Source organism: Lepidochelys kempii, chromosome 27 (assembly GCF_965140265.1).
Source record: "Lepidochelys kempii isolate rLepKem1 chromosome 27, rLepKem1.hap2, whole genome shotgun sequence".
NCBI classification, from domain to species: domain Eukaryota; kingdom Metazoa; phylum Chordata; order Testudines; family Cheloniidae; genus Lepidochelys; species Lepidochelys kempii.
The window spans coordinates 11048490-11191782 of NC_133282.1; the positions used below are offsets into that span (position 1 = coordinate 11048490).

At 44.9% G+C, this 143293-nt stretch overlaps 2 protein-coding genes across 9 annotated transcripts; both read left to right on the forward strand.

Moving 5' to 3' along the window:
• Positions 1–10050: 10050 nt before the first annotated feature.
• Positions 10051–45780, forward strand: LOC140903792 (myosin light chain 4). Of its 4 annotated transcripts, XM_073325601.1 has the most exons (7): positions 22365–22540; positions 31813–31840; positions 35266–35415; positions 40848–41021; positions 41435–41512; positions 43791–43835; positions 45519–45780. In XM_073325601.1, the coding sequence occupies exons 1-6, from the start codon at positions 22418–22420 to the stop codon at positions 43817–43819; spliced, it is 582 nt and encodes a 193-aa protein (XP_073181702.1). In that variant the 5' UTR covers positions 22365–22417; the 3' UTR covers positions 43820–43835; positions 45519–45780. The 4 variants fall into 4 exon arrangements, with proteins under 4 accessions (XP_073181703.1, XP_073181702.1, XP_073181701.1 ...); XM_073325602.1 differs by lacking the exons at positions 22365–22540; positions 43791–43835; positions 45519–45780 and adding exons at positions 10051–10126; positions 42119–42255; XM_073325600.1 differs by lacking the exons at positions 43791–43835; positions 45519–45780 and adding an exon at positions 42119–42255.
• Positions 45781–57896: 12116 nt separating this feature from the next.
• CDC27 (cell division cycle 27) lies at positions 57897–119050 on the forward strand. 5 transcript variants are annotated; one of them, XM_073326342.1, is made up of 19 exons: positions 57897–58114; positions 69060–69135; positions 73151–73298; positions 76305–76430; positions 79441–79538; positions 81214–81368; positions 81477–81691; positions 82863–82977; positions 88095–88228; positions 89261–89360; positions 91159–91366; positions 92695–92867; positions 94841–94993; positions 96577–96785; positions 105083–105200; positions 107553–107681; positions 111534–111608; positions 113382–113562; positions 115965–119050. In XM_073326342.1, exons 1-19 carry the CDS (start codon positions 58088–58090, stop codon positions 116045–116047), a joined length of 2523 nt encoding a protein of 840 aa, XP_073182443.1. In that variant the 5' UTR covers positions 57897–58087; the 3' UTR covers positions 116048–119050. The 5 variants fall into 5 exon arrangements, with proteins under 5 accessions (XP_073182443.1, XP_073182444.1, XP_073182446.1 ...); XM_073326343.1 differs by having other exon boundaries at positions 92698–92867; XM_073326345.1 differs by having other exon boundaries at positions 88113–88228.
• Positions 119051–143293: the final 24243 nt, after the last annotated feature.

A 143293-nucleotide genomic window follows, 5' to 3' on the forward strand; every position in this document is an offset into this window, starting at 1 on the left:
CTTCTTTCTATTTGGTCTCTTTGTCTCTCCTGCTCTAACTGGCTCTGGGAGCATTTGCAGACACACTGCTGCTCCTTGTTCCCGGTCAGATCTGGATGGCAGAGGTTTATTGGCTTAGCCCTAGGTGCTAAAATCCTGTCCACTCAAGGAAGATTCCCCCTCCCTTTTCAGCAACTTCTCCCATTGCCTGGTGGGTCATTTCTCAGCTGTCAACCTTGTCCCCCACTGCTCTCCGTGTCTCCAGCTCCCAAACTGATCTCCCCAAAAGCAGCAGCCAGGGTCCCTAGGAAACAGCTTGGATCGGGAACCAGAGGAAAGAGTGTGTGAGCCTCTCCACTTAGTCACTGGGTGCTCCCAAGGTGGGATGGGTTTGGGGCAGATTCCTGTTTAACTTGTTGAGTTCTCTCCACCCCTCCTAGGTTTGATGGGTAACAGAGACGCACTGTAACGTGTGTGGGCAAGGACTTGCACTGGAAGCCGATCAATAGGTCATCAATGAGCACACACAGGGCTTTCATGCTTGGATGGCGTAATTTTCATGAAGTTTTTTGGTTAGGGGATTTCCCAGATTATTATTATCTGTCTGTGGGGGCACCTCCCAGCCTCTGCCATGGACCAGGACCCCTTCAGGCGGGGCGGGGGGACGGACTGTACAAACAGAACCAAGAGACGGTCCCTGCAGCCAGGAGGTTACAATCTAAGCTGAAGACAAGCGAGAACAAATGGATGGAGACAGACAAGCAGGGCCGCACAAGGAAACTGATCGTCCCTGGGCTCAGCTCACCAGCTTCTCTCTGTTGTCAAGCGTTTTGTAGACATCCTGGCAAAGGGAAGTTTGAAGGAGGGATCGGAAGGAGGACACTGACATGTTTGGTTGTTGCTCTCTTTTTCTTTCTGGAGATAAAAGCAGCGGCAGCCTTTATCATTTTAACTAAATGGGACGGCTGAGTGGAGGCGGCTAAGCTAATTCTGGCTTTGGTGCAGTGACACATACTGGACACATGCTCCCAAGGCAGCTCAGCTGGCTACACAGTGCAGCCACTAGCATTCTCCCGCTCTATAGGAAGAGCCAACAAGCCACTGCAAGTGAAGCCAGGCCCAAGACAAGTCCCTGGGTTCCACTGCCAATGCCCCACTAATTCATAAGACCAAGATGCCTCTTGCTATCTAATGTACTTGTCAGGACTCGTCACCATAGTATCCGAGAGCCTCACTAGCTTTAAAGCATTTATCCTCGCAGCTGCCCCCTGAGGCACGGCAGCGCTATTATTCCTATTGTCCAGATGGGGAACTGAGGCACGGATCTGCAAAATGATTTAGGTGCCTCACTCCCACTGGAAGTTAGTTGCCTAAATACCTTGGAGGATCTGGGCCTAAGTGACTTGCCCAAGGTCACATAGGAAGTCTGAGGCAGAGGAGGAAATTGACTCCAAATCACCTAAGTCCTAGGCGAGAGTCCTAACCCACTGGATCAGCCTTCCTCTCACCAACTCACTGCCTCTCTCTAGGCCTTGGCTACCCCACGTGAGAAATGAGGCTGAAAATAATGCTTTGTTCTTACCCAGCACTTCTTCCTCTGTAGATCTGAAAGCACTTTACGCAGATGGGCGTCATGCACTGGTGTCCCCCATTGTATAGCTGGCCTAAGCACAGAAATTCGAATCCCTTGACGTGAGAGACCCCATGGTTTGGGGATAAACCATGGGCCTGTGAGATTAGACGTCTGTTACCACAAAGCACCCATGTGACCCTTTGGCAAGTCACTTCCAAGGCCAGTTATCCTGTCTGGAAAGTGAAGCTGTGGGTTTCCCCCGAAGCCAAGCGGGTGTTGAGGTGGGGGATGCAGGAGGAGGAGTCATTTGACTAGAACCTGGAGTTTCTTTGGACCTTTGAACCGCGGCTCTGCTCAGTTCGATGGTCAACGGGAAAAGTATTCCATCCCTATGGCTCTTGTGCCATTGATTCCACAGAGCACCCCTCCTCCCGCACTGTTCTCTGCAGCCTTAGCCCCATATCACAGCCAGAGAGGGGGCGTGACTGACGCAGGCTGGCACAGCAAGCCAGACACAGAATTGGGAGGAGAAGTCAGGCCTTCCCCTATTGACTGAATTCTGCTACCTCCCATTTAAAGGGGCCTTACTGTTTCTATACAGGCTTTGGTTTGCAACAGGTCTCTCTCCTCAGACTTTTCTTTCTGTGGCCCTTGCTGCAATAATATCCCCCCAGATTTCACATAATCAAAGGGATTTCTTGTTCCTTCATAAGTCCTCTGCAAGGTAGATGGCTATTACCATCCCCACATTCCACAGAGGGAAACTGAGGCACAAAGTGACTTGCCCTGTGTCACACAGCAAGTCACAAGAACATAAGAACGGCCATACTGGGTCAGACCAAAGGTCCATCCAGCCCAGTATCCTGTCTACCGACAGTGGCCAATACCAGGTGCCCAGAGGGAGTGAACCTAACAGGTAATGATCAAGTGATCTCTCTCCTGCCATCCATGTCCAGCCTCTGACAAACAGAGGCTAGGGACACCATTCCTGACCCATCCTGGCTAATAGCCATTAATGGACTTAACCTCCATGAATTTATCCAGTTCTCTTTTAAACCCTGTTATAGTCCTAGCCTTCACAACCTCCTTAGGCAAGGAGTTCCACAGGTTGACTGTGTGCTGTGTAAAGAAGAACTTCCTTTTATTTGTTTTAAACCTGCTGCCCATTAATTCATTTGGTGGCCCCTAGTTCTTATATTATGGGAACAAGTAAATAACTTTTCCTTATTCACTTTCTCCACACCACTCTCTCATATCCCCCCTTAGTCTCCTCTTTTCCAAGTTGAAAAGTCCTAGCCCCTTTAATCTCCCCTCATATGGGACCCGTTCCAAACCCCTAATCATTTTAGTTGCCCTTTTCTGAACCTTTTCTAATGCCAGTATATCTTTTTTGAGATGAGGGGACCACACCTGTACGCAGTATTCAAGATGTGGGCGTACCATGGATTTATATAAGGGCAATAAGATATTCTCCATCTTATTTTCTATCCCTTTTTTAATGATTCCTAACATCCTGTTTGCTTTTTTGACTGACGCTGCACACTGCGTGGATGTCTTCAGAGAACTATCCACAATGACTCCAAGATCTTTCTCCTGATTAGTTGTAGCTAAATTAGCCCCCCTCATATTGTATGTATAGTCATTATTATATGTATTACAGTAGCACCTAGAAGCCCCAACCAAGACCAGGGCCCCATTGTGCGAGGCACTGTCCACATGTCCTCATGTCACTCTCCACAGCCCATGAAATAAAGCCAGGAATGCCATGATGCGCCTATAAACCATGCTGCCTCTCGTTACACACAGCTAGGACTGCCTCCAGGTCTGCACAGATCCTGCCCTGGGCAGAGCCCCTGAAGCTTCTCTTGACATTTTCCTGGACATTTTCCTTTTCTCTTTGGAGAAAGCCAGAACGAATACTTGAAGGAGATTCAGACTCTGACCTACAATATCCAGTGGGGCAATAGCAAGCCAGGCCTCAAGAGCGCACTTGTAGCCCGTCTGCCATGCTGGGGGAAGGCTTCTTAGCCAGTTGCGAGAGGAGGTCAAATTTAAATGACAGCTGTTCAGGAGACGTGGCCCTTGCACCTTTGAGTAAATCAGAGAGAAAAAAGACACATCTCTTGTTTTTTCTGCTACAATATGGTTTGATCTGGCAATCTGGGTAGAAGGCAGGGCACATGGATTAACTGCCCATCTTTCCAGATCCAAACATACCATCATGCCACCCAAAGGTGCTGCCAGTCCATTGTTAGGATAATAATAGTCTTACACCCATATTCCTAGGAAAGATCTGATCCCTTCATTGAGCACTGAAACGCAACTCCTGCTGATGTGGAGCATGACAGCTATTTAGCAGCCCGCAGTTACGCCCTCCAGCTGTTTCAGATGTTTTTATTGTATCCACTTACATGGCTGCACTCTTGTTTAACTGGGTTTCCTGATTTCTCGTCTGGAGGCTGAAAATGAGCAGGAATGGGGGGCAGGAGCAAGGCTGTTGCTTTTGGAATATGGGATGTTACATTTTACAGCAGTACATTTATTTTGGAGATGCTGTGGACAGTGATCACAACGAGGAGTCCTTGTGGCACCTTAGAGACTAACAAATTTATTGGGGCATAAGCTTTCATGGGCTCAAACCACGAAAACCACTTCATGGGATGCATGGAGTCAAAATACAGGAGCATGTATAAATATGTCTGTCTACACTCCTTGGTATACAGACAAAGCAGAAACCTGAACGTGTACTGACCATCCAGCACCTCTCTCAACCTGCCTTCTCCAGAATCTCAGCTTTCTTTCTTTCTTTCTTTTTCTCCCTCTCTGGCTATGATGGTTGCAAAGAAAATCTTTCAAATGTGCTCTGAGTGTAATCGATCCATTGCAAGGGTATCAGGCACTGGTGCTCCTCAGTCCTCTCTGTTCTCTGCTTGTGGCATACAATAGTTTAGTCTCCAGATAGCTGTAACAGTTTAGCCTAATCCAAGTGATTGGGCCCAATACAGGGGTAACTGGGTGGGTTTTAGTGGCCCATCATATTGCAGGAGGTCAGATCAGATGATCTGTCTCTCCCTTCTGGTCTTATGCTCTATGACACTATGAATCCAAGTCTGCCTGAATTTACAGAGAGCCTGAAACAATACTCCAAGCGGCTTGAATTGCTCCATTCATCACAATGCCCAGATGCCCAGGGATGAGACTTTAAATGTCAAAATAGCTAACTCTTCTGCTGTTGATCAAAACCCGTGAAGGAAGAAGAGGGAGTGTCATATTATGAAAATCTAGACCATGTATTCTGAGGGCATGGGCTTGAGGGATTTTGCCACTTGTTCCTTTCCCGGTCACATCTTCTTTTAAATGGCTTCTAGCCACATTGCCCACGGAGCCCACCATGGCATCGGAGCCCCACCCAGGTGAAGCCAAGTCAAAGTAATCCAGCAGAGACCACGGGTGTATCCAAGTCCCCAGTGAAGGGAAGCTGAGCCCAGACAACATGCATGATCATATTTTGAAGATTTACACAATCTTATTCTGGCATATCAAGTGGGTGGATTTTATTTTGTGGGTGGGGCATGGAAGAGAACCATTATTTTTTTCTTTTTTTGGTCAATTCATCCTCTGCTATAAAACCAATTTTAAATCAAGGTGACCAGATTATTTTAAAGCAGCTTTTTGTGGCTAATGTGAAGCCTACACTCCATATCACCTTTAGCAGGCACCCAGCCCCACCCAAAAATCTGGTCTCGCACATATGAGAGATCCTGTAGGTGTTTGTAATAAGCATTGTCACGCCTCTGCCAAGTGATAACAGATGTCAGGGCCCTGCAAATTGGATTCCCATTGGAGGAGAAATCTGACACAGACCCTGCATAGGTTCTTAATTTAACTTGCTTGGTTTATGCTATCTACATCAGTCCTGGAACAGAGGCGGTGACAAACAGCACACAGGCATCCCCTTGTTCAGAACTCGCAGTCCAAATCCCAGTGCCTGGTGCCCAGGAAGCAACTCTGTCCCAGGAAGTGACTGGTTAGATTAAAGCAGAGAGCAAATTCTCCAGCTGTTTGCACCAGCTCCCCCAGAAGGAAATTGCATCACAAAACTAACAACAATGCAGCATCTCGTCAAGGATGGAACACAGCTTGCAGGCTAGGCCACAGAACTTGTTCTGCTGTGTGTAAGCTTGATGTTTCATTGGATATCTATTATTTCATTAGCTCTTTGCTCCAATCTCACTTTCTGTATCTGTTTCTCACCCTGTGGGCTGTGCTCTTATTTTGAGCCTTTTTTTTTTTTTAATCTCCCGAGATGGGGCTAGTACTTTCCCAGAGCCTTGGAAGACTCAACTAATAATCTATGAAGTTGAGATATTTGGAGAGAAGAACAAATTTATTATTAAACAAACAAGTGACCCAAGCTCCAGCCCTGCAGCCGCCTTGGAAAGGAGCTTGTCCAGGAAGTTCTTCCTGGGCCTGTTCAGCTCTGTATATTTTCATTCTTCTCTGTTTTGCATTTAGAGCCTCATCCTTGTCATTGGCCCAGTTATTCAGTGCCCTCCCAGGATGAAGGAAGTTCTCTGGGTTCATTCTGTATTCTCTGATTGCTTCATGTAGATCACAGCTGTGCAGCTATTTGAACATTAATTTGCTGCGGGGATAAAGCAACTGGGTTTGACTCCTGAAGCCAGGGTCCCACGCCACCCCCACAGAACCCGTAGGAGGCAGCAGACCCTGCTGGAGGAGGCAATCACAGCAAGCAGCTGAGTAATGGATCCATTGCAAGGGTATCGGGCACTGGTGCTCCTCAGTCCTCTCTGTTCTGAGTTGGGATCGCTTGAGGCTGGAATGGCCTTAGCCCTATACCAGCCAAGGAGTCCCTAATACAGCTGTATAGGCCCAGAACAACCCTCTCCCAGGAAGCAGCCATAGGAGGGGGCTTGGGAGGAAGGTAATTTTGCAAGGATCCCCTAGTGCCTAATCCTTCTGCACTGCAATTTCCCCACCCCCAGAAGGAGGTGTGTATCTGCTCCAATTTATGCACCTGTCCTGCCACCTGGTGACTGACCCCTTTAAGGGGAAATGGGACCAGCCCCAACTGTGGAATAATTAGCTGCCTCCCCATCTAAGGGGGTGTCATGTACACCTAGTACATGGTTGGCTGCAGGGCTGCTACTGACAGGCCAGGCTTCTGTACCAGCTATGGCCTGGGCACAGAGCTTCCTTCCCAGAGAGATGCACCAGATGTGTTCAATACAAGATCCTTTTAAAGCACGGCCTGGAATGGTGGGGGTGGCCAAGCTTAGGTAAGGTATGTTACGCACGGTGCCACTTGGTGCTGACCAACGTAATACAGTCTGCATCGCATTCCAGGGGTCCAAGTGACAGCCTGAAACGCTTGGGCCTCGCCAAGGGCCGAGAATGCGGTTTGGTGAGTTTGGCAATGGAGCCACAGGGAGTTGGTGGAAGGCCCTTTAGGAGGGCCTGGAAGAAGCAGGGCAGTCCAAGAAAGCAGGCCGAGAGTCCGGGCCTTATCCCAGGGCAGGGAAGACTGAAACACAGACCCAGTGCTTAGAGGAGTCTGAAAAAGCATGTGGCGGGCGGTGGGGCAGGGGGAGTCTGTCAGGAGAGAGAGCTCATCCCGCTTCCTGCAGCGCTTCGGACTGGCTACTCGCACTTCAGGAGGCGGGGAAGTGGGGGAACCAGCCAATCAGAGATGAGTTCTCCCCTGTGCAGTAGTAAAATTATTATTTGCGGGGTCTAAGACCCCTTTCACACAGCTGTACCTTAAACACTGGGTAGCTCAGAGGGGCTGAGTCTGTGAGGGGGACTGCAGGGAAGCAGGCCGGGAGTCTGAGATCCATCCCAGAGCAGAGAGGCAATGGGCAGGAAACTGAGCCCAAAGGCCGGGCCACATGAATCCCTGGAAAAGATGGGAGACTCCGCAAAGGGGAAACTGAGGCAATAAGCACTCTGCTGTGCCACACTTGGGCCATAGAGGGGGTGCCCTGGGTCAGCCACGCCTGTGACGGCACCAAAACCAGTGGTCAGATTTTTCAGAGGCGCTCAGCGTGCTGGGTGCTGAGCTCTTTTGGAAACGTGGATTCAACTGGGGGCGTTGAGACCTTGAAAATCAGGCCCTGGGCTCTTTGGAAAAACATTAGCCCTGTGGGAGTCCGAACCCGGCAGCTGATTTTGTAAATATTGCCCTGAGTAGCTCAGAGGCAGGAACAGAAGGCAAGAGAACCACGTGTCAGTTGCTGGTGTGAGAGCATCAAGCCCAGCAGCAAAGAACGCTTCATTTTTGAGCGAATCTGATGCAGCTCTGAGAAATACCCAGCAAAGGGGGCCGATAGGTTTGCCCGCTTTGGGTGGACGTATTCCTGGAGGTTTCATCAGATGACATCATCTTTAATTAAAGATAAATCGTCAGTTCCTGGAGACTCCAGGACAATCCTAGTTGGCAGCCCTAGGGGCTGATGGAAATGCCTTCTTAAGCCCTGCAAGGGCTTGCGTGTCTGCAAACCAAGAGCAAGGGCCTGCTGTGGAGGAAAGAGAGGGCTCAGGTGCAAGGGTCCCATAGCTGCCCAAAGCTTTCTGGGACTATGATCCGGATGCGTTCCCACAGGGCCCTCTCCACCCGCAGGCCACTGTGACAGAGCAGTTTAGGAGCGTTGCAGCTGGGTGGCCCCACTGAATGCCTCTGAAGAGGGGGGCAGATTTGCATTATCTATCCTGCTCAGGCTGTGAGCATCCCTGAATTCCCAAGGGGATGTCCCTGCAGTTACCACTAGCCAGGTGAGAGATATTGGACCATAGGTCAGAATACCCCCCCCACACACACACACACCTTGTTCCCTCTTGGATCTGAATGTTACAAAGGAGGGGAATATCATGTATCTTTTAAACCCCCCGGGCCACCTGCTATATCAACCCCACCCAATGCACCCTTCTGGTGCATAAGGGCTACAGCACCACCTAGTGGTCTGCAAATATCTCTGCAACACACGCTATAACATGCATCGGATGAAGGGAGCTGTAGCTCACAGAAGCTGATGCTCAAATCAATTGGTTAGTCTCCAAGGTGCCACAAGTCCTCCTGTTCTTTTTGTGGATACAGACTAACACGGCTGCTACTCTAAAACCTATAACTATACTAGTCCTGTTCGAGGAAATCGGGCTATGCCATGCTGTGAACTAGCAATTAGTAAACTCCAGTCCTTATCCCTGCAGTAAAGTTCTAGCAAAGCCCCAGTGATAGCTCTGATCTCGGTGGTAGGAATAATCAGGCAAAAATAAAGGTGCTAAGACCTGAATGGAAATGTAGGAACAGTGACTTGACTGTCAGTGTCGGCTAGGCAGAGAGTTCACAGCTGACTCCATTCAGGTGCGCAGAGCAGAGCGGCCGGCAATGGCTGAATCATATAAGCCCTGGGTTTGACATACTCAGGGCCGGTTTAAATCCCATGGAAGGCAGCTCAGGCTTTTGTCCTTCTGACAGAAATGTACTGAATTCCAGGCACTTTGTGCATGGGTCCTTCTGATGAGACCTTCCAAACCGAGGTTCTGTGTGAACATTAGGGATCCCATGGCGGTTTTGTGTAAACTAGGGATTTGCTCTCCTACCATTGGCTAAAATTTCCCCTCCCTTCCACTGTTATGCTGGTGCCGGGATGTATATCAGCCACTGATTCTGGGTGCCTCTGTTTGGTGTGATGGTTTTTGAGGCAGGGTTGAGCACGCAAAGCTCCTGCTGACTTAATTTCAGCTTTTCTGAAAATCTAGCTCCAGATGTCTCAAGTTAGACACTGAAAAAGAAGACACCCAAAACCACTGGCCACTTTTGAAAATGTTGGCTGGAGCATTTGGGCACTTCAGCATCTTCAGGGATGAGCAAAAGCTAAAAACTCTTACAATGAGGATGACTTAGCGAAAAAAGGATGGAAAGTGTAAAATTACCAGCAGCTTGGAAAACTCACTGCTAACTCAGTGCAAGCTTCCCAGGTTTACAGGGCTCCCAGGAAAAGCCCAAGGGAGATACAAAGAAGGGAGACCTGCCTTCCCTCCCCAGACTGCCAGTGTGACAGAGATGGCAATTTCCTGCAACATCCTGAACAAACCTTATTGAATTAAGGTTGAGTATTTTAGGAGTTAATTGTATTAATGCACATGTTTGTGTATAGTTGTGAGATTGCATGGAACTTCTTTAAGGGGGAGAGAGAACTAATATAATCCCAGGGAAGTTGTTATGAGCTTCACAGGACTCTTTGAAAACAATGGGCCAGACAAGACTGAATTTTCAGTTGAGCGGGTTTTGTAGGAAATGCTTGGGAGGAGGGGATGCAAATTACCCACCTCGGTCTCATCCTTTAGAAGCTACACCATGAGGAAAACCCATTGTCTGGCTGCTGACCTATTCACAGTCTCTGCAGATCAAAGACACTAAGCTGGATAAAGACATGACTCAGAGATTCAGGGAGGGATGCTTGTTCTGAACTACCAGCTGTTATGAACTTGTGATCAGAGAAGAACCTCTGGATGGAGTTTCCAGAGCCCTTGTTGGAGCTGGGGTGATCTCTGGTGAGTTTATTAACAGGCATGGAGGTTCTTTGGTTGCTTTAATATGTTTTCTCTGTCGTGCTTTTACCGTACGAGTTAGAGTGCTTTCTTCGAAAGAGCTGTGTGGGAACTTGTCACTATGGTAATTACGCGCTGGGGAGAAAGCCAAGCAGGCCTGCTTGGGCAGTCTACATGGCTGGGGACCTCACAGTGTAGGCAGGGAGTTGTGCAGGCTGGAAATACCCCAGTCAGGAGGGAGAGAGGTGCGTGTCTCTGTCCAAGCAAGGTGATGGCTGGGGACCTAGGAGCCTGAGCATGGGTACCTTTGCTGGACCGTGAGGGGGGAAATACACGTGCAGTTGCCTTGAACTGTGACAGCCAGGATGAAAATGTTTGCAGATGCTAACAGTCCAGACTGAGGCCCTAATTTGGAGCTGGGTAGTGTGGAAGGACAGGGGCCAAAAATGGCTGTGTGCCATTCAAGATTCTGGATCCAGCCCCTGGTGTAAACTAGAGCAGCCCCAGGGGCCTATCCTGCTGAGAGTGTTTTGACCACCACCCCTCCTACCTCCAACATACCCCATTGCCCTAAGAGCCCCCTTGCACATTGTGGGGGGATTCCCCAGTGAGTTAATCCTGCTGCTTCCTGACCACTCTAGGCCCACTGGGTTGATCAGAGGGGCCAGAGCACAGCTCAGAGTCGGGGTCTCCCTGATGGCTCCAAAGAGTCAGACGCAGTGTTGGAGCAAATTCTGTTCAGTGGCATGAAAGGGGGGACACTAGCAACCCTAAGATGAGGTTACCGTCTGAAAAGCATTTACCTACCATTGATGCAAACAATGGGGGGGACTCCAAACTTGGCTGAAAGTTCCCAGGTGTGTGGAGCTGCAGGTGGGTGCTGTGGGGGTGCAGAGGAGTGGGGGATGGGCTTCTGGAACTGGAAGAGGAACAGAGATTTTCTGAGGTGAAGGAAGGTGGAGGTGGATTTTGCAGTTTGGGTGGGTAGAGGAGGTGACATTAATTCAGGGAAACCCTATGGCCTGTGTTACACCGGTGCTCAGACTAGCTGCTCACAACGGTCCCTTCTGGCCTTGGAATCTATTAATAGAAAAGAGAAAGCGTGGCGAAAACCTTGATCTATATTTTTTTCCGGTTTGCTTGACTTTGTTCATCTGAGAGTAGTTTGGGGTATAAAAAAGTATATCCTGATTCCATCAACCCTGAAAGAAAAGGAGGACTTGTGGCACCTTAGAGACTAACCAATTTATTTGAGCATGAGCTTTCGTGAGCTACAGCTCACTTCATCGGATGCATACCGTGGAAACTGCAGCAGGCTTTATATATACACAGAGAATATGAAACAATACCTCCTCCCACCCCACTGTCCTGCTGGTAATAGCTTATCTAAAGTGATCATCAGGTTGGGCCATTTCCAGCTCAAATCCAGGTTTTCTCACCCTCCACCCCCCCACACAAATTCACTCTCCTGCTGGTGATAGCCCATCCAAAGTGACAACTCTTTACACAATGTGCATGATAATCAAGTTGGGCCATTTCTGCACAAATGGCCCAACCTGATGATCACTTTAGATAAGCTATTACCAGCAGGACAGTGGGGTGGGAGGAGGTATTGTTTCATATTCTCTGTGTATATATAAAGTCTGCTGCAGTTTCCACGGTTTGCATCCGATGAAGTGAGCTGTAGCTCACGAAAGCTCATGCTCAAATAAATTGGTTAGTCTCTAAGGTGCCACAAGTCCTCCTTTTCTTTTTGCGAATCCAGACTAACACGGCTGTTACTCTGAAACCCATCAACCCTGAGTAACTTTACTCTTGTGCGTAGTTATATGCCTCAAGTTATTCACAAGCAGGTGTCCAGATGCGCAATGAGTTGGCCTGACTTCAGCGGGCACAGCGCTGGGCACTGTTTAAAAAACCCATCCTTGTGTATGCATTCACAGGGTGCGGGCCTTTGTCAATTTCCCCTGTTTGTGTGGGTGTTCAACAGAGTCGGGGAAAACACTTTATTTTAAATGAGGGACCTGTGATTGGAGAAAACCCCATTGAAACTGGCACCTAAAGCTATTTTAAAATCATGTTTGTAATTGATTAGATTTCAAGAGAGGAGATTTTAATGTTAAAAAAAAAAAAACAAAGAAAAAACAGCCACCCACAAAAAACTCCCACAGGGACAAAAACCAGCAGGTGGTGCTGTCAGCTGAGATACAGAGCTAGAGTCATCGGCAGTGAGATCTGGGGAGTTTTCCATCCAAAGAGTGATCAGCTTATGGAGTTGCAGCTAGCCAAAGCCGTTCAAGAGGGGACTTATTTTATTCCTCTGATTTTTTTGTCACAAAACCCAGCCTAATACCTCCCCAAACTCACCCCACTTACTAGAGGGCCGAGACAGAGTTTTTGGGACAGTCTGAAGTTCTGCCCTGACAAGTGATGCCAATTAAGAATGATCCAGTTTGGAACAAATTCCCTGGTTTTATTCTGTTCCTTTAGATACAGCTAGCTTAATATTGTCAGATGCTATCAGCCTCCTCCACGTGCAGATGTTCACAATAGCTCCTGTGTAGGTGCTGGATTGAACTGTGTATTCATACAAAGCATTTATTTAGGTGTTTGTTCATTACTTTTATTTCATGCCAAGGCCTTTGACAGACACTTTTAATGGGGAAGACCTGTTACTACAATGGCCCCTCCATAGAATGTGTTCAGACAGGATCACAGCCAGGGTTTGCCGTCTCCAGAGCAAGACTCCACTCAGCAGGCTAATCTGCCTTGTGGCTGCCTTGGGACCATCTCCTCCAACCCAGGCCATCTGGTCAGGAACTCACCTAGGCTTGCTTATGCCCCAGAGAGACAGGCACTCACATCCGAGTCACTTCACTTTACTAATAACACGTTGGTGGCATGACAAGCTGTACGAGGGCTCCCAGAGTCTGAGAGAAGCAGGACCCTTAGGTGGCTGTCAGCGACAGGGACCATCTGCCCAGGCTGGGGCAATATTGCCAGGGGATAAGCTGTTTCTGCAGGTCAGATCTGCTCTTTAAGCTCCGACCTATGCAAGTGCTCAGACTTGGGCACGCACGCAGATCCAGCCCCCTCACACACGCACACATGTGTCATGCAGGTGTCAATGCTGGTTTATAGGCACACATACACACACTGAGTACATGGTTTAATCTCTCTAATCACGCACATTAGTGGGAAAGGCTCTGTCCTGTCTTGCATGTGGCCGGTGCATTATCAGCTTCTCTTGCTGCCTCCTTGCTGATAGATGGATCTAATTTGTCAATAACAGTTTCTCAGCGTGGGGCTGGAACTAGGGGTGCCGGGGGGGCTGCCACACCCGCTCTCTTGAAGTGGTTTCCATCATATACAGGCTTTACAGTTTGGTTCAATGGCTCTCAGCCCCAGTCCCACTATAAAAATTGTCCCAACGCCCCTGGCTCCATTCCTCTCCTCGTGTCGTAACAAAGCTGATGCCCTTGAAATGCCTGAAAGTGGAGTCTCATCAAGCCAAGACCTTGCAGTTCAAGCATCCGTGTCAGTCACTTGCCGGCTCTCCCACTCCTGTCTTTCCCTCCCCCTTCTCCCCTTCCACCCCCTCACTCCAATCGGCTCTCTCCCAGGTGTCCATCTCCTTAGTACCCCAATCTCGCCTCCTCCTGACCCCTCCCAAGCCCGCTTTGGCCTGCTTATTTGGGATGGGAAGTTTGTGGGTCTGATTCTCCATTTCCCAGCCCCTTGTATGATCATTTATCCATGCATAAAGTGAGTGCAAGGTGCAAAGCACTGCCATTCTGAGCCGGTAGCACTTGAGGATGGCTTTGCCGTTTTGGAAGTGACCACCCAAGGTGCAGGGTGGGGTGGGGGAGAAATGAGCACCCTGGACTTTTGCAAAGGCTAGAAGGGAGGGAATCATCCTAAATGCCTTTTTACTTCTGCTCCCATGCTTCCTGCAGTGGCTGAAACTGCCTTTCACCCCCACGAGGCCCCATGCTGCCACCTGACCTTATCTCCCCTTGCATTGCCTTGCCCTGTCCTTTCCCAGGGGAGAAAGTGTATGCTGATCCCCATGCCACTGTAATCTCTCCACTTGAGTCATGTAACTTGGTGTTTAACCCCTTCCCTTCTGAGTCACCGAGCCCGTACCTCACTGACAGTTCCTTTCCACAAAAGGAATTAGCTATTCAAGTGGTCAAAGGGGTCCAGAACCAGAGCTTGTTTCCTTACTCCCCCACGGTCTCCTCCCCAAAAATGAAAAGAGATCAGAACCAGCCAACCCACAGACATTTCCCCACCCCCAGCCTGATCCTCATTCCCTGCATTGTAGCATTATTTACAATGCCAACCGGGTGTCAAACGCTACCCAATGCTGCCTCTATGCAGCAAAAAGCACGCCGGGAGGCAAGGCAGGAGACAAACAGGAGTTCTCCTGATGGGCCATAAGGATGAACTTGTGTCACAATAGAGAAACTTTAAATGTATCTAGGCTTAGGGTTATTTGGGTTTTTGAAGGATTATTTTGTTCATATTGAAACAAGGGCCGGGGTGAGAGAACAGTGTGGAAATCGCTTCGGCCCATTGGTGTCCAGTCTGTGAGCTTCTCCAAGAGAAATGTCTTGCAGAGCCTTTGAACCAAGCAGCATAGCTGGAGCTTTCTGTTTCCAAAGCGCAGCTGGGGAGCCCGGAGATGAGCGTGGCATTCTTGTGTGTGTAAGCCCTTTCTTTCTCCCAAGAAAGAAAGGTCAGGCTCGACAAAGCCCTGGCTGGGATGATTTAGTTGGGGATTGGTCCTGCTTTGAGCAGGGGGTTGGACTAGATGACCTCCTTAGGTCCCTTGCAACCCTGGTCTTCTATGATTCTACGATAAGGCTTAAAAGCCTCACCTAAGGCCTTAATGGAGCTGTGCTACAATTCAGTCTGGGAAGCCGAGCCAGAACATAGTTCCCTTTGGATGCTCTCCACCCAACCTACCTCTTCCCACACCACCCTGCTTGAAAGCTATTTGACTGTGTGTGTTGTTCTGTACCATCCCAGAAGAGAAACCACCCATGTGCCGCCTTCTGGGCCAGAAATGGTCACATTGCCCACCCCTGCCAGCACATCGACCTTTCTTAGGTCAGGTGTATGCGAGCAGTGCTTTGCTGGCCGTGACAGGGTGGGGAGCCTGGGGCCAAGACAACCCTGATTACAGAACGAACCCTATAGGCAATTTCCTATCAAGAGCAGAAGGTGGGTGCAGTCAGGGGGAAACGGCTCAGTAGCTGAGTCTGCTTCACCGAGAAGAGGGAGGGGGAAAAGAGAAGGAAAAAGAAGAGCACTAAGCTATCTAGTGTTGCTAAGGGGAAAGCTTAGGCAGATGTAGTGAGACGGCAGAGAGTGAGAGAGGCTCCTGCAGGGAAGACCCTGAGACCAGAAGAACTGCTCCAGCTCGGAAGGCCCAGGCGTAGCTCGCTGAGCCACAAAGGACTCTGACCAGAGGGGAGTTTGAAACTGAAGGCTGGTGGGCAGATGTTTGTGTTTAGCGTTGAACTTTAAGTTAATAAATCAGACCCCTCACGAGGGCTGTTGTGAATGGACTGGAAAAACCCTGTGTGGAGTTTATTTGGGGATCCACGAAGGGAAACTGAGGTGCGGACTGTGTGCCAGGCTGCCCTGAGGCCACCAGGAGGTGGCCATTTCTCTACACTCTGCCGATAGACACCTGGAGCAGACACCCAGCCTTAGGTACATATGTGTCCCCCCGCTTCGGAGCGCATACGCTCTTTACTGTAGGTATTCCAGGAGGGCAGGGCAGTGCTGTTAGCCCATTGTACGGCTGAGGTACACATGAGCTATACGATTTTCCAAGGTCACACAGGGAGTCTGTGGTAAAGCAGAGAATTGAACCTGGCTGTCCCAAGGCCCAGGCTAGTGCCCGGACCATGAGCCATATCTGACATGAGATTTGCCCCCTGAAAAAGCAGCGTCAAGGCCCCTGTGAAAGGCCCGTCTCGCTCCAGGGGGAGAAGGGCTGTGGGGGTCACCCACCCCCCGCCCCAAGGGCGAGAAAGGTTCTACCTAAATGTCAAAGCAGGTCCCTGCTAAAGGCTGCCTGCCCGCCCCTAGGGGACCACACACTAGCCTTTCTCCCCCTCCCCTCTTCTCCTTTACAGCATCCAACCCCCCACAGCGGGAGAGGGGAGCAAAGCACAAGAGACCCTGCGCATTCTGGCAGAGATCCCCGACGGGCCTGGGAGGGAAGGAACCCGATCCACCCAAGGTCCCAGCACCGAGAGGATGTGTGTGTGTGTGTATAAGGAGAGGGGTGGGTCTCAGTTTAGCCCTTTCCAAAACAAGCGAAGTTTCTCTCCGTGGCTGGGCAGCTCAGGCATTAGGCTGGGATATTTCTGACACATCTGCTCCTCTGAGGAGACTCATCAGATTACTTCAGCATGGCTGCTCAGACAATATCACACACTGACCAAAGGCGGGGAGGGGGAGGTTGCGATGGAACCTGACTGGCAGCTGGGGCTTCTGAGCTCATGAGGATTTTGGTTTGCAAACTACTCCATGTATTTGCATTATTTCATAGAATCATAGAAGATCAGGGTTGGAAGGGACCTCAGGAGGTCACCTAGTCCAACCCCCTGCTCAAAGCAGGACCAACCCCAACTAAATCATGCTTCATTTTGAGGCACTTCAGCCTCCAAACATACTTGTCCCGAGCAGCTCCTGTAGCAAGAAGCTGTATAAAGCAATGTTCCATGGCGGTGGTTCTCAAACTTCTTGTATTGGGGACCCCTTTCACACAGCAAGCCTCTGAGTGCGACCCCCCACCCCTTATAAATTAAAAACAAATTTCACACAATTTTAAAATGATATTTCTATGTTTGTTAATATCACTTTTCATAGCAGACTTAATAGCTAGCTGGGAGGCATGTAACCGCGGCCCCCACGTAATAACCTCGTGACCCCGAGCGGGGTCATGACCACCAGTTTGAGAACCCCTGTTACTAAAAGCGCTCCCTCTAGGGGTGGTTCTGCTTCTTCAGTTGTGTAACAAATGCTGCATCCTAAAGAAATGCTCTTTTGTGGGCCAAATTTCCCTGTTGCCAACACTTGTGACTTTATGACGAAGCTCGTGATATTGGGCGTTTCTCTTGAAGTCCCAGCTCCTGTGAGCTTATGAGACCCTCAGCCTTCATTGAGAAAATAAAGAAGTTTCTAGCTCTCCTGGTTGTGGAGAAAAGTTTGAAAATGTGACCAGAGTGTGAACTAAAGGCTCAGAGCCAGAAAGCACATTTAAATTTAAAAAATCCACATTTATCTGTTTGCTTAAAATCTCTTTATTTGTAAGTCAATCTCGTGATTTTTGGGGGCCTGCCTTGTAGTTTGGGGTTGGTGGTACTGAGATTTTTTTCAAAAGAGCTCAGGGCCAGGTTTTCACAAGCGCCCCACACCCAGTGATGAGTTGCCAAAATCTTAACGGGTTCCCTCCTCACCCAACGAGGGGGTCATTGCCCCCCCCCCCCCCGGCACTCCTGCCTCATCCAACCCCCTGTGTTTCTTGACACCCACCCCCAGGACCCCTGCCCCATCCACCCCCCTCCCCTGTTCCCTGACTGCCCCCAGAACCGGGCAGGAGGGTCTCATGGGCTACCGTAGTGGGTGCCCACCCCACCCCTAAGAGCCAGAGGGACCTGCCGGGGGGCGAGGTGGGGAGTCCCGGAGGTGCTTACCTGGGGCAGCTCCCAGGAAGCATCCGGCAGGTCCCTCTGGCTCCTAGGGGTGGGGGAGTGTAGCTAGGGGGGGAGCAGGGGGAGCAGCCGCTCCCCCCACTGATCACATCAAAAGTGGCACTTTAGACGCCGACTCCCTGGGTGCTCCAGGGCTGGAACCCCCAGGGGGAAAATTTGGTGGGTGCAGAGCCCCCACCGGCAGCTCCGCATACCCAGCCCCAGCTCACCTCCGCTCCACCTCTGCCTCCTCCCCTGAACGCGCCGCCCCACCCTGCTTCTCCCACCCCCCACCCCCTCGGCTTCCCGCAAATCAGCTGTTCGACGGGAAGCCGGGGAGGGCTGAGAAGCAGGCGGCAGCTTCCTGCTCAGGCCGAGGGGGGCGGAGGTGAGCTGGGGCGGGGAGCGGTTCCCCTGTGCGCCCCCCCCCGGGTTACCTGCTGCAGCGCGGGCAGCCCTCTTTGCGCCCCCCTGCCCCAGCTCCCCTCCACCTCCCTGGGCCTGAGCGGGAAGCCTGGAGGGGCGGAGAAGCAGGGTGGGGCGGCGCATTCAGCAGGGGAGGCGGAGCGGAGGTGAGCTGGGGCCGGGGGTGGGGTGGGGAGCTGCCGGTGGGTGCTCTGCACCCACCAAATTTTCCCCTTGGGTGCTCCAGCCCCAGAGCACCCCTGGAGTCGGCCCCTAAGGCGCCACTTTTGCCAGTTAAATTTCGAAGCCCTTTCAGAACCAGTTCTCCCCCGTGGAACAACCGGTTCTAAAAGGGCTTCTAAATTTAACAACCGGTTCTAGCAAACGGGTGCGAACGGGCTCCAGCTCACCACTATTTAACACCATTATAAATGCTGGAGGCAAAGCGGGGTTTAGCATGGAGGCTGACAGTTTGTGATCCCCCCCCATGTAATAACCTCCCAACCTCCTGAGGGGTCCCAGCCCCCAGTTTGAGAACCCCTGGTGTATTGTGTGTGCGTGGCACAGAGGCTACTGCAGCCCATGGCTGGAGAAGGGGGTCAGAGCCCATCCCCTTGACTCTGGGCAGGTTGGCCTGGTCTGTGTTGAGTGAGAGTGTGGAGAGCACAGCCGATCCCCATTCGTGGTGCTAGAGAATGCAAGTCCCTTGATTCAGGGCAGAGAATCATAGAGTCATAGAATATCAGGGTTGGAAGGGACCCCAGAAGGTCATCTAGTCCAACCCCCTGCTCAAAAGCAGGACCCATCCCCAATTAAATCATCCCAGCCAGGGCTTTGTCAAGCCTGACCTTAAAAACTTCTAAGGAAGAAGATTCCACCACCTCCCTAGGTAACGCATTCCAGTGTTTCACCACCCTCCTAGTGAAAATGTTTTTCCTAATATCCAACCTAAACCTCCCCCACTGCAACTTGAGACCATTACTCCTTGTCCTGTCCTCTTCCACCACTGAGAATAGTCTAGAACCATCCTCTCTGGAACCACCTCTCAGGTAGTTGAAAGCAGCTATCAACTCCTCCTCATTCTTCTCTTCTGCAGACTAAACAATCCCAGTTCCCTCAGCCTCTCCTCATAAGTCATGTGTTCCAGACCCCTAATCATTTTTGTTGCCCTTCGCTGGACTCTCTCCAATTTATCCACATCCTTCTTGTAGTGTGGGGCCCAAAACTGGACACAGTACTCCAGATGAGGCCTCACCAATGTCGAATAGAGGGGAACGATCATGTCCCTCGATTTGCTCGCTATGCCCCTACTTATACATCCCAAAATGCCATTGGCCTTCTTGGCAACAAGGGCACACTGCTGGCTCATATCCAGCTTCTCGTCCACTGTCACCCCTAGGTCCTTTTCCGCAGAACTGCTGCCTAGCCTAGGACCCTGCACTTATCCTTATTGAACCTCATCAGATTTCTTTTGGCCCAATCCTCCAATTTGTCTAGGGCCCTCTGTATCCTATCCCTGCCCTCCAGCGTATCTACCACTCCTCCCAGTTTAGTATCATCCGCAAATTTGCTGAGAGTGCAATCCACACCATCCTCCAGATCATTTATGAAGATATTGAACAAAACCGGCCCCAGGACCGACCCCTGGGGCACTGAACCAGAGGCAGCCTGGGCCCTGACACACTTCTGCTTAGGGTGAGGCCGCTCTCAAAAGTGTCCTCTCCTGGGTCCCATCGACAGCCTGGATTTGGCTGCAAACGGGAGACTTAGGCTGGAGGAAACTAATTGGAAGGAAGCTCACCTGGGAAGGAACAGGCAGGGCTTATATAAAGACAAGAAACCTGCAGCAGAGTGGGGTGCAGGGAAGTTGGCTGTGTTTGTTCCCTGGGAGAAGGGAGGTGTGTTTGGGGGCTACAGAGACAAGTAGTCCACGGTTACTCCCTGGGAGGAGGGAGTTGAGAGGCTGGCAAACCTGGAGGAGTGGGGAGGGCCAGGCAGTAAGAAAGAGGCTCAGGGAAAGGCACCAAGGTGTAGAGAACAGACCTTGGCTGCTGTTTAAAGGTAGGGTTACCAGATAGCAACTGTGAAGATTTGGGACAGGGGGTGGGGAGTAATAGGCGCCTATATAAGAAAAAGTCCCAAAAAACGTGGGGACATCTGGTCACCCTATTTAAAGGGTCCCTGAGCCGGAACCCCAGATTCCCCCTATCTGCCACTGCGGGAGCGGCACCTGGGGCAGTGAATGGGAGGACAAGCCGGGACTCTGATACACGCTCCCGGAAGAGGAAAGTGACAGTGACCTGGCTGGAGGGCTGAGTCACAAAGAGGACACTGTGGTTCCTGGAGCGAGAGAGCGACCGAGTGTCCCTGCTGGAAGGCGCATTGGCCTGGAAGGGCTAATCCCCAGAATGGCCAGGAGGAGGCGCTGTCCTGTGGTGAGTAGAGCACCCCGGTCACAGAGACAATTACAGCCAAACACAGTTGTCACCAGTTTTGCATCCATGCCTGACGCAGACAGCACCAGCTTTGTAGGAGAGGGCTGATTTATAGCAGCATGGGGCCAGTCAGCACGAACACTGAAACCAAATCCAGGCCCACAGTCACCGCGTTGTGCTGACCACAACCAGGGCCGGAAAGAGGTGCCCAGCATGGTGGTGCCAGCCCTGAGCAGACAGGGCCTGAAAGACACTGGGCCACATTCTGCATTGACTTAAATCCAGTGAAACTCTATTGACTTTAACAGGGGAGGACGGGGGATGAGCCACATGGGATGCGGAAGGGATGTTAATGGTGCTGTGTGGTGCACTCTGGTCAGTGAGGGCAAGGGACTGTAAAGGAATCTAAACTGGTGCAACGTACATGCCAAGGGACAGGACTAGAGGGAGGATTTTCTCTTAACTACCTTCTCACACTGCCTCGTTAGCTTCCCTGCTGGGCCCCTTTCTTCCAGCCCTGTGCCAGATAACAGTACACCGACTTGGACTCATGGTCGTTAGATTCCCATCTGCCTGCGTAGCTGGTGGGTGTACTCCCACTCATGCATCGCTACTGACCAGGCCCTGTAACTGAGTGCCACCAGGAAAATCCAGTCATGGAACTCTTACACCCTGCCAGACCCTGCTCTATTCGTGGCTTGGGGACAATGCCTGATTACAGCACAGGTCAAGAGCGGCAACGTGGCATCGTAAATAAAGCACTGCACTAGATGTCATACATGGGTTCCATTCCTGGCTCTCCCACTGGCCTGCTGGGGAACCTTGGGCAAGTCACCTCCCAGCTCTGTGCCTCAGTTTCCCCTCCCACCTTTTGTCTGCCTTGTCTATTTGGCGTGTAAGCTGTCTGGGGAAGGGACTGTTCCACGCTATGAATGTACAGCGCCTGATCTCAGTCGGGCTCTCTAGGTGCTACTGTAATAAAACATAGAGGGTCAGGCCAGCACTCTGTTTAAAATTTTGCTTATTGTGGAAAATTTGACTTTGAGTACCCTGCAAAGCGACAGAAATGAGGATACCTTTCTCAGCAAGCCCAGATCCTTCTGCCCCAACCCCGCTCGGGCAAAACCCTCTTGGACCAGCAGACTCTAGAGGCAGAGGAAAAGGACAGGGAAAGGCTGCAGACAACTTTCAGGGCCAAGGGGATATTTAAAAGGCTCAACACCAGAGGACAGAACCGGAGGGGCAGGGATCAAATATTCCAGCGAGCGGCGGCGAGGTGGCAGCTAGCAAATCCTGGGCTTAAAAGGAATCTGCAGTATTTGCACTCACAGGCTTGCCTATAAAAAGACACTTTCCCCCTGGGGCAGGTTTATCAGCCGGCCTGTTACTATTTTCCTGCCATTTGTATTTTTGTTTTTTGATGATCTTTTAGGAGGCAGCCCTGATCCACCCCAGCCAAAGAACCCGGTGCCCCCTTCCAATGGGGGTGTGATGGCTGCTGGCTTCTCCGTGCTCCGGGAGCTGATGACAATGGGCAATTGTTGAGCAGGGCCCCTCTCTTTGGAGTTTCTTCCTTTTATAGTAAGTAGCAGTTGCTCCTGCAGCTGGCCTGCCCCTCTGGTGTGAGCACTGGGCTGGGTATATAAGGGGAAGGAGCAGACTTTGCCTTTTGTCCCTCAGTCTGTTGCCTGGTGGGGTGGGAAGACCCTTCTCAGCTCCTTTGCAAAGAACCCGGCACCATGGCCCCCAAGAAACCTGAACCAAAGAAAGAGGCAGCCAAGCCTGCTCCTGTCCCAGCAGCAGCCCCAGCACCGGCACCAGAACCAGCAAAGGAACCCACCTTCGATCCCAAGAGTGTAACTGTAAGTAAGGAAATTAGCCAGTCTCTTGCCCACCTCCTCTCAGGGACCTGCCAAGTGCTTGGCAATCCAGTGTGCCATGTGAATCATGTCAGCCGCGCTGCCTTCCCTTGTAGCCAGAACTATAGGGGGAAATGTTTGGAGTCCATGCTGGTGCAGGGAGTTGGGGATGGGAATCTCCTGCCACTCCCTAAACCGTCTTGCTGGAGAAGGGATGCACTTTATCCCTGGTTCTTAAGGTTGTTTCTGGGGAGCAAATGCCTTGTACCAATGGAATGGATTCCTCCCCTAAAATCTTCCCATGGGGATAGTATCCCCCCATTCAGCCCTGTAGGGGGGGAATTCCTAAATAACTAGTGGACAAATCCTGAGAGGTGCTTAACACCCGGAACTGCCAACAAAGTTAATGGGCTCCTTTTCTCTTGCTAGCCCCTGGAGCTCACTGTTCTGTTTTGTTGCTGAGTCTGGAGAGGAGGGAGGGAGCAAGCAGGTGTGGGGGGGAAACATTCCTTTCATTCCATCCCTGCTTTACTGCAGCAGTTCTCTTGTGAGTGTCTCTCCCCTCCACCCCAGGCAAACAGGTTGCTTCTTCTGCATCTTCTTATTGACAAGGAGAGGTATAGAAACATAACTGACCCAAAATTCAACCCTAGCCATTCTTTTGGAGTTTTAAAACAGCTTGGGATTTTTAGTCTTAAAACTCCATGTGATCTTCCCAAAGCACTTTGCAGATTACACACACACACAGAGTAAAGATGCAGCCGCCTCTGGGACAGAACATGGCAATCAGACGAGAACCTTGTACACAACAGGCTGGAGAGGCAACGTCAGGCAAGGATATACAGTCAAGCCCCCACTCTCATGCAGGATCTACTTTTTTATCATCTGATCCGAAGGACTCTCACACAACAGGACTCAATCTTGCTATGGAGTAGGGAGGAAGGTCTGAACTGACCCCGGAGGGATTTGAAATTGGGGCAGGAAGGAGTCTAGGAGTTTCAAATCAGTTGTGTTCCTGTCTGTGTGCACAGTGATGTCCTCTCTGTAGTTGCCCCTTTCCAGACTGTCAGAGCACTGGCTTTCCCACTAACTCCTATAAGGCACACACCTGCCATGACTTTCAGGGCGCTGAACTGCAGATAATGCCCAACCTCTGTGTGTTTCCCTTCAGCCACTAAGGGACTTCCCAGCGTCAGCCAGGGCAGGAAACACAGATCCCCTACTCTACTGCCTATTCTCCTAGCACCTACATTATTCCCATTGGCCATTCTCTCCCAGTCCTGCCAGAACCGGGAATTCACATGGGACCTGTACCAGGGTTTCCATCCCTGATTCCCAGACCAAAGGGGTTCTGGTGATTTATGATAAACAACTGCACTATTTGGAGGTGCTGCCCTTTAGAATTCCCAATGGGGCAACTGTTTTCAACTGCAGACACCTAGGGCTGGATCCTGGCCCAGTAGCTGGCTGCTTGAGAGAGGTCACATCGCTCAAAACATCTGGAAAGCCAGTGGATCCTGCTCCCTGAAGAGTCCCCGTGCCTGGGAATCCTCTAGCATTATATGGCCACTCTAGCAACTCCAACTCCCAGTCTCCAAAGTAAGGGGTAAAAGGGGTGTCCCCTGCTGCTAGAAGAGCTCTGTGGGGCAATGGGCAGCCTGACATAAATTAGATCAGCCCTGAAACTAATTTACAGCTGGATCTGAGCCAGTCCCAGGATCAGAGGAATGTGATGGTGCTCTAGATGAGACGTGAACTCATAACCTCAGCATTACTCCACCTAGCACGGCTTTATAGGGCCTGTGTGCTAACCAACTGCACCCCTGGAGTCCACTGTTGCAGATTTGCACTGAGTGTCACTGGAATGCAATGCAGGATCTGGGCTCTAAGCTCCACTTGCAAAATATGCTTGTGGCCAGGCTTATGAGCAAAATGTGCATTGGTATGTGCAAAACGGCTTGCCTGCATACACTGTTCCAATGTACAAGTACCTGTCTGCAAGGGCAAGGACCCCGTTTGCATGCACAAAAGTGCTTTGCACCTGCAGCTACATGTGCACGGGGTATCTATCCGCACACTCAGTTGCCCATGTTGCACACCGAGATGCCTAGTTTTGCACATGCAATGACCCGTTTGCTTTGGGAGTGCAGCAGATCTCTTTATTCCGTGTGCCTCCCTCTGACTGAAGATGAGCCACAAACTGTTGCATAATCGATAAGTTACCCTAATGTAAATGGGCGTAAGAATCTTAGGAGGAAGGGAGGAATGTGCCAAAAATGTTTGGAAAAATTATGGATTGCAGCCGGCCTGTCGCTTTTAAGACATTTTTAGAAAACGTTCAACTAGAATAAGTGCTTCTGGATTTTGTTTTTTAAGAAGCAGCAGGCAGGTTTTTCTGAGTAACAGCGATTAAGCCAGGGAGGCTTCCTCAGGCAGGGCAGAAAACCGGAGCTCACGTTCCTCTGTGAAACACTTTTCTGCCTCCCTGGATGAAAAGGGCTGTGGTCAGCATCTTGCACTCAGGGGGCCAGGCTGAATAAAAAGGCAAAGAATTTAAAATGGATCAAGTGAAGCCCTTTGCATAATTAACCTGTGGAACTCACTACCACAGGATATTTCTTGAGGCAAATAGCTTGGTCAGAGCCAAAACGCATTACATGAACATGACTTGTACCTCCAGTGGGCCCAATCCTGCTCCCATTGAAGTCAATTCCCATTGACTGCAATGGTGCTGGATCAGGCCCTGTGACATAAAACAGAAGAGGCTATAGGAGTTCTCAGTCCTTAAGCTTCAGGGCCATAAACTGATCAGAAAGAAATTTCCCCCCCCTGGGATACCACTGCATAGTTGGGTGCATTGTAGGCTTTTACACCTTCCTTTGAAACATCTGGTACTTGGACACTTCAGGAAAATGGAGCTCAGACTAGGTGGGTGTAGCAACTCCTGCTCCTTGCATCAAACTTCACCTGAAGGTACAGTTCAGTGTGAGCAAGAGGCTTCAGTGATCACAGGCCAGTGTGGAAAAGGCAGCCCGTGACCAGAGCGGGAGTTGTTTTGGGATTTTTCCCTCCTCTGTGTAGATGTACACGTTTTACTCTCAGGTGCAGTTCAAATTATTACGCCCTACACTTCCCTAGTAACCAGCGGGGTCAGGGGCTGATGTGGTGCACAGCCTTGATATGCTGAAGTGTTTGCAATGGGAAATCCTCACCCCGCTCTGTTTGGCCATAGTGGAATCAACCTCAAGCTAAATCTGGAACTACAAAGTTGTCATCTTCTCCTTCCGCTGAGGGTGGCTTTTTGGTCACTTGGAAAGATGTCCCCACAGAGAACTCTTGCAATCTGGCTCTCGGGTGCACAGGAACATATGAGCACTTTATACTGCAAATCTAACAAACAACGGCCCTGATTCAGGAAAGCCTCCCTAGTTAGCACTGCACTTACGCAGGTGCATTACCTCAACGCATGCTTAAATCCCATTGAAGTCAGTGGGACTTAGGCACATGAGTAAAGTGCAGGGTTTTCCTGAATCGGGGCTGAAACAGAGTGAGCCTGGATTGGTACTTGGGTGGGAGGCCTCTGAGCAACAGGAGGTGCTGCAGAGATGCTGGTGATCCAGGAGGTGGCGCTCTTCCCCCTTAGCCCAGAGTGAACCAATACCCCAGTACGGTGCTAGGGGGGACAATTTGGAGGAGGATGAGAGCCGGGTCCTGACACATGTGGCCTGTGATGAACCCATGGCACTTTTTGCAGAAGGACGAGTGTTCCATGCTCACATAAAGCAGGTTGCTGACTCCTGTGTTAGCAGCAAAATCCAGCTGCTCCCCACATCGCCCCTGCTATAAACCCCAGCCTCGTGCAGCACCTGAGTGTAATGCCCAAAGAAGAGGCTGCTCCTCAGAACCTGCCCCTGCTCAGCTCCCCCTTTGGGCAATTCCCCCAAGGGTTCCCAGCCAGCGCTGCGCCAGTGAGAAGAAGCGGAGTGCAGCAATAGAGCCCTGTGGAGGAGCTGTGATGCCCTGTGTCCTCTTTACGCTGGTGCAATGCAAAGCAGCCATAAAGTCCCGTAGCCCTCCTAGAACAGGGTTCCTCCCTGCTAGGCGGTGTGGCCTGAGCACGAGTGGGCATAGCCAGGACAGTCTATCCCAGATGTTCAACAGGGCTGTTGCAGTTGAGGTGATGTTTGGGGCACCCCTCCAGCATGCTGGACACAGCCCTGGTGCAGGAATGAACTGATGGATTCCCCCCTTCTCATGCAACTGGGGCGTGGCCAGTACACTTAATCCAGCTGCTGGCGTGCATCATTACAAGTGGATGGGCTGGCCTTCTGCCTCACGTAGAGTCCTCACTGGGGTGGCATTGGTAGGGTCCCCCAGAGCAGTGAGTGGGTCTTGGAATTACACCCCAATGAGATGCATAAGGCAGCTCCCCCCTTTCTGAACTATCGTTCCAGGCACTCTGCAAACTCAGGCAGATGTCAATGCAGTGGCTACATCCGAGCCACGGTTTCCAGCTTCCCTTTGCAACCATAAAAGCTGGAAACTATTTTTCCCCCTCAAATGAACGCTGAGATTCTGATGTAATTCCAGGAGTGGAGGGGTAGTGCCCAATGACTTAACCTGGTCCTCGCTAGAACATAGGCCGGCATTTGGATTTGGTGAGATGGCCATGGCTGCACAGCCTTGAGGGGGTTCTGTCCAGCTGTCCCGACAGCATGAAACAGATTTTCTGCTGCCAGCTGTCTCAGTCCTAAAGTATTTCGGCGCCTGCAGCGTCTCATCCTAAGTCAATTTCCTGGATGAGAACATCTTCTATTCAGTCTCCTCTCTCCGTTGTTCTCCGAGGGGAGGTCACTTTTTCCGTGGCTCTTCTGGATACAGTTACATTTCTAAGCCAGTGGTGTAGTCAGAGGGTTAATAATAGCATGCTCGGTATGGAGACAATTTAACCAGTTGACCCCCTGACTTTAGGACTGAGCCTTGAAATAACATCCTTTCTCCAAAGAGGGTCAGCACAGCCAGCCCCCCTGCTGCCTGCAAACTCCCAGGCCCCGCTGATCTCGCCCAGAATTTGCTACTGCCTCTGGGTCCTTGTTGACTGAATGAGGCTCATTACTGCGGCTCCACCTCTTCCAAAGGGACAAATGTTCTTGCTCATTGTGGTTAAATAAGTAGCCACCAGTTTCCAACTGGTGCCATCGCCTTGGGAACCTTTGGGTGGGGAGATGAGATGAGTACTCCAACCTGAGTAAAGGAGGTACTTTCCCTTAAACAGCACTCTGCTAACCTGTGGAACTCGTTGCCACATGATATTATTGAGGGCAGGAGTTCAGTAGGATTCAGAAAAGAAATAGGCATTGCTATGGCTCACAAGAGCATCCACAGTTACATCAGATTGTTTTGGGTTTTTTTAAAGCTTCCTGCTTCAGGGCATGAGCCGACCTCTGCCTGCCTGGATTTGGGAAGGAACTTCGCCTATGGGCAGATTATGCCATAACTGTCCAAGGTGGGTTCCTTATGTCTTCCTCTAAAGCAGTTGGTTCTGGCCATTGCTGGACTAGAGGGAGCAGGGGTCTGATCCAGTTTGGCAACCCTACATTCCTGCGCATCGATTCCCCCTTGGTGGCAGGGGTGGTGACTCACTGGCATTTCCAGGGTGATACCAGGCAAAGGTGCTGTCAACTGCTTGCCCGCCAAACATGCAGGTCGAAAAGGTTCTGCATGCCAGCCTCTTCCCACCATCCTCCAGCTTGGGGAAGGAGAGAGAGAATGGTGGGATGAGAGGTAAATGGAAAAGCGAGAAAACACTGAAGGTTAAAACTAGAGAAGGGGAGAAAAGGCAAACCAGGAAAGAGAAATTGGCACCTAGGCCTTAGTGATGGGAACTGGTTGTGCAGAATTGCAGGGCCAGTGCTGTCAGTCAGCCGACATGAAGGAACGCGTCATTAGCGCACTGCTGCTTCCTTGCACTAGTGCCTAGGCAATCCCTTGCACTAACTAGCATGTGTCATCCGCAGATCTCAGCACACTTCACAAAACTGGGTAAACCATCACGATCCCCCTTTTACAGACTGAGACATGGCGGCAGAGAGAGCGGAAATGCCCAAGGTTACACAGAGTCGTGAGAGACCAGGACATAGAATCCCGACTTCCCTCTCACTCAGCCCGGGACTCAGTCCACTAGACCTCAGATAATACTCATGAAAGGACAGCAAGCGTTTGTAAACCACCAGCTTCCCTGGGGAGGCAGCCCTAGGATACATGCTTTGGACTAGGGCTGGTCGGAAACTTTCCATGGAAACTTTTTTTTTTTTTTTATTGGGTGGAAAACTGGATTTTCAACCAAATGGATGGCTGGAATGGAATGGAGCGCCCTCGCTGGCTGACCATTGCTCATGGCTTTAGAAACCCAGCTGTTTGCCTGTTAAGGATGCCAGTGAAAATACTGAGTCCCACTGGGCGCCTCTAGTAAAGATTTAATTGAGATGGACTGAGCCTGCTGGGTTATGAAAATAAAATATTTATTAGAAAGAGCTTAACAGCTCAGCAGCGGGCTATGCCTGAACGCACCGCACTGCCTAGGTTCTTGGGACCCAAGCAGCGACATGTATTCAGTGGACGTGCCCTGGTAAATACTGTTGTACAGGATCAGCCGCTAGACAGGGGCCCTTCCCTTCCAAGGGACAGAGACTCTGCTATCTTGAGCTATGTCATGCTTTCTTTGAACCAATGCGAAGTGGGCGTTAAGTGAGATTGTGGCATTTTACGCCTGCTCTGCACTGGTCTCTGGGACGAGATGAGGTGCAGGGCAACAGCGAATCAGGCCTTAAAAGTTTTAAAGCTTTTTCACTCCCTTTTTGTACCCAAGTTGTGAGCTGGGGAAGGGGTAAAATCACTCCCCTGCAAAATAACCATTGCACATCTGAGCTGGGGGAAAACGCAGTCTGTAGAAAAACAGGAGGACTTGTGGCACCTTAGAGACTAACCAATTTATTTGAGCATAAACTTTCGTGAGCTACAGCTCTCTTCATCTGTGAAAGGTCAGGTCAGTGGCTTACAGCACACCAGCAAGCTAACATCCCCTTTATGAGTTCAATTCCGCAGGCCAAATTCAGCCATGGTGTAATCTGATACAATTCCCATTGAGGTCAGTGGGAGCTGCCCCAGTTTGTGCCAGGGCTGAGTTTGATCCTATACAGACTTCCAAATATTGTTTACATTATTGGGTCCAAATCCCTGGTGTGACTTTAGTGGGAGCTGCTGGACCTTAGCACCTCTGGAAATGAGACCCATAGGGCCAGAGTTTCAAAAGAGCTCAGCACCCAACATCCACCCACTCCGCTGAGCTGTTATGAAAATCACATTTCCTGCTGGTCACCCAGCAACTGAAGAAGTCAAAATATGTGGTCACTTCTGAACTCTGGCTGCAACTGCTTAAGCCTGGGCTGTGGGTATTATTATCCGCATTTTACAGATGGGGGAAGCAGACACACAGAGTGGGGAAGTGCCTTGCCCAAGGTCACCCAGCAAGTCAAGGTCAGAACCAGGAATAGCCCTCAGGAATTTTTAAAGCCTCCCCTTCGCCCATTACCCAACCTTGCTACTGTATTGTAATATACAAAAATCTCTTGGTCAAAAGAATTTGGCAGACAGTACACAGATTCTCTCTGGAGGTCTGCCCTGAGGGACAGGCACAGCATCCTGTTCCTGGATGTTCTGTCTTGTGGCTTTAGTATTGCCATTCCCAACCATTTAAAAATCCTGAGCCAGGCCCCCTCAGAAATAATTAGATTTACATAAAGATCATGAGATTTAAATAAAATAAAAAAGGAGAGTCTTTTTCTTTGTTTTCTGATTTGGGGACCTTAAGGCAACACTGAGGTCACATTTTCTGACTTTTCCCCACAATCACGATGGCTAGAAATGCACCCTTTCTTCATAAAAGCTGAGATTGTCCTATGGCCACGTGTTTCCAGGAGCTGGGGCTTTAAGGAAAACACCAGCTCCCACAAGACTTCTTATAAAATCACAAGCGTTGGCAGCACTGTAGCTACTGATCTTCATACATTTGTTTGAAAAATTCCTTGGCTTACATTTTCAAAAGGGACTGATGATTTTGAGTGGCCTCAATTTCAGGGGCCCAACTCGAGATGCTTTAAAGGGGCTTGATTTTTGGAGGACACGTGCTCTGCACTTTCTGAAAAAGCGGGCCCCTTTCAGGTGTCTCCAGTTGGGCACCCCAAAGATGAAAGCAGCCAAAGGCTCTTACTTGTCACTTTAGAAAATGTAGGTCTCTGACTCCCCACAATTGGCTGCTGTGGTTTCTCACAGAAGAAGCCTGACCCTCTGGTTTGCCAGTTCCTAGGTGCCAGCAGTGCCAGATTTAACGAACACTGGGGAGAGGAATTTGATTGTGTTTTGGACAGATGGTTTCAATGTAGTGAGATTTGTGCCCAGGCTAGGCCCCGTGGTCCCAGTAGCAGATTACACCTGGTTTACCCTGATAAACCAGGTACCTCACATGAGAATTACAGCAGGAGACGGTGTTTTACTTTCCCACATCCCTAAAGGAGCAGAAAAGGCCTCTGGGTTTATCTAGGACATAGCATGATTAAGCCCCACTCTAGCTAGGCAGCAGGTGTCAGTTTCCTGCATACCAGTGATCTCGCTCAGAGCTGAAGCTAGGCATAAGCAGAGTAAGCAATTACTTAGGGCCCTGAGCAACTCCAGGGGCCCCCCTGTTAATTATTAGTATGTGTTCGGGGGGCAAAATATTCCTGCTTTCAGCCCCCAATGGGGTAGCCCTGGCACTGATCTTGCTCTGCCCAGTGAAACATTTCCAGGACATTTTGAAAGAATAACAAGAAGCAGATCCGGCCACCTGCCAACCCTGACTCATACACCTGCATACAGGAGTAATTCAATGGTTTGATTAGATGGGACTATGATGTCCTGCCTCCCAACTCTCACCTGCTGCTATGCCGAAGAGCCCTCGACTTCTTCTGGCCAGGATGGCGCCCCAAGCATGTTACAGGGTGCTTCTCAGGTCCTGTCACCAGGCAGGGAAATGGGGCTCAGAGGATGAGTTCTTCCTGCTGCTGGGGGGCGGGGGGAAGGACTGGTTTGTTTTGCCGAGTTACTGCTCTGCTCCACGGGGCGGGGTGTGTGGCTAGTGCCTGTGGCTGGCCCTGGCTGTGACATTCATGCAGCTGTATCCCAGCACAGAGGGCAGGAATTGGGCTCTAAAGGCTCTGCTCTGTTTTCTTTTCCTTTAGATTGACTTCAGTGCTGACCAGATTGAAGGTAAGTGCCTGGCATTTTTCAAACCAGCTGTTGCTGCCTTTGCCGCATTGCCACTGGTTGGGAGGATAGAGCCCAGTAAGCCTGACTCTTAGCCCTTTGAGTGGCCTCAATTTCAGGGGCCCAACTCAAGTGTCAACTCGCCACTGGACGACACTGCCTTGCAGATTGGAGACTAGAAGAGCAGCCTTGACTCCTAGTCCTTCTCATTAAGCCACTCCCCGACCCCAAAGCTAGAAATGGAACCCAGGAGTCCTGATTCCCAGCTCTCCATGCTGTAACCCAGTGGTCCCCAAACTTTTCACAGTCTCATCCCTATCTGTGCCCCTCTCTCCCCCCCGGGAGACAGCTCCAGGGATGGGGGTGCAGATGGGAGTAAGGGGGCCAAGGCTGGGGCCAAGGCTGGGGGAGGGTCTGGGGCTGGAACAGAGCCATGGCCAGAGGCCAAGGCTGGGGGCAAGACTAGGGCTGGGGCCGGGAACCAGGGCTGGAGCGGAGCTGGGGGCTGAGCAGGGCTGGGTGGTGAGCCCTCCTCACCCCCTGGGGGGGCTGGCCCAGGTGCCGACATGCCACCCCGAACATTCCTTCCACTCCCCAGGTTGGAGACCTCTGCTCTAATCACTAGATTACACTCCATCCAGGCATTGGTTCATGCCATTTTATAGTGGCCAGAAGGTGCATATCAAATCAGAAAGCAAAGTCATTGATTGAATGCACAAGCTGGTACCTCGCAGTAACCCGAACAACACACACGGCGCTACAGGTGGCGAGGCGCATGCCAACGCCTCCTACCAGAGGATGGGACGGGGCGAGCCCTATGGAGCACTTAGAAGAGAGGCTTGAGCAGAGCAAGGGGAGGTGGGCAGGGATGGAGACAGGAGCAGAGATATAAATAGAAGCAAGAGAGAAAGATGATTGGGAGCCAGGCCAGGGATTCAGTAAGGATGCCAACTCCTAAAGCAGCAGAAGGAATATATGGAACCCAGTTCCCTGCTCTGGTCTGTTGATGGGGGTGCCACCAAAAATGGAGGGGAAGCAAGTGGGTACTAGCAAGGGAAAAGCATTTTCGGTTCATGCTGAAAGATGCAGCCTTGGCTTGAAATCAGGGATTCCCTCTGAACAAGCAGATCCCAGCCACATAGAGAGATGTCCCCATGGTGATAGGGGTGGGCTGTGGTTATTGTTACACTTCTGATGGGCTTTATTAACCCCTCTGGATACAGCCAAGATCTGGGTTCAAATTCAGGCTGGTGGAAATACTGTAAGAAGATCAGGTCTCAGGCTGAGCCCTACAAATGGTCCCTGTGATGCAAAAAAAAAAAAAAAAAAAAAAGACAGTAAAAAAAGGTAAAAAAATAAGTAAGCAAGTACCAATACCACGGAGAGTGGGTTTCACCAACACTGAGATAGTGGAATGCACAGCCTTACAGTCTTCTAATGTGCTTCTGGTACCAACGCTCTCTTGTTCTCTTCTGGATGGAATCCAACCTGACCAGATGTTTGCCATTATTTTCCCTGTAGAGGCCCACAGAGAGGGTACAAACCACAATGAATCCAAGACACAATTTCTAAATTAATCATACACTCATCTTGGGGAGACAGGACTAGAACTCTTCTCCTTCTGTTCCCAATAGACAAGTGCTGGCGGCAGGAGCTAAAGGAGAACGCCCTTAGCTGACACTAGTAGCGGATCCCTTATATATTCTCTGTGGGCCCAGCCACTAAAGGGTGACCTCACTCTCTCACTCATATGCACAAAGCCAGTGCAGCTCAAAACCACTGGCAGAGAATTAGCTATTGTGATGTCACACCCAGAGGCAGCAGCTCCAGGGTTGCCTCCCCCACACCACGTAGGAAAGGAAAGGTGGATGGTATCAAGAAACAGCATCAAGCTCACACGTGTGCAGGATTTGGATTGCCAGGGATTGACACACAGTTTGGCAGGGGCTTCTAGGCTGACAGAACCAAGCCATGGGCATTTATAGTCCAGATCCTAAGCAAGGCAAAGAACTGCAGTTGGTGTGAAGATGCCAAGTAATAAATCAAGCAAACCAAAAATCCTGCCTAAGGATTTTGACCAAACCAAGGACACCACGTCTTGGGCCTCTATGCCTCAGTCACCACTTGGAGACCCTGAGCATCTGATCCCACATGGCAGCAGAAACAGCGGCGATGCCTCCTTGAGAGCGTTATTGCTCGAAATCAAGAAGAAAACAGACAAGAACCGAGAGATCGTGACAGCCTTTGATGGTAAAATCGTGGCTCTCAATACTCGGATGGATGTGCTGGAAGGGCAAGTCACCAGCCTGGCCCAGGCAGCCGCTCAGACTGATTCCTCGGTCAAAAAGCAGAAGGTGAAAACTCAACAGTGCACCCAGGCCTTGGAACACTTGGCCCGAGAAACCAGCCACTTCGGCACCCGCGTGGAGCAACTGGAGAGCCAGGCCCAGGCCTGCACGCTGAGGGTTCTTGGGTTACCAGAGAAAGAGGAGGGGAGAGACTTGATAGCGTTCCTGGAGAAATGGCTGCCCAGCGTTCTGCGGCTAGATGCACCCGGGGACCCCATCGTCGTGAAGAGAGCCTACAGGGAAACAAACCGGAGGCAGAAGCCCGGGCCGGATGCGTGCAGGACTGTTATTGCTCACTTGGCGGACTTACGAGGCAGAGAGAGAATATTACAGCAGGCCAGGAGGCTGAAGAATATTATGTATAGGAGGAAGCAGATCCTGATCTTTCCAGATTTAGGCCCCATCCCCCAAGGTAAAAGGAGGTGCCAGGTTCTAGGCTGATGGGAGTTTGTTATAGAGAACCTGGAAAGGGCAGTCCTGTAGCCCACAATGCCCAGGGCTCAGCCATGGGCAGGATCTGTGAGGACGGGGAGAACGTGGCCCACGTTCTTTGTATGTGAGGGACGTCAGGCAGCAGCATTCTGCAACCTGTGGGGACAAGGAGAGATGGTGAGGTCATAGAGAAGAGAGTTGTAGTAACCAAGGCGCGAGAAGATGCAGACCAGGAGGAGGGTTTCAGCAGGGGAGGAGTTGGAACCATGGAGTACATGGGGAAAGTTGCTAAAATGGTCTCAGGCAGAGAGGTGGGATGAGACGGGGAGTTCTGAGTGGAGGTTATGGGCCATGGAAGCCCCAGGGAAGGCTGAGTCAAGGAGGAAGATCGTGGAAATGCGGTTGTGCTTGAGGATGCTCTTCTTGCCCAAGGGGAGGAGCTTCTGCCTTGGAGGGGTTTCACTGGAGGAACTGGTTAAACTTTATCCCTGTTGAAAATCCCAAAAGGCAACACTCAAAACCCCACCCTCCCTATCCAGTAGTGCCAGCCTTCTGGACAGGACCAGTTTTAGGGCTCAGCCTCTCACCAGGAGGATGCGAGGGCATTATAGGAAGATGACCGCTGATTCTCTTCCTTCCTTTCTGCAGAGTTTAAGGAGGCCTTCATGCTGTTTGACAGGACCCCAACCGGGGAGATGAAGATCACCTACAGTCAGTGTGGTGATGTCCTGAGGGCTCTTGGGCAGAACCCAACCAATGCTGAAGTCCTGAAGGTGCTGGGCAAGCCCAAACCAGAAGGTAAGAGAAACCGGGCCAAGGGGGAGAGACATTGCATTAATTTGTTAATAGCTGCAAGGTAGACTATGTAGGAGATAGACCTTCAGTTTTATTACCATCTTATGGCTGTGCAGTGTTCTATGGAAATGAACTGGCATATCTATATCTACCTACCTATCTGTGTACCTATTTATACCCATACACATCTGTGTATCTATCTATACCCATACACATCTCTTGCTCTTGATTTAGGCATTTATACCCATTCGCCACCATGCCAGAGCTGAGCGAATAATTCATAACTTAGTTATCTAACTTCACTTCTTCCATTACCAAAACATCCGGGAGCAAATTGTAATTTTTCTCTAAGTTATTCTTTATTGGACAACATTTTCTTGCAAATTTTGTTTACTCTGTGACTTGCCATTCATAATTCCAGCTGCAGTTGGTTGTGTAAATCATCTGGTACTGTTCAGTTCATTGATTGTACAAAAGTCACTTTTATCATTAGGTTTCCAGTGCAAACGCTCGTGCAGAGCAAATTTAAAATGAGCTTTATCTATGCGTTTATTCACATGAGCTTAAAATTCACTCTCTGTGAGTATTCTTATCATGATCACTATATTGTTGTAGCACGTATGAGACCTTGTCAAGGACCACAACCCTGTTGAGCATCCATGCCAGTGAAATCTGATTGCACAAATGTTTGCAGAAAGTAAACACAAAAGGGACTGAAACACAGCAGAAGGGTTGTATTGGTGAAATGTATTGGTCAACCTAGAGTGACCAGACAGCAAATGTGAAAAATCGGGACAGGAGGTGGGGGGTAATAGGAGCCTATATAAGAAAAAAGACCCAAAAAATCTGGACTGTTCCTATAAAATTGGGACATCCGGTCACCCTAAATCAACCTGAGTTTGCATATTCTGGCAAAAAATAAAAGGTTTCTCACAAAAATTTTTGCCCAGCTCTACCTTTATATGCAGTTCCTGCAGGCCGGAGGTGGAGGGCAGCAGGGTAGGGAAGCTTGTGCTGAATTGTTTTGTAGACAGATTGGAGACTTTGGTCACTCGGGCCTTCAGTCTAACACCTTTCACCAGCACACAGTTCACTCTATAGATGAAGTGACAAGGAGCAGGGAAGAAAAGAGGATCGGGGCAGGGGAGTGGGGCAGAGAGGAAGTGAGTTTCTATTCACAAGGCGTCTGTACCTCTGAGACAATTGTGTCTGCAACAGAAAGTCCCACCCGAGGTCCCAGTCCTGATCTCTGGCTCACTGTGGTGCGTGGACTCTGCCCATGTAATAATACACTTGAGTGTGTCTGAAGGCCCAGACTTAGGGTTGCCAATTTTGGTTGGACTTATTCCTTGGAGGTTCCATCACATGACATAATCTCTAATTAGAGATTAATCTTGAATTCCTGGAGATTCCAGGAGAATCCTGGAGGATTGGCTACCCTACCCAGACTGCTGAAGGCACCTTAGGGTGCAATTGATTCTGCCGCCCTAGGGCTGTCAAGAGAGCAACAGCGCTATGCTCCTAAACCCCTTGAGCAGGGTGTTCCCTTCCATTGCCATCTCCTCTTTAGGGCAGAATATACTTTGGGGCAGCAGGAGACGGAATGGAGATCCACGCAGCTTCCTACTTGGGACCCCCAGCAACCCATTCTGGAGACGAGACAGGCTGGCCAAGAGGGGCTTTCAGGCAGGTCCCAGGGAGCAGGGAACATGCCGGGCTTTGGCCTCACTGCTGGATTTGGGGGGATGGGTTATAGTCCTTCCTCCCATTTCTACCCTGTGGCATCAGGAGCATGGACAAGCAGGGACGATAGGCGAGGAAGGTCAGAGCCAGTCTCCCCCAGCTGCAAAATCTTTCATTGCTCATTTAGTTGCAGTTCACGAGTCACCAAGAGCTACTGGGTCAGTATGCGCCTGAGGCCCCTCATCTTACTCACCCAGGCTCCATGTCCCTCATGTTTTCAATGCTCTGCTTCTTGACCCTCCTCCCCACCCCCCCTTCCAGAGCCGGTGCTCACGGTCTCTGGGGCCAGAATAAAACTCTCCCATTCTGCAGCTGCTATCTCCCCACCGATGCCCTTAGGAGGGCTTTAGTCGACAGACCATCTCTGATCCCTCCTGGAGGCCTGAAGGGGAAATGTAGCCAGTAACATAATAGGAGAGTCATGGTGGAATTAGCCCCACGGAGAGAAGAACCAATGAGCTCTGGCAGTTTCATAATTTAAAGAAAATGACTCAGAGACTCTTCATGCCTGGATAATTCCTCCCCTCCCCCCATCAAATATCACCCTTGATCTGGCTCAGAGGACACTACCCTCATGGGGCGGCTCATCCTTGATTCCATTGTTCTTGGGCCAGATCCTCAGCAGGTGTAAATCGGTGTAGCTTCATTGACTTCAGGGAGCTATGTGGATTCACACCAGCTGGGGAGGTGGCTCCTTGATTTTACTTTTTGCTTAATAAGAACCTGCTGAATAGGAAACTGTCTGGGTGCCTGAGCAATACCCAAAAACCAATTTAACAAAGGAGTATCAAAATAATTCCCCCAACCCCTGTAGGCAGCCTTTCCCCCGAGGAGAAAGCCGGAGCAAAGTAATGAGCCGTGTATAATGCCCTGATGGCAAAAACAGGGATGCTGACAAACTGACAAGGGAAGTGAATTCCAGAGCTCTCTGCTGGGAACATTCTGCTGCCAGCACCTTAAATTCAAATCTCGGAGCTGTTAGCAAAGGCAGCCCAGCTGATCTCCACTATGACCAACCCTGAGCATTCATAAAACACGAGTCAGACCCCCAAAATTCATGACATTTCTAATAAAAAATAGGGAGTGCTTTTTTATTTGCCTTCTATTTCTGAGCCCTTACGGTGCACGAGAGTCACCTTTTCAAGCTGCTCTCCATGACGACGAGGACTAGAAATATCCTTTTTTTTTTTCTTTTTTAATGAAAGCTGAGCTTCTCATGCAGTCTCCTGATTCCAGAAGCTGGGGCTTTGATGAAACCCCCACATAAAAATAGCGAGAGTTGGCAGCGCTCGATCGAAGACGCTGAGATGGGTGATTATATCCCAGACTTTCCTCTGTGCCTAGAAACGACTTTTTTTTTAAACCCGGCCATGATCAGAGAAGTAACTGCAAAAAACAGCCCCTTTGGACCTGGCAGACTGACTCACTGTGTTTCCTGAGTCAGTTCTCCAGGCTTGACTGACACAGACAAGCTGTCCTTTCTGTTAGCCCTGCAGAGCCAGAGCAGTGAGCTGGGGCCTGATTCTCCACTGCCTGGATTTAGCAGCGGTTTATACCATATTGCACGGTGTACATGACTCACATGGTGCAGGGCAAAGGGAAACCAGCTGCTGGGTTCTACTCAGCCTCACGAATCTAACCCAACTCCCTCCGAAGTCCCTGGACCCTGGGTTTTGGCAAATAAAAAAGCCTTTGTCAATGGGACTAAAGAGTTTAATCTAAAAGGCTCCAGTCTCTGCATGGAGGTGACCGTCCACCTCAGAGCGGGGTGAGGGAATATGCAGCATATTCTGTTCTTTCACACCTCCTCTTGGCTGGGAAGAGAGAGAGTTACACCAGTAGGGCAGGTTTCCCTCCTTCACTGAGCGCTGCGCAGCTCTCTCAGTGCTGTGAGGGAGGATGTGGGAGAAGGGATGGATTCATAAGGGGACGAGAATGAAGATGCAGGTGAAAGAAACCCCATCATCACCCTGCCTTGGTAACATGCAAAGGGAAGTCGGAGCTCAGAGCCCATGGCCGTAATAGCAGAGGCTATAGGGGATATGCATAGCAGATTCGGATAGATCATTGATGAAGGAATTTAGAATGGCTTCAATGTTGAATAGTTAGGACAGTTTAAATCTGACTTCCGTGCCACCATATCCCCTCATCCGTGCCACTATATCCCCTGACTTCTGTGCCACCATATCCCCTCGCACTTATCAGCCCTCACAAGCTAAGGAAGTGGGGAGGTGTGGTCAGTGCTTGAATGGAGAAACTCCAAGGACAACCCTGGGTGCCGAAGCGGTATCACCCATGTTCATCTGCTGGGTCAGTATGGAACCAACGGGGAACTCAAGGGTGGGCAAACTTTTTGGGCCGAGGGCCACATCTGGGTGGGGAAATTGTATGCAGGGCCAGGGCAGGGGTTGGGGTGCAGGAGGGAGTGTGCGGTGTGGGAGGGGGTGCGGTGTGCAGGAACAGGCTCAGGGCAAGGGATTGGTGCAGAGGAGGGGTACGGGGTGTATGAGAGGGCTCAGGGAAGGGGTTTGGTGCAGGAGGGGTGCAGGGTGCAACGGGGCTCAGGGCAGGGAGTTGGGGTGCAGGAGGGGTGTGGGGTGCAGCAGGGGGCTCAGGGCAGGGGATTGGGGTACAGGAGGGGTGCAGGGTGTGGTAAGGGGCTCAGGGAAGGGGGTTGGCGTGTACGGGGGTGCAGGGTGCAGCAGGGGTTCAGGGCAGGAAGTTGGAGTGCAGGAGGGGTGCCGGGTGCAGCAGGGGGCTCAGGGCAGGGAGTTGGTGTGCGAGGTTCAGGCAGGGGGCTTAGGGCAGGGAGTTGGGGTGCAGGGTGCAAAGGGGTTTGGGCTCCGGCCCGGCGCTGCTTACCTCAAGCTGCTCTGGGGTGGCAGTGGTGCGCACCGAGGCTGGGGCAGGCTCCCTGCCTGCCACCCCTGCCCCCATGCAGCGCCGCTCTGGGAAGCGGTCGGCACCACATCCCTGCGCAGCCCCTTTGTGGGGGAGCACAGGGCTCCGCACACTGCCCTTGCCGTGCCTCCAGGTACCTGCCCCGAAGCTCCCATTGCCCACGGTTCCCCGTTCATGGCCAATGGGAGCTGCGGGAGGCGGTGTCTGGAGGCAAGGGCAACGTATAGAGCCCTCTTCCCCCCCACCCTCCCCAGCCGCAGGGATGTGGTGCCGGCCGCTTCTGAGAGCAGCGCGGGGCCTGCAGTGCCACGGGGGGCAATCCCGCAGGCCAGATCCAAAGCCCTGACAGGCCAGATCCGGCCCACGGGCCGTAGTTTGCCCACCCCTGGGTTTGCGGGTGGTGGGCTTTTTTGAATAAGAGTTAAAGCCCAAGTCCTGCCCATCTGGGGCCATTAAATTGTGCATAGCAATTCCCACAAGAGAAGGTGGCAAGTCTGTTTTCCCAACCAAATTCTAATGTGTTTAATTACCAGTCTACTTCCATCAATTTGCTTCCATAGTTTCAGTTTGGACACCGGATTCTTCTCCACTTCCTTCCCACATATATGGTTAAAGAGCTGCCTGGTTCTACCTCAAAGGTGGCTGCCTTTGAGTGATGGGCAAAGTGATTGCTCTGTGTGTGTGTGTGTGTTTATTTGTATGTGTGTATATATATAGCTGGTAAAGTGCTTTGGTATAAAAGGTGCCACAGATTATTTACTTAATGCCACCTCCATTGTCTTCTCCATCAGAAATGAACACAAAGATGCTCGACTTCGAGACCTTCCTCCCAATGCTGCAGCACATCTCCCGCTCCAAGGACCAGGGAACCTTTGAGGACTTTGTGGAAGGCCTGCGTGTCTTTGACAAGGAGGGGAATGGCACAGTCATGGGTGCAGAACTGCGCCATGTGCTTGCCACGCTGGGTATGGGCTGGAGACAAAGCTAGACATGGTTGAACTGTAATGGTGAAGCTTGGGGTGGCAGGGTCTGTTCCAGGTGGCAGAGATCCAGGCTGTGCAGTTCGGGATGAAGTCCTGAGGGTGGGGCCTAGCTCAGGTATAATGCCCACTTATTCCTTTCTCCTCTTCTCCGGATTCCTCTAGTGGTTCCAAATACGTAGCCCCTTGGCTCATGTCTGCTCTGTTAATCAACCTTTGATACAGCAACTAGCCAAGAGACAAATCCTCTCCCAGATGTTAACCTGACATCTGGGAGGCTTTGGATGTCTCTCAGGGAGTAGCCACGGCACACATAATCCACAGCAGCATGAGCCCCAGGTGGGGGCAGTGCCAGAGTCCTCATCCTAACCAACCTGTCCTTCTGCTTCTACTCCTAGGCGAGAAGCTGAACGAAAGTGAAGTGGAGCAATTGATGACAGGACAGGAAGATGCCAACGGCTGCATCAACTATGAAGGTAGGCAGAGAAGATTCCTTTTGTGGTTACCCCAGCCATTTCAGTCTGCTCTGAGATGCTAAATGTATCTTCTGACCACACGGAAAGAGAAACTGGGGGACAGTGAGTGGGGAAAACCCATCTGACACCCATCCTACTCAACTAATTTGAAATCGGGAGAATGTACCAGAGATTTCCAACAAAATGTTCCCAGGATGCAATGTACCTAGTGGTCACATATGCAAAGGCAGGGGAGTGAGGGCAGTTCTAGCCCCCACTCTGACAGGGTTTGGTGTGGGACAGAGGTGAAGTACCTGTGTGTTCAATAGTTCACTGGTGCTGTGTCATATGACCTCAAAGTGCAGGGCAAGATCTCCCAGGCTTTCCAATCAAAATGCCCCAAGAGCAATTTCTGTAGCAGGGAAAGGGATGCTCCGCAGTGCTCCTCTAGACCGACCCCTTGTCTAGAACCTAGAAAAGGTTTGCCAGTAGAACTAGTACAGGCAAAACTGCAAACCTGCCTAGTGGAGACTAGGTTACACCAGCAAAACAGTGCTCTTTGCTGGTGTAGCTTCTACCAGTTCCCTGAATGGTTCCCCACACTCCTAACTGACGTAATTATATCAGGAAATGTTTCTAGTATCGGCCTGGATTCAAGGGCCCGCAGCTCCAGCCGTGATCGGACCATGCATCTGGCATTTCTGATGAGAACTAAATGGACCTGTTAAGGGATGCTGATGTTGCTGCCAAAGTGCAAGTCAAATCATTTCTCCCGTTTTTCAAATCCCTTTTCTGATCTCTGTGAAAATCCAAACCTGGAAGCTGGGATGAGATTTCAAGCTGCTGTCCAAACTCGGCTCACGATGGCCACTTCACCCTGGGTTAGAGCCTTGTGGACAGGGCTAGTGTGAGTGTGATACAGTTACTGTGGGCCCCTAAATCCCAAGGAGTCCCATACTTCTGGGGGAGCTGGAAAGCCTGGAAGCTTGTGGGAGATTTCTCAGTGTACATAATCCCAAGGAACCACATAGAACATAGGAACATGTTGCATCATGACTCTTAAACACAGATGGGTGCCCCTGCACCGGTACTCTAGCCTTTTGTTTCTGGTAGTCTTGACTTCAGCATGTGTGAAGTTAAACACGTTTGCAGGACTGGGGCCTAATCCTCTTTCCTTTCACGGATCACTTTAATGATGAACCTCTGTACTAGGCTCCGGTGCACCATTACAATGCCTGCCTTCCACCAACATGTGGGTACTCTAACCCACCGTTATAGGGTGGCTGGCCCTTTAAAGGGAGAAGGGTCTCAGCCCTTCCTGTGACACAACCTACTGTCCTCCACAGGTGGGGAAAATGAAGCAAGTCATGTAACTAGGGGGTCATGTGATCCAATCAGGCCTCTCTCTGGGGTAGATAAGGAGGAGGTCTGGGGAGAGAATCCAGGCAGGGAAGGTGTGGAACTGGGAATGAGTGGGCAATAGGGAGTTTGAAGGCTCCTGTAGGAGACCCTGAGACACCAGGGGGGAAAAGACTCTAGCTAGGTAGTGCTGGGAGTGGCAGGGAAGGTTCCAGGTGGCAAATACTGGGAGTGGCTTGATGAAAAGTGGGAAACGATATTTATATAGACCTTAAAATATATGAACTCTTGATTTGGACTTCGAGGACTTTATTCTGGAACTGTTTATGACACTAAACGAGCCCATGTAAAGCGGATAGAAGACAGCCTTTATTAAATTACTCAGGAACCTTGAGGAGAGGGAAACTGAGGCAAGGATGCTGCAGAGCCACCCTGTGCCACAAGGGGCCGCTCTGAAGGTGGCCACCTTGTTACACCCACCAGGGAGCTTGATTGTTCTACAGCAGCCCAAGTCCCTCAGAGGACTGACTTGCACTCCATTAAATGAAAGGTGATTGGTATTAAATGGTGCTGCTGATCTCTGAGAGTGGAATTTGCAAAAGACCTACAATCAGGGCAAGGTTTTCAAGAGTGTTCAGCATGTTGACTGCATGCCGGGTGCTGAAGTCTTTTGAGAATCTGGCTGTAAGTGGCACAGTGGGAACTCCTGAGAGCTGAGTGGTTTTGAGCAGCTCTCCTCAACTGTGGGTGTGGGAGGTGCCTAGCGCTTGGAAATTTCACCCCGAGCTCTATGGGAAATTTGTCCCCAGCTCTGGTTAACTGGTGGAGTTACCCAAAAGGGCTGGGAACTGCTGTGACGTGCTGTTTGCACCAGAGGGCAAGGGCTCGCATTCTGGTTTGGGTGGATTTTTTAATGCCTTTCTTCTTGTTTCCTGCTCAGCTTTTGTCAAGCACATCATGTCTGGTTGAAACAAGACTCTTCAGGGTGAGTTTGTCTTGATCTTTCCTTGTTTACCCTAAAATGTTTGAACTAACCTAGTCTGGTGACCTTGCAATGAAATACCATCGAGATACCAAAAAAAAAGAAAACCTCGACGTGCATACTGATGAGCTACATTCAGAATTGTGTTATTTTAAAAAAGATTTCTAGCAGCATGAGCCCTATGGCTGTCAATTTTGATGTGGAAAAGGCAGAAGTATTCAATAAATGTTTCTGTTCTGTATTTGGAAATAAGCAGGATGATGTGTTCATATTTTATAGTGATAATGAAATACTTTCTATTCCATCAGTAACTGGAGAAGGGGGAGTGTCTTTAAATCTGCAGGACATGATATCCAAAAGTATTAAAAGAATTGGCCAAACAGATCTCTGAACTCTTAATGTTGATTTTTAACATATCTTGAATTATTGGGGCAGTTCTAGAGGACTGGGAAAAAGCTAATGTTGTCCCAGTATTTAAAAGCAGTAAACAGGATAACCCAGGTAACTGTAGGCCAGTTAAGAGCTGATTTGATTATGGTCTCCAAATATGGATATAAGGTTGTTTCTAATAGTAGATAGCTCTTTAATCTAGCACTAAAAGGCAAACTGAAATCCAGTGGTTGGAAACTGAAGCTAGACAAATTCAGACTAGAAATAAGGCATAGATTTCTAACTGTGAAAGGTGATTAATAACTATAGGAACAAACACCTAGGGATGCGGTGAATTCTCCAGCACCTGAAATCTTGAAATCAAGACTGGATCTCTTTCCAAAAATATGTTCTCGCTTGAACAGACATTATGGGCTAGATACAGAGATTACTGGGTGAGGCTCTTTGGCCTGTTATGCAGGAGGCTGAATTAGATTATCATAGTGGTCCCTTTTAGCCTTAAAATCTATGACTGTAGGGACGCTGACATGTTAAAAGTAGTTTGTTTAAAAAAAAATTCCATACCTGTATTACCAAAAACCCCTTGTTAAAACTGAAAATATGCAAAATTCACCATTTATGTGGTTTATTTTGCATTTCACTCAGTTTGCGCAAGGAAAACAGACCAGTAAGAGTCACTTTCCAGAGTGGGATATTATCAACTTGAAATCTAGTCAGTTTAAAAAAAAAAAAAGAATTGAAAGTAATGTTAGAGGCTGCGGCTGCCCCTCAATCCCCCTATTGATTTTTGTGATTTCACTAGCTCAGTGTCTTGCGTTCTTAAATGTGTTTTCCCTGCTGCTTTGCGAAAGACCCCTACAAACAGAGGTCGCACAAAGTGCTGTCGAATACACAAAATAAACAAATTCTAAAGAGATAGAAATACTTCTTTCCGCTCCAGTCATTTCCAGTTTTAAAGGTTACTTGAAACAACAGAAGATCGATTAAAAAAAAAAAAAAGCAAAACCTTGCCCACAGGAGTCTGATTCCTATGTAAACAATCTCCCCCGCAGTTTCAAATAATTTTCTCTTGCATTCTCATGCACTAGCTCAATGCTGCAATGTTTAGGTGGCAAACCCTGCAGGGGGACATTTAACTCCAAACACAACTAGGTTAATGGAATACAATTTGTCATGTCTTGAAAGCATTGCTATTAATATTTTGGCTCCATCTGAGTGTTGGTTCTATTATTTCACAGACATTATTATCATCATCCATTGTCATTACATTAAAATGCTCTGTGTTTTGCCTTCCAGGTTTTCTGAAATGTTTCCATCCAACTAAGCATTGCCAACAGCAAGAATTCTTGACCCATGTCCCTTCCTTCCTAAAATGTCCTGAGTCCACAGCTGTATCTTACATGAGCCACAACAAAGAGTCCTCATAGCCACAATGTACCAACCCTACACTATTGTGTGCAATCACCTCTGTATATAAAAGGACACGTCTGCCCTTCCATTTTTAATCTTAATTTATTCTTTTGATTTTTTTTCTCCCTGCATCATTTGACCCATTAAATTTCACCCACATCTTGAACGTCATCTGTTTGCTTTGGTCCTTTTAAAAGCGAGATCAAATGTCATCGTTGCTTACTGGGCACGCTCCCTAAAGGTAAACTCGGGGGTGAGGGAAAGGTGGGAGCGGGGGTCTGGTCAGCTTGCAAGATGTCAGCTGTTAGATGTCACCAGGAGGCAGGATGGGAAAGGTGTTTGTACAGGAAGGGAGCAGAGCCAGCTTTGGGGACCCCTGAAAACTACATGGGAAGGAGGAGGTGAGATCTGTAGAGCAAGTAGTGGAGACTGAGCTCCTCTCTCTCTCTCTCTCTCTGTCCCTTAAAAGGGGTGGGCCCCATGGCTGAACGTTGTCATGGGGGGGAACTTGCGCTGCTGCTGTGGATATAAGAGGTCAGCCTTTGGGGCTGTCAAGTCACCACCTTTCATCATGGCCAAAATTAAAAGAACGTTTATTGGGCCAACTCCTGCGCTCAGTTACAGTGGTGTAAATCAGTGTCACTCCACTGAAGGGGTTACTCTGGATTGACAACAGTGTGTGAGAACAAAATTTGGTTCATAGTGTTTGTTTCCAGCACACTCATGGTTCTTGGGACACTAGCTCTTGGTGACTCCCCATGATATTCTGTGAGGGAGTCCCATGGGTCTGTTCAGAGGTAACTTGAATGTCTATTTAACTCTGTGCTTCTGGAGATGCCATCTTGGGTGGTAGGAGGGATGTCCCATCTTGGAGCTAGGCGAGTGCAGGGTGAATGGAGGGGTCTTGTTTCGGAGTAGGGGGAACAGGAGAGGTATCCTGTGAGGAGGGAGTAGAAGGATCCCATCTGCAGCTCCTGCACAATTACTCCTGGAAACAGCTGCTCAAATGGGCTTAGACTCAGAAAATGTCTCTGAAATAGTGACATTGGAGCCCTGTCTTTACTAGGAAAACAGGCATGTTTTTAAATAGGGTAAGTTGTAGTTTTAGTTTGATTTATCTCACCAAGCTAACATGTTAAAACTAAATGTGATCTGCCCACACTAGGATTTGGAAATGTTAGTGACCATGTTTTAAAAACACACCTTTTCTCTTAGTGTAGACAGGGCCACAAGGTCAGTATCCCAGAGCCTTTCCAGACTGATTCATGCATAGTCATTCCAGATTGGATTGGCTCCATTTGCAAGTCAAAGGGCTATTCCACCACTAAATGCCACCTGGGACCTGAAGTTCCAAGCCATGGAGGCAGAGTTCTCCTCACAAGCCTAGAATTGTCCCTCCATAGCAGTGAAGTCTAGTGCAGTGGTTCTCAACCAGGGGCACGCGTACCCCTGGGGGTACGCAGAGGTCTTCTAACGGGTACATCAATTCATCTAGATATTTGTCTAGTTTTACAACAGGCTACATAAAAAGCACTAACAAAATCAGTACAAACTAGAATTTTATACAGACAAAACGAGAAAGTAAACAATATTCCAGTACTAGTGTGCTTTGACACTTTTGTTTTTTATGTCTGATTTTGTAAGCAAGTAGTTTTTAAGTGAGGTGAAACTTTGGGTACGCAAGACAAAGCAGACTCCTGAAAGGGGTACAGTAGTCTGGAAAGGTTGAGAACCACTGGTCTAGGGGTGTGGCAGTGTAAAAGGAAACCTTTCTATCATAGGAAAACAAACAGCATATTGCAAAATATGAAATACAACCGAAGAAATCAAATGTGTTGTATTATTGATCAATAACTGTCTCTGAGTAAGGTCTGACACAACACAAATGGATTGAATATGTTCATTTCAGTTTGGAATATTGAATTCATATACTGTATACAGATTGCATACATTTTTCAGATTTGGAAGGAAAGGGTTTCCGTATAAAAGAACATTTCCCAGCCCAAAGCAAGAAGGAAAATATTTTACAAAATACAAGGGGGAGGTGGGTGTTTGAAAGAAGCAATGACAAATATCCTTCAAACTAAAGAGCATCTAAAGCTAGTAAGTCAAGCCTGTCAGACTGAGAAGCCCTGAAAAAGGAAACTGGTGAAAAATGACTCACTGAAGACTAAATGAGAAAAACTAATGTTCTTTTTCTATAGCTTTGAAAGCTAAAAAAAATAACCTTATTTCAAGTTTTATTTTGCCGGGAACTGAATGCTGATGTTAGCACATGGCTATGGTATTCTAGCTCCAGGCCAACCGTGTCCCAGAAGTGGAGTGATGGATGTGTGATACATATCCATAGCTTGATGCTCCTTTTCCTTCTGCCTCTCCCTTGGATTGTGCCTTGACATTCACTGCAAGGACAGATGGGTCTAGGGGGAAAGAGGTGCAGTGCGTGCTTAGATTTGCTTTTTCTTTCTGTAGTCTCCAGAAGTTCTCCAGCAAATCCTCAAATGTTCTCTCACCCAGCCTTCACCTTTCATTCTCCCACATGCATTTGTGGGCAGGCTGGTTACAACGGTAGAAGCTGTTGGGAAAGAATCTCACTCATGCTCTGTTTAAAGCTAGATGTAGCTCCGCCTCTTGCTTGGGGTGGTACAAATAGGGACCCATCCACATAACTACTGTCAGCTCAGCTGGCAGGGGCCCACTGTAGGCAGGCTAGAGGCTTTCCCTTCCCCAAACCATCATGCCCCATATTCAGGCAGACTGGGGTTCATCCCAGAGAAGGAAGAACTCAGCTTTCACCCACCTGTGTAGAGGATTTGGAGTGAGGGCTGTGATCAGGCATACACACCCTATTTAAATCAAATTTAAATCAGGGCAAAACAGCACTGCAAAGTGAGACTATCATGAGAATGTCAATTGTCCAACTGTTTGTGCAGCTGCCCCCAGGCCCAGGTCCCTGTAACTCCATTCCACCACCTGTCCCCACGACTGCTGATGCTGAGGCTCCCAGAGGGTGGGTGGTCTTAAGGCCAGGAGCATTTATAGAAAGGATCTGTCAACATCAGCCGGCGCCCCTCATGCAGAATTGCACTTCGCAGCTGGAGGAGGCTATAAAAATCATCACTCGATCCTAGCGAGTCCCAGGACAATAGTTGATGCTGTGCCCTTTTATAGCTTGGTTGCTTTGCTCATGTCCTGGAAGCTCTGAGGAGAGGTAAAAATAGGTTTCCATTCTAAGGAGAGCCTGTGGCAGTATCTCTTTCTGTCTGAGATAAGAGAGCATTTCATACCAAAGATGGTTTGGATGTTGGGAGACTCAGAACCATCCCCTATGGAATGGAAGAGGCAGATGGATCTGGCTTTCGTTCTGAGGAGTCACTTGCACTTGGTGGGGGGATAAGACTGTTGAGATGAAGCTGGAGAAATTAACCCACATCCTGCTCCTTAAGACACCTCCCTTCTCTCACACTTAGCAGCAGAGGACAAAGGCTTCTTGGGTCTTCAGATGCTTCTCTGTATCACACAGTTTGAAGCAATGCCCAGTCATTCAGTGACCTGTGTGCAATGAATTGAAGAGTCTCATTCCACCTGCCAGTAGAAAGGTGTCCACCTTATAAACACCACTGTTATATTGGCCATCTTCTTGGCAGGTGCAGCAGAGAGCCCAAGAATTGAAGAGACCATACCATCCCAAAGTCTTTATATGCATACTGGCCAGGATTCTCAAAGCAAGCACCTATTGGTTTAGTCAAATGATTGCAAATTTGCAAAATCACATGTATGTAAATAAGTTTGCATAAATTGCTTCCAGCTGTAGAGAGAGACACAAAAGAAAGAGAGAGACAGAAAGATGAAGGGATGGAAAGTGGGGGAGAGGGAGAGAAGAGGGGGACAAAGGTAGGCCTCAGGATTTAATTCTCTTCCCCCTGCCTTCCCTTGCACTTCCCCCCACCAAGGCACCGCAGAGTAATTCCCCCCTATTACATGGCACAACCACGCACACTCCCCACAGGAATTTCAATAGGACTTGAAGGTCTCAGAACTTTGCAGGATGATTCCCCGGAGAGACAACTTTCGTGAAGTTTATTATGAGTCACATAATATTTGGTGTTTCTCTTAAAGTCCCAGCTTCCAGAATCAGATTAATCCCCGAGAAGCTCAGCTTTCTTTGAAAAGGTAAGTTTCTAGCCTTCATGGTTGCAAAGAAAAGCTTGGAAATAAGAACCCCTATATGCTTCAGCACTAGAAGACAAATAAAAATAACCTTAAAATTATTATTTTTAAAATCTCATTATTTCAAGCCAATGTCATGAGTTTGGGGTTGGCAATCCTGGGACCTTGTAAATGTAAAATCGTCATTTGATGTGGTCAGATTTACAGTGTGGGCTCCCTGGTAAATGAAATGTGTTCTGTTGTATTCATGTATTTAATATTTAATCAATAGTAGGGGTGTCAAGCAATTAAAAAAATTAATCGCAATTAATCGCATAATAAAAAAAGAAAAGGAGGACTTGTGACACCTTAGAGACTAACCAATTTATTTGAGCATGAGCTTTTGTGAGCTACAGCTCACTTCATCGGATGCATACCATGGAAACTGCAGCAGACATTATATACACACAGAGATCATGAAACAATACCTCCTCCCACCCCACTGTCCTGCTGGTAATAGCTTATCTAAAGTGATCATCAAGTTGGGCCATTTCCAGCACAAATCCAGGTTTTCTCACCCTCCACCCCCCCCCCACACACAAACTCACTCTCCTGCTGGTAATAGCCCATCCAAAGTGACAACTCTCTTCACAATGTGCATGATAATCAAGGTGGGCCATTTCCTGCACAAATCCAGGTTCTCTCACCCCCTCACCCCTCTCCAAAAACCACATACACAAACTCACTATCCTGCTGGTAATAGCTCATCCAAAGTGACCACTCTCCCTACAATGTGCATGATAATCAAGGTGGGCCATTTCCAGCACAAATCAAGGTTTTCTCACCCCCCCACCCCCATACACACACAAACTCACTCTCCTGCTGGTAATAGCTCATCCAAAGTGACCACTCTCCCTACAATGTGCATGGTAATCAAGGTGGGCCATGTCCAGCACAAATCCAGGCTTTCTCACCCCCCCCTTTTTCCTGGGGACACACACACAAACTCACTCTCCTGCTGGCAATAGCTCATCCAAACTGACCACTCTCCAAGTTTAAATCCAAGTTTAACCAGAACGTCTGGGGGGGGGTAGGAAAAAACAAGGGGAAATAGGCTACCTTGCATAATGATTTAGCCACTCCCAGTCTCTATTTAAGCCTAAATTAATAGTATCCAATTTGCAAATGAATTCCAATACAGCACTTTCTCGCTGGAGTCTGGATTTGAAGTTTTTTTGTTTTAAGATAGCGACCTTCATGTCTGTGATTGCGTGACCAGAGAGATTGAAGTGTTCTCCGACTGGTTTATGAATGTTATAATTCTTGACATCTGATTTGTGTCCATTTATTCTTTTACGTAATGTGCTGGACATGGCCCACCTTGATTACCATGCACATTGTAGGGAGAGTGGTCACTTTGGATGAGCTATTACCAGCAGGAGAGTGAGTTTGTGTGTGTATGGGGGTGGGGGGGTGAGAAAACCTGGATTTGTGCAGGAAATGGCCCACCTTGATTATCATGCACATTGTGAAGAGAGTTGTCACTTTGGATGGGCTATTACCAGCAGGAGAGTGAGTTTGTGTGTGTGGGGGGGTGGAGGGTGAGAAAACCTGGATTTGTGCTGGAAATGGCCCAACTTGATGATCACTTTAGATAAGCTATTACCAGCAGGACAGTGGGGTGGGAGGAGGTATTGTTTCATGATCTCTGTGTGTATATAATGTCTGCTGCAGTTTCCACGGTATGCATCCGATGAAGTGAGCTGTAGCTCACGAAAGCTCATGCTCAAATAAATTGGTTAGTCTCTAAGGTGCCACAAGTACTCCTTTTCTTTTTGCGAATACAGACTAACACGGCTGTTACTCTGAAACATGATAAAAAAATTAATCTCAGTTAATCGTGCAATTAATCGTGCTGTTAACAATAGAATACCATTTACTTAAATATTTGTGGATGTTTTCTATATTTTCAAATATATTGCTTTCAATTACAACACAGAATACAAAGTGTACAGTGCTCATTTTATATTTCTTCTTATTACAAATATTTGCACTGTAAAAAAACAAAAGAAATAGTATTTTTCAATTCACCTAATACAAGTACTGTAGTGCAATCTCTTTATCATGAAAGTTGAACATACAAATTTAGAATTATGTACAAAAAATTGCATTAAAAATAAAACAATGTAAAACTTTAGAGCCTACAAGTCCACACAGTCCTACTTCTTGTTCAGCCAATTGCTCAGACAAACACTTTTGGTTACATTTGCAGGAGATAATGCTGCCCGGTTCTTGTTTACAATGTCACCTGAAAATGAGAATAGGCATTCGCATGGCACGGTTGTAGCGAGCATCGCAAGATATTTACATGCCAGATGCGCTAAAAATGTATATGTCCCTTCATGCTTCAACCACCATTCCAGAGGACACACGTCCATGCTGATGACGGGTTCTGCTCGATAATGATCCAAAGCAGTGCAGACCGAAGCATGTTCATTTTCATCATATAAGTCAAATGCCACCAGCTGAAGGTTGATTTTCTTTTTTGGTGTTTTGGGTTTTGTAGTTTCCGCATCGGAGTGTTGTTCTTTTAAGACTTCTGAAAGCATGCTGCACACCTCGTCCCCTCAGATTTTGGAAGGCACTTCAGATTCTTAAACCTTGGGCCGAGTGCTGTAGCTATCTTTAGAAATCTCACATTGGTACCTGCTTTGCATTTTGCCAAATCTACAGTGAACGTGTTCTTAAAACGAACAACATGTGCTGGGTCATCATACAAGATGGCTATAACATGAAATATGGCAGAATGCATGTAAAACAGAACAGGAGACATAGGAGTTCAGTCACAAATTTAATTAACGCATTATTTTTCTAACAAGCGTCATCAGCATGGAAGCATGTCCTCTGGAATGGTGGTCAAAGCATGAAGGGGCATACGAATGTTTAGCATATCTGGCGTGTAAATACCTTGCAATGCTGGCTACAAAAGTGCCATGCGAATGCCTGTTCTCACTTTCAGGTGACATTGTAAATAAGAAGCGGACAGTAAATGTAAAAAAACTAGTTTCTCTTAGCGATTGTCTGAACAAGAAATAGGACTGAGCAGATTTGTAGGCTCTAAAGTTTTACATCGTTTTGTTTTTGAGTGAAATTATGTAACAAAAAAAATCTACATTTGTAAGTTGTGCTTTCATGACAAAGAGATTGCACTATATACTTGTATGCAGTGAATTGAAAAATACTATGTATTTTGTTTATCATTTTTACAGTGCAAATATTTGTCATTAAAAATAATAAAGTGAGCACTGTACACTTTATATTCTGTGTTGTAATCGAAATCAATATATTTGAAAATGCAGACAAACATCCAGAAATACTTAGTAAATTTCAGTTGATATTCTATTATTTAACAGTGCTATTAAAACTGCAATTAATTGTGATTAATTTTTTTAATCGTGATTAATTTTTTGGAGTTAATTGTGTTCGTTAACTGCAATTAATCAACAGCCCTAAGCAATAGGGTAAGGGAAGAGGTAAAGCTAATTGAGTGCTTCCAGTTGCAACCTTAATAATATTCTTTTAATGCAGTTCTCTTTGTACGTAACAGAAAAAGAATACATCTCTGAAATGCAAACTAAAGAGACATTCCTGCCATGCAAGAACCTAAACTTCTTAGCAGTTCAGCACTCACAGCTTCTCTTCCCCTTCCCAAGCTTGTCTAGATGGGGAAGTTATTCCAGGTTAAGGTAGGTGTGAATCTATTCTGGTCCACACTGGAAATTATTCCAGAACAGCTATAGTAGAATAAAAAGAAAAGGATGACTTGTGGCACCTTAAAGAGACTAACCAATTTATTTGAGCATAAGCTTTCGTGAGCTACAGCTCACGTCATCGGATGCATTCAGTGGAAAATTCAGTGTATTTTCCACTGAATGTATCCGATGAAGTGAGCTTTTACACTGAATGCATCCGATGAAGTGAGCTGTAGCTCACGAAAGCTTATGCTCAAATAAATTGGTTAGTCCCTAAGGTGCCACAAGTACTCCTTTTCTTTTTGCGAATATAGACTAACACGGCTGCTACTCTGAAACCTATAGTAGGATAGTTATTCTGGCATAGCCATGCTTTTCAATTTCCCTGTGTAGACAAGTTTGCAGTAACTGCAGAAGCTCCTCACACTGCTGGGCTGTCCCTATGCTGCTGGAAGAGCGAGTTTTTCAGCTCTGGGGCCTGCCAGCTCGAGGGCAGGACTAGGGGGAATGAGATATTTTCAGACTCGAGAGGATTCAGTAATGGATCAGGTTCCAGTGGCCACCAGAGGCCGCTGCTGCTGCACAGAAAAGGGTCATGCCGCTACCAATATTCCTTAGAAAGCAAAAGAGTGGGGGCAGGAGTGGGGATGAAAACAAGGGGGTGGGAGAGAGAGATCGAGGAGAGGGAGAGCAGGGATAGGAGAGGAAGAGCAGGGGAGGAGGGAGAGAGGGGGAGGAGGAAAAAAAAGAAGGAGGGGGGAAGGGAGAGAGGGAAGGGGCAAAAAGAGGAGGTGAGGCGAGAAAGAAGGGGAAGTGGAGAGGAAAGGGGAATAAGAGGGGAAAGGGAAAGAAGAGAAGAAGGAGAGGAGGAGGAAAGGGAAGGAGAGGAGAAGGGAGGATGGAGAGAAGGGAGAGAGGGAAGGAGGAGGAGAGTGAAAGGGAAAGAGAGGAAGAGGAAGGGAAGGGGAAGCAGAGGAGGAAGGAGAGGGAGGAAGAGGAGGAGAAGGGGAGAGGGAATGGGAAGGAGAGGAGGAGAAGGGGAGAGGGAAGGGGAAGGGGAAAGAGAGGAGGAAGGAGAGAAGGGAGGAGGAAGAGGGGGGAGGGGAAGGACAAGAGAAGAGAGGATGAAGAAGGGGAGGAGAAGGATGAAGCAGAGGAGGAGGGGAAGGAGAGTAGGAAGGGATGAAGCAGAGGAGGAGGAGAGGGAAGGAGAGGAAGAAGAGGGGGAGGGAAAGGAGAGGAGAAGGAGGAGGAGGGGAGAGGGAATGGGAATAAGAGGAGAAAGGGAAAGAAGACAAGAAGGAGAGGAGGAGGAAAGGGAATGGAGGAGGAGGGAGGGGAGAGGGGAAGGAGAGGAGAAGGGAGGAGGAAGAGGGGGAGGGGAAGGTGAGGAGAAGGGAGGAGGAAGAGGAAGGGAAGGGGAAGCAGAGGAGGAGTAGAGGGAAGGAGAAGCAGAGGGGGAAGGAGAGGAGGAGGAGAGGGAAGGGGAAGGAGAAGCAGAGGAGGAGGAGAGGGAAGGAGAGGAGGAGAGTGAAAGGGAAAGAGAAGAAGGGGAAGGGAAGGGGAAGCAGAGGAGGAATAGGAGGGGGAAGGAGAAGCAGAGGAGGAGAGTGAAAGGGAAAGAGAGGAAGGGAAGGGGAAGCAGAGGAGGAAGAGGAAGGGAAGGAGAAGCAGAGGAAGCAGAGGAGGAGGAGAGGGAAGGAGAGGAGGAAGAAGAGGAGGAGAGTGAAAGGGAAAGAGAGGAAGGGAAGGGGAAGCAGAGGAGGAAGAGGAGGAGGAAGGGAAGGGGAAGCAGAGGAGGAAGAGGAAGGGAAGGAGAAGCAGAGGAGCAGGAGAGGGAAGGAGAGGAGGAAGAGGGGGAAGGAAAGGAGAGGAGGAGGAGGAGAAGGAGGGGAGAGGGAAGGGGAATAAGAGGAGAAAGGGAAAGAAGAGAAGAAAGAGAGGAGGAGGAAAGGGAATGGAGGAGGAGAACGAGAGGAGAAGGGAGGAGGAAGAGGTGGAGGGGAAGGAGAGGAGAAGGGAGGAAGAAGAGGAGGAGGAGGAAGAGGACGGGCAGGGGAAGCAGAGGAGGAGGAGAGGGAAGGAGAAGCAGGGGAGGAAGGAGAGGAGGAGAGTGAAAGGGAAAGAGAAGAAGAGGAAGGGAAGGGGAAGCAGAGAAGGAAGAGGAGGAGGAGAGGGAAGAAGAGGAAGAGAGTGAAAGGGAAAGAGAAGAAGAGGAAGGGAAGGGGAAGCAGAGGAGGAAGAGGAGAGGGAAGGGGAAGGGGAAGCAGAGGAGGAGAGTGAAAGGGGAAGCAGAGGAGAGGGAAGGGGAAGCAGAGGAGGAGAGTGAAAGGGAAAGAGAGGAAGGGAAGGGGAAGCAGAGGAGAGAGAGGAGGAGGAGAGGGAAGGGGAAGGGAAGGGGAAGCAGAGGAGGAAGAGGAGGGGGAAGGAGAAGCAGAGGAGGAGAGTGAAAGGGAAAGAGAAGAAGAGGAAGGGAAGGAGAAGCAGAGGAGGAAGCAAAGGAGCAGGAGAGGGAAGGAGAGGAGGAAGAAGAGTAGGAGAGTGAAAGGGAAAGAGAAGAAGAATCATAGAATCATAGAATATCAGGGTTGGAAGGGACCTCAGGAAGTCATCTAGTCCAACCCCCTACTCAAAGCAGGACCAATCCCCAATTAAATCATCCCAGCCAGGGCTTTGTCAAGCCTGACCTTAAAAACTCCTAAGGAAGGAGATTCCACCACCTCCCTAGGCAACGCATTCCAGTGTTTCACCACCCTCCTAGTGAAAAAGTTTTTCCTAATATCCAACCTAAACCTCCCCCACTGCAACTTGAGACCATTACTCCTCGTTCTGTCCTCTTCCACCACTGAGAATAGTCTAGAACCATCCTCTCTGGAACCACCTCTCAGGTAGTTGAAAGCAGCTATCAAATCCTCCTCATTCTTCTCTTCTGCAGACTAAACAATCCCAGTTCCCTCAGCCTCTCCTCATAACTCATGTGTTCCAGACCCCTAATCATTTTTGTTGCCCTTCGCTGGACTCTCTCCAATTTATCCACATCCTTCTTGTAGTGTGGGGCCCAAAACTGGACACGGTACTCCAGATGAGGCCTCACCAATGTCGAATAGAGGGGGACGATCACGTCCCTCGATCTGCTCGCTATGCCCCTACTTATACATCCCAAAATGCCATTGGCCTTCTTGGCAACAAGGGCACAGTGCTGACTCATATCCAGCTTCTCGTCCACTGTCACCCCTAGGTCCTTTTCCGCAGAACTGCTGCCTAGCCATTCGGTCCCTAGTCTGTAGCTGTGCATTGGGTTCTTCCGTCCTAAGTGCAGGACCCTGCACTTATCCTTATTGAACCTCATCAGATTTCTTTTGGCCCAATCCTCCAGTTTGTCTAGGTCCCTCTGTATCCTATCCCTGCCCTCCAGCGTATCTACCACTCCTCCCAGTTTAGTATCTGGAGGAGGAAGGGAAGGGGAAGCAGAGGAGGAGGAGAGGGAAGGAGAAGCAGGGGAGGAGAGGGAAAGGGAAAGAGAAGAAGAGGAAGGGAAGGAGAAGCAGAGGAGGAAGGAGAGGAGGAGAGTGAAAGGGAAAGAGAGGAAGGGAAGGGGAAGCAGAGGAGGAGGAGAGGGAAGGAGAAGCAGGGGAGGAAGGAGAGGAGGAGGAGAGGGAAGCAGAGGAGGAGAGTGAAAGGGAAAGAGAGGAAGGGAAGGGGAAGCAGAGGAGGAGGAGAGGGAAGGAGAAGCAGGGGAGGAGAGGGAAAGGGAAAGAGAAGAAGAGGAAGGGAAGGAGAAGCAGAGGAGGAAGGAGAGGAGGAGAGTGAAAGGGAAAGAGAGGAAGGGAAGGGGAAGCAGAGGAGGAGGAGAGGGAAGGAGAAGCAGGGGAGGAAGGAGAGGAGGAGGAGAGGGAAGCAGAGGAGGAGAGTGAAAGGGAAAGAGAGGAAGGGAAGGGGAAGCAGAGGAGGAGGAGAGGGAAGGAGAAGCAGGGGAGGAAGGAGAGGAGGAGGAGAGGGAAGCAGAGGAGGAGAGTGAAAAGGAAAGAGAGGAAGGGAAGGGGAAGCAGAGGAGAGGGAGGAGGAGGAGGAAAGGGAAGGGGAAGGGGAAGCAGAGGAGGAGGAGAGGGGAGATCAGGGAGAGGCAGACCAGTAGGGCTGGGCAGAGCCGTCGCTGCCCTCCGAGGCCCCGGCTGTCATCACAGCTCTGTCTGTGCGGCGGGCAGCGCTCGGGTCCCGCTCGGCTATCTCCGTCAGCTCGGGCCCCCAGGCGGCTGCTCGGGTGTTTCCGTATCCGCTCGGCGCTCGTCTCAGCTCGGCAGAGGCCCGCTCCGCCCTCGGGTATTTCCGTCCCCATTCGGACATTTCCGTCTGCCCTCGGGTGTTTCCGTCCCCGCTCGGAGGGACTCGGCGCCTGGCCGGCCTCCTTCCTTCCCTCCTTGGTGCCTGCCCCGGTAACGGTCGCTGTGAGTTTAAATGAGCAGGGGCCGGGCCGGGCCCGAGCCGCCGCCGCCACCGGGACACGGACTGAGGCGGAGCCTGGGCCCGCCCCGCTGCGGGCGCTGAGGGGACAGGATGACGGTGCTGCAGGAACCCGTCCAGGTACCGAGCCGCTGGCCGCCGCCGCAGCGAGGCCTCGGCCCGGCCTAGCGGGGCCCGGCCTCTCCCGAGCCGGACCCGGGCCGGGGGCTGAACCCCAGGGCCAGGCGGACCCCCTCCCTCCCCCCCCCCGAGGCTGGGCCGCGGCCGTCTCCGCTCAGAGCGGCCCGCGACCCCCGCCGGAGGTGGGGCCCCTCCTGGAAGGCAGGAGCCCGCCGCAGAGGTGGGGCCCTCGTCCCCCCTGGCCCGACCCCTCCTCTAGAGTGGGACCCTAACCCCCCCCACCCCGGGATGTGAGGCCACCCCTTCCCCTGAGATGGGCCCCTACTGCTCCAGGTAGACCCCCCCAGTGTCCTCACCCCGCTCAGAGACCCCCCCCCAGACACTCCCCACTTCCAGGGCAGGCACCCCTCAGATCTCCTAGAGGCACCCCCTTCTTCTCCCTTCCAGGGAGGACCCACCACTGCCATTTGCTGTTCTCCCTCCCAGGAGACTCACCTTCTCCCCTCGCAGCCCTATGATTAGTACCGTTTGTATTACCATAGCGGCTAGCCCTTGTCAGCCCTAGTGGGGAATCAGGACCCTCCCACTGTGCTAGGTGCTGTACATTCACAGGACAAAAAAAAAATCACTGCCCCATCAGGTCTACAATCTAAGCATAAGATGATAGACAACAGATGGATACAGACAGACGGGTCGGGGGGTGCACAAGGAAACAATGAGTTGATACTGGCCAGCATAATAGTGACGAGTCCACTTCCAAGAGGGACTCTCCCATCTCTACTGCTCCACCCTGACCCCTTATGAGACCCCTTGCTTCCTCCTTTCCTGTTTCAGCCACCCTCCACATCTGCTGTTTTACTATTTAAATGTGCTCAGCTCTATGGATATCACACATATTAAGGACATTTCTTGTCCCAAGGAACTTGCAGTCTAAAAGAGATGGGATGCCTCAGAGACTCAGAGGAGGGAATAACTTAGATTTAAAAAAAAAAAGAACTTTAACTCAGTTTTTCCAGTATATGTTCCCTTCTTATCTTAGTCTGTCTTTCCAGAAGTGATGCCCTGTCAGAAGTTATCCATCCTTCACTCTTTACCATATCTACCTTGCCTTAGCCATCCTTTTTATATTCCCTCCCACTTCAATCTTTCCCATGTTATCTCCTCCCTTTTCCCTTCCACCAGACCTCCAATCTTTCCCAGGTTTCTGTCTTTCTAAATAAATGGGGACATAGGGTTTAAGAAGTCTTGAATAGCTGCACATAGAACATGTTTTTCCTGGTAACTTATAAACCTCTTCCAACTCCCACACTGGAAAGATACTTAGCATACTGTACAGTTATTCATAATAACAATATTGAGCACAACAGAAGTATCAGTAATTTATTTTATTTCCTTTTCTCACAAAAAGATGTAGCTGTTTGTGAGAGACAACACCTACTCCATTGATTTGGTCTACACAAGGGGTAGCAATGGTGGTACTGTCCTTGTAGATAAAGAGTTGGTGTTCTTTACACCAAATTCTGTAGGTCTGCTCTAAACAGCTTTAGACAACGTGGTGCTAAAAACACTTCTAGCCACCTAGACCCCTTTTTCCAGTAATACTCCCCCACTGCTGCCAGCTCTGGAGCTGGACAGGTGGTAGCAACAGTTGGGAATTCTAGCAAAAACTGACGAGTGTAGGTTCCTGTGTGGAAAGGAAGCAAACACCCATTGACATAGTGGATGACAGCAAACAATATCTAACATTTTTACAAATGCGTGTAATCAGCATCTTTTCTGCTGTCCTAATTATGGCTAACCAGGTAGAAAATATTTGCTATCCTGACATTTCCATGACAGAGATGTGGAGAATTTTATCTGAGGTATATTTGGTTTGTAAAATGGGCAGATGCTTTTAATGTTATCTTCTCTAACTTGGAAGTGCTGTTAATGGCAGTCTGCTTTTGTTATCACACAAACCTACTTGGATTCTTGTACTTGATGAAGTACCAAATTTCTCCTTTTTTGCTATCTAAAGAGGCTGATACATTAGTGCGACATCAATGCACAATCATTATGTCTGCACTTGTACATGTGGGACTCACGATTTGCCACTATCTCAGCCCTACTGGTGGCAGCAATGATGGAGATTGTATTGTAGGCACAGTTTAAGTATTGGATGACAAGGTGGTAAAAACATGAATTCTGATTAAGTTACAGCCTCCACCATTGCTACCATCAGCTGAGTTGCACTGGTGTGAATTGCGGATCCTAACTGCCATTTTCAATGCAGCCTTTGTTTAGGCTCCTAGTTACTCTGTCCTCCATTGGTGATCTCATAGAAGTCTACTTTGGTCATCTGTAGTCACAGTTCTTAAAAGTAAACCGCAATGGTGCAGTGATTCTGACAGTTGTAATAAATGCAGTAAAACCACAGGATTATGATGCATTCTGACACTAATGTAATAAGCCTATGACATTCAGACTCTTTTTTGCAGTACAGATTTAAATGAAGCTGTTGGATTATGTGTTTGTTGCTTGGCTGGACTCCTGGTACTTTTTCTCTCCCCAGTTATCCCATTCTTCTTGCATATGTTCTGAAAGAGTAGGCATCGCTTCTGACTCATCAATATTACAAGTGACTAGTGTGTGTGTAAAAACAGATTTTTTTCATGTATCTTTGTACAGCATATGCTGATGGTCATTCAAGAGATCTTTCATTCCCCCTAATCATCTATCCCCTCCCCACCTTGCAAAAGCAAATTATTTTTTGGAAAACTGTTACTTTTACAATCCTGACAGAGCTTTGTAGTGGTTTCATTTGTATATGTAGCATTTTAAAAGCATGTAAGATGACAAATGCCTGCCTGGAAGAGCTTCCAGTTTGAGGGCCTGATCTTGACACCCCTACTCGCAGTGAGTAAAGGTGGCAGAATCTTGTCCTAAATAGACAACATACCATTTTATACCTCTAAATGAAGACAGCTAAAACTTCCAAATTTCAAATATAAATTATGTATTCCATGTGTTATCATATAACACAGGTGCATTTTAATTTTCATCTCTAAACACCTTTAGTTTCAGCAATACAGCTCTTAACAGTTTTCTTGGATGCTTCAATTCCTTGTAGCACCGTAGAGACTAACAAATTTATTTGAGCATAAGCTTTCGTGAGCTACAGCTCGCTTCATCAGATGTTAGTCTCTAAGGTGCCACAAGTACTCCTTTTCTTTTTGCGGATACAGATTAACATGGCTGCTACTCTGAAACCTGTCAATTCCTTGTGTTTTCATCATATTGAATTGCTGATATTGACTGCCATGACCAGATCTAATGATGGACAATTTCCAAGGCCCTGTTCATATTATACTCCTGGGGGAAATTGTGCATCACTGCGCGTGCGCAAAATTCATGGCCCCTGCAGATTTGTTTACCCACAGAAAAACGACTTCTGACGGGGAAGCAAAGGGAAGCGGCAAGAGCGGTCAGGTGCCCACTCCCTGGCAGTGCAGACAGGTTGGTTTGGGCACCCAGAGCAGCCGGTAGAGACATAAATCACCACCTGGGTGGGGGAGGGAGGCTGGGTAGTTGTGTGTGTGTGTGTGTGTGTGAGAGAGACAGACACTCTGTCCCTCTCGCTTGCTATTGCAGCACCCTGTGTGTGGGGGGCTTTGGGGTATTTCTGAAAAGGTAGGCTTGGGGCAGTCTCTGTTCCTTCAGGCAGAGGAGAATGTAGTAGCCTGCCTGCTTAGTGAGTTGTTTGCATTGTTCATAGAGAATTCCTCCATGAGTATAAAACAGGTGTAATAATTTTAAGGCTCCTTTACATTGCCAGAGTGGTGTAAAGGAGCCTTATTGTAAAGGACAGTATGGCCTTATAAGTGCTTATGGTGCTTTAGTGATTAGAACTTGTCTAAATTTTTGGACTGAAAAAATTTCCTATCAAAATGTCCTCCATGAACTGTTTTCTACTGACCTTATTGGAGATGGTCAATAGCCAGTATAAATTGTGGGTTTGAGTTCCCAGCCCTCCCTTGCTCTTCAATTGCCTATGATGTAACATATGGCTGCATATATTTGTTGACTAATACTTAGAAGTAAAGAGTCAATACTAGCTACATTACTATTAGATGGAGGGGGTTTGGTGATTTCCTCCAATCCTCCCCACTCCCATTCTCCATCCATTAAATTGTAGTTTAAATAAATTACCAAAATAATTGAAACTAACTGGATTATATTGCTTTATTTTGACCAAAAATGCAGAATTTTGCAGAATTTTAAAATATTGTGTGCAGAATTTTTAATATTTTGGTGCAGAATTTTTAATTTTTTAATTTTTTTAATTTTTTTCCCCCAAGAGTAATATTATGACTGATAACATGATAGAAATAACCATGTACAAAGAACGAGGAGTACTTGTGGCACCTTAGAGACTAACCAATTTATTTGGGCATAAGCTTTCGTGAGCTAAAACCCTCTTCATCAGGTTCATGGAGTGGAAAATACAGTAGGAAGATTTTATTTATATATATATATATATATATATATATATATATATATATAAAATACACACACACACACACACATACAGAGAACATGAAAAGATGGGGGTTGCCATAACAACTCTAATGAGACAAGTCAATTAAGGTGGGCTATTATCAAGAGGAGGAAAAAAAACTTATGTAGTGATAATCAGAATGGCCCATTTCAAACAGTTTACAAGAAGGTGTGAGTAACAGTAGGGGGGAAAAATTAGCATGGGGAAATAGTTTTTAGTTTGTGAAATGACCCATCCACTCCCAGTCTTTATTCAAGCCTAATTTGATGGTGTTCAGTTTGCAAATTAATTCCAATTCTGCAGTTTCTCGTTGGAGTCCGTTTCTGAAGTTTTTTTCTTGAAGAATTGCCACTTTAAGATCTGTAATCGAGTGTCCAGGGAGGTTGAAGAGTCTAAGATGCCACAAGTACTCCTCATTATTTTTGCTGATACAGACTAACACGGCTACCGCTCTGAAACCTGTAACCATGTACAGTTATCGTTAGCAAAGGTTCCCTGACCGGTAAGGCTGTTTCCCTTCCCCCAAGAACCATTCTATGAAACCATGGTTTTCATTTCTTTTTAGGCTGATTTTCAGGCATGGGGTAGTCTATAATGGCCTTTCTTAAAAGGAAAAAAATCCTTGTTTATATTGGTCATGGAATCAGTAATGTGGACAGGCCCTTCTTGTTGACAAGAGTACAGTGCTTTTGACATAACCTTTAAGACAGGTGGGGAACCTACAGCCCGCAGGTCGGATCCAGCCCACTGCTTCATTTCATCCGACCTGTGGCAAGTGTCCACACTGTGAGCTGGAAGTCCCAAGCCTCGGCACCCCCCTGCAGGGTTGCAGCCGCAAGCGCCGGCTCACCCTGCTGTGGGGGGAATCTAGGGTTGCCAGGCCATTAAAAGTCCAGTTGGCTCCCGGAAGTGACTGGCATGTCCCTGCGGCCCCTGGGAGCAGGGGCAATCAGGGAAGCTCCGTGTGCTGCCCCAGCTCCCAGTGGCCAGGAACCGCAACCAATGGGAGCCTGCGGATGTGGGTAGCATGGTCCGTGCAGAGCCCCCTGGTCCCTTCGCCTAGATATTTGGTTTAGCTGTTGTGCAACATTCAGACTCTGAATAAGCTTTTCTGGGTGAAAAGGTGGGCTTGGCATGAGAAGGCTTCAAATACTTTCCCCTGGATGAAAAAGCATTTGTCTCCTCTTTGAAGAAGCTCTCTCAGTGCACAGCAGCTGATATAGTTTAGGAGTTCTTCTCTGTGAGATTTATAACAACATTTTTGGGTAAGAAGAGAGAAGAACGGGAACCAGCTCTTGGGCTCTGTCTACCCCAGGAGTTCTCAAACTCTGGGTCAGGACCCCAAAGTGGGTCACAACCCCGTTTTAATGGGGTCACCAGGGTTGGTGTTAGACTTGCTGGGGCCTGGGGCTGAAGCCAGAGCCCCACCTGAGGGCTTCAGCTGTGGGTGGTGGGGGCTCAGGTTTACAGAACCCCTTGGCCTTCAGCTTTGGACCCCCTACCTGAGGCAGTGGGGCTCAGGCTTTGGCTTTGGCCCTCCCACCCAGGGCAGCAGGGCTCGGACGGGCTCAGGCTTCAGTCCCACCTCTTAGGGTCATGTAGTAATTTGTGTTGTCAGAAAGGGGTCATGGTGCAATGAAGTTTGAGAATTCTTGGTCTACTGTGTGGGAAAGTGTTACAATAAACTATTGGCTGGAACACTTGGAACCTGCAACCCCTGTATCGTGCCCTGTGTCCATGCAGATCAGCTGTCTGAATCATTTAAATGTTGGTTGCAGCCACAGTGGTGAGATCTCTACCTCTGGTCTGGATGAACAGGTGCCACCTAAAAAGGCTTATCCCTATTGTAGATGAGAAACCGCAAACAGTTCAGCTGCACTAGTCCAGCCAGTTCTAAAGCCAATGGAGTAGCTTTTGTTGGGTAAATACCCCAAAGCACCTGCTTGCAGCAGTTTTGTGCCCTGTGGATTGGTGCTTTGTATCTCCCAGTAACCACTGATACAATCACAATTGTCAGGTGTGCTTCGGGGGAAGCACCAAAATGGTTCTGTCGAGGCACTGCTGCAGTTTGGGCATGCTGAATTGTTTCATTATTCTCGGTAACAACTGCCTTAAAGTGTTCAATGACCGTGTTACAGTTTCCTTGCTTTGTTTCTGCAAGGTGAACTATCACCACAACGATTGCTCACACTCGTTGGCAGTCTGAGGCCAAAGACCAGTTAAATTTGTTTTGTAAAACCTACTGTGTTACAGCATGGTGGTTCTTTTCCTCTCTCACGCTAATCCGTAGAGCAACATGTGAGTCACCAATCTGACTAAAAGAAAAGGAGGACTTGTGGCACCTTAGAGACTAACAAATTTATTTGAGCATAAGCTTTCGTGAGCTACAGCTCACTGTCATCCATTCATGGCTTCAGGCCATAAAACTTGCTTCTTTTTGATTACAGAATGACTGTCATTGTACAGTATGAGCTCCACTAACTCACTCTAAAGTCCTGCTGTTCCAATCCTGGGCCTCTAACCAGCAGCAGTGGTTGGCTGAACTGGTGTGTGGTATCAGTTTTATAATGGAGATGTAACATAACTGTAACACAACCAAAAATCACTTGCTTACTACCTATGCCAGACTTGGGCAAGGTTATAACTCTCAGATAAGAGCAGGTTGCCAGAAGTATGCTGACTTAACACTCTTCTATAATCACTTATGTAGCATCAAAGGTAAGCAAGGTCTAAATAGATATGACCTGTTGTCATTCAGATATAAGCATTTGATTGAATAAAGGAGGAGGCACAGCAGGTAACCAGAGGAAAATGGAACTCTGGTGCGGCTCTATCTTACGCAAGGGGCCATGTCTGCCCCGTGCACAGTCCAGAAGGTGCAGCGGTGACTTGAAGGTCTCTGGGTTGTGCCTTCTGTGCTGCACCTCCTGAAAGGTGCAAAACAAAATTTGAACTGGTTCAGGATAAAAGATGATCACGTCAGGCAAACTTTGTGACTAAACTTCTCTTGGATGTAGAGCAATACTATTGTGAATTGGGCTTTTAAACTGAAAAATAAATACTGTACTTGCAGTGTAGCAATCAAACCAAGACTCTCAATCAAACATGGCTTTCACAAGGATTTAAAAATTTTTGAGTTTTAAATGTATTGTAGGAGTCTACAGGTGAAAGATTAGCAATCTCATATAGAAATTTCCTGTATAATAATCTACGTAGTTATTCAAAACTCTACTGCATAGGTTGTAAATAGATTCCCTATGGTTAATAAAATAATAGTTGGTGCCTATTAGAGTTGTAGAGTTTAAAGGCAGACGGGACTACCAGATCATCTAGTCTGGCCATCTATATAGCACAGGTCACCAGCACCACCCAATACCCACATGCTAAACCCAACAACTGAAATTAGACCAAAGTATTACAGCCCAGAGGAGACTCTGTTTATGTGCCACAGGCAAAGAAGGTGCACACGTACCTGAGGCCCCTGCAATGGCAGGGAAATGATTATGTAAGAAATGTTACTTGCCAGGATTATCTAGACCTGCTCCCATACAGTACCGAGGAAGGCAAAAAACCCCACGTCAGATTGGCAGTGACCTTGGGGAGAAAATTACTTTCTGACCCCACACATGATAATCAGTTAGACCCTGAGCTTGTGAGCAAGAACCAGGCAGCGAAGCACCTGAGACAGAAGATGCTTTGTGACACCTTAGCCCTGGCCCTCCCCATCCAGTGTCAGTAATGTGTGACGTAGCTATGCCGACAAAACTCTTTAGTGTAGTCCTGGCTTTCCTGTTGAGAGGACAACTAGAGGAATCCACCGTCTCTGGCACAGTAAATACATCATTTAAGTAGTGGCAGCAACCTGTGTAACACTATTAATATCACATCTAGAATGCCCTTTGTGTGCACATAGGACACTTCGAAATTAGAAGGGAAATCAGTTTTCACTTGTGTAAAACAAAAAATGCTTAGAATTTATTTCCAGGCTGTTCTGGCTTCTACCTATTACTCCTCAGTCTCTCTCAACCAGGTTAGTGGAGGCATGCAGCACAGACAAAACTGACCCTGAAAGTGGCTCAAAACACAAAACTTCAAGAAAATGGCACAGATTTTCCTCCACTAAGTGTTCTAAAATTGCACTAATGTTTCTTACCAGGTTAAATAAAAGGAAAGCTAATATTTCACTTTTAAACAGGAAAAGTACTAATCACTTGAGGTATTCTGATCTCTGCTATTACTTACTTTAAAAAACAAAGAAACAAACAAAAAAAACCCGAAGGACTATTGAAAATGATAAGGTCTAGGGATGATAACTGTGTGACTGTTCATCTATTGCTGAACAAACTACTCAGTCTGTGTTCAAATGAATAAGTGCAATCTTTGTGATATACAGCAATTCCCTAGACATCTCACTGCAGTTTGTGCATTCCTATATAAAATCTCAGTGCTCCAACCAATGGAAGTAAGACATTGTTTTTCACACACCAGCTAACAATGGATCATGTTCATCTTAGCTCACTGTTGAATGTGTGCAGCTGTACCTTCACAGAAAATGCCATTCTGCTATCGTGTGCAGCTGACAGTTAGCAATCATACAGTGTTTGATGTTGCCATTGGCATGATCTCTAAGCTGTCTCAGTGTAGTATGTGGTGAACTAATCAGCTGTTGGTAAAAACCCACAGAATTGCACTAGTTTGTTTATAACTTCATTAATATGTACTAGGTTCAGATTAACTTTCTTTGTTCAGTATTTATTAATTTAATATAAGAGCTTCAAACAGAAGAACACATTTAGATTGCTCAGGTTTCAGAGTAGCAGCCGTGTTAGTCTGTATCCGCAAAAAGAAAAGGAGGACTTGTGGCACCTTAGAGACTAACCAATTTATCTGAGCATAAGCTTTCGTGAGCTACAGCTCACTTCATCGGATGCATTCAGTGGAAAATACAGTGGGGAGATTTATATACACAGAGAACGTAAAACAATGGGTGTTACCATACACACTGTAAAGAGAGTGATCAGGTAAGGTGAGCTGTTACCAGCAGGAGAGCGGCGGGGTGGGGTGTGGGGGGGGACCTTTTGTAGTGATAATCAAGGTGGGCCATTTCCAGCAGTTGACAAGAACCTCTGAGGAACAGCAGCGGGGAGGGGGAATAAACATGGGGAAATAGTTTTACTTTGTGTAATGACCCATGCACTCCCAGTCTTTATTCAAGCCTAAGTTAATTGTATCCAGTTTGCAAATTAATTCCAATTCAGCAGTCTCTGGCTGGAGTCTGAAGAATTGCCACTTTTAGGTCTGTAATTGAGTGACCAGATAGATTGAAGTGTTCTCCAACTGGTTTTTGAATGTTATAATTCTTGACGTCTGATTTGTGTCCATTTATTCTTTTACGTAGAAACTGTCTGGTTTGGCCAATGTACATGGCAGAGGGCATTGCTGGCACATGATGGCATATATCACATTGGTAGATGTGCAGGTGAACGAGCCTCTGATAGTGTGGCTGATGTGATTAGGCCCTGTGATGGTGTCCCCTGAATAGATATGTGGACACAGTTGGCAACAGGCTTTGCTGCAAGGATAGGTTCCTGGTTTAGTGGTTCTGTTGTGTGGTGTGTGGTTGCTGGTGAGTATTTGCTTCAGGTTGGGGGGGCTGTCTGTAAGCAAGGACTGGCCTGTCTCCCAAGATCTGTGAGAGTGATGGGTCGTCCTTCAGGATAGGTTGTAGATCCTTGATGATGCGTTGGAGAGGTTTTAGTTGGGGGCTGAGGGTGATGGCTAGTGGCGTTCTGTTATTTTCTTTGTTGGGCCTGTCCTATAGTAGGTAACTTCTGGATTGCTCAGTGTCACTGTAGGGTCCTGAGTATGTTCTTATCCTTTGCTTTAGATATATAATTTTTGGTAGTAACTTCTTACAACAATACTCAATCATATATAGATCACAGTCCCACTTCCACTCATCTGTGGAAAAGACTCCACTTGAGTTTAGTGAGAACTGGATCTGGTTCATAGACAGTTGTACATTACAGCAACAGCCACTGGGGGGTGGGGAGAACATGACAGTTGTATCTCTAATATTAGAGAAATACTTGTGCCAAGTTAGAACATTAGGCCTCTTTACATAGTTTTAAAGTATAGCGAAGTCTGCACTATGGACCCACCCCTTTATATGTATGTATCTCTCTCTGGGAGTCATTTTAAAATTATTCTTAAGGTTTTTAATATTGTGTGGCCTTTCAAGATTGAACATTTACTAGGCGATTTAATTTTGCTGCGTCTTTGGCAATGGAAGCTGGTCCTTGGTATTTCCTGTGTTTAATGTGGATTTAAAAAAAAGTTTTTCCCTGTGAATTTAAAATCACATGTATCCATTTACACACATCAGAAAATGTATTTTTCTCTCTACAGGCTGCTATATGGCAAGCACTTAATCATTATGCTTATCGAGATGCAGTGTTTCTGGCAGAAAGACTATATGCAGAAGGTATGTGCCTCACTAATATTGAATTCATGGTTTAAGTTTGCTTAGGATGTTTAGGACTTCTGTTCTTTTTTACACTTGGATAATAAAAGTTTATTTCTTTCTACTCTAAAACTTCCCCTGCAATTGAAGAGAGACAGTCAAGATAAAAATCAAATGTTACTTGTAACAATATCAGGTATTACCTAAACTTACTATAAGAGTAGAGGAAAAACAATTTTTTTTTAATCATTTCAATTTGCTATATGCCCTGGACTACTCTGGGTTTCACTGTTCTCCCCTGTACTATATTAGTTTACTATGATTGTGTGGGTCTTTCATATAGCGACAGGGTAGAAACTTTTTTTAAAATGTGACTTTAAAAAAATCTCTGTTTGGCGGGGTAGATATGGTTTTAATGTAACTGAATAGATTTCAGGTAGATGGTGCCCCTTCAGAATGGCTTATTTGACAAATACTTCTATAGTGACACCAACTTGAAACCTTTACTTCTTTTATTTAAAAAAAAAAAAAGAAGAAGAAGGTACCTTCACGACCTTTATTTGCCAAGCTTGCTTCTGGCTGCAACTTTGTATTTACATACCTTTTTTTTTTTTTTTTTTTTTTTTTTATTCTTGGATCACTATGCTATTTTTGTTTAGCCCAGATTCAGTTTCCAGTTGCAGCTCCTCACCTCTTGCTGGACATAGAGGCTTTCATAATCAATGTTGCTACACAAATTGGTCAGCAAAAAACAATGAGTGCTCTGGCTTATGCCCTTTCTCTGAGCTCAAACATATTGCTTTTGCCATGTGTTTAAACTTCTCTGAATCAAGGAGCTGCTGTCCAAAAATTTTTCTGAGTCTTGGTCTCCAGCATAGCAGCACAATGCTTTCCTACAAACACATGTGTGGCCTGTATCTTGTTACATAGCAAACTATTAAATAACTGAATTTTGCTGACCGTGGTGTGTGTTTATTTTATTAGTTAATAATTTTTAAATTATTTGGATTTATACACAAAACTTTTTAAAAGTTGCTGAAAGGATTCCAAGGATCATCAGTTTGCCAAGATAGCAAGCCAGTTTAGCAAACTAAACTTACTGAGTTCCGTAAAAAATGGGACTTGTTTGGGCTTCATTTCTTTCCGGCTTCTACTTAAGCGTTCCTTTCCTTTGCTGAGAAATGTGCATATATGTTTACTTTAAATGCACAGCTTACATATATTGTTGAAAGGTCAAGTGAGTTAGGTGCTTTTGAAAACTTTACCTACAGCCTGTATCTCCTCTCTCTCTCTCCCCATTATTCATCTCCTCATATAGTTTATTCAATATACGGCTACATATATTACACACAAATACAATGTTAAAAGAACATTAAGGTTGCAAAGTCAAGAACTCAAAAGGCAGGAAATCCCAGAGTTAAGGTTGCCTGTATAACTTAATTTACTCCCTTGTGTGTATATATTATGAAGCAGTCCTTCGTTACATGACTGCATACTATTTTTTCCACATTATCGCAGCCTCATTCAGTGCATAGGATGTATCTGTCCTAGAATGAATCAGGGCTGTGTTGTGAAGGAGGCTGTTGTTTGTCGGACCACTGCTTCATTTGCTGCAGGATTTGGAAGGTCTGTAGTGAGGGAGGTAGGGGATTGCAAGAAGAGAAAGGATGGCCTCATGGTTAAGGTAGTTGAACGCTGCCCTGGAAAACTGGATTCTATCCCTGCTTCTGCCACAGAGTTCCTGAGAGATGCTGGGCAAGTCACTTAAATCAAACTTTTTATAGGTGATCATTAATTTTGTATTTCTTATTTTCTGGGTGCCCATCTTGATATTCTGGGGTCTGATTTGCAGGAGTCCTGAGCACTCCCAGCTGCAACTGAAGGTAGTAGGAGTTGTGATTTGAACGTATAAAATGCTATGTAATGCAAAGTACTCTGGAAAAATTGTGTCCTAGGCCATTCACATTGGATATACAACATTAATGGAAATATGGGACCTTAATTTCTCAGTGCCTCAGTTTTCCCACATAAATTATAGTACTCTGCAGTGGTGGAAGAAGGAGGATAAGAGTACCTGAGAATCAAGAGGACTTGTGGTATCACTTCATAAGTGTGCCTGACTTAGGCTATAATTCTTTAACCTCTGTTCTGAATTGAATCAATTTTAAATTAAAAAGCAAGGATCCATTGGGTATGAATACTGAGACTTGTAAAATGGAGTATGAGAAGCTTTGTTATAGGCAATAACCTGATCAGTAACTGTTTAAACCTGTGAAATTGAGCAGTGAAACTTCCTAAAGGTTTGAAATGGTGAATGTACTGAATTGGCTTGAAAGCAGGAATGGGAATGACGTTCTTGCTTTGTAACCTGAAAGACCTGTGCCTAAAATTCTACTTCCTAAAACTTGGCCGGAAAAAATATTAGCGCCTAAAATATGTAGGGCAAGGTGCATACCACACTTGTCTGTTCTAGTTTTATAAACTACTTGCTCAGCTTAAATGTGAAATTTAATTTTTGCTGCCTCCCCTCATGGTCCTGAAAAATGTTCTTTCTACTCCTCCTATTCTGATGTGCTGAGCAGACCATGATAGGTGTAAGAGATTATTCTAGGCAGAAGACAGATATTTAGAAGCCAAAATTGAGTGTAGCTTACAGCAGAACATAAAATGCAACAGACACACACTCATCTGGATTTCTGTTCCTTCCGTATAATGCAGTCAGACCTGGTGTGACTCTCCAATGCCATGCAGATAGCACTCAGCTGCACAATGAATCTCCTTATTTAACTTGGTCCATTCTTCTAAGGACAACTCAAATTTCCTGCTCCACTCTTTCATGCTTCTTTCTCCTCCATGACCTCCTATAAGCCCTTCTCCTTCCTCACTTCCTACCATTTCATACCTATTTTCTCTTAAACAAAATAATGACAAGAGGAGATGAATAAATCTTTGTTTTAATCTGTTGCCTAAATTTTCTTTAATATTAAGAACAAAGTTGCATATGCACATCAAATAAATGGCTGTCTGGCTGTTGCTGCTTTCCATACTTCATGGTAACTTTTGGTTCTTCATAGGATACAAAGTTTCCAGATTACTTTTGTCAGTCTGTCCTTTTGTTCAAGTGGTTTACAATGAGGCCAACATCAGCCTCATCATCAGCCAACTTTGGGGGAGGAAACGATTCCTTCTTGCTAAAGATTTTCTTTTAAAGTCCAAATTTTTTGAGTTGATAGCAAGTGAAGTCTTGACATCCTTGAAGTTCTCTCTGTTGTAAACGATCCTTCTAAAAACTGTCAGTCCTAATCCCCTTCTTTATTACAAATGTCTCTTTGGATCCTCTCTTTGTAGCCACAATTCTTGCAACGTGTAAATACTTTGTGACAGAAATGAAAATATAATTTAATTAAGGTCCTTTGAAACTGTACTAAAACAAATTTAAAAGTGGCTGTTGTGAGCTCAGTCTGACTTACTGAAGGATGGATGTGTAATCCTTAACCAAAGAATTGTACTAGACCCAAATAGTACTACAAAGTCACATTTTTCAAAAGCACCCAAGTCCCATTGAATTGCTCACCTTGTTTTAAGATGCATCTAGATATGGATGGCAAAGTATTACTAATAAGTACTTTTGTGATGGAGTTATCTTCCTGGTCCTTGACTTACTATGTTCAAGAAGCTGTTGCAATAATTCTGTTCCAGTAGAAATGACGGTTTCACTTTATTTCTGCAAGTACGTTCGTTAAGAAAGATAGTGAATCATTTGTTAGATGTGGGGGCCAAAATGGTTGGTGTTCATTCACTACAGTAGATAGGGGCAACCATGATTACTACAAGATCTTGGGATCCTGAAATCTCTTATGTTGTGGCTAGTAAAGGAAATACACTTGATTACTTTAATCTGTCCTTTTTTCCCCCCCTCACAGAAGGAATCACATTATTTGTGCATCCTGTTGCCAGCAGTCCTATGGAGCTCAACCACTTGTACTAAAATATTAAATGATCAAAGGATAACAACATTTTTGTTTTGTTTGTTTAGTACACTCAGAGGAAGCACTGTTTTTGCTGGCAACATGTTACTACCGCTCAGGAAAGGCATATAAAGCATACAGGCTCCTAAAGGGACATAGCTGTACCACCCCACAATGTAAATATCTGCTGGCAAAGTGTTGTGTCGACCTCAGCAAGTAAGTCATCAGTTTATATTGTATTGCAGTATTTTGGTAGTTTTTTAGGAAACTGTTACATAAACTGGTAATTCTTTCAGCTCTCAGGATTATCACAAGTGGAATTCATTTTGCTTTCAGATTTGGACCTAAAGAACAATAGCCCATATTGCAGAAACCTCTAAAAGGTATTGAGTTCTTTACAAAGGAGTTGTGAAGCTGTAAAAAGTCACTTATGAAGCCAGTTTGGGACTGTGCTCTTCAGTGCGTCCACCTCAGTTTGTTGTAGCTCGTTTCTTAAACTGCTGCTAAAGTGAATCTAGAATTTAAAAAAATCCCAACCCTTAAAACAGTAAATCTGTCACCGTTCACCAAGTTGGTGCAGATGGAAGAAGATAGAACCTTGAGTTCACCCAAGCCTTATGCACCACTTAAGTCTTCAAAATAGACATTAAGTGGTGTATTGGCCTTGAGCTGGCTCTCTACAGATGAATGTAGCCCATTTAGAGTTAATTTTTATAATAAGATGAGTCTAGAGACTGGTAAGGTACAGACTTTATTGGGGAGAAAGTAAATGCCTTCTATGTCCCCTTACCCATTCACATCTTGGCAGGCCTTTCAAACTACTGGGAGATCCAACATGTATGTGGGATACAACATATGACAAAGACCAAACGTGGGGGTGGCGGAGAAGAGATAATGTTCGTGTAGGGAACTTAAAATGCTGTGGGATTCCTTCCTTTTAGAGTAAGCAACTGTATAACCTCAGACTCACGACTTTGCATTTCTGATTAATTTTCAACAATAAAAATAAGAGGACACCAAATATGTGTGGAACACAGGGAACTTTGACTGACTGAAATAAGGGACCTCCCTCAAAATGAGGGGTAGTCAAAGTATGCTTCTAGTTGTTGATTCAGATCTGGTCCGGATCAATGATGATCCATATTTATCAGTTTGCTGTTCCAGTGGAATGAGTTTTATTGTTGCAATCAAGATCTTTCCTCTCCTCATCACAAAATCAGCATTGCAACTGGCACCCTGAATGGTAGTTTCAGCAGAGTGGCTACCAATCAAGTAGATTCTTGCTTATTGTCTATTCCCCTAGTTATCTTCTGCCTGCTCTGTGAGCAGTGTCTCTTAGACTGAAAGTTTCTTTTCATATTTGAATTGGATTCCTCTTAAGACTAAAAAGTCAACTGTAAAGGGGAATAAGAATCCCTACAATAATGTGAAGAAAGCTGCCATGTCCTGCTAATAGGGTAGCATAGCAATCTGGGTTCGGTAGCAGGCAGGGCTGTTTTTTGAAAAACAACTTGTTGGAGGCTGTGACAGAAAATTAGAGCATGTTACAAGGGTAGAATATTAACATAGATTTTAGAGGGAGCTGTCCTCTGGAAGGTATGCCTCTGTAGGAAACTGGACTTGTGCTTAAACTTCATGTTTTTAACTTTGTTTTTTTTATATGTCCTGTCATGTAATGTGACTCTTAAAATACTGACCAAGCAATATGGCTGTTTAAAAATTAGACCTTCATCCCTTCACAAAAGAAAGCCAGACTTAACAGATGCAGCTCGTACTAGATCCTGCAGACCAAAGGAAAGAGTGACTTCCAGAATTGAGGGCCCTCCGTAAAAATGCTCTGCCTTCTGTGCCCTCCCTGAGCTTGACCGTGGGGACTGGACAGACAGCAAGAGTATTTCAGCTGAACATAGTTACCACAATGGGTCCTAGGAAATACGGCGGTCTTGGACAGAACAAATCCTAGAGGCTGTTTTTATGGGTGCATAGAGAATTCTCTACTTCTGCTAAATAACAGGCTATAAAGCACAAGCTTATCTTCCATTGTAGTGCAATCAGTAGGCTGAACTTGATACATTTGTTTCCTGGGTTCTGTCATGCTGTATGTTTTTCGAGGGACGAAGCTCATCTCTTGGGATCCCACCCACATTGTGTAACCAAGCTGCATGAAAGATGTTTTGTGGAGGGACCTGGGGAAAACTCTTGCCCATCAGCAAAGGGCAAGTAAGTATAGGGGGAGGGAAATCAATGATGATTGCATTTTTGTTTTTATTTAAGACTTTGACTTTGTTTGGTATAGTGCCACTTAAACACTTCTTGATGTGATACCTGCGGTAGTAAAGTGGAACATCTGATTGCCAAATGTTCTGTTGAAATAGAAATCAGTTTAATGCTCTTCTTGGAAGGGACCAATGTAAGCTGATTTGCTCTGTTTCTCCCCTGCCGGTCACAGCTGTATAAAGTTATATTCCGGTATAGCTTATTCCCATAAAGGAAGCAGAATAAGTATCTTAATAATGTAACTGCCTTTGCACTATGGTGATTGTATTACTTAAACTGTACTGATTTAGGTAAAGCAGTACAATCTTTGGTGTGCAGACCAGATCAAAGGGATACTGTCAAGTCTGACCAGCCCCCTCTCAACCTGACGTGCAAAAAAAAAAAAAAAGACGTCGTGTCCCTTCCTTCCAATAAAATATTAGAGTTGTAGTGATGTTAAAACCCCTGCTTTTAGACTGCACAAACCAATCCATGGTAGATTGTACTGTTACGTGTATGTGCAGTACGCTGTACCAGGCCTTTGACACCCACCCTCTCCCCTCGTGTCAGTTCTGTCCTTGTAAGTAAGCAAGACACCAAAATTCCAAGTCCACTGGACAACCCCATGTTAAATCACAAGAATGGAGCTGCCAGAGACCATACAAGGTACATTGTAGCTGGGAGACCAAGCCAAATCCAGTTGTTTTCCTTGACACCCCTTTAAAGGTGCCTGACTTTCAGAGGGTAAGCGTTCTGCACTTAAACTGTTGATGTCTCTATAAGGCAGAGGGTGCAATACTCTACATTTTGAGACTTGTAAGGGAGGAGAGTGTCCAATTTGAAACTCATTAGTATTGACAACGTATCTTGTTTTTGTTTACAGCAGGATAGAAATATTGGACTACCACCAATGTTGTGAGCCTTATAACCGCTTAACGCCTCTTTTTATTTTGTTTTTTTAATAAGGCTGGCAGAAGGGGAGCAGATCTTATCTGGTGGAGTGTTAAATAAACAGAAAAGCCATGATGACGTTGTAACAGAGTTTGGTGACTCAGCATGCTTCACCCTCTCATTACTGGGACATGTATACTGGTAAGGTTTCCTTTTTTTTTGATGATGGTTATTGAGTAATGGATTTTGATTTGGCTGAGGCAGTTCTTAGCCATGAAAATATTTCCCACATGTAACAACTGCTCTCCGGTTAAATATCTCCAACAATCCTGCAATCTGATCCACTTGGGCAGATACCTGTCGAGCCCCTTTGTGACAGCAAGTGTAAGTGTTCGCTCAGATTGCAGGATCCAGGCCCAAGTGATGCTAATCTATGGAGGAAGTCTGATGCCTTCCTCCTGTGTCTTGCCAGTTGCGTGTAAATACACATTAGCATTTCCTGGAAGGTTTGTGGGTTTATTTTATTTTGTTTTGGATTTTTTGTGGGTGGTGAAATTGGCAATCCAGGAACTTGGTTCTAAGTTTTTTGGTGTTCATTCTCCCCAAAATATGTGTCCTATTTGTTGGAGAAATATTAGCCGCCTTTGGAGAGAGGTTTTGGGCAGCCACCTGTTGATCAATATATCACTACTGCCCACCCTCCACAAGTACTTCTGTATTGAATTGCTGTCTTCTCTGGAGGCTCTCTTCCAAATCTTTCATCCAATTAACTTTTTAATGATTTTTTTCAGGAGAACTATCCATATTAAATTTGATTATACAATAATGCTTCGCTCGCCTGTAGTGTGCTTCATCCATAGACACAAAGGAGGATTCCAAAAAATTTATTAAAATAAAAAAAAATAGTAAAAAGAAAAACAAAAAACCCAAACCTTTGTACTTAACAAGTCTTTACACAGTAGAAAGTCATTACAAATGTTAACTGGATACTTGTTTCACAGAGGGCCATAAAACTACTAGCTACCTCACAGGTGCATTGGGAGGGTTAGTATTTGTAAAATGTTTTGAGGGACTCTGATGAAAGGCATTAAAGAAGGGTAAAATATTCTAAATATAGTGTGATGGGTTGCCCTCCTTCAAGATGCCACCTGATGTACTGAGATACCAGTGAGCCCGCCTGGGCCCCCTTTAACCTGTCTTGCTGACCCAGGCTCTTAAGCCTCCTCTAGCACACACTCAAGCAGGGCCACACCCAGCTGCAGAAAGACACAGACACTGAGATTAGCTCTGGGAAGACTCAGTTTAAGGGACTTGCCTCAGCACTCAGGTGCCCACCTCCCTTAGAGTGCAGACCAAAAGATATATTGTCTTGCACTGTGTAGAAAAGTTTGTACAGCGCAAGCTCATAAAAGTTCGCCCTCTCCCTCAATGTGAAGAGAGAGATGCACAACTTCTTCTCCCCCCGCCCAGTTAGAAATTGCACAAACTAGGTTTAATAATAAACAAAACAAATTTATTAACTACAAAAGGCAGATTTTAAGTGATTATAAGGGATAGCAAACAAAACAAAGCAGATTACTAAGCAAATAAAACAAAACATGCAAACTAAGCTTGATTCACTAAAGAAATTGGGTACAAATAGTAATTTCTCACCTTAAATGTTGTTTCAGGCAGATTGCAAAGGTTCTTGAAAGCCAGCTGCACTGGCCTGCAGCTTGAAACTTCAGGTATTATTACTCACAGGCTAGACACCCTTCCAGCCTGGGCTCAACTCTTCTCCCCCCAGTTCAATTCTTCTTTCCAGTGTTTCCCAGTGTCTCTTCGGGTGGGGAGACAGAGGAGAACCACAATGATGTCACTCCCCTGCCTTGTGTAGCCTTTGTGTATGGTGGGAACCCTTTGTCTTCCAGTGGAAAAACACTGGCATTCCAAGGTGGGGTCCAGTGCCAGGTGACTCAGTCACGTGTGTCTGCAGGGTTGTAGCAGTCATTACTCCAGGCTGTTGGGAGCATCCACAGGAAGACTAAGCTCTTTCACAGTCCATTGTCTCTGCTGATGAGCCATCAGCCCTGTCTGACTTTTTCATTGTTGTACCTTAAGAGCTAGTTGTGGGTGTCGCCCAAAGTAGCATATTTGAAATACAGATATATGATCAATATTCCTGGCTTCAGATACAAAAATGATACATGCGTACACATTGGATAAACACATTCTGTAGATCACAATCTTTTCAATGATGCCTCACATGACCCCTCTTGCATAAAACATATCTTAGCTGTGCCATATTCATATCATAACCATATTTCTATGAAGACTGTGGGATGCAATGTCACGCATAGTGCAGATGTTTAAAAACAAAAATATCTCTGTAAAATGCATTAGGCATATTTTGAATGCTCTTTGTTTTGGGGGGTGCAAGATCCTCTGCTACAATAGACTGTTGATTGCCCTACATACCAAACATCTTATAATTTCTTAGCTTAATTATAGTTAATAGCATTGCTGCAGTGTGACTGAGCACGCTTAAATGTTAATTTCAGGCTTCGTTAGTATTGAACTTCTTCTCTTTTTGGTGTTTGCATTATTTGAAACTTAATATAACCTGGATTGTCAGCATGCTGCTTTCCCTAAGAGAACCAAAAAATCCAAATCCAAAACCCATATTCCTTTTAATATTCAAGCACAGCATCAATAGTTACCAAGAAAAGAAAGAAACCTCAAAATAAGTTACTTTTTATAGCCCCCCCCAAAATTAAGAATTCTTATCCAGCACAAAGTTACACTGAACTGGACACCAATATGCTGAATACAAATAATCATTGCGCAGCCTAAAATGGCTCAGAGGCTAGTAAACCGTCTATTTATTTCTGTTTACCAAGAAGTGGAGAACACTCATTACAGCAAGATGCCGGTCTTCTACATGAGATCAAGTTGTACTTTCATCAACTCTTAAAGCCTGTGATGGTTTTTGAGAGTTCATTACGAATTAAAATAACTAAACTGAAAACTTTCTCTAAATATTTCAGATGCAAAAATAATATTGAATTGCTTTTAAACTAACTGATTGTTTCTGTAATCTGCAAAATGAGAATATAGCGGTAGCTCTAAAGAGGTTCTTGTTTCCTTCTCCCCTCACTTCTTTTTGAAAGTTATACTTAACATAAATGCTGTTTTAACTTTCCTTCAACTATTTGTTTTAATTCTCTTACAGCAAGACAGACCGGCTTGCCAAAGGATCCGAATGTTACCAAAAGAGCCTTAGTTTAAATCCTTTCCTCTGGTCCCCTTTTGAATCGCTATGTGAAATAGGTAGGTCTGCAGAACTCTTTCAGTGTGAAGAGATGTGCTTTTAAACAAAAATTGCCCTCTGGAGTTGGTATTTTCTCATGCAAATAATTGACTGGAAAGCTTCTTAAAATTTCTTTGATAGTGCCACAGGAGCAATCCACATGTAAATATGTTGTAGGGCTGTTTAATTTTGGAGCTGCTCTTCTCTACCTGACTGTCTGGCTTTTGTGGGGAGGCGGGGGAAGGGAGGAGAGAGAGAGGCCTATACATGCCACGGGTTGACCTGCTGGCCGGGAAGCAAAGCGGACCAAATATATCGTCCCTTGAAGAGGAAAGATTGTGCTATGGTTCTACCTCTAATAGCCTCTTTCCTGTCATAAGAGCTCCGCAGAACTTAAAGGAGAAACTTGCCCACATCTAAGAGCATACACTTTTTTTTTTTTAAACCATTCTTTTTAATTCAGATTATTCCAAGACACATTTTTGGGTTAATCTCCAGGTTTTGTTGTAAGAAGAAAAGGAGTACTTGTGGCACCTTAGAGACTAACCAATTTATTTGAGCATGAGCTTTCGTGAGCTACAGCTCACTTCATCGGATGCATACCGTGGAAACTGCAGCAGACTTTATATATACACAGAGAATATGAAACAATACCTCCTCCCACCCCACTGTCCTGCTGGTAATAGCTTATCTAAAGTGATCATCAGGTGGGCCATTTCCAGCACAAATCCAGGTTTTCTCACCCTCCACCCCCCCACACAAATTCACTCTCCTGCTGGTGATAGCCCATCCAAAGTGACAACTCTTTACACAATGTGCATGATAATAAAGTTGGGCCATTTCCTGCACAAATCCAGGTTCTCTCACCCCCCTCCCAAAAACCACACACATAAACTCACTATCCTGCTGGTAATAGCTCATCCAAAGTGACCATTCTCCCTACAATGTGCATAATTAAGGTGGGCCATTTCCAGCACAAATCCAAGTTTTCTCACATCCCCCCCCACCCCCATACACACACAAACTCACTCTTCTGCTGGTGATAGCTCATCCAGTTGTGGATCTCTGATCAACTCAGATTTTTATCTTCTAAGAGAATTTTGTAGGGACCAGCTGCTAGATGAGTCTCTCCGATTCTCTTTGAGATGAGTGAACAGTGACGTGTCAGTAAGCCTTCCTACATTCTTGTCTGGATCTTTAGGAATTTTGTGCATAGGATAAGAACGGCCAGACTGGGTCAGACCAGTGGTCAGTCTAGCCCAGTGTCCTGTCTTCCGACAGTGGCTATTGCCACATGAGTCAGACAGATTGAACAGAACAGAGCAATTATCAAGTGATCCATCCATCCATCCATCCCCTGTCCTCCAGTCCCAGCTTCTGGCAGTCAGAGACTTCTGGACACCCAGAGCATTTGGTTGTATCCCTGACCATCTTGGCTAATAATCATTGATGGTCCTATCTTCCATGAATTTATCTAATTCTCCAGTGGATTAAATGAAATGGATAGAGGTGTAGAGTTATGTCTGAAATCCAAAATAACTTGAGGTCCCTGGTGTAGTGCTTTAAAAACAAACACACAAAAACTTGCTCCACTTTTCTTAAGATACCTAGTGTCCCTTCTGTTTTGCTTTCACCCAAGCACCAAATATATTTGGTAATGAATAACATTGGTTAAATCTTTCTTCACTCTTACAGGTGAGAAGCCAGACCCTGACCAAACATTTAAATTAACGTCTTTGCAGAACTTCAGCAGTTGCCTGCCCAACACTTGCACAACATTGGTGTCTAATCACAACATATCCCACAGACAGCCTGAGACTGTCCTTATGGAAACTCCACAAGACACAATTGTAAGTTTCACCCAAACCTCTGACCTTCAAAACGGTTGCCCCAGTTTTGAATGAATGACTTAAGAAATACTTGCAAGTGAATGTTATAAAAAATGTCTTCCATTTCAGGAATTGAACAGACTCAACCTGGAATCCTCCAATTCAAAATATTCCTCCTTGAACACAGATTCCTCTATGTCTTACATTGACTCGGCTGTAATTTCACCAGATGCTGTCCCTCTTGGATCAGGAACTGCCATATTGTCTAAACAGGCTCAAAATAAACCAAAAACTGGTCGGAGTTTACTGGGAGGACCAGCTGCTCTGAGCCCATTGACACCAAGGTAAGACTAAGACTTGGAATTTAAAATCCTGCTTTGTGACCATTGCATTGCCACTGTTCCTTGTGTCTTTGGGCAGGAACCATGTCTTTCTCTATATATTGTATGGCACCAAGCATATTGACAGTACTCGGTAAATAATGCTGCTGGGGCAAAAGCCAAACCACTTACAAAAAGTAGCCATTCGTGTTTTAATAGTGGTAGTTTTTCATCCAAAAAAATCAAACTTTTAGAACAAACTTCAGTAACTAAGGGTATGTCTACAATACCCGCCGGATCGACAGGTAGTGATCGATCTATCAGGGATCAATTTATCGCATCTAGTGTAGACACAATAAATCAATCCCCGATCGCTCCGCCGTCAACTACAGTACTCCACTGGGGTGAGAGGTGGAAGTGGAGTCGATGGGGGAGCGGCGGCAGTCGACCCCACGCCGTGAGGGCCCCATGAGGTAAGTCGATCTAAGATACGTCGACTTCAGCTACGCTATTCTCATAGCTGAAGTTTTGTATCTTAGGTCGATCCCCACCCCTAGTGTAGACCAGGCCTAATTAAATAAGCCACCGGTATTTTGTTACTTTAGAAAAATATCGTTTTGATTGTGCGTGTTGCTTAGTACAACTTCTGCGATAGAAAAATCACAGATAAAAGGATTGAGAATTTTTTTCTACTTTGAAACCAACAGTTAATAGGAAAAGCTGCATTAGGGATTTGTAATGCCTTTTGATTTGGAGGACGGTACCCCCCTTATAGCTTCATATGTTCTGTCTCATGATTGTGACTGCCATTTTCTTCCTTTTAAAAAACATTATTAAATAGTATTGCAGCAAAGCCTGTTGGCGCCCGCCGAGATCGGAACCCTCTTGTGCTAGCTACTGTATATGCATAAGAGAACTTCCTTGTCCCCAAAAGCTTGCAGTTTAAATAGACAAGACAGAGAAAGGGTAGTAAAAAGGAAATAAGATTATCCCTAATTTATAGATGGTAATGGAGGCATAGAGAGACTTGCACAAAGGTTTACATAGGAAGTTAGAGGCACAGCTGGAAATGGAATGCAGATCTTCTGACTCCTTGTGCTGCAACAAGATCAAGCTTCCTCTGAAATGTTTTTAATATAATACTGCTTTTCAAGGATGCCCTGGTTCTGACATCTCCATTTCATTCTTTTCTCAGTTTTGGAATTTTGCCACTAGAAACCCCTAGCCCTGGAGATGGATCATATTTACAAAACTACACTAATTCATCTTCTGTAATTGATGTGCCATCTACAGGAGCACCTTCAAAGAAGGTATCTTGCATTCAAGAATGTGTTTGCTGTTCTGTCTGAGCTTAAATACAAAGGAATGTAAAATTAAACTCTAGTGCAAGCATATAACCATTGCAGATTAGCTCAGTTGCTCTGATAAGTTGGGTATTTTTTTCCCCTTGCAGACTCTTTTGCATTTGAAATTACACTTTCTCCCTCAGCCAACCAATTATAACATCCTTCTAATTCGTGGAAATGTTTTCAGTGACTTCAGTGAAAATGAAAAATGTCTATATAAAAATGGGTATATTAAATTTAAAAATTGCTTTTACTAAAATCACTTAAATTGTCAATATTTGAATTTGGTGTGTTACCAAATACCTTTATCAAGGTCTGACGTTTTTCTTTTTCTCAGTTACCAATTTGTGTCTTTCTGTTGATAACTAGAGCTGATCAGGAATTTTCCCACAAAACATTTTTGTCAGAAAATGCCAATTTATCTAAATCAAAACTCTTCACAGAAAAGGGTTGGTTTTGATTAACTTTTTCAGCTAACATAAAAATGGCCATACTGGGTCAGACCAGTGTCCGTCTAGCCCAGTATCCTTTCTCTGACAGTTGCCAGTGCCAGGTTCTTTAGAGGGAATGAACAGAACAGGACATTTATTGAGTGGTTTACTACCTGTTATCGTGTCCCAGCTTCTGGCAATCAGAGATTTAGGGACACCCAGAGCATGGGATTGCATCCCTTACCATCTTGGCTAAAAGCAATTGATGGCCCTATCCTCCATGAGCTTATCTAATTATTTTTTTTTACCCCGTTATAGTTTTGGCCTTCAACATCCCGTGGCAATGAGTTCCACAGTTGACTGTGCCTTGTTTAAAGTACTTCCTTATGTTTGTTTTTAAGCCTGCTGCCTATTAATTTCATTGGGTGACCCCTGATTCTTGTGTTATGTGAAGGGGTAAATAACATTTCCTTATTCACTTTCTCAACACCATTCATGATTTTATAGACCTCTGTTATATTCCCCCTTAGTTCTCTCTTTTTCTAGGATGAACAGTCCCAGTCTTTTTGATCTCTCCTCATATGGAAGCTGTTCCATACTACTAATCGTTTTGTGTTGCCCTCCTCTGTACCTTTTCTAATTCTAATCTATCTTTTTTGAGGCAAGCAGAATTTTGCGCGGTATCCAAGCTGCGGGCATACTGTGGGTTTATATAGAAAAGGTTTCAAAACAAATTCCGGTCTTCCAGTTCAAAATGACTTTTTTCTTCTTTTCTTCAAAATTTAAGCTAATTATAATACCAAATAAATAATGATAAACATCAAAATGAATCATTTTGACCCTAACTGTAATTTTTTTCAGATTTTTGGCTCATGAAAATTTTTGAGATTTTGACTTTCCCATCCTAAATTAGGATGCAAAATTTTTGCAGAATCAGAAAACTGTTTCCTGCCCAGATCTACTGATAATGCTTTTGTTTGGGGTTCCTGTCTTTCTAATGGAGGCGAACCGTCATTAGAACACTCTACAGTGGATTTGGATGAATTACTGGTGAATGTTGAGACCTTTTTGTAATAATACAAAAATATTGTTAATGCTACAAAAAGGAATTTTAATAAACAAGATATAATTGTGTTTGTTAATTAAACAAAACAGGAACACCGCTATCTGTTTTTAAAGCGAATTGAACATGGCCTTATATATTAACCAAATTGTAAAATATCAGCACTTTGCAGAGGACGGTTTGCGGTAACTATAGCTTGAGTGGCTATTTCGTATCAAGGTTAAAGCTATTATTTATTGGTGCAAATGAGGGCTGAGATCCTAAAAGCTTGTCCCACGTGATCTTAATTTTTTACTTTGAGCCTTTTAAAAAATGTCAGTGTTCCTTGTACCACGCTGTAAGGCTGCAGTAGGTAGTAAGGACAAGCATCTTGCTTTAGCTTTACACATCCACACAGCATGGTTGCAGGGTGCCTCATACTTCCTAGCCATCCCCATCCCTTTTGAGAACAAGAGCCTGCAAAGGGGACAGAGCTATAGTTCTGCTCTCTCACATAGGCAATCTAGCAGAGCTGGCCAGGGACAAGGGAGCAGTAATACGTGCCGTAAAATGGATCTTGTAATCACCTACAGCAAGAGAGGAGCATGGGAACAATTCTGACTCTGAGGTGATTGTAGCTTTGCGTTGTCCTATGTGCAGGGCTGAGCTTAAACGCTCAATCAAGTTCTCCATGTGTTCACTTGTATATTGTCTTTTATTATATTACTTTTTAGGGGTTGCTTTAAATAGAATTTTTTAAAAAATTCTAACAGGAAGCATGTGAATTGAAATTACCACACATAAGGAAGCATGAGAATGGCAGTTCTCAGCTTGGTTCATGAATCAGCCCAGAATACTTGCTGGTGGTCCACAGAGAGCTGGCTGGTAGCGTGGTGCTAACTATTGTTTCTATTTTAAACATTTTTCCCTGTAAGCATTTGCTTTAGTTGCCACAGAGATGTTATAGGAATCATGAATGGGAGGCAGGTTGTCCAAGATGATTCTCTAAGATATGGTCTACGATGTAGAAAGTTTAAGACCCCTTGCGTTAGAGACAATCTAATGACTTAACCCACTTGCTAAGGGCACCTTTTCTTTCTTGAGAATATAGAATTTGTATCTGCATCTGATCTGCAAACATGGTCTGCGGATATCTGCAGATTTGCAGGTCTCTAGACATATATTTTTAGTAAATTATACATATTTTATGGCATTCTTGGTGCAATTGTTAATAGCTGCTCTTTTCAAAGACATTTATAAAGGAATGTATTTTAAAGATGCTGAAAGGAGGTCTCAAAGAAGGTATCCAATTCCTCCAGGTAAAACTTGCTTTATCAGTCAGTGGTCTGGGCAAATTCAGTGTTGGTGCTTAGCTTGCTGTGTTTTATTTCCATTAGTCAGTCAAAATTTGAGAGTCCTTGAACTGGAAACCTGACCTACAAGTCCAACTACCAGCTAGATCATCTCCCACTAACTCAGCACTCACTCTGCTGAATCACTTGTTTATGGATTTGTCACTTTTAAATGGTGTAGCTACCAAGTCTCCCTCTAAGGCCTCCTGATGTCTCTTCACTTTGTTCAGAACACTGGACTCACACTTTCACCAATATGTACAAACACAGTTGCATTACCTTTTACCTGAAAAACCTCCACTGGCATTTCATCACTGCTAAATCACACTCTTCTTCAGTGTCCTCCATCGGTTATGCTCTGTTTTGCATTATGCTCTCCCCCAACTAACTCACTTGCTCATTCTGCCCTGAGTTTTACATTCCCATCTCCTCTCTGTTGGAGTGGGACCTTCTGCTGTGTGCTACCGCAGTTCTCTGGAAACCTGCTTGCCTCACTGATTCCCATCCTATGCATCTCAGAATCAATTTCTAGGCTTCTAACCAGCTTTCCACAACAGAATTGAAAGGCAACCATCATTGTATTTGAGTATACCTATGTATGTGTATTCTCCCAAATGCCATTTTCCACTTTGTTGTTGTTGCTGTGTTTAGAGGTTTATGAATGTAACATCTCTTTAAATACTTTTTTTCAATGCTTATTGGCTGTTCAGGTGTGGTTTTAAGTAAAGGGGTTAGTGCTGTAATTTTTAAATACAGGAGTTAAGATTTTTTTCTTTGTAGTAAATGATCTGGGTTCACTATATCTTTCTAGTGAAACAACCTTTATACATCTCAAGCCACGTGGTAGGTTAAAATATTAAGGAGATAAAGCCCTATTAGTTGACTAGTTTCCCCTTGCTTTTGCTATATAATATTTCATCAGTCCATTGGTGTATTTTATTAATCCGTGTGGACACACTGCTTTTGAGTTGCATTTAATATTGCTATTTAAACAAACCATTGATAAGCATAGTTCTAACAAACGGCTTAGCATTCTGGTGCATGTTCTATAAAATCTAAATATTGCTTACTAGTTTCATTTCTGCTCCTCAAATTACCCTTAACTATTTGTGAACTCAGTAGCTGTGACTGCGTGCCTTGTAGCAGGAGTTTCCTAAGGAACATGTAAATAAATAAATGAAACATTAGGATGGATCCAAGTACATCCTGCCTGAAGGGACAAGCACACTTGCTGGGTGCGCAGTGTGTCATCCAGTATTGAACTAGTTAAAGGGGAAGAGTAGGATAGATCCTTTATTAATAAAATCATCAGAAATTAATTTAGCCAACTGTCTCATCCCAGTTTCAGGCAGCAAACAACTTGGAAATATGTGATAATGTGGGAATTATTTTTCCATTTATAATGGCTTCAGTGGATCTGAAAGGCTTATTTTGGGTAGAATTACTGATGTTCCTCTTAAATATGCTTTTGTTTCCCATTTTAACTTTAAAAAAAAAAAGAGTAAATGCTCAGTCCCTTAGATCTAGAAAAAGTATGAACAAAGGCCACTCTGAATGCACAGTTATGCTAAGTTAATGAAACAAGTTTATCATATTGCAGGTACCAATTTCTGGTTAATTGAGGTGAACATCATAACTGCCCCAAATGCATATGCAGTAAATGTGCAAAATCTTATTGGCAAACAGTATGCTATGTGAATTGAAATACTAATTCTGTACTAAACATAGTGATAAACAAGCACTTAAGATTATTGGAAGCTGTTTGCGCAGTGCCTAACGCAATGAGGTTCCGATGCTGATTGGGGCCTTTGAATGCTACTAATAAAGTAATTACTGAAAGATGAAATTTCCCTTTCCCAGTTTGTTTACTTTGTGCGTTTGACAGCACTTCAAGCAGTCTGTCTTAATCCAGTGGGGGAGACTTTATAAATAAATAAAATACATATTTTCACTTTGCATGTCCTGGCCCGATTCCTGGGGCTTCTTCCTGCCAGCAGATGGAGACTGGACATCTTTTTGGTGATATCACCCCTGTATATAAAGGGCTTGCTGCCTTGCTGAGCTCAGTTGTCTCTCTCCAGCAGGTGGGAAGAGCAGTTTCTTTGCTGGCTGAATGTTGAATATTCACTCTTGTTTAATAAAAGAATTCTGCTGGTCCTTCCCCTCCCCTCACTGTAATTATTAAATAGATATAAATTAGTTGTTTTCTGCCATGATGTAGTCAGTGCATTTAGTGACATAATAACAAACCTGTAGAAATTTTGTGTTATGCAGTCTGTCACCAGAATAAGCCAAGCGGGAACAAAGTCTGTCTTCTCACAGAGTGGAAATAGCCGGGAAGTCACTCCAGTCCTTGTTGCACAAACACAGAGTTCTGGCCCACAGACAAGGTATTAAAAAATTACATAGCTCAGTAGCCTCTTTTACACCTGGTTTTGCTTCTTGTGTCCTTATGACATAAGCACAAAGTGAATCTGGCCTATGGTATGAAGCATCATTCGTGTTTGGATGAAGAAAGAGATAATGTGAAGTGGGTCTTATTTAAACAAAATCTTAGGATAGTAACCAGTATTTTTGCTAAACTAGTAGGTTTCTGCAATTGTTCAACTAGTTCCTGGTGGAATGGCCTAATTGCAATTCAGAATGAAGATCCTGACATGGCAATTCTCTCTACAAGGGGGATTTTTAATTGCATTTTGCACTGTACCTCAGAGCTCTCGTGGCAAGAGTACCTCACTTACACAGAGGCCAAACTATGCCTTATGCCATTTGAGAGAATGATTTCAACTTTCTAACTTAGGTGTAGATTTCTCAATATTTATTTCAGTAATAAATGTTGATAAACAACTTGTTTAAAATGCATCACTTTAACAGTTCAGAAAACTGCCCAATGTAAAATGTGTATTCTCTTCCTTGTGTGCATATGCTTAACTTGCATTTGCATTAAGCAGAATGTGCCCCAAAAGTTTATTCAGTCTTGACTCACATGAGCATGAAGTTAAGAAAACAAGCCCTTCATACCAAAATTATGTGGCAGAAGGGTCCCCAGACTGATGTATGGTAAGAGACAGCCAGCTAATTTATTCTTGGCTGCCAGTTTAGGTTTCCCCTTTCTTAGATCCAAAACTTTCAGCTCTCATTGCATCTGTAGGACTTACTTCTATCTAGGAGAGGATAGCTTGATTTTACTTAGCATAGAAACTTACTGGGTAAGGAAATACCACATAAACTGCTGCAGTGATCACAAACGGAGGGGAGGGAGTGATTAAAATCAAAATTTGGGTTATATAGCAGCACATAAATCTGCCCCAGGGAGATGGAGGCACCTTCACCCCAGTGTACAAGGCATCTGCTAATTTAATATATATTTTTTATTTATTTTTTTTTAAGCATTTTACTTCTAATAAGCTGTTTATTTATAGTACAACACCTCAGGTATTGAGCCCAACCATTGCTGCTCCACCTAATGCACTGCCTCGAAGAAGTTCTCGCCTATTTACTAGTGATAGCTCTACAACAAAGGTAACGTAGGATGTATACCCTAAATAATTTATCCATTTTCTTATCTTTCTGCTTATGATAACTAATAACCTGATTATTCAGCCACTCAATACAAAGCTCCCACTGAGTAATGTGTGGAGCAGCTGAAGAATTGGCCTTATAATGTGTAGACTTTGTGAAATACATTTGGCTGCACAACATGAACTTTATAGTACATGATTTGAATTTTTCAGTTAGCATGCATATCTGTGTGATGCTTTCAAAAGTCTTAACACCTAAGTGTTTGTATCAAGTGAACACTCATCCTGGAGTGTTGCTGGGCTCAAATTAGTGACTGACAAACTTTATAAGTCATCTACAGCAGTGGTTCTCAAAGCCGGTCCACCGCTTGTTCAGGGAAAGCCCCTGGTGAGCCGGGCTGGTTTGTTTACCTGCTGCGTCCGAAGGTTTGGCCGATCGCGGCTCCCACTGGCCGTGGTTCACCGCTCCAGGCCAATGGTGGCCGCAGAAAACGGCGCGGGCCGAGGGACGTGTTGGCTTCCCTTCCCACAGCCCCCATTGGTCTGGAGCTGCGAATCGCGGCCAGTGGGAGCCATGATCAGCCGAACCTTTGGACGCAGCAGGTAAAAACAAACCAGCCCGGCCCACCCCGCCAGGGGCTTTCCCTGAATAAGCAGCGGACCGGCTTTGAGAACCACCGCTCTACAGAACATATTTCAGGTGGGTTAAATTTCAGTCTGGGATTGCAAAAATTCAGTTATGATGCTGTGTGTTCCTCCTCAAAGTGAGAGAATTCACCAAAGTAATTACGCAGCTCAACAGCTTCTGCGGTGTGCGGTAATGCTTCTGCAGGAGCAAGAAACTAACCAGAAACCAGTGTTCCTAGCTGGTTTCATACTGCTCCCAGCACCTTTGGGAAAAGTGCTGTTGTGTGAGAACAATCTGGTAGCTTATCTGCAGGGAAAGAGGTAGAGGTTTAGATAGAGGTCCTACTAGTAGTTGATGATATAAAATCACCATAATAGTCAATGGTGCTGAGAGCTTTAGTTGGGAATTGAAATGTATAGGAAAAGTGAAGTGCCAAAATGTTAAGTGAATCAAAGGAAGTATCTTGTGACCTGTCAGTAGTATATCCTTGGGGATGACCTTTCCCTCTTCAGATAATCTCTGAGCCACTAGACTGGGAAGCCGAATCAGGGTGAGGAGACCTTGCAGTGAAACCAAGAAGAAAATAAAGCTAATGCTTTTCTTTTTCTTTTCTTTTCTTTATATTTCTTGCATCCTTATTTTTGCTGAACCTTTGCTTTCAATAGTAAGTTCCAGAGTGAGAGAGAATACTTGAATATCCCTTCTTCCCCTCCCCTGGCCTCCCATGCACAACCTTTGAGAAAATAGGGATGGCCTACTTTCCTGATTGATGAAAATGAAATTAGATCTCTGGATGAGAGGTGCAATATCATCAATACACTTGGTAAAGAGACTCTGTATAGTCCAGATACATATATTTGATAAATGACTTTGTTTGGAAGTCTTTTTGATCAAAGTCAGTTTACTGCTTTCGTTCAAGCTACTTTATAAAGATGCAGTGTAAAACCAAACCAATAACCTTATTGCAACATTATGGCTGAAGTTAATGTATATATTTCATGACTATGTTTAAGACCTTGTATCATTGTTAACTTGGTTATTTTGTGTATGTGTACATCTGTTAGACACCATTACTTTAGTAAAACAGAAAACAAGCATGTCTGTAGTCTTTGATTTGGAATCCATCTGCCTGTAGATAAACCGTGGTTTGAGACTTTCTTTTTCCATATAGGAGAACAGTAAAAAGTTGAAAATGAAGTTCCCACCTAAAATTCCAAATAGAAAGACAAAAAGTAAAACAAATAAGGGAGGAATAACTCAGACAAACATAAACGATAGTCTGGAAATCACCAAACTGGACTCGTCCATCATTTCAGAAGGGAAAATCTCCACTGTCGCACCACAGATCCAGGCTTTCACACTACAGAAAGCAGCAGCAGGTTTGTCTGAAAGCTCTCAGAATGTAATAGAGCCAAATGTTTTCCAATTGTATTTTAAGGTTTAATGGAAACTACTGGTCACTGTAAAGTGTGTTCATTCTCTTCATTGTAGTGCCTTTTAGCCTCTGAGTAACTAAAACTGCCATTTCATAAATATGTAACCATCAAATTTCATTTAAATTAAAAATATTAAATTATACTATTGATAACCAGTGGATAAGCTTAATTGCAAGCAATAGTCCAGAGAAATACAAAGTTACTGTAGTATCAACCTTTTAAAATCTTTTTTTTTTTTTTTTTTAAATCTCTTTAATTTTAACTATTATGAGGCAGATCTACAAGTACATTGTGGCTACTTTATGCCATTCAGGACCAGCACAAAGCAGCCGAGATGTATTGGCTAGTTTCCATCAGTTTCTCACCTCTACATTCCCCTGCCCACCCTGTCAAACAGATCTTGTGCAACAAGTAGCTTTTAAAAAAACAAACATTTAAATGGTCACTTTTGCTGTTCTTGTTTATGACTTCCTGGAAGAGGGTGGGCCCAGCAGGCTGGCTTCACAGAGGGTCACTGGCTTTTCTAAAGGGAGCTCTGCTTCAGTCACATTGAGACCAGGAGGTGACGGCCACTTTGAAAAAAAGCAGTTTTTCATGGAATTCTCTGATCAAAACTTTAAATTTCTCCATTTTCAACAGCATCTGGATAACAGTTATGAAGAAAATGGCAAAATATGGCTATTAATCCCTTTAAAAATATTCTTCAAAATGTATTCAGTGCATGAGACTCAACAAGCTTTAACGATAAGGGAGACTTAGACACTCAAGTCCATGTTCTAAAAATCATTTAGTACAAAAAAATGATCAGATCTAGGGTGCCAAATTTCTTAAAGGACCCATTTTTAATTCTTAACTTTAAAACTAGTTAACTGATTTCCTTGTATATTATCAGAAAATTCATTTTGTGCTCAGAGTAAGTGCTGTAGTTTTAGGAAGGATATGCCATATTCTTCATACATAAAGCACAGATTCAACCACTTTAAGTGTAAAACTCAGCTCATCCTTAACTATGCAACCACTTTGTAGGTAGGTGTATCCTACCTTTGGCTTGAAAGGAGATGGCAGATGGTGTTACCTAGATTTCACTGCAGGAGCTGGTGCGCAAAACCAGGAGGAGTATATAATTCTGTGCTTGGAGTCCCTGCATGGTTCTCATAAGAACAGGGACTTTAGAAGGGTGTCTGCCATAATGCATAGTTTCAGAGAACAGCAGTTCCAGGCAAGTAATTCTTTAGTTCTTGTCTCTTTTATTTATTGTATTTTTCTCCTAGAAGGATTGATGAGCCTTCTTCGTGACATGGGGAAAGGTTATTTAGCCTTGTGTTCGTACAACTGTAAAGAAGCGATAAACATATTAAGCCATTTACCTTCTCACCACTACAATACTGGCTGGGTACTGTGCCAAATTGGGAGAGCTTACTTTGAGCTTGCAGAATATATGCAGGTAGGCATAGAGCGGATACATGCTTTTATTTTAAATTTTTGTTTTGTATAGCTTTGCACAGATTTTGCTGGCTTCCTGTAAAACCCGAGGAGAGTCTGCAGTTGGGATAGCATAGCTGTGTAAGCATCAGGTTTGAAATACCTACCCTCAAGCAGTTTCAGATTAATCTGGATCACTTCAGCCCTTCCTCTTTGAGGTGGTGAAATTGAGTTTTATGCTATTTATTGTGTTGTGGGTCGGTTTTATGAGATGTGACAAACCAGCATTCTTTCTAGTCAGCATAGACACTGAAGATCCTATGACACTTTTTTTTGGGGTTGCTCCAGTGTCTTTGGCCAAAATCTCCCCATCTCACCACAGTTGTGTCCCTGCCACTGGTTGACCGTTGCCCTCCAACCTGGAGGTGACAGTATTTCAGCTGTGCTGCATCTATAGTTTGTGAAGCCCAAAGGAGTCCTTCCCAATGAAAAGTGCACGTACATATATGTAAAATATGTACAATATAAGTTATTACCATAAGATTCTTTAAGTTATGATGGTAACTGACCTCTTGAAAGTTTGTTTTTCCAAACGTGTGGAAACGGCAAATCTGTTAGAATTCTATTGTGGATGGTCTCCATTCTCTGAAATTGCAGTTGTAATTTTTAAACAGCTACAATAAATCCTGTTGATTCCCTCATGTGATAGACGTTTACATGTAATAGGGATGTAACTTAGCACTTCAGTTAATTGAGTTCTTGTTTCAAAAGCCCAATATCCCTTTTCATTTCCAGTTTCCTAATCCTTACCTGTTAATGGATTTATAAGAGGTGAATGCAGTAGATTTATGAAGTTTAGTTTTTGTTTTATAAACTATGCACTATGTAAGATGTCGTTTTAAAGAAAAACAGGTTTCAGAGTAGCAGCCGTGTTAGTCTGTATTCGCAAAAGAAAAGGAGGACTTGTGGCACCTTAGACTAACAAATATATTTGTGCATAAGCTTTCGTGAGCTACAGCTCACTTCATCGGAGCTGTAGCTCACAAAAGCTTATGCACAAATAAATTTGTTAGTCTCTAAGGTGCTACAAGTACTCCTTTTCTTTTAAAGAAAAACAGTTGCTCCTGGACCTTGTTTGCATCCTGATCATGTCCACACACTTGGAATGTACAGACACTTTTAATATTTCATGAAAGACCGTGCCATGGATCCCAGCAGTTTCGTAAAGCTTTTTCTTTCCTAATTTTTGCCCTTGTTGCTGATCTGAGTACTATTATCTGAAATCTGTGAAAGGAACTTGAGTTGGCCATAGTAACATAAAATCAAGAATGAATTTTTGAGTAAAGAGGCTGTATTTCCTTTGAACACTTTTTATAGAAAAAAGTAGTCCCATATGGTACCTTACTTCCTAGTGAACCAGCCTCACTACTTCTGGCATGGACACGCTCTTATGCATTGTAGGGAACCTTTCTCGGGCTGTTCTCTTTCATTTACTTAGTAAACGAACACCTGCAACAGCAAGGTGGGTTGAGGCTGGAAAGGCCTTCAGCCATTAAGATGCTCCAGTATCCATATAAAGGCAGTCCTTGAAGTGTGCTGTGTTTGGATGGCTAGGTAATGTGGTTAAGACCATCCACCTATGCAATATAAATCTTTGATAATAGAAATTCATAATGTCTTGATCTCATTTTACCAATGTTACTCCTTTATCTTCTCTTCATGCACTAGGATGGAAAGAGTATCGTAATCTGAGTCAGACTGTTACAGGGGGCTATTACAGATTTCTGCTTGTCTCAAGTAAACATACTATGTTTCTCCTTTCATTGGGATAAGAAGCTAGAAATGCCACAAGATTTGAAGCTTTGCATGTTGGTTTTTGTGTTTATAGGTGGTGGTAGACTAAGCATCCCCATTGCTTTTATATATCTCTGGAACTTCCTACTATTCCTCTTAGTGCTCTTCTCGAGGATTTCATTCAAATTCTTTTGTTTTTAGGCTGAGAGGATATTCTCTGAAGTAAGAAGGATTGAAAACTACAGAGTTGAAGGCATGGAGATTTACTCTACAACGCTATGGCATCTTCAGAAGGATGTTGCACTTTCAGTCCTATCAAAAGATTTAACAGACATGGATAAAAATTCACCAGAGGTATAAGATAGTGTGGTGCTGTATGTTGCTGCCTACAGTTACTTTCTTATCAAGGTTAAAGATGATTAATGAGTCAGAACAAACTCAGTAAACTCTAGTTTAGTCTAATTCGGGTATATTTGTGTAACAGAACTGTCTCATATGAAGGCTACTGGATTACCTGGTGGATCGAGGATGGTGCCTGTAACCATTGTAAAAAAGGCATGTCCGCCTGCATGGGACAGGCTGAAATCCGTTAACCCATCAGTTATGACTTTCATTTGCATAGCGCCTTTCATCCAGAAAGATTCCCCTATCATTTATTCACCCTGATGCATGGGAGGGAGTGCTCTCTATTAGGTAGAAAAGAGGTATCCAGGATTGCAGGGATTTTGTTGCTTGCTCTGCTACTATTTTAATGTCTTTCTGTAACACCCTTTTTCCTGCAATAATATTTAATTAACTGACCACCTAAAATTTGCTGGGTATCCTCTAAACATGTAATGCATTACAGTCTTAAATTTGTCGATGAATCAAACAATAGGCTGTCAATAGAGGGGGCAGTTGTGACTGTATGGACACATGGTAGTGCAAGGCTGTTATGTGCAAAATGTCCTGCACATTTTAATGAGACCTGTAACCTATAAACATGCACACTTTATGTATTATTCATGTTCTTTTATTTGAATTTATAATTTTTTGTTCTTTACATTTATTAGAGTTCAGAAAAGGTAAGAACCTTTTCATGTGTTCTTTTAGTGTGTTAGAAGACTGGGGAGAAAGGTGGAAGGTTATGGAGGGTAGCAGGACAGGAGAGGTGCACAGGAGAGGCCTGGGAAGAAGAAAGGAGGAAAACAAGAACAGAAAACATGTTCGTTGCCAGCAAGCAATTCTTCAAGTGGAGAATAGTAAATGTCAAGTAAAATGTCCATTCACGGCAGCTAGAGGAGTCTGGAGATCAGAGAGAAATACAGCCTCCAATAACAGGAGGTGGTGACGTTGCTGCTGGGGAGTCTTAAGCTCTGATCCCTCAAGTCATGATGCAGGCTGCTGTATGGGATGGGGAGTGGGGGTTCCTACTGGAATTTGGTGTCCCTGGGTGGGGTTCCCATTGCTCTGCTGGAGAGAGTGAAGGGGTGCTGAATCTTGACTGTAGCTGCCTCCAGCCCGCTGCTGTTGCTAGTGCTAGAGCTGAATAGCTGACTGCTTATACGCTCCATATCATGTAATCCTTGTAGTATTTAACTGCTGCTGACTTGCTGTGTCTCCTTGGGCTCTTGACCTCTGTATCCCAGTTTTCACTATGTATAAAATGCATCCAATCCTCTCTACCTCCAAGGAATGAGACTTAACTAATATTCTTATAAAAGTGCTTTGAAATCCATGGATGAAAGCTATTATATACATGTATGCATAATGCTGTAGATAAACCATTATGGGTTTCATCCTAGCAGTGGCTGGCATGTCTCATTGCTGGGATGAAGCATGCCAATACTCTAAAAACACAGCTCAGTAGAAGAATACCAGTTGAAATCAATTATTTATCACCCTCATGTTGTAAAAAGGGGATTTGATAGTGACTTTGCAATGTTGCTTTTTACTAGGCATGGTGTGCTGCAGGAAACTGTTTCAGCTTGCAACGGGAGCATGACATTGCAATCAAGTTCTTCCAGAGAGCCATTCAAGTTGATCCAAACTATGCGTATGCCTACACTCTGCTGGGGCATGAATTTGTGTTAACAGAAGAACTAGACAAAGCATTAGCCTGTTTTCGAAATGCAATCCGAGTCAATCCTAGACATTATAATGCATGGTAAGTTTTCAGGATTTTTTTTATTAATGAAAGCACCAAGGGAAGAAGCGTATTTTATTGCTGACTGCCTTTACATGTTGCCAGTGTAGGCACTCTGTTATAACAACTTAGATAATTCTTTATTTCTGCCACTCATCGCATAAAAGAAAAGGAGGACTTGTGGCACCTTAGAGACTAACACCTTTATTTGAGCATAAGCTTTTGTGAGCTACAGCTAACTTCACCGGATGCATTCACGAAAGCCTATGCTCAAATAAATGTGTTCCTTTTCTTGTTGCGAATACAGACTAACACGGCTGCTACTCTGAAACCTGTCACATAAAAGAGTGACTCTATCTGTTACAAGGAGAGATCTGACAACAGGTATTGCCATCATTGTTGCTGGATAGTAATTAGTCTTTGTTTAAAAAAATGCATGTACTGCATTGCCTTGTGTTCTCATGGCGTCACATGTGATGCATTGTCCCACTTCCACTTGGTCAAACATTTTTGTTCCCTGGCACTGCTCCATTTCTTCACTGCTGCTGTATGCCAGCCAAGGCAGTGACTATAAATCCTCCTAGTAGCAGATGGGGGACAGGAAAAAACAAAGTTTTTGGTGAGACTACCCTTACAGAAGGAGGTCGCATGACCTACTTACCATATTCCCATTGATTTCTTGTTCCATGGAAGGAGAAGCAACTTTACTGGTTTGGTTTGGTTTGGTTGGCTGGTTGTTTTTTTTGTTGATCTCCTTCCCCTAATTCTTGCCTTTGTCAGGATTATCTGATTTTAAAGCAGAATACATTCTTAGTGAAGAGATTTTTGTTTTTTTGTCATTTTCCATCTCTCTCCTTCTCCTCTCCAGCTGCCTTGTATCCTGCATCATCCAGTTGTCAGTGTGGTTTGTTTTTTTTAAATCGCTGGAAGTCTGATCATAGCTAGCCCCCAATATAGGCAGAATTTTGTCACAAAAGTTTCATGTGTTTCCTGTCTGCAACTTTTTGTAGGAAAAGCATACTATCTGGGCTAGCATAGAGGATCTTGGAGAAGCCAAATTAACAGTCAATGAATTAGCAATTCTTTGAGTGCTTTTCTATATGTATTCCACTCTCGATATACATGCACCAGAGATTGGAATCTTTTGAATAGAGGTGTCCTTTGACCCATGCCTGAATCTGTCCCCTAAATGCCCTGGTACCTCCCCTTTTCGAAGACATAAAAGGGTGAAGGAGACCCAACCCTCCTCTCAATTCCTTCTGACTTCCCATGGCTGAGACAGAACTGCACACAGTGTCCTGTGCTCTTGTACACTTGCATAGTTAACTTCTAGAATAGTTTTGATAGTTCAGTGTATGTTAAGTTTCTTTACAGGTAGTGCTTTTAGATTTTTAGATTTTTTTTTTTTCTTCCCTATTGCCCAGTACTCAGTTTTCATGATAGAACAGAAATCGCCAATTTTTAAGCCTTGGACTTCGTGAGATGTCTGTCCCTTCCTGCTGCAGCAGTTCTTGCTCTCGGGCCTTCATCAGAGAGGGGTAGGGCTCTTTGAAAAAGTGTTAGAATAGGGCACCATCCAAGGGATCTCCTAAGAGAAAGGCATAGGTATTCAGTGCTGAATGAGGTTAAGGGTAGCACAAGGCCTGTGTTTGTCCCTCTGGGCACTCCAACAGACTCCAGCGGTACCAGCTACTAACCAACCCCTTGCAGTTGCCCACACTGGTACAACCTTCAGGTCTCCTGGCACCAACCGTGGTATTGCTGTTGGCTTTGTCGGTACCAATCTCATAGGCACAGCCCTGGCACTGAGGGTATTAAATTTAATGTCAGAGGTACCAACTCACTCTGCACTGAGCTTCATGGTACCAAGAGATTTGACAGTGTCCAAATGTCCTGAGTCTCTTCTGTTTTTCCTTAGCCATTAGAATGCTTACATTGGTATTGAGCTCTGCTAAACTCTCAGCACTGAGTGTGTATATATGGCACTGGCAAGAGATGTCTCTAAAGAAATTCTAAGGACTCCTGCTTGGTCTACTCCACCTCTAGAGAATGAGTATTTCTTCTCCCCATCAACCTTTAGACCAGAATAGGGAGGATTCTCCTAATTACTCTTCAGTCTACCATACCTCTGACAAGGCTTTTAGGGCACATGGACATCAATGTAGGCACAGGTTTAATGGGGGAGACATTCTTCTTGGGGACTCCCCAGGCTGCTTACACAGTTTTGCCCAGGGACCTCACTCCTAGCCTTACTGGGCTCTTTGGAGTCCTCAACACATTAGAAAGCTCACCTCCTCTACCTACTCCAGGGTGAGATCACATTCCCCTGTAGAGTCTACAAGAGTTCAACCCTGTCAGTGTCCTCAGGTCCCTCCTGCTCCATTACTGCAACTGCAGGCCTTTGAGGAGCAACATCACTCTGCCAACCTAACTCCAGCTGCCATTTCTTCACTCTCACCTGATACAGCTATAGGTCTAGCTGTGCCATCACATCCATATAAGACCTTTCAGGATCTCCTTAGAAGAACGGCTAGCTGAAACATTAGGTTATGATGGAGATCATACACAAAAAATCTTACAAATTATTAGACATCTTATGTACTTTTTTACAGGAGAGAGTAACATAACCAGTTAATGAAGATCTGTTAGAACTGGCACAGCTATGGTGACAGACAGCACACCTCCAACATCATAGAAAGTAGATAGGAGGTACCAAGTTCTCTTGTCAGGGTTCAAATATTGTTATAGGTGCCATACTCCTGAGTCACTTGTCACCCCCACCCAGGAACATATAATACAACAATCGGATGTGTTCCTTATTCTATGGTCTACTGGACTGATGTGTGCTTGCTCACCAATCCCTCTGACTTTGAGGGTGTTTAGAGAATTCAGCCAAGAAACTGCATCTGTGATACTAATGGCATCCGCTTGGCCCAGGCAGTTTCAGTACCCAGATGTGATGAAGCTCTCCCTGTATAGCCTCCATTAATATTGCCTCCAAGGCCAGCTTCACTGCACCTCACAGCTTGGAGGATGGCTAGTTAACCAACATGGAGTAAACTTCAGGTGCAAGCCAGTGGATACTGCTGGCCAAAAGATTCCACCCTTGAGTGCATAGTTATTGCTTCTCTCTTGGTAGCTCTGTATACACTTTAGCTTCAGATTAAATTTCCTTGTCTAATCAGTTTAAGTGCTTCAGCTACAGTTATTCATCTTCCAGCTGGGCAGGCTGAACTGGTGCCAAAACCCAATTGTGAATTAGTAGACGTTGTAGCTAGTTTGTGAATGAAGGGGTTACTCTCTGAGCTAACGTAGTCACTAGTGCCTGGGACATTAAAGGTATGACTGGCATAAACTGTCTATTGAAGTCCATGGAGTTGCTCCCACTTACACAAACAGTGAATCTGGCCTATTTTAGGGTATATCTACACTACGAAATTAGGTCAAATTTATAGAAGTTGGTTTTGTAGAAAGTGTTTTTATACAGTCGATTGTGAGTCCCCCCACACAAATGCTCTAAGTGCATGTAGTCGGCGGAGTGTGTCCACAGTATCGAGGCAGCCGTCGACTTCCAGAGCGTTGCACTGTGGGTAGCTATCCCACAGTTCCCGCAGTCTCCACCGCCCATTTGAATTCTGGGTAGAAATCCCAGTGCTTGATGGGGCTAAAACATTGTTGTGGGTGGTTCTGGATACATATCGTCAGGTCCCCCTTCCCTCCCTTCCTCCGTGAAAGCAAGGGGAGACAATAGTTTAGCACCTCCTTTCTTAAGTTACCTGTGCAGACGCCATACCACGGCAAGCATGGAGCCCGCTCAGCTCACCGTATGTCTCCTGGGTGCTGGCAGACATAGTACTGCATTGCTACACAGCAGCAGTTTATTGCCTTTTGGCAGCAGTCAGTGCAGTATGACTGGTAGCCGTAGTCGACATAGTCCTGGGTGCTCTTTTAACCAACCTCGATGAGGTAAGGGGCGCCTGGACAAACATGGGAGTGACTCAGCCAGGTCATTTTCCTTTTAAGTTTCGTCTCATGGCAATTGAGTCCTACCGGCAGTGCACTGTCTTTTAATCTGCAGCTAGCAGAAGACAATGGCCAGTAGTCATACTGCACCGTCTTCTGCCGAGCACCCAGGAGATGACAATGGCTAGCAGTCATACTGCACAGTCTGCTGCCAGCAAGATGTATAAAGATAGATGAAGTGGCTCAAAACAAGAAATAGACCAGATTTGTTTTGTATTCATTTTCTCCTCCCTCCCTCCCTCTGTGAAATCAACGGCCTGCTAAACCCAGTTTTGAGCTCTATCCTTGAGGAGGCCATTCAGTTTCTCACAAAGCCACCCCCTTTGTTGATTTTAATTCCCTGTAAGCCAACCCTGTAAGCCATGTCGTCAGTCGCCCCTCCCTCTGTCAGGGCAACGGCAGACAATCGTTCTGCGCCTTTTTTCTGTGCAGACGCCATACCACGGCAAGCATGGAGCCTGCTCAAATCACTTTGGCAATTTGGAGCACATTAAACACCACATGCATTATCCAGCAGTATATGCAGCACCAGAACCTGGCATAGCGAAACCAGGCGAGTAGGCGACGTCAGCACGGTGACGAGAGTGATGAGGACATGGACACAGACTTCTCTCAAAGCACGGACCCTGGCAATGTGGGCATCATGGTGCTAATGGGGCAGGCTCATGCGGTGGAACGCCGATTCTGGGCCTGGGAAACAAGCACAGACTGGTGAGACGGCATAGTGTCTGCAGTGGCTTCCCAGTGGCTGCAAAACTTTCGCATGCGTAAGGGCACTTTTATGGAACTTTGACTTGCTTTCCCCTGCCCTGAGGCGCAAGAATACCAAGATGAGAGCAGCCCTCACAGTTGAGAAGCGAGTGGCAATAGCCCTGTGGAAGCTTGTAACGCCAGACAGCTACCGGTCAGTCGGGAATCAATTTGCAGTGGGAAAATCTACTATGGGGGCTGCTGTGATACAAGTAGCCAACGCAATCAAAGATCTGCTGATATCAAGGGTAGTGACCCTGAGAAGTGTGCAGGTCATAGTGGATGGCTTTACTGCAATGGGATTCCCTAACTGTGGTGGGGCCATAGACGGAACCCATATCCTTATCTTTGCAGCGGAGCACCAAGCCGGCGAGTACATAAACCGCAAGGGGTACTTTTTCAATAGTGCTGCAAGCACTGGTGGATCACAAGGGACGTTTCACCAACATCAACGTGGGATGGCCGGGAAAGGTACATGATGCTTGCATCTTCAGGAACTCTAGTCTGTTTCAAAAGCTGCAGGAAGGGACTTTATTCCCAGACCAGAAAATACCCGTTGGGGATGTTGAAATGCTTATAGTTATCCTTGGGGACCCAGCCTACCCCTTAATGCCATGGCTCATGAAGCCATACACAGGCACCCTGGACAGAAGTCAGGAGCTGCTCAACTACAGGCTGAGCAAGTGCAGAATGGTTGTAGAATGTGCATTTGGACGTTTAAAAGCGCGCTGACGCAGTTTACTGACTCGGTTAGACCTCAGTGAAACCAATATTCCCACTGTTATTGCTGCTTGCTGTGCGCTCCACAATATCTGTGAGAGTAAGGGGGAGACATTTATGGCAGGGTGGGAGGTTGAGGCAAATCGCCTGGCTGCTGGTTACGCACAGCCAGACACCAGGATGGTTAGAAGAGCCCAGGAGGGCGCGGTGCGCATCAGAGAAGCTTTGAAAACCAGTTTCATGACTGGCCAGGCTACAGTGTGAAAGTTCTGTTGGTTTCTCGTAGAGGAAACCCCCTGCTCCTTGGTTCACTCTACTTCCCTGTAAGCTAACCACCCTCTACTGCCTCTGCAAGCGGTGACTGAAGGGAGGAGGGAAGTCATTGCTCTTTATTAATTCATCATTCTTTATTAATTCATCACACAAATAGGGGGATAACTACCAAGGTAGCCCAGGAGGGGTGGTGGAGGAGAGAAGCACCAGGAGGGGTGGTGGAGGAGGGAAGGACAAGGCCACACAGCACTTTAAAAGTTTAAAACTTTAAAACTTACTGAATGCCAGCCTTCTGTTGCTTGGGCAGTCCTCTGGGGTGGAGTGGCTAGGTGGCTGGAGGCCCCCGCACCATGTTCTTGGGCGTCTGGGTGAGGAGGCTATGGAACTTGGGGAGGAGGGCGGTTGGTTACACAGGGGCTGTAGTGGGGGTCTGTGCTCCTGCTGCCTTTCCTGCAGCTCAACCATACGCTGGAGCATATTAGTTTGATCCTCCAGCAGCCTCAGCATTGAATCCTGCCTCCTGTCATCACGCTGCTGCCACCTTTCAGCTTCAGCCCTCTCTTCAGCCCGCCACCTCTCCTCCCGGTCTTTTTGTGCTTTCCTGCACTTTGACATTGTCTGCCTCCACGCATTCGTCTGTGCTCTATCAGTGTGGGAGGACAGCATGAGCTCAGAGAACATTTCATCACGAGTGCGTTTTTTTCGCCTTCTAATCTTCGCTAGCCTCTGGGAAGGAGAAGATCCTGTGATCCTTGAAACACATGCAGCTGGTGGAGGGAAAAAAAAAGTGACAGTGGTATTTAAAAAGACACATTTTATAGAACGATGGGTACGCTCTTTCACGGTAAACCTTGCTGTTAACATTACATACATAGCATGTGCTTTCATTCCAAGGTCGCATTTTGCCTCCCCCCACCACGTTGCTAACCCCTCCCCATGGCTAACAGTGGGGAACATTTCTGTTCAGCCACAGGCAAACCGCCCAGCAGGAATGGGCACCTCTGAATGTCCCCTTAAGAAAAGCACCCTATTTCAACTAGGTGACCATGAATGATATCTCACTCTCCTGAGGATAACACAGAGATAAAGAATGGATGTTGTGTGAACGCCAGCAAACATACACTGCAATGCTTTGTTGTACAATGATTCCCGAGTACATGCTACTGGCCTGGAGTGGTAAAGTGTCCTACCATGGTGGATGGAATAAGGCTGCCCTCCCCAGAAACCTTTTGCAAAGGCTTTGGGAGTATATCCAGGAGAGCCACGAATGCCAGGGCAAATTAATCATTAAACATGCTTGCTTTTAAACCATGTATAGTATTTTAAAAGGTACACTCACCAGAGGTCCCTTCTCCGCCTGGCGCGTCCGGGAGGCAGCCTTGGGTGGGTTCGGGGGGTACTGGCTCCAGGTCCAGGGTGAGAAACCGTTCCTGGCTGTTGGGAAAACTGGTTTCTCCACTTGCTTGCTCTGAGCTATCTACAACCTCATCATCATCATCATCCTCGTCCCCAAAACCTGCTTCCATGTTGCCTCCATCTCCATTGAAGGAGTCAAACAACACCGCTGGGGTAGTGGTGGCTGAACCCCCTAAAATGGCATGCAGTTCATCATAGAAGCGGCATGTTTTGGGCTCTGACCCGGAGCGGCCGTTCGCTTCTCTGGTTTTCTGGTAGGCTTGCCTCAGCTCCTTAAGTTTCACACGGCACTGCTTCAGGTCCCTGTTATGGCCTCTGTCCTTCAGGCCCTGGGAGAATTTGACAAAGTTTTTGGCTTTTCGAAAACTGGGACATAGTTCTGATAGCACGGATTCCTCTCCCCATGCAGCGATCAGATCCCGTACCTCCAGTTCAGTCCATGTTGGAGCTCTTTTGCGATTCTGGTACTCCATCATGGTCACTTCTGCTGATGAGCTTTGCATGGTCATCTGCAGTTTGCCATGCTGGCCAAACAGGAAATTGAAATTCAAAAGTTTGAAGGCCTTTTCCTGTCTACCTGGCCAGTGCATCTGAGTTGAGAGCGCTGTCCAAAGCGGTCACAATGGAGCACTCCGGGATAGCTCCCGGAGGCCAATACCATCTAATTGTGTCCACAGTACCCCAAATTCGACCCAGCAAGGCCGATTTCAGTGCTAATCCCCTTGTCGGTGGTCAAGTAAGGAAATCGATTTTAAGAGCCCTTTAAGTTGAAAAGAAGGGCTTCGTCGTGTGGACGGGTGCAGGGTTAAATCGATTTAACGCTGCTAAATTCGACGTCAACTCCTAGTGTAGACCAGGGCTTATTTAGCAGAAGATTTACATGACTCAGATGCCAAAATTTGAAACAATGTGTTGGATGCTGCTATGGTTACAGTGTACGTTTACCCAAACTGCTGTAGTGGAAAGGCTTATATGGCTATATCTGAATCCCAGGAACTTCATTGTTTGTTTCCATTGATCTAATCTGTCAAATTAATGTGACAAAGACCATTTTCTTCTGCCAGTCTACACTTAAAGTTTGATTTATCACAAACCAACCTTTATTATTATCTGACAAACTTGTTTTGTCCTTGCAGGTATGGGTTGGGAATGATTTATTACAAACAGGAGAAATTCAGCCTAGCAGAAATGCATTTCCAGAAAGCACTCGATATCAATCCTCAGAGCTCAGTCTTACTCTGTCACATTGGAGTAGTAAGTAGATTGCAGTTACTGGTAATTCTATCCTTTGTTCTGTTTAATCGGCTTTTTATTGTGTGTGCTCACAGTAGAAAAAGCATATTATGGACCAGAATTTTAGCAAAGGCCCTGCCCTTCTTCCACTTGTGTGTGTGAATGCAATTTTGCACACGTTTCTGTTTTTTTGCAGCTATAAACACCTGTATTTGTCCTGGAACAATGCTATCATCTGTGCGTCCATAAGTGTTTAAAATTTACACCCTCAAAACTGGATAGTTGGGCTCATGTAGGTGATAGCATTTGGGTTCACACTTGAGCAATTTTTGTACTTTCACAGTGTGGGCACATGCCCAAGTAGAGTAGGGATCTGAAAATCAGTCCTCATATGAGAAAGTTTTAAAGGAACTGAGTATTCACAGAGAAAAAACGTAACTAGCTCAGTGGTCCTCAAGTGGACCCTGGAACTGGCACTTGAGGCTCCCCCACTGTACCTTTAATGAAGTTCTATTTTGGGCCTTGGTGCATCCTTGGTCCCCACCTCCTAATCATCTATATATGTGATGACCCTTAATTCTAAGAGTAGGGATTTCTAAGCAGCTTGTGCCAACTACTAGCACAGTTAAATTGGAAGCAGTCAGCACAGCTGATACGGGTCACTTGCTGGAGGATTCTCTGCACCTTGAAGTCTTTAGACCACGATTTGAGGACTTAAATAGCTCAGACGTGGGTTAGGGGTTTGTTACAGGAGTGGGTGGGTGAGATTCTGTGGCCTGCGTTGTGCAGGAGATCAGACTAGACAATCATAATAAGGTCCCTTCTGACCTTAAAGTCTATGATTCTAAGATCTTACTGTCGTTAAACTGGTATAGAGGCCTGACAAGACTGAGCCATTGTTTTAGGTCTGTCCCTCTGCCTGTGAAGGATTTGTACAACTAGAGCAAATGCTCTGTTCTAATATAGAAAGCTGTTTTTTTATACATTTAATGATTGTTTGAGTGATGTGGGGCAGACCAGTATCATGGCGGTTGGTTATGTGGTCATCTGCTGACCCTTTTCTCACTTGCAGTATGGCAACAAAGTATATTATAGCCCTTGGTTAAGCTTTTCCTGCCCCCGATTCTGCTATGTTGATGGGTGTTCAATGACTTTATGTTCTAGGGCAGGGGCATTGAACTAGTTCGGTGGTGAGGGCCAACTTACCGTTCTGCTAGAGTGTGAGAGCTAGGAGTAAAAAGCTTAATAGTGAGAGGTGAATTGTGCAATCTTATCTGACTCCAGAATGAGCCTCTCTACAGTAACTCCTCACTTAACGTTGTTATGTTCCTGAAAAATGCGACTTTAAGCGAAATGATGTTAAGCGAATCCAATTTCTCCGTAAGAATTAATGTAAATAGGGGGAGGTTAGGTTCCAGGGAATTTTTTTTTTTTTTTTTGCCAGACAAAAGACACTGTGTGCACGCGCACACATACATACACACACACACACACACACACACAGTATAAGTTTTAAACAATTTAATACTGTACACAGCGATGATGATGATTGTAAAGTTTGGTTGAGGTGGTGGAGTCAGAGGGTGGGATATTTCCCAAGAAATGCCTTACTGCTAAATGATGAACTAGCAATTGGCTGAGCCCTCAAGGGTTAACTCATTGTTAATGTAGCCTCACTCTACAAGTCAGCAGGAATGGAGGGAGGGGAGACAGCATGGGAGACAGAGAGAGAGATGCACATTTCCCCTTTAAATACACTGACGCACTCTTAAGTACACTGCCTTGTTAATCAGCAAGCTGAGACCGCAGCAGCTGCTGCCAGGAAGCTCCCTGAGCCCTGTCGTGTGTCCCCCCTGCTCTATGGAGATGGGGTAAACGGGGTGCAGGGGGAGGGGGACACCCTGACATTAGCCCACCTCTCCTTTTCTCTTCCCCTCCCCTCCTCCAAAGCAAGCAGGAGGCTCTGGAGAGCAGCTCCAAGGCAGAGGGCAGGAGCAGCACATGGCAGTGGGGGGAAGGACAACTGTACAGATAGCCTGCTGGGCAGCTGCTGCACAGGGAACTTAGGGGAGCTGATAGGGAGGCTGCCAGTCCACCCTGGTTCCAAGCCCCCACCAGCTAGCTGCAACGGGATGCTCTTCCTGCAAGCAATGGACAAAGCAGGCAGCTGCCAAACGACTTTAAACAAGCACAGCAACGTAACAATGTTAACTGGGACGACTTTAAGTGAGGAGTTACTGTATTTGAATATTGCATTTTAAAGGCACTGGATTTTGTCAAATGTATTTTTTCATAGTCTGGCAGGTCAGATCCTGCCTTCCCCTCTTTCTTTGAAAAAGGAAATCTATTAACGTCATCTCTGTTCTGTTGTAGGTCCAGCATGCACTGAAAAAATCTGAAAAGGCTTTGGATACTCTAAACAAAGCCATTAACATTGATCCGAAGAACCCACTATGCAAATTTCATCGAGCCTCTGTATTATTTGCAAATGAAAAATATAAGGTAAGACATGGATGCTAGAAACTGAAGTCTCTCTATATTCCGTAGGGTCTGCAGCTGTCTGAATGATGATGAATTAAAAGTTAATCAAATCTTGATTCTTATTACTTCATAATGGAAGTTATGCTTGGCTCCAAGAATATATCTTTCATGCTGGCTATGGCTATTTGAAAGACCTGCCTCTTTTCCCAGTGTAATACTGCAGCAGTTGTAGTCATCCTGGCACTAATGCAAATAGCTCCTTTATTTGAAAGGAAGCCTTCTGGTATCAGGAGGGCTACTTGACTCCAGTTAACCAAATCTGTATTTGGTAACCACTTCAGCACTGTATAAAGGACTGACCTCCTAATAACAGGTGTTTTTTGAGGGATAATCTTTCTGTGGGGTGTGTTCAAATCCTGCAGGGGTTAGGGATGCTGCTTTCAATTTAGGGGTTGAGGTTGGTCTTTTGTAGGTGATCTCTGACTAATTTAGTTTCCCACACATGGTCTTAAAACACCTGTAGACTGATGGGCACAATAACTCTAAATGCGAAATTACAGTTGAACGCCCTCACAAGACCAAACTGTAGAACTGCTTGCATAGTTCTTCTGGAGAATATTACCTCCCCACTCTCTGCCCTGAGCATGAGTCCGAGCATCCAGACACTAATGTTCCCCAAGCTCTTAACCAGCAGAGTACCTGCTTATTGATCTTCTTGACTTGAACTGGAGAGAGAGTGTTGAATATCTTTGTTCCGGGAACCTAGCCAGAAGCACTCACAGCAGTAGACTAGGCAGTACAAAAAAAATAAAAATAATTCACGATGTAACTCATGCTCATGTAAAGAACTGTTGAGGATCAAAAAGTAGCATTGGTAGCATCAGGCCTGGTGATGTGAGCAGAGAATTTGGGACATCCCTTTATCTGGCAAAGGGACTAAAGTTGAGCCAGAGGCATCTCTACTGGGGGGAGCAGGCAGTGCAGTAGATATTTTTGTAATGGTTGGCTTAAAAATTGTCTGCCTCTTGAGGCCCAAGATGTGTAAAATCTGTTGATGATTTGAATTTGCAAATGATATGGAGAGAACCTTATTTACAACCTTTTCTGAAATTTAGTGGTATTGATGAGTTTGTACAAAGGGAGTTACGCAGGAAAAGTGCAATAAAACTGTCCCACAAGCAACCAAAGTAGTAAGCAAACTTATATTTCAAAGGCCTTGTTATCTCTCCAAGGAGAGAAAGCTAGACAGTCTGGGCCTGGTTTTCTACTGTCTTGCACTGTTATATAGGTACTTGCTACACCTGTGAGAATGGGTTTGGTGCTCTCCTTCCCATGCCGCTACTTAGGCCAGGTCTACACTAGCAAACTCACAGCAGCACAGCTGTACCGATGCAGCTGTGCTGCTGTAAGATCGTTTATGTAGCCACTCTATGCCGACGGGAGAGAGCTCTCCCATCGACATAATAAAACCACCTCCATGAGTGGCAGTAGTTATGTTGGCAGGAGAAGCCCTCCCACTGACATAGCACTGTCCACACCAGCACTTCTGTCGGTGTAGCTTATGTTGCTCATGAGGGTGTGTTTTTCACATCCCTGAGTGACATAAATTATACCAACAAAAGTGGTAGTGTAGACATGGCCTACGTCTAGCTGGTGGGTCCTTATGCCCCCTTCCTGTCTTGCTTAGCTGAGGAAACAGGACCACAGTCTGGTTCATAATGAGACCTTATTGTAATATGTACACAAGAGGAAATTACATTGATAGTGAGAACCTCCATTTTGAAGTTCCTAAATATAGGATAATTTAAAACACTCTCTAAAATTAAGGATTTTAACACAAAGTCCTGGTGTAAATTCTTAAATAAGATGAAGGGGAGAAATGCAACCAGAATTGGAGGAAGATGTCCCATGGGGATAAAATAGCAAATGTAGTCTGATGCAGAAAAGATAAAGAAGTGTTCCAAAAACACTTCTTTCCTATGGAAGTACATATACAATTGCTGACAGTGCCCAGCCTTGTTCAGCCTTAGATTTTACAAGAAGGAAATTTAGCTGCACAAGCAGCAACATGCATTTAAATAATCTCTGGATTTAAAAAGATCAGACCCTTAACTTCTTTAATGTTTAATGTTTTTAACCGAAATGCCATGACATTTAGCACATTGCACTGGTCTGAGCTCACCAACTGCACTTTCATGCGGTCGCAGTCTGACAGTAGCATCAGTTAACCCATATTCTTCAATAGAACACCAAGACTCTCCGCACTTATCCCAGTAGAGACCATATCAGTGATCTGCTATTCAGGTGTCAGGGATTTTGCACTTCCTTGAATTGCCTGATCTTTATTTATTTATTATCTTTTTATCTTTGCTGTCACTTTACCATTACAAGGTATCATTTGCCCAGTGTGTAGCAATTTTTAAAAGATTATGATATAAATCCCTTGACTTCAAAAAAAAAAAAATCATTGATTTAAATCAGACTGAGTGTTTGTAAAAGTTTCAGAGTAACAGCCGTGTTAGTCTGTATTCGCAAAAAGAAAAGGAGTACTTGTGGCACCTTAGAGACTAACCAATTTATTAGAGCATAAGCTTTCGTGAGCTACAGCTTGGTTCATATTCTCTGTGTATATATAAAGTCTGCTGCAGTTTCCACGATATGCATCTGAGGAAGTGAGCTGTAGCTCACGAAAGCTTATGCTCTAATAAATTGGTTAGTCTCTAAGGTGCCACAAGTACTCCTTTTCTTTTTGTAAAAGTTAGTTATACCTTGCAATGTTAAAATTTATAAGGAACTAAATTATAAATTCTACTTGATTTTAAATTCTACTGGTAGGGTGTCTTCTCAGTTTTTTGATTACATTTGAATTTTAATAAACAAAATACTGAGGGTTAAGGCATAATCCTGCAAACACTTAACTCAATATATAACTGTAAGCACATGAGTAGTCCCTTTGAAGTTAATAGATTATTCATGTGAGTAAAGTTAAATGTGTGCATAAGTGTTTGCAGAAGAGAAGCTAAAACTGTATTTTTATTTAAGCTTTTTTCTTGGTAACATGAAAACTTTGTCACTTCAAAACAAAGCTGCTTCAATGTTAACAGTGAAAAGTTACTGAACTTTGAATACATTAACAACGTTATTGTGAACTCTCATATATAAGCAGGTCATAATTTAAAAAGCGAGCCTAAAAGCCAATATTTAGACATCTAAGGGGGGAATTTCCATCAAGCACCCAAAGTGATGAGGAGCACAAATCTCATTGACTCCAAACTGTAAAACCTAATGGCAGAGAGTAGCCAGTCAAAGCATTTATCTTTCTTGATTTGTGGAAGCTCAGTATATTGGAGGCGGGTGTTGGTTGCAAATATAGTCTGGGCTATTTGCCTATTAATTTGGTGTTTGCATTTGTGTTCTCATGGTAAGGATGTAAATGAAGCCCTGGAGTTACCTTTTTTTCAGCACAGATTTAACATTTTAAGTGTGCAACTTCTTAGTTTAAAAATGGAAAATCTGAAATTTGTCTACCAAGTAGGAAACTAACTAAAGACACCCAAAACAATCTCTCCAGAGATTTAAAACCATATTAAATTGGAAGAAAAAAACATTATTTACATTTTAAAACATTACTCTTATTCAGCCTGCATTTGCTAGAATATTACATTTACATTTGATTGTGCAATGGTTATTCACAGAGGAAAGTAGCCATCTGAGGTTTCTATATGGTTTACAAGATGGATTCCAAAAAAGCCATGAACTAACTGTTTGTTTTTTAATTAACCTGTTTATTATGATGTAATAAAAGTGGAGTGATGCTCAAACTGGCTCAAACTTACTGGGAAAACCATTTAACATTTTTTCCCCCTCTTTTAGTCTGCTTTACAAGAACTTGAAGAACTGAAACAGATTGTTCCCAAAGAGTCTCTTGTTTACTTCTTAATAGGAAAGGTAAAAACTGAACATAGTTCTATGAAATATAGCTGTGATCATAAGTACCTGTGATTTTTGTTGTTGCAGAGAAACAAGCCTAGGTGCTAGTTTTCTATCTATCATGAAGCTGCTTCCATTTTGCACAGTGTTCTGAAAATTCCCACAGTGCCATGTATGCCTCACCACATATAAACTGGCAACTGCATTTGAGATTAGTTTTTGATCAAAATGGGTGCTCTCCTGGTAGAGCTCTATTTCTGAAAGAATTACTTCTGTTGTGGAAGCCTGAAGCCTGATTTCACCATGCCACTAGCATCCTTTATCCCCACCATAACTGCATCACTGAAGGACAGTGTGTTCTAAGGACTATGGAACAGGTTCATACAAAAATGCCTGTATGAAAACAGATACATGATTTTCTGTGCATACTTGCTGCACCTTCCCCCAAAAATGTGACTCAAAAGTACAAAGACTTTGGCCAATACAATAATGGTGCAGAAATGGTGTGATGGATAGAATCCTACCTCATCTGGGGATAGAACCCATGATGCTGTCATCTTAGACATGCATTTCTACAGACGTCTTGTAATCACATTCTGCTAGTCTGTTATATCAGAAATGCTGAACAAGAAACATCTGCAAAATAGTATAGGGTGTAAAACACCTACACAGGGCAGGCAGGACTTCTGTTTCATCTAAAGATCCCTACACAACAACTACATGGAACCAGGTTATTTTGGAAGAATGAAGAGCTGAATCAGCCTTATTGAGATTTGAACCTCTGGATATTGGGAGTCTAGGGGTTTTCAAATCTAATGCTTAAACCACTGAGCCACACAGTAACACTACTAACAAAATCCACCCCATGCAACTTCCCACCCAGTGCATTTGTGTTGCTCATTTTGGACCTTCTGCAGTGTTCCCTAACTGGGCCTCGGATGTTTGAGAGAAGTCCGTTTCCATCTCCTTTTTAGTACATTTCTAATTAAATGAAAACTCGTGTCGTCACATTTCACAGCGTATTAATATTCAGAATGTTGAACTGAGCTAAATGGCTGCAGCTTTCTTTTACACTTGCTGTTAGTTTTGTCCTGCAGAGATTTCCAGTTCCTGTGGTTCAGAGCTAGATTGTGCACTCCGTGCCATATGATCTAACTGCAGATAGACTAAAGCATGAAACCTTCCTTCTGAAAGGTGTAATGATGGCAATAGCATAAAGGGATTGCTACCTAAAGGCCTTGGGGCAAGGGGATTCACTTTTTTGTGTTCCTAGGACAAACCTGTTTTAAATTAAAAGAAAGTGATGCTTGTGAAAGATGACTGGCTGATAGCTCTGGTAACAGAAGTCATCCCTTGATGAAGAATATACAGCATGGGCAGCAGCAAGGCCACCCACCAATGTGCCTCAGCCCTGTTCTGCAGACCCTTAAGAGGACCACTTCTGGTGTGAGAACTAGGAAGTGGACTGAGACAAATTCATTTCATGTAGAGCACCAAATAGCCATTAAATGACGGTGTCTTTTGGTCATTACCAATCTGGAATGGATTCTGTCCAGTCACCAAGAGGCATGACAGGCTCTGTATCAGAGGAGTTCTTTGAGACATTCAGTTCCTTCCCGGATGACTGCTTACAATGCATGCTAACGTCCCATTCATCCAGCAGTCTTTCACATTACAGTAGGAATTATGAATACCACTTAAAAATAACTATTGGCTACAAGCCACTGTTGGATAAAATGATATCGAGTAGCAACTTAATGGAAAATGTAGTGTTAATATTTTTATTTTTAGGTTTATAAAAAATTGGGTCAAACTCATCTGGCCCTTATGAATTTCTCGTGGGCAATGGATTTAGATCCTAAAGGAGCCAACAACCAGATCAAAGAGGCCATTGATAAACGTTACCTTCCAGATGATGAGGAACCGATAACTCAAGAAGAGCAGATCAGCGAATGTTATCCATATGAGTCAGGTTTGTATTTCCAGCTCAAAATCCAAATTAACTGGTTTCCTAGTAGAAAGATTTTTTGTTCCTCAGTAAAACAGAAGCCCAGACTATAACTGCTTACCTATTTGCCCAGCAAGTGGCGACTCCCAACAATTCTCTTACTGCTGATCTAGCTGGGTCTACTTGTAATAAACTCGTAGTGAAAGATTGTTAGATTTCTTCAGAGAGTTTAGGTATTTGATCCTAGTACAAGGACTAATCTTTGCAGGACCTAATAAACTATTGTTATATAATTTATATAAATACTGTTAATACTTTTTACAAGATAATTATACACCCTGCAATCTGAACCTTCCAGTAAAGGGGCATCTAATCCTTCAAGTATCTGAAGGGTGTAATGAGCAAGGAAATAATGAAATTGTTTGTTCAAGGACTCAGAGCAGCATAAGTGTAATGAGATAACTTAAGCAAAGGAAAACTTGGGTTCAATATCAAGGGAAAATACCCCTAACAGTGAGATCTGTTAGACCTTGGAATTCTCTCTCAAGGAAAGTTGTGGAAGCCCTGTTGTTTGAAACTTGGCAGAATAAAGCACTGAAAAAATACACCAGAGGGAATGGCCTAAATCTTTCTCATCTAATTTTTTATCCAGAAATATGATGGTCATAAATATTGATGAGCTTGACATGAACTAGAAAATGGATGGATAGACTGTTGCAAAAGAACCATTTTGTTTTCTTCATTAGGCAAAAATGTTACTACAGAACTTAAAATTGTTCTAGTCCATTGTAAAATTGTGCTGAAAACTTTATCAGATGTATTGCTGGTGTGTATCCCATTGATATCAGTGACACCTTCCAGTAAAACCATAGCATCTTGTTTTTTAACATGCTTTTTATTTCCTGAAATGGTAAATGTTTGTTAGTTCTTCTGTCCAAACTAGTCTAAACACTGTAGTATATAGTTCGTCTACGCCCAGCAGATGGAGACAGAGCACTTAATCTTTTGAGAGGTGACTGCAGTTTCTGGAAAAAAGCACCACAGAAATTTTGTACTAGGATCCTTTTTAAATTTTTGGTATTTTTAAAACAAAAAAAATAGAAGCTTGAATTCACCAGACATTACTTAGTCTTCCAAATGTAAACCAATGCAATCCTCCTGACTCTGCAGACAGACTGGAAAAAATACCTCAAAGGTCTAAATTGCCAAGTGACCATTTTAGCATGTGTTAAGCCAGTTGTAGATGAGGCAGTGTTGACCTTTTAAAACATGTTGGCTAACACATTCTAACACACCTTTAAGTCCCAGTCTTGGCAAGGTCCTTAAAGTAAGCTTTCAAAAAGAGACCATGTGTTACTTCTGGGTATTCTGAAGGACTACTATTTTCCTCGGCATCAAAAAATTTGGAAATTCAGATAAAGGTGAAGGTACTTTTTATAGTCTAAACTGTGCTATCTAAAATTTACCTTTAAGCAATACAGGTAGGCACAATCAACCTGCTTAGAAAGTGACCATCTCCTTGAGCTATTTATCTTGCTTTACTGCAAGTTTTAACAAGGACAGAACTTGCTGAGAGCTGCTTCTCACCAGATGAACGTTCATTTTGCTTTGCTGATCACCGTGAATATGGGGGGCGGGTTAGATGCATTTCCTTACCGTGCTTTGGACTGTGCCTGTGTACAAGCTGAATGAGGTCAGAGTAGGTATCTGCAAATAGACTGATTTACACTTTTTTAAATGTCTGTATAAACTGGCATTTCTGAATCTTTTACTAGCCTTCATTCTTTTGCTGTAAACTTCACTCTGTCACTTGCAGCATGGGGGGGTCAGAGTATGGCAGTAAAACCTGTTTCCATCCTGTTTTAATTTCACTACCTCTGAACACTTTACCACTGTAAATACTAAATAGTCCTTAAACATTACGGTTTTGGGATAACAAGATTGATCCAAGCTATCAATTTCTGTGGGGCAGGGCAGGTGACTGGTAGGTATATCAGTCTGGCCTTCTGTGTTCACTTTATAATGGGAGGAGATCTTACTCAGTCTCCCTCCTAGGTCACTGACAGGAGGTGGTTAAGGAGGCTTTAAAATAATGCAGGTGCTTGTTTTTGCAAGATGCACGTCATGTTGATTCCCTTCTCAGCTCTTTTATTTAGATCTCGTTAGGCGGGCATGGGTCACTGGAGGAGAGAGTGAAAAGAACTGGGTTTTGAAGAGCAGAGAGGTTGCATGGCATACGGGATTAGAAAAGACAATCCAGGGATGGGGGGCAGTGTGGGAAAAGGTTACTGTGGAGGGGGGAACCCTCTATATTTATAGGCTATGATAGAGCCTTGTTGCCACTGTTTTCTAATATGGTGGACTTGCTTGTGTAAAATGTGCATGTCTTCTACCAAAGAGCCTAATCCCTTGTTTGTGTTTTAAAGTTGGCACAGATGAATCCCAAGAGAGCAGCATGACAGATGCAGATGACACGCAACTCCATGCAGTTGAAAGTGATGAATTTTAACCTCCAAAAGCCAGTATCTGAGCTTGGATGTGTGATTGGTACTGTTGTGTTCTCCCCTTCCTTCATGTACTGGGTCTTCACATCACTGAGCCAGCATTGTCATTATTCTCCCGACACCATGAGTGCACCACTCATCAGATTTTAAACATACACCGAATTAATGGCAGTGCGATGTTCAGCTGCTTCTGAGACTGACTAGTGGCTCTTACACCTTTATGAAATGACTCTTAGAGGAGGAAAACAATATTTTTTTCCAACTCCTCCTTTGTTGGAAAGCTATCATGGAAGAAAGACTTGTGGTTTGCTATAAGTGAGCCGAGAGATGTGGGAATAGAACAAGAAACTGCTTCCTTAGTACTTTCTCCAGAAATGTGTCTTAGTTTGATTCTTTCTTGGTAAGCAGAGTGCTGAACTTCCATTTCCAAGTTCTTCAAAGACAGCGTTAAGTGCAGGATGGGACAGGTTAAAAACTTTTGCATATTATAGTGTAACTTAAATGCCAGGGAATGTAAATGAACTTAAAGCTACAGTGTCTCCAGTGAACAAAATACAATGCACATGCTCAGGATTCAGGGTGTGTGTCAAAATATAGACTATATCCGGGGTCCCTACTTAGTGTAAACTTGTTCTTAGCCAGAGGAGCACATTGCAGCATAGCCACTATTACAGAACGCTTTAATATTCTAGCCAAGAGTTAATTTATTCATCTAATTTCCAAAATGTCAATTATTGTCTACTTAGTACTTCAGCAAAACAAGTCATTAACGTGTTGACTCTTCTTCAGGTGCCCCTTGGATTCGGTTCTAATGTTCAGAGAACAAAAAGTTTATTATAAGAGCAAAATAAAGAGACATGTAGATAAAATTGTAATGTTGAAAGGATAAAAGTAATATAAGCCACAGTGACAACTTGTTTCTAAGTAGATAAAGAAGCCAGGAAGACAGTGTAAGCCTTAACCCAATCAGAACCTTACAGTAAGATGTATCAAATATTTGTCTAAGACAGTATCCTTTTAAAACTATTTTGTAAAGTGTTGTCTGAGCAGGATGCAAAAATGTGCAATTATCTTATTTTTTTTTAAGCCATTCTTTAAGATTCTTGGAGAAAATTCTCACTCTATATCTGTAGGAATTGAGCGCCCTGGAGGCTGTTTCTGTGAGAAGAAAGTGAGGCTATATTAAAGAATCCAAAATTATCTTTCTCTGTAGTGCTCTGCAACAAAGATTGGTGCCCTTTATGCAGTGACCGTAAAGAAAGTGTATGATATCATAACAGTTTTTTAAAGAGCAAATTATGCACAATAAATTGGGAATGATTCAAATTTCACAGCAACATATTTGTTGTGATCAGTCTTAAAATTTGTTCTGTTCCTTTCATTTTAATGTATATTGTTTTTAGAAGACCTTTAGTTACCATTAGTAGAACTTTAATTTTTTTTTAATATATATATTTTTTTTAGTGTCCTTGTCCTAGATTAGGTACAAACATGTCCTATCACGCCTACTGTTTGGTTGCGAGAAGCATTTTTTACCGTAAGGAAAAAAAATTCACAACAGCTGCACAAAAAATATCATTTTCCATTATTCTGAAGTGGGTAGACAAGCAGGGAAAATTAGGCTGAATTCCAGTCATAGTGAAAATCTCTAAACCATGGGAGGTGATATTGGATGAAGCTTTGTGCTTTTGTCAATACTGTAAATCTGTTTGTTTCTGAAAGTAGACTAAATCTCATTCTAAATCATGCAAGTATTTCAGCTGAGTAAAGAGTGCACTAGATGCAAGATTTCTTTGGTGCTAGAGAAGTATTTCAGATAGGCTCTTGCATGATAAACCATCCCTTAAAAGGAAAACACCAAGGTTGAAATTCCCCAATGGAATTGTACTATAGTAAAGTATCCTCACCTGCTGTTCACATGTAATATCCATTAAGTTACCTGTATCTGCATGGTTTCTTTCTTTTCCCTCCCAGTCTTAAAGCAGCTGCAGCACTCCAAGATTCGCACCTCCATAATAGGGTTTCCACAAGAGTGAGTTACAAAGAAACAACACATTGTAGAGTCTGGAGCTACAGTCTGTGTGAATATTGGCTAGACAGTATAATTGGCTACCTTTGGGTACTTGACGTTTACATTCTCTAAACAAAAAGCAGGAATCTCTCTCTTCCCAGGCCCCATCTGCTTGAGAGCTGGAAAATTCTGTTTTAGACCGACCTTAGGTTTTAGACCTTAGGTCTTGCTGACAAGGTTTTAGGCCCCAAATTTGGTTTAGTTTTATTCCTTGTCTGTTTTCAAAGAGCATGTGCTAATTTGGGGATTTTCCCAAAACAAACGCTGCTTGTTTATTTGGGGGCCAGAGATGGCAAATAGCCAATCCCCCCATATGGGAAAAAAATATCTTGAGTTTCCTTTATAGCAGTTTAATTTTTTTAACAATTTTGCTCTTTAAAAGTTGTAAACTGTTATATTGGAATTCATTTTTTAAATACCCGGCAAAGGGCTCTTATCTCAGATAAGATTTTAAAAGGATGCAAATTCTAAACTGAACATTAGTGCTCAAAATACTAAATTGTCCCTTGCTTTAGATGTACGTCATCACCTACATTTTATTTTTCTCAAGATTTGCAAGTTACATTTAAACCATGCTGCTATTTTACCTTCTTTAAAAAAACAAACACATGAGAACCAGTATTTTAATCAATCTACTTATCTGCTCTTTGAGGGGCGAGGGAGGTGAAATGTGAAGGCGCTCTGACACCCAAACTAGAGCAAATGTGTTGAATTAGGGGACTGTCATTTATTAATACAAAAATAAGAAAAAATGCAAAGCGTGGGTGTGGTGTGTACTATTTGCATTGAAACAATGTAATTTTTGTCTTTTTTCCTTTTTTGCTTTTCCTGACTTTTATTTCAGAAATTGTACAGTCTTAGAAAAAAGTCTTTTCTGTTAATATATTTGCAATTCATTAAAGGATGTGGAAATCCAAATAAACTACTTTTAAAAGCAGTTTTATAATCAGGTGCTTGATGTATGGATCCCTCCGCTCCTCCAGAAGTGGATGAGTTGTTCACTGAGGACCCAGTCCTATAAGCACACTCTCCTTATTGAGTTCAGTGGGATTTCTCACAAGTGAAGTTTTTTCAGGGTTGGGGCCTAACTGTGGCTGCTTTTGTGTGCTGCTGGTTGACCTACTAGGCTGGAATAAAGGAAACTTAGTTGTTTTTCTTCTTGATGGATTTGGCACTCTGTGACAGCCTCTTTAAGCACAAAACCAGTACGACACAGCCAGCAGCATTGTGAGTTCTGCACAAATGAATGCACGTTCCTCAGCTCTGTCCCAGAAGGATCAACTGGGGGATGTTGATCATCTTGTCCATTCAGTCCTTGACCTGTCTGAAGAGTTAGGTGGTGGTGGTGTCTTTGTGTTTTTGTTTGTTTGGCAGTGGAACTTCCATAAGGGTGAATGTACTTGTTTACTGAGATTTATACAATCTATACTTATCAGATCCATCGGGTAATGGACACTACCAAGTGCCTTCATGACAGGAGAGAAGATCAAGAGAGACCTTTGGCTCTTGACACACCAGGGTGTGCTGCTTACAGTGCTTGTATATTCTCTGGTGACTAGTTAAAGGGTAGCAATAGTGGGGTGAAGCCTTGACAATGGCTTCTTCTCCAGCCACAATATTAATGTAGCAATCATTTGGTGTGAGGAAAGAGGAGAAATATAGCTATATAGGAGAAAAGGTGGCCCAGACCAAAATACCAAATAATCCCCTGAAACCATCCATTCACTGATGCCGAGCTTTGAAACCGTGCGAAAGATCCACACGGAGAAGGGGGAAGTGACTACCCTAAGAGCTGTCAAATGCACAAAGTAAATCCTGAAATATTTCTCATCTTTCCATTTTGGTAACCTGAGGTGTGTTATAACAGAATGTGTAACACTTTCAGACAAGTCCTCTTTTTTTTTTTAATTGGTTGTGTTCCTTTAATTTGAGGCAACTTTAAATTATATAGGAGGTTTTATTTTACCTCCGTTCTGATGCAAAATACAGCCAGAAATGAAAAGCCTTCCTCTCCTTTGTTTTCCCACCTGATACGCTACACCTGTCTGTGGTTGACATGGAACAAATTCTGTACTCTGCTCCCACGGACACTATTACATATTGACTTTGGCACACGACTATGCAAACCTGTAAAAGTATTTGTTTGCAGACAAAATATGTTTAAATACTGCATTGTAGATACCAACCCTATAATACAAGCAAGGATTTTGTTTCCAAAGGAGTATTTGGATCTGAAGCAGACTACATATTGGGCAGCACTGGGAAAAAGTCCTAGATGAAATGAACACCAGTATTGAACTTTTTTAGCAAAAAAAGCAAGATTTTGCTTTCCATATTCACTTGTAATAACCTAAGAATTTGCATACTGGATCTAACCGGTATGTACACCAAAAGTGGCCAGTAACAAATGCTGCAAAGGAAGGTGCAAAAATATACCATTATGAACAATTATGTTCCTATCCGAGAAGTTTTGTTTCTAACCCCAGGTAGATAATGGCGGATATATTTGCCTAATTTTTTATGTCCTATCTAATGTAATAGGATGTTCTCTTTATCCATGTCAATGTCTAATCCTTTTTTAAAATCCCACTGAGCTCTTGGACTCTCTCCTCTGGCAGAGAATTCCACAGGTGCACTGATTTTTTTAATTTCAGTGTGATAGTATTTTTCCCCTTCTAATTTCCTTTAGTGTGATTTTAATTTGCAACTTTGTCAAATTTCAGAATTTAAAGGAACACTGGAAACACTTTTTCCTTACTTCTGTTGATAATGACTGTCTAGTAAAAGACTAACTTGAATAGGGTTTTTAGCTTACATAAATGGTTATCTTACTTGTATCTCATCTTGAACAACAAAACTAGAGTGATTAACTTCACTTCCTTTTTTTTCAAATATTTTGGTGTTTGCTGCCTGGAATAATATTTCAATGGTTTTCATGGATACCTACGAAACTTTAAAAATACTATTTATATTAAAATATCCTTTTCAGCAAAAACATAACAAACTTGGGAACCTAACATGCGTTGCTCACGACCTTTTTAAAAAAACAAAAATCCTTTATGAAACGCACAATATCAACCTTCCCCACTACTCTGTGGATTTTCTCTTCACATCAGCCACCGCTCAAATGTGGCTGAGGACTATTGTACCCTTTGTGTGCCTCAAACACAAATTCAGTAGAAAAGAATCAAGCCCCTTATTTTAACATAGCTTTACTGGAAAGGCAGTTGAGACATCTTAATTGGAGGATTTTATATTGAAACAAAGGAGCTTTATCTATCACTGCTGCTACCTTGGCTGTTGGCTCCATTTTCTGCTCGTTCTGTTAGCAAGTCTGAACTAAAATGGAGCTTAAAATTAGACATCATGGTATAAGAAAAATCAGCTGTAAAACAAAACTAACACTTTCCTTGGGACAAGGTGGGTGAGGTAATAGTCCAATAAAAGATAACTTCTGTTGATGTGTGAGAGAGAGAGAGAGACGCTTTTGAGTGGCACAGAGAGCTCTTGACTATCCTGGGACTGACCTGACTGCAGCTATACTGCATAAAATGTTTCTTTGTATACCAAGCGAAGTTCCCAGCTGATATTACTGACCACAGCCAGGCTCTATTCACTATCCCACTTACTAGGGTCTTGCCACAACGTCACTTCTGCCTTTCAGTAGCTGCATCCAGCTACTTCACAGAGACCTTGCATTTCTCTGCTCACTCTGCCAAACCATTCCTCGTGAGCCTTTAAAAGAAAGAGCCTATAAGTATTTTGGGGCAGGGACTATCTCTTTGTTCTGTGTATGTACATCACCCAGCACAGTAGGATCCTGGTCCATGGCTGGGGCTGTTAGGTACTACCCTACACCAATAACGATAGTTGCCATAGTTTACAGTCAGAGGTAAAGATGCTCCCCTGCTGGTAATAGCTCACCTTACCTGATTACTCTTGTTACAGTGTTTATGGTAACGCCCATTGTTTCATGTTCTCTGTGTATATAAATCTCCCCACTGTATTTTCCACTGCATGCATCCGATGAAGTGGGCTGTAGCTCACGAAAGCTTATGCTCAAATAAATTGGTTAGTCTCTAAGGTGCCACAAGTCCTCCTGTTCTATTTGTGAATACAGACTAACACGGCTGCTACTCTGAAACCACTACAGGTATGTAATGTAAGTCATGGGATTCGCTTCAAGACACAGCCATGCAATGAAAGGATTACAAAATAAAAACAGAAGGGGCTTGTTTTAGTGTTTGTATTGGTCTACGTTTCGAAGCCATGATCCTGTACCATATCTGCAATGAAAGTAGGATTGGACCCTCAGAATTATAACTGCACACACTTGTCCTCCCCCTGAATAAATAAATACCCTCCTTTAATTTCAGGTTTCAGAGTAGCAGCCGTGTTAGTCTGTATTCGCAAAAAGAAAAGGAGGACTTGTGGCACCTTAGAGACTAACCAATTTATTAGAGCATAAGCTTTCGTGAGCTACAGCTCACTTCCTCAGATGCATATCGTGGAAACTGCAGCAGGCTTTATTTAATTAATTAATTTAATTAATTTGTTTCTCTTGTCTCTAATCTCTCTATTTCTTTCCTAACATATACTTGAACCTCAAGGCTCATGCATGTGAATGCCTTCCGCCATCTCAATTTATCATTCCTGACTGTGCTATAGTAGGGAAAAGAAGTGTGTGGGGAGCTGTTCATTCTAGCCCTGGGTTACTTGCTGTGTAACCTTGGGCAAGTCACAATTTGTGTGCCTTAGTTTCCTCAGCTCTAACATGGGGGATGACAGCTATTTGCATGTTCCCTAAGGCTGATTATCAAGATTTTATTCATTGTGTGTAAAGTGAGTTAAGAGTTTCCACTGGAAACTTATGAAGAAAGTAAAAGATTCATAAAATTGGATTATTAAAACAGAATAATTAACATTCTAACTCTTCAACCAACCACAGAAATACTGTGCAATTTGGGACTTTGGTGTATGTGTTGTTTGATATCCATGAGATTACAAATATCATCAAATGACCAGTAATCTGTACAGCCTTTTACAAAGAGATTGTACCTGGTTCTACCTCTTGATTTCTTGCTCCTGAGCATAATTTCTGATACTGCATTGTTGTCTCATCTTCAGTAATTTTGCTGAAGTGAATCCACTCCAAGTGAGAGTTGCTTTAAGCCTTAAGGGATAATGTTACACAGGGTGTCTGAGTCTTTCCTCTGTGCTGTTCAAACTATTTGTTTGTATTATGGTAGCTCCTAGATGTTCTAAATTAGATTGAGACCCCTTTGTGATCAGTACTATGCAAACCGCTAGTGAGAGACCATCTCTCCCCTGAAGAGCTCACAGGCAAAGTAGACCAGACAAAGAGGGGGAGAGAAAACAGGCACAAGAGAGGTGAAGGGACTTGGCTGTGGTCATCCAGCAGGTCAGTGACAGGTCTGGGAATAGACCCCACGTCTCCTGGTCTGGTGCCCTGAACCAGGCTGCCTTACCAAAGCACTAGACAGGATGGGAAGTTGGAACTGGAATGTCAGGTGCCAGTTGAGACCAGATGATTCTGGAACGTCCCCTGGCAGTTAGGCTGGGTGGTGGGAGAGGGACTGAGGCTTGTGCGGCAGAACATGAGGAGAGAGTGAGGCAGAGAGGGAAGGCTAATGGAAGTGATGTGAAATGTGTCAGAAGAACTCCAGTTAAGGATGGGAGTATGAGATGAAGACAGGAACCAAATGAGCCAACGAAAAAGTGAGAGAGAAGAATTCACCCAGAAAGTTGCAAGCTCTGGGTCACTCTCTTACCTACCCCTCTCCATGATTTATTTGTATCACTCTAGCGCCTAGGAGCCTTACTCATGGATCAGCACCCCACTGTGGTAGGTGCTGTACAAACACAAAACAAAAAGACAGTCCCTGCCCGAAAGAGTTTACAATGTAAGTAGTTCTAAATATATCCTTCTTGTATATTTTCCTCCCCATTGAGTTAATTCTTGTCTGAGACAGTGCTGTTGAGAGGTGCGGTATGTGGCTTCTGCCAGGGCTGGCTTTGTGGGGGGTGATCAGGTGGTCACCCTGGCAGCCAGCTTCTGGGGGAGTGGGAGTGTGTGGGTGTCGCATTGCTTCGCCACTCTGAGCAGGAAAACACCTAGGGGGCCCGGGCTTTAGAGGGTAACAGTCATAGTCTATGTAACTGGGGGGTGAGAGTCAGTTTGTTGGCTGTGAATATCCAAATAGGTTACCTCAAGTCTCCTGTCATGTAGCTGGCAGGAACAGGTCCCTGTAGACACCTGGTGGATAATGAACAATATGCACAATGACAGGAGGCAGGTGGCTATGTTGGGGCTGTGCTTTCTAACCTGGGCAGGCAGCTGAGACCATCTTCCTTGTGAGTATACTGCAGTTCCTATACTTCAGGATCTGAGTGAGACCAGGGATACAAAGGTAAAACCACACCATTAGGTACAATGACAAGAAGGCTCCTACAGCCTCTGAGCATGCAGACCCCATGAATGTCTGCTGCACCAGCAGACTCTTACATTGGGAGGCCTTGTGATTACACATGACTAATCTTAAAGAGACAGGTTTCAGAGTAGCAGCCGTGTTAGTCTGTATCCGCAAAAAGAAGAGGACGACTTGTAGCACCTTGGAGACTAACCAATTTATTTGAGCATAAGCTTTCGTGAGCTACAGAAATACGGAATGCATCCAATGAAGTGAGCTGTTGTCACGGAGCGTGGGGGAGTCCAGGCCCTGCACCCCTCTTCCAGGGATTCACTGAGACTCTCAGCCAGCCAGTAAAACAGAAGGTTTATTGGACAGCAGGAACACAGTCCAAAACAGAGCTTGTGGGTACAAGCAGGACCCTTCAGTCAAGTCCTTCTAGGGGAGCAGGGAGCTTAGACCCCAGCCCTGGGGTTCCCTGTGTTCCTCCACCCAGCCCCAAACTGAAACTAAAACTCCCCCAACAGGTTCCCTTCTGCAGCCTGTCTTCACATTCCTGGGCAGAGGTGTTACCTCCCCCGCCCCCTCCTGGCTCAGGTGACAGGCTCTCAGGTCTCCCATCCCCAGGGCACATTCCCAGGTCAACACTCCCCCCTCCCTGCTGTGTCACATCGTCACAGCTGTAGCTCACGAAAGCTTATGCTCAGATAAATTGGTTAGTCTCTAAGTCGTCCTTTTCTCAAAGAGACAGTACACAATAGTACTGTGTACACTGCAGCACCTTCATTCTATTCCCATTGAGAACTGGCATCCCTTTGACAGTCCATAGCCCTTTAGGACTGGAGGGAGGGGGGAATGTCACTGGATTACAAAAATCATAATATATACTCAGTGATGGAGACAATCCAAGTAGAGATAACACTTGGTAAACTGCAGGAACTCTGGAGAATAATCTTCCTGACATCTGAGGCTACAGCTACACTGTCATAGGTGCCCAAAAATTGTATGGGGCTTCTCCAGCCTGCAGAGCTGGCTTCTTCACTTGAGCATGCATGTGTGTATCAAATAACGTAGAAAGGAAAGGTTTCAGAGTAACAGCCGGGTTAGTCTGTATTCGCAAAAAGAAAAGGAGGACTTGTGGCACCTTAGAGACTCACCAATTTATTTGAGCATGAGCTTTCGTGAGCTACAGCTCACTTCATCGAAAGTGATCACATCCGATGAAGTGAGCTGTAGCTCATGGAAGCTCATGCTTAAATAAATTGGTTAGTCTCTAAGGTGCCACAAGTCCTCCTTTTCTTTTTGTAGAAAGGAAAGCAATACAAATATAATAGCGGGATGGCAAAGTTTAGATGCTAGCTGTGAGAGTCCACAGTTATGTTCCATGAGGGAGAACGGGACGAGTTACATAGGGACTGAGAACCTGTTCCTTTCTCTGGCTCTCCAAGCAGCCAGGAGGCGTTGGAAGGGATGGAATGTTGGAGTCAGAAGATTCCGTGGCAGTTGGGACCAGCAGGTTCCGTGGCCGTTCGGAGCAGACGGGCGGAGAAGGTGCCGTGGCCATTGGGAGCAAATGGGTGGAGAAGGTTCTGTGGCCGTTGGGACCAGCAGGTTCCGTGGCTGTTGGGAGCAGACGGGCGGAGGAGGTGCCGTGGCCGTTGGGACCAGCAGGTTCTGTGGCCGTTGGGACCAGCAGGTTCCGTGGCCATTGGGAGCAGACGGGCGGAGAAGGTTCCATGGCCATTGGGAGCAGAAGGACTAAGATGGCTCCAACCCGTGCTGGCCAGGAACAGAAGGCCCAAGATGGTTCAAGCTTTCAGAATGTCCCACAGCTGCTGGTAAGCAGATGGGGGCAGTGACAGCAGCAGGATGCTCTCCTGCCCTTGCAAAGGAGGAGATAGAAGGTGAGCAGCCAGGGAGGCGAATGGGCCATTGGGTAAAGTCTGTGAGAAGAACCCTGTGGCAGACAAGAGCATGAGGCGAAGAGAGGGAAAGGGAGGGAGCAAGGAGAGAGACAGAGAAATGGACTGAGGATCGCCACCCCCCTGAAAGCTAAGGGGGCTCTGAGTTATCTCATTGCCCTGGCTGGGGGAGGGCTGAAGTGCTGCCTCAACTGTCTTTTTTTACATATAAAAATAACTCCATTTCCCCACCCCTATAAATTCTGTTTCTAGCTGCTGTGAACAGAAGTTGCACTCGCAGGGCCCAGATCCTGGCTGTTGTTGCTTTGCAAAGTTGGCAGAGCTGGGTGGCTGAGGATTCCCCTCGCCTGGGGCAATGCCTGTGTTAAAGAAAATGCCCGCTAAACTGAGGTGCGCATATTTGAAACAATGGGTCTGAAAATGAAACCTGTGAGTCGCTGGTCTGGGCTGGGCTCTGCAGATGGTCGGCCTGTTTTGTTCTGCCTCCAGCACGGCTTACATGGACAAAGCCTCCTCCTCTGCCTTGTGACCCTTCCTCTAAAGACGCTTTACCTCCGAAATGTGCTTTTAAAGGCTGTTTGAGGTTTTGCAGCCTCATTAATATTTTGAAGCCCACTCTCCCTATCAAAAAGATCATTCTTAAGGAGGCCACCTAGGAGTGTGCCTTTTCATCTTGTTCTCTTTTTTTTTTTTTAATTACCTCAGGAGATCCCTTTTAAGGGCTATTGGAGGCTCCAACTTGAATCTGATACCAAAGAGTTTGTGGGTTTAGAGGAGTTTGTGCTTTTTAATCCTTAATCTGCAAAAATACACCTTGGAAAATTCCTGTCAAAGCCTGACTTTTATTTATCTATTTATTTATGGTGGGTAGGGGGAGGCCCTCCAAAATCCATCAGGCATTGACAAGAATTTTGAGGTAATTTTTTTCAGAAAAGGAATTTAAAAGCATCAAGTCCCCAATATAAAATGAATAATGTTTTGGTACCAAATTCGATTCATACATTTTCTGTAGTATTTTTTAAACCAATAAGGATGAAAAGTACCCCAAATTATTCAGTAGCCAATAATTTTTTTTATTTTGGAGTCCATCGCCGCCCAAAAAATTAACTGGGGATTTGAAGCTTTTTAATCCCTTTTCTGAAAAAAATGACCTCTGAAAATTCTTCTATATCCTGTTTGATGCTTCTTATTCAATTTGGCATCAAAAAGCTCGGGCCCAAGTGCCTGTTGTTACAACCCAGTACACAGGGCCATAAAGGCAGGGCATCCAGAGTAGAGGGAGTCCCTGGGTGGTATAATGGTACCTCTGGGCTTCGCCACTTGGTTTGCACTCAGGATAAGGAACTAGGAAATCAACAGCACCCAGTAAAAAGTCACCGCCAATGCCTCCAAGCCTCTTCCTGGAGCCTAGAAATCTGTGCCCACACCACTCCTAATGGACATTTTAGTCATTAACTGTGGTCACCTCAGACATTATTAACAATCCGAACGGTTTAGAGAATCTGCCTAGGAGGAATGGGCATGCTTAGTCCTGAGAAAAGAAGACTGAGGGGGACCAGATAACAGTTTGCAAATATGTTATGGGATGCTATAAAGAGAACGGTGATAAATTGTTCTCCATGTTCACTGAAGATAGGTCAAAAACAGATGGGCTTAATCAGGGCCATCCTTAGGATTTATGGGGCCCTATGCAGTATTATTAAACTGGTGCCCCTATGACCGACAGCTCGCATGTGTATTTTAGATAAGGGTGGTCTTTTGAAGGATTTATTTAAAAAATTATACGTCTGAAAATCCAAGCATTTAAGGCTAAAGATGAATACTCAGATTGTGCATCTAAAAATCTATGCAAGGATTTTTTAGAGATGTGATTTTATAATCTTCAGCAACACACTAATGAAATATTTTTAAAGTAGATTTTAAACTAAGGTCCTGTAGTAAATGTAACATGTAACTGTTAACATGTTCTGAGTAAATATTACAGTAATGCACAACTATTTTTGCCGGTAAGTTCAGAAACTGACAGTATATACCTGAGGGTTGGTAAATGCCTATTAAATGGCTTCATTACCATTGAATGGCTCTTTAACAGTTTCAATGGTGTGCTAATGTCTGGCAAGCTGGAAGGCTTTTTCACTTTTAAGTACTAGATCCCCTCTGGAGGAAGACTTACCAGGCTGCAGCAGTCAGCTGTGGTGGGAGCCTGCAGGAAAGGTGAGAACAAGGATAGGAAGAAGCGGGTGGGTGGACACTAAGACCCAGGTGTGCCCCAAATTTTCGGGTGCCCTACACAGCTGCATATGCTGCGTATGCCTAAAGACAGCGCTGGGCTTAATCTGCAGCCAGGGAGATTTAGGTAAAATATTAGGAAAAGCTTTCTAACTATAAGGGTAGTTAAGCTCTGGAATAGGAAACTATCCCAGGGAAGTTGTAGAGTCCCCATCATTGGAGGTTTTTAAGAACAGGTTGGACAAACACCTGCCAGAGATGGTCTAGGATCTACTTGGTCCTACCTCAGCACAGAGGGCTGGACTTTATTACTTCTCAAGGTCCCTTCAAGCCCTTCATTTCTATTATTCCATACTGATGCTAACTGCAACCAAGCTACTTCCTAGGGCTGCCTCAGCTTCCACAGCTGCTGAATGCACCCCGGGCACTGTCCTCTTCCTGCTCCTCAGTGGGAGCAGAGCAGACTCCCACAATCTGGCCTGGTCTGGCCCAATTCAGTGCTTCCTCCAGCCTCCCCAAGAAAACACCAGGAGTACAGTACCTCAGCACTACCAGCTGCAGGCCACTTCAGCCACTTCAGCCCTCACTCTCCGCTAGAAATGGGATTGAAGACTTTCAGAGTAGCCCTGATACAGATAGCAAGTGTAATGTCACTCTTGCTCCAGCCTCTGACTCCTTTCAAGCAGCCAGACATTTTGAGGTATGGTTCCCATTCTGTTCAGTTTCCTAATCCATCAATCAGGCAATAGGGTTTTCAGGATCCCTTGGGATGGATACTATTTTGTTTGGGAGAAAAGAACTTCCACTATGGTGCTGCCTAGGCTGTCTCATTTCCCAGCTGCCTTCTCTTTTGATGTTACAGACTGTTCTCATTTGGGGCTAGCTTTTATGGCCCAGACATCTTTACCCATGTTCACTAGCTCCTTACAAGGTTCAAAATCCCCTCCTCATACTTCTAATATCACAAAAGAGGGGAAGCCACAGAAATCCATGTAACACCAGGACAAAGGAAAAAGAAGGCTAAAGCCAGGTCAATTTTCCTCAAAAATATACACAGACAGGTGCCATACATAATGAGGAGTTCCACATTTCCCTTTCAGATTAAAATATTTCCTCAGATTAAAATTTCTCATGTTTTAAGACCCTGGTAGTCAAGAACAAAACTAGGAGAAAGTGTAGAAACTCTTTATTGAACTTACAGGAAGAAAGTAATAATAAAAACCAAAACAAAAGGGCAGGCTTAATTCATTATCATCCTGCTTCTCCTTCCATACCTTCTTCCTCTCAGAACAGGGTCAGGAGGATAATTGTATGGATTCTAGCCTTTAGTCTGTTTCTCCATGGGGCTTGCCTAGGTGGGTGAGATTCAGATCTTCTGCATTAAGGGCCTCAAGGATTTTGCCAAATCCATGCTAGCATGGATGGACACCTTGTCAGACGTCCTTTCCTACAGTACTAAAAATCAACACACTTGGAGCACTTCTTAAAAAATGTTGTTTCTTAACAAACATCTTCTTTTAGGCTGCTTTCATAGATGCAATCTGCTTCTTTGCTAGACTATAGTGTGCAATGTGATGTTCTGATGATATGTGACTCCCACCCTGGAAGGCTGATGACCAGGAAAAACAGCAATCACAGAGTTCCATGGGTGAATTCGATAGGTTGCAGGTGTCCATGCTATGGGTGAAATCCATCTCACTGAGGTCAGTGGGAGTTTTGCCATTGATTTAAGTGGGTCCAGGATTTCACCCTACACCTCAAATGGTCCAGGGATTTTGATCTCCTTAGAGAGGCAGAACAGCACCAATCTAACAGAATTCAGAGCAATCTGCAAAGCCCTGGTACTGTGGATTAAAATCAGCACTTCCTTATTATGACTCACAATAGAACAGTCCTGGCCTACCTCAACAAGGTGGGGGGCATCCGATCCTCATGTCTCCACAAGAAAACAACTTTTACTCACTGTGGCAAACAATAATCTCTACTCAAGGAAGAATCTCTACTCTGCACAGGATCCAATTCTACATACAAATCCATACAGCCTGAATTTAGTCACGCTTTTTAAAGATGATATCCAGAAGGTAAAAGCTACTTTGTTACATGATTGCTACACTTCTATAATAATCCATTAAGAAGTTTAATAACACAGCTTCTTTGACTAATTAAACAAACCCACTGTTCTTAAAACATATAAACACTTCTCAGATCTGTTACCATTCTAGCATCATTCTATCCTAGAATTCCTCCAGAATGGTTTATGGAGAGGACGGAACATAAATTCCCTGTAGTCCGGGTGTCTGCTTTACCAAGTAACCTACAAAATTAAAGACATATTTTAAAAAATTAGGATCCAATTCTAAGTAAGAACAGAACGGGAATTCCACATCAGTGATGTTTGATGCACAAGTATCCTTTCTCTAGTTTCCCTATTAAGTTTAGGAATATCATCCTGTACAGCATGATTGCCATCTTGGACTTTACACAAAAGAAAAATCTCAGGCTTTTTGCACATCAGTTGCATTTTGGTTTGTTCAGCTAGTCACTTTTCAAAGCCTCTGGCTATATTAGACTCTGTCAGACTCAGCTGGTGGGTGGCACTATCTTGATTTTTGGAGTTCCATCATTGCAAGGGGATCAGTGGATGCCCAAACCTTCTCTGTTGCTGTCCCAAGGACTTGGAACTTGTTTCCTGTGGAGCTTATGGCATAGCTCACCTTTCCTCAATTTTAAAGATTACAAACATTACTCTTCTAGATGTGATTGAGTGGATAGAGAATGGGGCTAGAAACCAGGAACTGAGCTCTAATACTGGCTCTAGCATTGACCGACCTTGGATAAATTACGTATCCTCTCTTTGCTTCAGTTTTCCCAAATGGGGATATTTATACCTATCTCACGGCAGGGTTGTGAGGCTTAACTACCTAATGCTTGAACAGTGCCTTGAAAATGTAGAGTAGCAAGTAATATTATTTAATCACTCTTAGGCCCTGGGTAGGATTCTCCCTACTGCAATGCATTTTATAATAATCTGGCCATTTATGTACAAAGAATATTAAACATAAACAGAACAAAAGATTGCACTGTGAAGTGACTAAAATAAATCGGATTACTTAACAATTTAGCATTTTTAGTCTTACATTTCAGAAAGGGTCTCATACTTAAAAATGGTTGGCCGCCTTTGTCTTCTGATCCTGGGAGGATGGGGGGGCGAGGGGTGGGGGAGCAACTGGAGATGTAAAGACCTCTTGAAAACTACAAGTTTATCAGCTGTATGCTACTTATGCCCCAGCTGAAAAATCTCTGGATAGAAAATGTGAGAGAGACACTTTACATGCACTAAAAAAAACAGCTTTTCCTATCCTGGGTCTCCTGGACATGGATTCTTGCCCTTTATCTGAAATGTTGTTATTGAATAAACTGCTGCAGCAGCAGTAACCACAGTTCCTCCATTGAGAATGAAGAAATTTACAGTATAACAGGAAAAACAACATAAAAGGCTTGCCTTTGCTAGGAAACAATATGTGTGTTCTAATATGTGTTAGCATCCTAGTGTTGATAAGGCAACTTGTAGTTTTAACAGGTCAGCAGATCAAGGTAATACCTAGGGAAGAGCCTATCAGGCTCATGAGTTAAAAGTGCAAGTTGCCTTGTCTGCACTAGGATTTTAACGTTAAAAACCAGGGGCAGATGGTGCCTCCAATTAAATGGGTGCACTATACTAAACTGCTGAGGAGGGACTGACCACCCGCAGCTACACCTTGTGCCCTGGCAGTGGAGGCTGTTTGAGGAAGGGAGGTCCTGGTGGTGGTGGTTGGGGGAGGGGGTTCCTGGAAAGCAAGCAAGCCCACCCCACACCCATCCTACAGCAGCAGCTCTTCTCTGGGCATTGCAACCTGGTGCATAGTGTCACATCACCACCCAGGTTTCGCTTACTCTTGGTTTGTGTGGATGTGGGGGATCATTGGAAAGTATTGTGTCAGGGCTTCCAATGTGTGACAGATATGGTAGTGGACAATCCTTGTGGGGCTTTTGCATTTAGCCTAATAACAATTGCCCTGGCTCAGCTAGTAGTTTCTTCAGGGGGACAGTCTTCGGGGGAATTGCTAATAGGTTATGTGCCAACAACAGGAAAAAACACTTTTGTTTTTCTTGTAAAACCAACAGGGACAGATGCCGAAAAATATTCAGGGACACATGGTCACCCTAACTGCAGGAATCCTCCTGCTTTTCCATCTCCCTCTTCTCTGTGTTCCCCAGCTCAGAGCTGTGCGCTATACCATTACAGGCGCTCCCCAGATTTTCCTTTCCCCTTCGGGCCCTGAAGTGGTGTGATGGCATATACTTGTGTTTATCAAACCCAATCTCAGCTCCAAAATATCAGAGGCATTTTGTCTTCAGAGATCTCTGACTCTGAGGCAAATGTGGTTCCTGTACCCTCAGAAGCCGACCATGCTGAGAACAACAGGATCCCCCCTTTCTTGCCCTCCTTCTGCATGACAGGGGCATTTACTCCCCCCTCCCCATTTCACACAGTATCTTTGTTCACAGGACTGTGGGGTGATGGTCAGCTGTGCAGTTTGCCCCTTATCTCATTCAAGCATGAGGGTGAGTGAGCTGGGGGAGGGGGGGGCCTGATCCAGGTGATGGGCCCTGCCTGGCTGCCCCATGCAGCCCTCCCCCTCCTTCCAACATCTCCGGGAAACACAAGCAGAGGCAGGGACAAGCCGAGACACCAGCATCAATCACGCCTGCCGCCCCTCCCTCTGCTTCTGACTGACACCCCCTCGTCCAACCACACCGGCACATGCCCTCCCCGCGGCCAATGAGAAGGGAGGAGGGCGGAAGATCCCCACTTCAAGGCTGGTTGAGCTGTGCAGGTAGGTGCTGGGATGTGGGAGCCGAAGCTGGTGCAATCGGGGAAGGGGGAAACAGGGAGCCGTGAAGCGATGGGCCGGGGGTCAGTGGCAGGGCCGGCAGCGAGGCTGCGGTGCAAGGCGGGGGGGGGGGGGGTCTGTGGCATTGCAAGTGCACGTTGCCCGGAGAGAGGGAGCGTGTGGCTGGCAGAGGGACCGATCACCCCCTCTGGTGCTGCCATAGACAACAGGCCAAGTAGTGCTGGGAGCCCCAGTCCCGCAACTTCGTGCGAGGAGCCCGTTGGGCTGGGGGGGCTGGGGGGGGAGGGCCAGAACTTTCTCTGATCGAGTCTGATTGCTGCCGCTCCGCAGAGAGGAGTGATCGCGGAGAGCTAATTCACCAGGCCGAGGCGGGGGGAGGGGGAAGGAGGAGGAGTGATGACTGCACAGCCAGAAAGTGAGTTTTGGGGGTGGGGGACACAGGGTGGGAGAGAGCCCTCACGTCGACGCTAGGCATTAGACGCCGGTGTCAGGGGCGAGAGCTGCGGCGGCTCCGTCCCGCACGAAACGAAGGGATATTTTGTTGCATTGGCAACAATGGTGCTGGCTAAACGAGCAGGCCAAATGCTGGGAGGCGCTAGAGCAGGGATGGGGTGTCGGGCGGGGGGCATCCCTAGGTGGGCCGGGAATGAGCTCTACCCTGGGCCGGCCGCCAGCGCAGGTCCCAGCGGGTCGCCACCTTGCAGGTCGGCTACACAGGAGGGGGCTGGGGGGGTTAGACAGGCTCTGGGGTAGCGTCGTGTTTGAAGAGGGTTTCAAGTGCCTGGCGCAAGGACGGTTTATAACTCCCGAGCTGCAGCGAGGTTGAACCGTGCATTTGAGTTTCCAGGCGGTTCATCCGTTGGGGCTTCTCATCGGGCGTTTAGGTTTTGTTTGTTTACTTGTGTTAAGGACACAAAATGACCACAGACGTGCAAAATCCCAGCGATCCCTAAGGAATTTACAGGAGCAAAAGAAGGCGAGAAGGAGGCTCTGGCATGAACATGGCAAAGCATCACAGCAGGAAACATGGCATAGAGGCTGTAAAGACTTTAGATAGTTTCTACCCCATTTCCTAAAATTGACTATTTTTAGAAAACCTCCCCCCCCATTTTTCCAATCCTCCATTTTACCCAAACATTTTTAAAAATGGCAAATTCCAGACTCTGGAGGTGGGTTTCTAGAACGATTTAAAACAAACAAACAAAACCACATCAGAAATAACCAAATGACTTTTTTTGTTGTAAACTATTCCCCTCCCTCACCGCAAAAGTCCTTATCCTGAAAAATAAATTAGGGTGGCAGACGTTACTAAATGTAATATGAAATTAAGTGATTAAGGTGTAAATTAACATGGAGGGAATTTCCTAAAATGGGATTTTCATAAGAGCCTAAGGGAGTTAGGTGCCTACATACCAATCCATTTTTACATTACTTTGATCTCTTTACCTGAATCATTAATCTATATAGTGTGCAGATTTTTGTTTGTGCTTTCCAACTGTTTTGTCCTCCAGAAGTTTACGGAGTTGTGTCCAGTTTTCCCAGAATAATTCTTTACACAGTTTGCTTTGTGTGTTTGCTCTGTATTCTGTCTTTCTGGGGTAAGGTGGTGGTGATAAATCTATTTCTCCCTAAATCCTGATTTTTTTTTTTCTTTTCTCTTTTTTCCCCTTAAGGCAAGTTGTTTGTGGGCTATATTTCTTTCCCCTAATTATTTTTTTTTTTTTTGTTACAGATACCAGATTTCCACTTCTTCAAATAAGAAAGATTTGCAGAACCACTAGAACTTGGTTGGATCTGGAAAGATTAAGAGTCCCTCACAACTCAAACCTGAGTCTTTTCTGAACTGTTCCAGACACTATGGATTCTATCAAGATGTCCTGCAAGGTAGGACCTGCCATCTCTTCATTTTTATATTGGTACATTGTCTTAAGAGTTCTGCTCAATACAGAAATGCCTGAACTGTGAAAAGCACCATGGTATCTGAAGTCTTTGTTTAGAATTCTGATGGTGCCGTTTATTCTCAGGAAAGGTTTAAAAACCAGGACCCCTCTGTCACTTCCATGAGACATATCTAACCAGAAAATGGAGATCCAGGAATATAGCTCAAACAAAAGTTCACTTTCCATATCTAGATTTGATCTCTTTTTGAGGAAGAAAATCATTTGTCTAAAATTGGAAAAATGCAATAACTTCTGGTGTTTTATTTTATTTTAGCTTCTTGTGAGTGTGTGTATGTATTTTTTTTTAAGTGTGAATTTAATCTTTGACAATTTTTTTATTAATAACTATAATTTTAGTTAAGTATTTCAGGATCACTGAGCATGGTACCAGAAATGCTATATCAGCTTTTGATACTATGAACTAAGGCCTTCTGACATAGCATATTTGGGAGGTCACTGTATGTTGTAAATTAGTAGTTGGTTAGTCCCTGCTGAAAATGTGGGACCTAAATATCCTTGCAATAACTTCCTTAATATTTTTAATAATTTTACAGAGTTAGTAGAAATTATTTTCCAGAGTGTAAATCAGCTCAGTCTGAAAACCTGATAAGCAGGACAGAAAATCTATCTGGAGATTTCCAAATGCATTAGAATTGACAGTGTCTCCATATTGTCAACGCCTCTCCGACCATATGAAGTTATAACCTGCTACTACGAAGTCTTTGGGGTTTTGTCTTTTGTAAACACTTGATAGGGCTTGATGAAGTGAACACTTTATACATAAGGCAGAATATTGCTGGGACATTCGAAACATTTTAGAAATAATAAAGACTGAAGGGGAATGGAGCACATCCGCTGAGTCCCATCTAGTTTATTCTAATGCAGCCTTCATTACTCCACTTAGTGAAGGATTGATCCTTAAGGTATTCTGTCTAATGCTTTGTTCATCCTAGTTTTAATTGACTCATTAAATTGAGCTTCCACTGCTTCAGTCTGACTGATTTCACTGTTAGGAAATGTTTCCTGATATTTGGCCTTTTTTCCCCCCTCTTTAGATTTATCCCACTGGTCCTAGGTTCCTAGTTGATTCTCCCGAAAATAATGTCTTTCCTTGTTGTGTACGCCCCTCAAAAGCTTGTATGTGGCTGTCACATTCTCTTTGCTGACACGAATCCTGGTATTGTTATACGTGCTTGTAATTCCCACAGGGTTTTGCATATGCCTGTCAGCATGATCTAATGTACTCAGCATTGACCCAGGAAATCTAAAATTCTAATCTTTAGTCTTCTGCTGAGTCACTGTTTGGCATGGATAAGTCACTTCACCTCTCTGTGCCTTGTTTTCTCCATCTGTAAAATGAGGATAATACTGATGTGCCTGAAAAGGGGGTTGTGAGGATTAGTTTATATTCGTACACCGCTTTGAAGAAGTAAAGCATTCTATTAGTAGTAGTAGTGATTATTATAATGTCAGGATTACAGCTGTCTTTGGCCAAGCTGTATGCATTTAATAAAAATCAAAAAGGACAACAGTCATAAAAGGAGAAAGGGTCACAATCCTTCTCCATACTAGGCATTTTTCTTATTTGTCATGAAAGCCAACTTTCCTCCCCCCCCCCCCGCCCCCCCCCCCCCCGAAACTATACAGGGCAAATGAATGACCCTGCCTTCAGTGGGATTGCATAGGGTGGAATTTACAACATGTTACAGTAAAATGTCTAAATATCCATATGAATGGATATATTAGCTAAGTCTACACTAGTGATTGATCAGCAGCTGGTCAGCATAAAAGTATAGACCCTAACCTATGCTGTGTATGTATTTACAACATCAACAACATAAAACCCTAATACTATTTAATATACTTCTCTGCTACAAGTTTTGGAGGTTGCCGCTACATTTTAGCAGTGTGATTTTCCCCCCCAAAGGTGCTCTGTTCCTGTAACTTCTGTGGATGGGAGCTATAGGTGACCAGCACCTATGAAAAGCAGGCCTAGATGTGTTTGAAAAATATATTGGAAAAAGACTACCCAATTTTAAAATTGCCAATTATTAATTAATGGATTAACTAGGTAAGAGTTTGCCATAGGTATATAATGCACTTTGATGCCTATATACAGATATCCTGGGACACCTTATAAAATTAAATGTAGTCAGCCTCATGTCTTGAGTGTGATGTAATATGAGAAGATTCTGGTCAGTTTAATTGCTGATATTCAGGGCCCAGTAGGCCTCAGTGAAAGGGACAAACCATGTCGGTTTCATGCTGCAGCTTGGAAAAGTTGTTAAATAGCGCCAGAGTAAAGTAACCTGAGCTGTTCTTGGTGGCTGAGAGAGAACCAAAAAATGGAGGCTATGGAAAGGGTAGAGTAATGAAAGCAACCTCCCTTCACTAGAATCAGGAGGGTCTGGGGTAGGTGTAAGAAGGAGAGAATTAATTTCTTCTGCCTTCCAGTAGTCCGAAAGGTCTGGGTGAGAGGATGTGTTTGAAGCAAGCGGTTCACATCCTCTGGCTAGTAAGCATCTGATAATGAGAGAAATATAGCTCTTCAAGAAGGATAGAGGCACAGCATCTTGTTAGGACTTTCAGCACATTCCCAGCATTTTTTTTGGAGTGGGGCTGGGCTTCACCGAGGGGATATCCCTGCACTTTACTGGGGGTAGCGGTGTCCCTGCACCCACTCATCTTTTGTGCTGGTGCTGGCTAATAGTTCTAGTTTTCAGCTAGTTGGTGTCTGATAAAGCTTTCATGTCTTGTCATTATTGCTTTATTCCCTCAATAAATGATAGGTTTCCCTAAACTTGTATTGGGATATCACAGACTAATGCGAAATCATTGCATATAATGCAAATGTGAGTGCAGAAGATGAGGTCATCCTTAAGCACAGCCGCCAAGTTTAGTGTAGCTCCTTATATGAGATTTCTTATAGCTCATGCACGCACATGCCAGCAGGAGGGAGGTTTAGTCACACAGAACTTGAATGTCGTGTGTGTGTGTGTGTGTGAGAGTGTGAGAAACACAGGTTAATAGTGTTCTTCTAGGGCAGAAGACTAAGAAGTGGAAACTGATAAAAAACAGTGAAATTGGCCAGTCTAGTTTTATTGTCTAATCCGAGCGACCTGCAAAAAGTAAACCAAGAGCGTCAATTGTGAAAAGTAACAGACTTTTACAACTATTGTTGTTAATCTAAGAGGTTGCTAGTAAAACAGAGAAGACTTTTAACCTATGAATCTTTATTATCAACCACTGAAAGCTGTCAGTGTCTTGAAATTCCCAGATTTTCTGTTGCCTCAGAAGATGAGAAAAAGCAAAAGACCATATTTGTAGAAAGTCCAATCAATTAAAAAAAATGTTGCCGTGAGCCTGAGGCAGGGGCTGTGGTCTCCTTTTGGTCAGGATAAAGAAGTATTGGAAGACTTTCAGCTACTCTTTTTTTCCTTTAGGACTGGCTATTCCAGGTACTGTTTTTTAACAGATGAAATATACCCCCATTCCTGTTAACAACTAGCTAATGCTTCTAAACCTTTATACTGTTTTCTAGCACATGTGCAGCTCCACTGTTGCTACCAGGAGTGGAAGCACTTGTGTAGAATGGATGCAGATACGTTTACCACGGTATCACTTTACTCTGCAGAACAGGATTAGGGAACATCATGGTTAAAATGCCTGCCTGATGTCTACGCTTATACTTCCACCATTGTCAACATCAGTGGAGCTGCACTGGTTCTAAAGTAACAGCCGTGTTAGTCTGTATTCGCAAAAAGAAAAGGAGGACTTGTGGCACCTTAGAGACTAACCAATTTATTTGAGCATAAGCTTTCGTGAGCTACAGCTCACTTCATTGGTTAGTCTCTAAGGTGCCACGAGTTCTCCTTTTCTTTTTACTGGTCCTAAAGAAAGGATACAAAAGTTCCTAGTGTAGATCCACCCTTAAGAACTGAAAGCATCACTCCCATAACACTGCTAGCCTTCACCTTTCTGGTGTTCCAGGTGGCAATAGGTTTACATTTGGTGCAGAATCACATTTCCCTGCATGTGTTTTCCCCTTCATCACACAAAAGTGAAATAACTCCTCATAATTAGCAATTAAAGCAATAAAGTTACAGCTTGAGCTATGCCAGTTTTGCTAAGATGAAACATGTTAGTTTTATTTATAAATTTTATTTTATTCCTTTAAGACTTGTATCAATCTTGGGGACCAAGTATAGCCCTCAATATAAAATCAACCTGTTGACCAGCATCAGTTTAAGCTTTTTAAGAAACATTCCTGTAACTCATTCCATCATCATGCTGCTTAGGCAAATGCTTGAGTAAATTGATGGGGACTGAGTCTATACCAGTGGTTTTCAAACATTTTTTTCTGGTGATCCAGTTGAAGAAAATTGTTGTTTTGTGAAACAACGGAGCTGGGGCAGAGGGGTTTGGGAGGGACTCAGGTCTGGGGCAGAGGGTTGGGGTGTGGAGGGTGAGGGCTGCAGGGTGGGGCTGGGAATGAGGGGTTCAGGGTGTGGGAGGGGGCTGTGGCAGGGGATTGGGGTGTTGGAGGGCATTAGGGCTCTGGGCTGGGAGTGCAGGCTCTGGGATGGGGCTGGGAATGAGGGGTTTGGGGTATAGGAACGGGCTCTGGGTTGGGGGGAGGGGCTCAGGACTGGGGCAGGGGATTGTGGCGTGGGCTTACCTTGGGCAGTTCCTGGTCAGCGGCGCAGCGGGGGTGCTAAGGCAGGCTTCTTGCCTGTCCTGGGACTGCGCTGCGCCCCGGAAGCTGCCAGCAGCAGGTCTCGCTCCTAGGTGGAGGCATGCAAGCAGCTCCGCATGGTTCTCACCCACAGGCACCGTCATCCTGCGCAGCTCCCATTGGCCAGCCCGCTGGCAGGAAGCCAGTGGGAGTGCGGAGCTGGTGCTCGGGGCGGGGGCAGCAGGCAGAGCCCCGTGGCCCCCTCACCTAGGAGCCTGACCTGCTGCTGGCCGCTTCCGCATGCAGCTCAGTGTCAGAACTGGTAGGGACTAGTCTGCCTTAGCCGGGCAGCACCGCCAGTGTGACTTTTAACGGCCTGGTCGGCAGTGCTGACCAGAGCCACTGCGACCGAATGCCTTACATTCCGCAACCCAGTACTGGGCCGCAACCCGCAGTTTGATAACCACTGGTCTATATTGTCCTTCACCTTGTGTGCAGTCGCATCTGTGCAAAACTAATGTAAAATCCTACCATTTGATTTGGTAGCATTGTACAGCCATTTAGCATCAATGTATATTATGACACAAGGTGCAAGGCCAAGACAGTGGTGAACTGTGTCCATTAGCCTTACACTATGCCATAAAAGTCAACGCTGTGTGTTCCAGTTGGTCTGATAATTTCAGCATTGTCAATAGTTTGTGGAGTATGAATAGATAGTACTTCCTGTATCTACCTGTACCTTCCCCTGTAGGAAGATGTACTTATCCATATTCCACAGATGGGTGCAGTATTGGAAAGAGGCTTATGCAAAAACATGCAAAATTTCCCACTATCAGACAGACTTTTAGACAAGATAGACCATTGACCTGCTTACTATAATCAAGAACCCGTGTACTTCATGGCACAATGGGACCATATTCTGCGGATAGAATGCTTAAATTCGGTGGCAAAGTTAATTTATTCTATCATGGTGAAATATCCTTCATTATCATTTTCCCGCCCCCCCCCCCCCTTAGAAAAAGACACATTACTATGGCTCATAGTTGATTATTTTCAATTTTAGGTACTTTATACCACAGAGTTTCTAGGGACGGAAGTTAAAATCATTCCCCTCATGTTTTGATAATAAAAAACAAAAGTTAAGTTCCCAAATTTTTTAAATTGTAGACTTTCCTTGAATATAGGAACAAGCAATGGATTTTTTTTTAATTATAAACTTGAGCATCAAATTAAGCAACTTAGTAACTAAAAGTGTTTGCTTTTTTTAACTAAAAGTATTACTTTTCAATTGGACTATGTAGCTTTTTGCATGAGGAATTTACTCTTCCTCCTTGACTCTATTAAGCAACTCAAAACTTATCCAATAATCTGAGCGGCCCAAGGAGAGCCTGTTGTAATGTTATAGAAAAATATTTGAAATCAATGATCTTGCCATTATGTGATGGATCTGTTTTAGCTCCAGTTTCTTTATTTATAGTTGTGGAACCAGACAAAAGTCTCACAGTTCTGTGTTTAGGGCTCAGAGAGTAGAGTGTGCCCTTTTATTTTGAACATGTCTTTTTGTTGTTGTTGTTGGAATATTTAATAAACCTGGAAGCCAGTATGCAAAAAATAAAGTTGGATTAGAAAGTGGAGTGTTTCCAGGGAGGTCTGTAATTCCGTTTTCTTCTGTGACCCCTGTTCTTACTAACTTCTGCTTGTTTCTCAAACTTCTAGTTTTCTTTGCAAGGTTAGGAGTCTCTCCATATACCTGAGTTTCCTATAGTAGCATAACTTGCATTGCAAAAGCACCTAGAGGCCCCAGGCAGAATTGGGGACTCTATTACTTTATGTACTGTACATGCATATAACAAGACTATCTTTGTCCCTATGAATTTACAATCTAAGTACAATGAGAATAGGTGAAGGCAACAATCTAATGTGGGGAACATAAGGTAATTGTCAATTATAATTAGTGTAATAAGCAGCAGTCAGCATACCAGTTGCCTAACCATTGTTGAGTGTTTTGTAAGCATCAGAGCAGGGGAGGGTTTTAAGAGATTCAAAGGAGGATAATATAGTGGCTCTGCAGATTTTTACAGGGAGCTCTTCTTGTACTTAAGGGAAGGCATTGGAGAAAACATGAAGATGTTTGAGCTAAAAGTGGACTCATGAGCTATGTAGGCTGGTATTGTTGGTTGAATGAGGGCAGGGGTCAACTGTCCAATAGCATATATGAGATGATGGGGAAGGTGAAGCTAAGCTGTGAAGTGCTTTAAAAGAAAAGACAAGTAGCTTGTGTGGTGGAGGGTGCAAAGGGGATCAAGGTCTGAATTCAAATGGTTTTTGCAGCAGCATTTTGGATGGATATAATGGAGAGGTGATGGTGTGGTAAAATATTTGTCAAGACCAAAGTTACAGTACTTTATGGGAGAAGAGGGCCTGAGCAAGTGTTTTAGCTGTGTGGACAGAGGAAAGATGGTGAGATGTGCAGCAAGAAGGGGCACGATTTAGACATGGGCTGTCTGGAGGCATGGAACTAGAAATCTTGATTCTCAGTTAGGTCTTTCAGTTTAGCAAAAAACTCTTCCAAGACAGAATGTAGAAAGGATTGGAAACCGTCATGGTTTTTCTCCTCATTGCTATGAGAAATTTTCCCTGTTTATTCAATGATTCTGTCTGTCAAGATGTCTTTCTGTTTCCGTGGTGCTTATGTCTGAACACATACTGCTACTGGAACCATTATCATTGGTAGGAGACTTCTGCCTTCTCTGCTTTTGTGCTGATCTAATTCCCAGATATTGTGTGTATGTGTGGTGGTTTTTTGTTTTTTTTAATATATAAAGTGGCCAGGGATGCTTCTGCCATTGTAAAATCCTATCTTGGTTCAGTACCCTGCCGTTCTAAAGGGCAGTTTTTTTTGGACCAGTGGGAAATAGATCCAGAGCTCAGTGCGAACACTGCTACTACCTAGGTCTTCATCATCTGACCCTATCCCACAAACAATTTTTTCATATTACCCTTAGGAAGCCAGTATAGCTCTTGCATAGTCCAGGTATGTGCCTGATCCAACACTGCTGAGGACACACCACCCTGATACCTGTTCTTT

What these genes read in the sequence shown, in the direction of transcription:
- LOC140903792 (XM_073325600.1), top strand. Translation starts at nt 22,418, where the DNA reads ATGGCCCCCAAGAAACCTGAACCAAAGAAAGAGGCAGCCAAGCCTGCT. An exon ending in CAGTGCTGACCAGATTGAAG is followed by an intron (nt 31,841 to 35,265) that starts GTAAGTGCCTGG and finishes TCCTTTCTGCAG; the next exon opens with AGTTTAAGGAGGCCTTCATG. An exon ending in CGGCTGCATCAACTATGAAG is followed by an intron (nt 41,513 to 42,118) that starts GTAGGCAGAGAA and finishes TAATTATATCAG; the next exon opens with GAAATGTTTCTAGTATCGGC.
- CDC27 (XM_073326342.1), top strand. Translation starts at nt 58,088, where the DNA reads ATGACGGTGCTGCAGGAACCCGTCCAG. An exon ending in AGAAAGACTATATGCAGAAG is followed by an intron (nt 69,136 to 73,150) that starts GTATGTGCCTCA and finishes TTGTTTGTTTAG; the next exon opens with TACACTCAGAGGAAGCACTG. An exon ending in CCTAGACATTATAATGCATG is followed by an intron (nt 96,786 to 105,082) that starts GTAAGTTTTCAG and finishes TTGTCCTTGCAG; the next exon opens with GTATGGGTTGGGAATGATTT.